Source organism: Ahaetulla prasina, chromosome 7, assembly GCF_028640845.1.
Source record: "Ahaetulla prasina isolate Xishuangbanna chromosome 7, ASM2864084v1, whole genome shotgun sequence".
In the NCBI taxonomy this organism is placed as follows: Eukaryota; Metazoa; Chordata; class Lepidosauria; order Squamata; family Colubridae; genus Ahaetulla; species Ahaetulla prasina.
In genome coordinates this window covers 80,333,680-80,477,858 of record NC_080545.1, presented here as the reverse complement: position 1 = coordinate 80,477,858, position 144,179 = coordinate 80,333,680, and the positions used below count along the sequence as shown (strand labels likewise).

General features: G+C 40.3%; 3 protein-coding genes across 5 annotated transcripts in view; 1 reads left to right on the top strand and 2 right to left on the bottom strand.

The window, feature by feature from the left end:
• Window positions 1-51,232: 51,232 nt before the first annotated feature.
• STMP1 (short transmembrane mitochondrial protein 1) lies at window positions 51,233-64,886 on the top strand. 3 transcript variants are annotated; one of them, XR_009156121.1, is made up of 4 exons: window positions 51,233-51,334; window positions 61,679-61,732; window positions 62,721-62,852; window positions 64,566-64,886. XR_009156121.1 is itself a non-coding variant. In XM_058191128.1 (3 exons), exons 1-3 carry the CDS (start codon window positions 51,320-51,322, stop codon window positions 62,796-62,798), a joined length of 147 nt encoding a protein of 48 aa, XP_058047111.1. In that variant the 5' UTR covers window positions 51,233-51,319; the 3' UTR covers window positions 62,799-64,886. The 3 variants fall into 3 exon arrangements, 1 of the variants encoding a protein (XP_058047111.1); XR_009156120.1 differs by having other exon boundaries at window positions 63,702-64,886; XM_058191128.1 differs by having other exon boundaries at window positions 62,721-64,886.
• Window positions 64,887-70,811: 5,925 nt separating this feature from the next.
• Window positions 70,812-110,439, bottom strand: SLC13A4 (solute carrier family 13 member 4). The gene is made up of 17 exons (XM_058191683.1): window positions 110,415-110,439; window positions 110,207-110,262; window positions 105,004-105,132; window positions 99,896-100,032; window positions 98,249-98,430; window positions 96,966-97,020; window positions 95,961-96,000; window positions 92,976-93,053; window positions 90,433-90,623; window positions 88,004-88,123; window positions 85,887-85,988; window positions 85,444-85,545; window positions 81,198-81,295; window positions 80,130-80,260; window positions 75,749-75,910; window positions 71,468-71,605; window positions 70,812-70,952 (listed from the first exon to the last, which is right to left on the bottom strand). Exons 1-17 carry the CDS (start codon window positions 110,437-110,439, stop codon window positions 70,812-70,814), a joined length of 1,887 nt encoding a protein of 628 aa, XP_058047666.1.
• Window positions 110,440-134,230: 23,791 nt separating this feature from the next.
• FAM180A (family with sequence similarity 180 member A) overlaps window positions 134,231-144,179 on the bottom strand; it is a 23,242-nt gene continuing 13,293 nt past the window's right edge. The window contains exons 2-3 of the mRNA XM_058191285.1: window positions 136,360-136,460; window positions 134,231-134,779 (exon numbers count right to left, since the gene is read on the bottom strand). Of these exons, the coding sequence (XP_058047268.1) occupies window positions 134,426-134,779; window positions 136,360-136,460 (455 nt within the window). The 3' untranslated portion in view covers window positions 134,231-134,425. The remainder of the gene's footprint in view (window positions 134,780-136,359; window positions 136,461-144,179) is intronic.

The following is a 144,179-nucleotide window of genomic DNA, read 5'->3' as shown; positions in this document are numbered from 1 at the left end:
AACAAACAATTTGGTTTCAGGAAAAAGTTATCATGTAACTTACAACTTCTCCACTGCAAAAACATATGGACTTCAAATCTAGATCAAGGCAAATCAATAGATGCAATCTACATAGACTTCTGCAAAGCTTTTGACTCAGTAGTACACGATAAACTTCTCCTTAAACTAACATCCTATGGCATCTCAGGACCCCTCCACAAATGGATATCTGCTTTTCTGTCTAACAGACAACAAGTGGTCAAAATTGGCAATGCTTTATCAAATCCTGTTCCTGTCAAGAGTGGCGTTCCTCAAGGCAGCGTCCTTGGACCAACACTCTTTATTCTATACATTAATGATCTTTGTGACCATATCTCAAGTAATTGTGTTCTCTTTGCTGACGATGTCAAACTATTTAACACCACAGACAACACTTCTATCATTCAAAACGACCTTGACCATCTAACCGCTTGGTCTAAAAATTGGCAGCTCCAAATTTCAACCAGCAAATGCTCAGTCTTACATATAGGAAAAAAGAACCCAAACACTAAGTACATACTAGATGGACATTACCTCACAGACGACCCCCATCCCGTTAAAGAACTTGGAGTTTTCATGTCAAATGATCTAAGTGCCAAAGCCCACTGCAATTACATAGCAAAAAAAGCTCTAAGAGTTGTAAACCTAATTTTGCGTAGCTTCTTTTCCAAAAACACCACACTACTAACCAGAGCATATAAAACATTTGCTAGACCAATTCTAGAATACAGCTCACCTGTTTGGAACCCTCACCACATCTCTGACATCAATACAATTGAACGTGTCCAGAAATATTTTACAAGAAGAGTTCTCCATTCCTCTGAAAACAACAAAATACCTTATCCCACCAGACTTGAAATCCTAGGCTTAGAAAACTTGGAACTCCGTCGCCTTCGACAAGACCTAAGTTTAACTCACAGAATCATCTATTGTAATGTCCTTCCTGTCAAAGACTACTTCAGCTTTAATTGCAATAATACAAGGGCAACCAATAGATTTAAACTTAATGTAAACCGCTTTAATCTAGATTGCAGAAAATATGACTTCTGCAACAGAATCATCAGTGCTTGGAATACTTTACCTGACTCTGTGGTCTCTTCCCATAATCCTAAAAGCTTTAACCAAAAACTTTCTACTATTGACCTCACCCCATTCCTAAGAGGACCATAAAGGGCGTGCATAAGCACACAAACGTGCCTACCGTTCCTGTCCTATTGTTTTTCTTTTCTTCTTCCTATATATGTTTATATGTGTTTATACTATATAATCTTTTTGTATGATGTTGTGACAAAATAAATAAATAAATAAAATAAATAAATAAATAAGATGATCTTCCGGTTTCTGCCACGCATGTGCGCATGAAGACCAGGTGGCTGGTGTGTATGTGCATGTCGGAAACCAGAAGATCATCTTCCCGGCACACACATGTGCACCGGGTGGCTGCTCTTCCATTTTCTGGTGCTCCCATGCATGCAAAGACCAGCTGGCCGGCACACCGGATCCTGGAAGAACAACAGGTGAAAGCTCACTGCTCTTCCGATTTCTGGCAAGCGGGCGCGCACTTGCGTTCCCATTTCAGCACTCAGTGCCGAAAAGGTTCTCCAACACTGATATAGCCTGTCTCTTTCACCATAAAGAACATTGGCACCATCAGATAGAGTCTAAAAGCATGCTTATTTATTACAACAGTTCAAAGCTGGAATGCACAACTTCAGTTGGCTCCAGGAGGATTTCAGGCATGCTGACTGGGGAATTCTGGGGATTGAAGTCCAGGCATCTTAAAGTTGCCAAAGTTTGATTTGATTTATTTATTTGTCAATCATATATAAGATAACAGGTAAAATTATAAACATAATTTGGATACATGAAAAGAGTAAGTAAAAAAGGGACAGGGACTTAGGCACGCCCCTTACAGACCTCTGAGGAATGGGGTGAGGTCAACAGTAGACAGTCTAAGGTTAAAGTTTTGGGGATTTGGAGAAGAAACTACAGAGTCAGGTAGTGCATTCCAGGCATTGACCACTCTGTTGCTGAAGTCATATTTTCTGCAATCAAGCTTGGAGAAGGATGCCTACCAGGAGTGGGTAATTTACAAGGACTGTAATGAATGCTTTAAGCACCTGTGAAGCTTACAATACTTATTTTTCCTTTGCCCCCCACAGGGCTTTTGCAGCACATATTGAAAAACGGGTGGGGTCTTCAGATGTACAAGCATAGTCACCATCTTGACTTTTTTGACCTGTCATGGATACTTTAAATTTCCACACCTCCCAAACACCATTGGTTACATTGTGCAGTTAACGGGGTGGGCAGGGGAGTTTTATAACCACATATCACCCTTTCTGCTCCCTTGATGACAGGGGATCAGGCTGTAATGTCTCTTTCTGGTTGTAAGCCTAGCTGAACGGAGTTGACATAATTTCTCATGAACTGAATTTAGGCAAGATTTCTTGGTACATTCATTTATTAACTAGTGATTCAGTGCTGAAATGTCCACATCAGATAGGTTGACTATTTCAGTGTGTCATTTACAAAATAATTTCCTTTTCATTTCTTCTTTTACCATTTCCTCTATTTCTTTGCCTCCAAATGATAACACTGACATGAAAATAAACAACTATGTCTAGAAACTCTCCGGAGACTATAAACCTCATGTAGTAAGTTTCTAGTCTGGGTTGATTTGCTGTCAAAAATTCATAGCAATTCTTTATTTAGTGTTAGTCTCCTAGGAATTTGGTGTCTGTCTCCTAACTCCTAACGCAATTGTTCTTATTCTCACTTGTTTTCCAACTCCTCTTGGCTTTCTATTCCCCACAAGCAGCCCTCAACTTACAACCATTTGTTCAAAAACTCCAATGGCATTGAAAGAAGTGGCTTATGACCGGTCCTTACAGTTACAACAAACATAGCATTCCCATGTTCATGTGATCAAAATTGGTTCTGCAACCCAACAAGACAGACACAGATTTCAGAAGATAATTAGAACTGCAGAAAAAACAATTGCTACCAACCTGCCTTCCATTGAGGACCTTTATACTGCACGAATCAAAAAGAGGGCTGTGAAAATACTTACAGACCCCTCACATCCGGGACATAAACTGTTTACCCTCAAAACGACGCTTTAGAGCACTGCACACCAGAACAACTAGACATAAGAACAGTTTTTTCCTGAACGCCATCACTCTGCTAAACAAATAATATCCTTTATTACCTTCAAGCAGGAACTGAAGACTCTATTATTCAATCAGGTGGGACTAGCCTAAGTTTTTTAACTTGATTTTAACTCAATTTTAATGTATTAATTTATTTATAATATTAAATTTTAAGGGTTTTATATCGGTCTATGACCGTTTTAATTAATTAGGCCTGCTAAATATTTTGTTTTAAATGTATTTTAAATCTGGGATATACTGTGTATTTATGTGTTTTAAATAAGGCTGTACACCGCCCTGAGTCCTTTGGGAGAAGGGCGGTATAGAAATTTAATAAATAATAATAATAATAATCATCATCATCATCATCATCATCATCTTCATCATCATCATCATCATCCTCAACACTGTCAAACTATTGACTAAATCTGCACTACTATTAATCTTCTCATCATTACCATCACCCATCTCCTTCCACTTATGACTGTATGACTGTAACTTTGTTGCTTGCATCCTTACGATTTATATTGATATTGTTTCCTGATTGCTTATTTGTAGCCTATGACTATCATTAAATGTTGTATCATTAAGTGTTAAATTTGTACCCTATCACTATCATTAAGTGTTGTAAGTGTTGTACCTTGATGAAGGTATCTTTTTTTTTATGACACTGAGAGCATATGCACCAAGACAAATTCCTTGTGTGTCCAATCACACTTGGCCAATAAAAAAATTCTATTCTAAAAAAAAACAAAAACATTTGGCAACCAGCATGTATTTCTGACAGTTGCAACATCTTGGGGGTGTGTGTGTCATATGATTGCTGATTGCGACCTTCTCATTTGGCTTCTGACAAATAAAGTCAATGGGAGAAGCTGGTTCTCTTAACAACTCTGTGATTTACTTAATAACTGTACTATTTGCTTAACAGCAACCATGACAAAAAAAGTCATCAAATCAGGAACAACTCTTTTTATTTTATTTATTTATTTTAAAAAGATTTTATTGATTTTCTATTGTTTACATTTTGTTAGTGCTTAATAAACATCATGTTGTCTGGGTTATGATGACACCAAGGTGGCGAGAATAGCCAACCTCCAGAAGATAGGCTTAAGATACAGAAGGATTTTGACAGACTTGAACATTGGGCGCTATCTAGCAAAATGAAATTCAATGGTGAAAAAAGTAAGGTTCTACATTTAGGCAAGAAAAACAAAAAGCACAGGCACAGTATATGTGGTACCTTGCTCAATAATAGTAACTGTGAGAGGGATCTTGGAATCCTAGTGAACAACCATTTAAATATGAGCCAGCAGTGTGCAGCAGCTGCCAAAAAACCGAACACAGTTTTAGGCTGTATAAGCAGAGGGATGGAATCAAGATCACGTGAAGTGTTAATACCGCTTTATAATGCCTCGGTAAGGCCACACTTGGAATACTGCATTCAGTTTTGGTTGCCACAATGTAAAAAAGATGTTGAGACTCTAGAAAGAGTGCAGAGAAGAGTAACAAAGATGATTAGGGGACTGGAGACTAGAACATATAAAGAACGGTTGCAGGAACTGGGTATGTCTAGTTTAATGAAAAAAAGGACTAAGGGAGACATGATAGCAATGTTCTGATATCTCAATGTTTGTCACAAAGAAGAGGGAGTCAAACTATTCTTCAAAGCACCTGAGGGTAAAACAAGAAGCAATGGGTGGAAACTAATCAAGGAGAGAAGCAATTTAGAACTAAGGAGAAATTTCCTGACAGTTAGAATACTTAATCAGTGGAACAACTTGCCTCCAGTAGTTGTGAATGCTCCAACACTGGAAGTTTTTAAGAAGATGTTGAGTAACCATTTGTCTGAAGTGGTGGAGGGTATCCTGCCTAAGCAGGGGGTTGGACTAGAAGACCTCCAAGGTCCATTCCAACTCTGTTATTCTATTCTATTTTATTATTCAATTTGTTTAACAATACAGATTACATTCTTAATCTCCACCCCTTTTTTCCAATGACTGGAACAACTCTCTTTATAACTGCCTTGCTTATCAACAGAACTTCTGGTTTCAGCTGTGGTCATTAATCAAGAATAACCTGTATATTGCTCTGTTTGTGTGATAAAATAATTGGGATCCAATGACAATGAAATTGTTTGTTTTAAGATTCTAGAACTCTTCATCTGTTCAGCTAGATTTTTTTTTTGCTGCAAGAAATTAATACTGCTCTGTCTGCAAATGAGGATTCTTTACAAGTCCCTAAAACAGTAGCAATTTTGCATGATGCCAAAATATCACATTTCATTGAGTCAGGTAGCACTTTTTTAAAAAACCAGCTTAATAGCTGGAACCTTTTAGAGTTTCCAAAACTCCTGCATTTTATATGTAGGAGTTTTGGATGGAAGGAGGGGAGGTAAAAAGTAAGATGTTATTTTATTTTTGTACTGTTTGATGTTTCTTCTTTTGCTGTACATGGTCCACAATCAATAAAAGTGTGGCAGTTTACAAATATTTTAAAAAAATAAATTGTGTTAACCTTTAAAAAAACGTAGACTAAACAATTGGATATGATTTAGAGAAATAATGGCAGCAGGCAGAAAAGATAAATCTAAATCTGCTACTTTCATTAAAAAGAAGGAGGTGGGTAGACTGTCAAATAGGACTTGGTTACTCAGAATAGTTTTCGAAACTAATTCAGCTAAAGGCGCATTACACCTAAAGAACTTTATAGTGTTGGCTTCAAAGCATCATAAGGTGTTCAATGCCTTTGTTATTGACAAATAGACAGAATGAAGGAAACTATTGGCAGTAATTCTGTAATAGCTGAGAATACTATAAATTTGTCTTTCTAGCAGTGGTGAAATCTAATTTTTTTTACTATCAGTCCTGTGGGCGTGGCTTAGTGGGTGTGGTGTGGCTTGGTGGGCGTGGCATGGCAGGGGAAGGATATTGCAAAATCTCCGTTCCCACCCCAGTCTGGGGGCAGCCAGAGATGACATTGGCCAGTTCTCCAGACTACTCAAAATTTCTGCTACCGGTTCTCCGAACTGCTCAAAATTTCTGCTACCGGTTCTCCAGAACCTGCTGGATTTCACCCCTGGTTCCTAGGTATGATGGCTACTCAGATAGGCATTTCAAGAGCACACAATTAACTTACCAGTTTTAACTGGAGAACCAAGTGATACCTGCAGGTCAGTCTAATCTCATAAGAGAGGGATACCAAAGATGAGGGTTTTCTTTTCTGTCTAATTATCCTTTTGGTTAAAGTGGAATGACTTACAATTCTGGTTCACTTTCCTTTACATAAAGTATGTATATTAACTGAAAAAAGATTTTATTATGTAAATAGTGCTCCTGTTTTCTCTCATATGAAGCCCAATGTGCTTCTTTTTATCCTAAAATATCATAGGAGAAATACATGGGGGTTGTTTTTTTTTTAAAGTATACTACAAACTGCTAGCTGGATTGGCATAATATATTCATACAAATTACTGTAGAAGAACAGATTTAACATAGGACAATGGAATCACATGTAAGAAACGGAAGAATAGTAGCAACTGGTCAGTCGGTTGAAGAACTTCCAATACTTGTCCCAAATTTTATTTCTAAACAAGAATTCCCTTTCTACATTAGGCATGTTTACAGATTTATATATCTCATTTTCCCTCCTATATTAGCCATAATTCCATCGAAGAAGACTGAAAATTAGATCCTGAAAACTAGGAGATTGTATGTCCAGTAGTCCTCAACTTACAATCATTCATTTAGTGACCATTTAGAGTTTCCACAGCAATGAAACAGTGACTTACAACCAGCCCTCCCATTTACGACTCTCATAGCATCCCGATGGCCACGTGATCAAAATTCGGGTGCTTGGCAACTTTTTTTTTTTTTGTTGTTTACCTTTATACCCCGCCCTTCTCCGAAGACTCAGGGCGGCTTACAGTGTATAAGGCAATAGTCTCATTCTATTTGTATATTTTTACAAAGTCAACTTATTGCCCCCCCAACAATCTGGGTCCTCATTTTACCTACCTTATAAAGGATGGAAGGCTGAGTCAACCTTGGGCCGGGCTCGAACCTGCAGTAATTGCAGGCTACTGTGTTCTTAATAACAGGCTTTTACCAGCGTGAGCTAAACCGGCTAAATACTGGCATGTATTTATGATGGTGGCAGCATCCTGGGATCATGTGATCATCATTTGCAACCTTCCCTGCAGGTTGCTAACAGCAGAAACTTTATATTAAAGAGAAACTGGAAAGTATTAGCAACTAGCCACTTTTCATTTGGGAAAAAAAAAAGAGGAACTTTTGCATTTGAAAAAAGATATATTGGAGAAATTTAAAAGCATGCATAGCAGAGAAAGTTCCAATTAAGAAGCAAAAGTAGACTTTTAAATACCATTAACTTCCTCCTCAAAGCTAAATTTTATTTCTACTTTTAAAAAAAATCAGAATAATGCATTATATATGTAGCGTTTTGAAAATTCTGAGAAATACATTCTCAGACAAAAATACCAACTGACTGCTTGTTAATGTGTTCAGAAGCACTAAACTATTACTCTTTAAAATGCTTCAGAACACTTTTTGACATTTTAAAATAATCAGCCAAATAATATTTATTTAATGTGTTAACTTGCCTCAATTTCAGAGATTCTAGACTGCATATGAAAGCTATGCAAACACAGCCAATGCAATGTTCAAATAAATTCAATAAAGTCAAAAAGATAACCTTATATAATAATGATAATAACATTTCCACTGTTTGGAAGATAATCACAATGTCCATGGTTATGAAGTTAATTTTATCAGCCTAAACATTTTTATTTCTTCATTTCATTATTATTTTAGCCTTTTGGGGCAAATGTGGATTTGTTTTCTAACTTCTTCAAAAGATTGTTCTATGAATAAATTATAGGAATGAATTCAGATCTTTCTGAGAAAACGTATTTATAGCTAGCCTCAGTTCCTTCCAGGAAATAAACCAAATGTACAGAAGTGCAGTAATAGGTACATTTGTTCTTGTTTACGCAGCTCGAAGGCAATATAGACAAAGGATCCATAGTTCAGGGTTCATAAATTGATTTTGTGAAGCTCTTCTTGATTCAGTTTTTTCAGGCTGAGTTGAACTGCATATCGTATTTTTTTAAGATACTGTTGTGTAGAATATGCAGAACATTTTCTTCTAAAAATTTCAGGCTAGATTCAGGCAAGCCATTTTACTTATTTGTTGTTCTAAATTTATTGACAGTTAGAACATACAGGAAATCAGTGGAATTTGGTTTGTCTTCAGAAGTTGTGGGTGCTCTATCATTAGAGTTTTGGTCACCACACTATAAAAAAGATGTTGAGACTCTAGAAAAAGTGCAGAGGAGAACAACCAGGATGATTAGGGGACTGCAGACTAAAACATATGAAGAATAGTTACAGGAACTGAGCATGGCTGGTCTAGTGAAGAGAAGGACCAGGGAAGATATGATAGCAGTATTCCAATATTTGAGGGGCTGCCACAAAGAGGAGGGGGTCAAGCTATTTTGCAAAGCACCTGAGGGCAAGACAAGGAATAATGGATGGAAACTGAACAAGGAGAGATTCAACCTGGAAATAAGGAGAAATTTTCTGACAGTGAGAACAATCAACCAATGGAACAGCTTGCCTTCGGAAGTTGTGGGAGCTTCATCAATGGAAGGCTTTCAAAAAGAAATCGGATGGCTCCCGTGTAAAATACCTTCCACATCAGAAAATATTCAGTATCTTCTCTGTTCTTGATGTATCTGGAGGTTTTTAAGAAGAGATTGGACAGTCACTTGTCTGAAATGAAATAGGGTTTCCTGATTGAGCAGTGGGTTGGACTAGAAGACCTCAAAGAACATTTCCAACTCTGTTGGAATTATATAATTACATAGAATTTATATAATTATTTAATAAAGTATATAATATATAATAATTATACTATTATTCTCTTAGATGGTCTTAAAGGTTCTTTGAAAATATTCTTAGTGATACCATTTTGCACTGTTATTCAAAGCTTACCATATCCCTGTTTCACAGCTTTATTTAATAACCTCCTGAACAATTGTCTACTTTTCTAAGTGTGCATGTTACCTTAATTTGAAAATCAAGACCATGATGACCATGAGAAAATTTCAAGTTCACACCATTATTGAGCTACAGTGTAAAAAAAAAAAAAACCAGAACTAGGCAAGATCTCCAGATCAGATATTATAAAACACAAGCAATGGTGCAAGGGGGAAAAAAACAGACTAATTTGAAAGTTATGAGAGGCTGAACTTGATAGGTGTTGCAAAAGAGATGATGTAAAACATAAAGCTGTAAAAATCTGGAGAAATGGGTCATAAAAGAACAGTAATTCTTTTCCATCCACTTATTTCACAGAAATAGTTGAGAATGCTTCCTGCCTTCATTCTAAGTGGACCACCATGATGCCAGACAATTTTATATTGTAAAATCAAAGGAAATGTAGGCCCATCTTTGTTCAGTGGTCTTGCTTCTAGAAGTTGGGGAAAGTAAGCAAGAATTTTCAAAAGACCAGCATTGTTGAAAAGCACCATCTCCTTTGGCACAGCATTAATCATCTATAAATATTAGGCTTATAGAACTTTATTGCTTTGGAGACACACAACTATTGAATCTCTATGCTTTGTTCTCTACCCTGGGTAAAACCATCCCTTTAAATTACTTTCTTTTGACGTGATAAACAATAAACATCCCGGTACAGTCAGCTAAGTCCGCGGCTGACCGTCGGTGGCGAGTCACTGGCCCCGATGGAGAGGGTGCGCAACTTAGGCGTCCTCCTGGATGAACGGCTGTCTCTAGAAGATCATCTGACGGCCGTCTCCAGGAGAGCGTTCTACCAGGTTCACCTGGTGCGCCAGTTGCGCCCCTTTCTGGACCGGGATGCCCTATGCACGGTCACTCACGCACTCGTGACGTCTCGCCTGGATTACTGCAATGCTCTCTACATGGGGCTCCCCTTGAAGGGCATCCGGAGGCTGCAGTTAGTCCAGAATGCGGCTCTTGGCGGGTGATAGAGGAGCCCTCGTGGCTCCGCGCGGCACCTATCCTGCGCAGACTGCACTGGCTCCCTGTGGCCTCCCGGGTGCGCTTCAAGGTTTTGGTGACCACCTTTAAAGCGCTCCATGGCATAGGGCCGGGTTACTTACGGGACCGCCTACTGCGACCGAATACCTCTCACCGACCCGTGCGCTCTCATAGAGAGGGACTCCTCAGGGTGCCGTCAGCGAGGCAATGTCGTCTGGCGACGCCCAGGGCAAGGGCCTTCTCTGTGGGGGCTCCCACCCTCTGGAACGAACTGCCCCCAGGACTTCGTCAGCTTCCGGACCTTCGGACCTTCCGCCGCGAGCTTAAAACACACTTATTTATTTGCGCGGGACTGAGTTAATTTTAAATTTATGGGTTTTAAATTGGGTTTTAGTTTTATATTTTTAATCATAATTTTAACTATCGGGCTTTTAGAATAAGTTTTTAAATTGTTTTTATGTTGTATTTATGTATTTATATGTTTTTTAAGTGCCTGTTAACCGCCCCGAGTCCTTCGGGAGATAGGGCGGTATATAAATATGATTAAATAAATAAATAAATAAATAAATAACCAGAGAAGGTTGCAACAGGATGTAGCAAAGTGAACATCGTATGCCAACATAAAGCGTTTGAACCATTCTGGTTCTCTGGAGAGATTAAGCGGTAGCGAAAGATGTTTATAAAGCACAACCATTCCATGGTTGGCACAAGTCAGACAAATCAGAAGACAGATAATCCTGGATGCTATTTTAAAGAAAGGCTTCACAGCTTTGAGAAGATTCAAGTATTGCTACATAGCAGTGGTGTTGCTTGGTAAGCATGGCTTGGTGAGCGTGGCAGGGGAAGGATACTGCAAAATCTCCATTCCCAGCCCACTCCAGGAGAAGGATACTACAAAATCCCCATTCCCTCCCCACTCCTGAGGGAAGGATATTGCAAAGTCTCCATTCCCACCCCACTCTGGGTCCAGCCAGAAGTAGTATTTGCCAGTTCTCTGAACCAGGGGTCTCCAACCTTGGTCTCTTTAAGACTTGTGGACTTCAACTCCCAGAGTCCCTCAGCCAGCAAAGCTTAAAGGCTTAAAGGGACCAAGGTTGGAGACCCCTGCTCTGAACTACTCAAAATTTCCACTACTGGTTCTCCAGAACAGGGATCTCCAACCTTGGCAACTTTAAGCCTGGAGGACTTCAGCTCCCAGAATTCCCCAGCCAGCTTTGTCCGCCAGGCTTAAAGTTGAAGGTTGGAGAGCCCTGCTCCAGAATCTGTCAGAACCTGCTGGATTTCACCCCTGCTACATAGGACATTCGCCACCACTTTTCAACAATTGAAGCCATTTGTGATAGGAAATTCTGGGAATTACAGTCCCAAAACATTTGAAGGACATCCAGTTTGGCAAACAGAACTACAGCAATATATGTTTCATCTCAGAAGAACCACTAGGAAAGTCAAAGAAGACAAAAAGCTCACTTTTGGCTAGTACTGAAATGTGCCTGAAGTCAGTTACGTTAATTTGGAATCTTTCACTTGCATTAAATATTAGGAATTTAATCGTGGTGATCTCAGAAGATAAAGAGAAACCAGCTCCAAAGAATGAAGTCAGTGAACCAACCAGATTGAATTTTTCACCGTGCTTTAATTTAAAAACAGATCTGCAATGAGGAAAAATTGGGACTAAATATTGCAGCAGTTTTTGTCCGACACTGTATGTTATTACTTTCGCTCATTCTTAAAAAAACATTTATCAGCAAATAGATTTTTTTTTTTTTGCTATAAAGGTTTCTGACAAATTGAAGGATTACACAATATTTTGAATGGGATTCAATACCAATTTAGTGAGTGCAGCCTCAAGCTCCTATATGTCTTGAGATGAGACAGCAACGGCATGTAAGAGATGAGTGTTTACATATGAAACCTGAAATTGTTTTCAGAGTAGGCAAAGGTACTCAAATATCAGATGTTCATATCTTCTGAGCTACTTTTCTTCATCCAAAAGCTCCAAAGAAACATCAGCAATCCAGCATTATTCGATAAAATTCATATTGGCTAATGCCATCATTTAATACAATCTTTTTACTTTGTTTTTTACGTTTTTAAGTAGTGATTTCCCATTGCAAGAAATGAATTGGCCTTGTTGTTCAGCATACCCTCTGACCTCTGCTTTATCTGAAAGTAAACAGAGTATTTTAAGAGAAAGCTTTGCTGCCCTCTCAGCATCTACTTCATAAAGATAAGTAGGCTTAATAGACTGAACAGGAACATGGGAGATTGAACAGAAAAGAACAGAATTTTCTGTCTCTACTTTAGAAGAGCAGTACTTTGAGTAATAATGATAATGACTGTTTTCTGAAGAAAAAAATTCTCTGGAAAGATAAAAAAAATAGTTTAATATGGATTTAATCCAAATATTTAAGCTTTTAAACGACCTACCTAGTATCTTCTAGGTGCTTACTATTCATGCCAAAAAACATTTTGCTCCATATAATTGATTCTTTGCTCCTTGTAGCAATGTGAATCACCTTGCTGAGTTACTTCAAGTTACCTCAATCCAGGAATTTGCAGTAGCCATAGCAAGTTTTTTTTTCCCACTTAGGTTTCACAAAAGCTGAATCTTCTTCCATCAATTACGTTAGCTGAAAGTGCTGAATAAAGTGCTCAGAACGCGATGAGGTAAAGCAGTACGGCCACCTCATTTTTAGAAGTTTAAGGGACAGAGTATGTTGCTTTAGGAAGAAGCTTCAGAAGGTTGATTGGCCCAAACTGTTAGCAAAACTGAATACACGTTTCAAGTTTTAAACAGATCTCATTGTAATTCTGGCGTGGAAATTTTAGTTATTGAAATCCCAGCAAATTTGAAGAATGTTGTAAATGAAAAAAAAGAGAGTAACATCACAATTCTGTAAATGCCATATCAAAATGACTGTCAGCTCTTCTCGCCCAGCAGCTCTTTTATGAATAATTTTATGGATCTATATTATATTAGAATAGAATAGAATAACAGAGTTGGAATGGACCTTGGAGGTCTTCTAGTCCAACCCCCTGCTTAGGCAGGAAACCCTACACCATTTCAGACAAACGGTTATCCAACATCTTCTTAAAAAATTCCAGTGTTGGAGCATTCACAACTACTGGAGGCAAGTTGTTCACTGATTAAGTATTCTGTCAGGAAATTTCTCCTTAGTTCTAAGTTGCTTCTCTCCTTGATTAGTTTCCACCCATTGCTTCTTGTCCTGCCCTCAGGTGCTTTGGAGAATAGCTTGACTCCCTCTTCTTTGTGGCAACCCCTAAGATATTTTTTTTAAATTTACATTTATATCCCGCCCTTCTCCGAAGACTCAGGGCGGCTTACAGTGTATAAGGCAATAGTCTCATTCTATTTGTATATTTTTCAAAGTCAACTTATTGCCCCCCCCAACAATCTGGGTCCTCATTTTACCTACCTTATAAAGGATGGAAGGCTGAGTCAACCTTGGGCCGGGCTTGAACCTGCAGTAATTGCAGGCTGCTGTGTTTTAATAACAGGCTTCTTACAGCCTGAGCTACCACGGCCCTAATATTGGAAGACTGCTATCATGTCTCCCCTAGTCCTTCTTTTCATTAAACTAGACACACCCAGTTCCTGCAACCGTTCTTCATATGTTTTAGCCTCCAGTCCCCTAATCATCTTTGTTGCTCTTCTCTGCACTCTTTTTAGTCTCAACATCTTTTTTACATCGTGGCAACCAAAACTGAATGCAGTATTCCAAGTGTGGCTTTACCAAGGCATTATAAAGTGGCACTAACACTTCATGTGATCTTGATTCTATCCCTCTGTTTATGCAGCCCAGAACTGTGTTGGCTTTTTTGGCAGCTGCAGCACACTGCTGGCTCATATTTAAATGGTTGTCCACTAGGACACCAAGATCCCTCCCACAGTTGCCACTATTGAGCAAGGTACCACCTATGCTGTACCTGTGCATTTTGTTTTTCTTAATGAATGAAATGTTGAATTACGTGCTTTGGAAACATAAGTGCAGATCAGTGAAATTCATAAGACTGTGTCAAGTTGTCAAATTACTGGTGATGATGGTAAACTGGTATAGAACTGGGAAGAATGAGAGTTAGATTTAGCTTTGTCAAGCTTGCTAGGTGACTTGCAGCTAATTACTTTCTCCTAAACTCTATCTTTCTAAGGGCTATTGAGAAAATTTGGAGAAAGAAGGGCTCTATAAATTGTTTAGAGTTGCAGGAAGAAAGGCACACTAGAATTGTGACAAAGAAACAAACTCCTGTGTGATTGTTCATGTTTCAGGTTATCGTGACTACCATTGGTGATAAACTGAAATGACACATCCTGTTGCAGGCAAGATTCAGTTGGCAATCCCAATCTGCTTTTCTATGTAGGGGGATATTGCATCATTTTGTGCTTTGTCCCAAGTAAAGAAAATGTCTTGAAGTAGCCTTAGCTTTAACTGTTGTAATTGGTGAATCATATTATCAACAGAACTGTTGGTCATCAAGGAGGAAACTTTCACTAAAATTCAGATCCCATCATTGAAATGCTTATCTTTCATCTATTGGTTGTGGGGTACCTCCTTCTTATCATTGAAACCTATGTACCATTGTCTCCTTTGACCAAGAGCAAAGTAGGATAAACTCAGTTGTAGGAAGAGCAAGAAATGGCACAAATCATCATTTGCTTATTGTTCTACCACTTCTCCCTCTATGTGATAGTGAATTCACAGAGCAAACTGGCATCTTCAAAAAGGAGGCTTTTTGGTTTGAGTCACCATTATGATAAGAATGAGAATCAGAATATTGCTGGAAGGGACCTTGGAGGTCTTCTAGTCCAGCCTCCTGCTGGAACTGATAAGAAGTAACTGTAACTTTGTTGCTTGTATCCTTGCAATTTATATTGATATTGATTGTTTTCTAGTATGATTTGATTGCTTAATGAACCATATGACTGTCAGTGGGTGTTGTGCCTTGTGATTCTTGGCGAGTGTATCTTGTCTTTTTATGTACACTGAGAGCATATGCACCAAAGACAAATTCCTTGTGTGTCCAATCACACTTGGCCAATAATAAAGAATTCTATCTCTATTCTAAAAAAAGAACTGAGTTCTTCTAGAACTGATAATGAATGCCTTTTATTACAAACTCCAAGAGTGGCAAATATTTAATAAACATTAAAAGTAAGAATAGGTTCGTACAATCACTAGAGAATATAATGTAGTTTTTATTTTACTGAGAAATTCATTTTTGGAGTTAACAGTTTCCTATACTTGCCATGCTGCGTTGAATGTCTGAACAATTTCTGCTCAATTCAAACCAAGTAGACTACTTAAGCCACGTAAATTTGTAGCCATATATGATCTAGTTAACTGGATACATACAGCTGCAGACTACACTATCTCATGTAGAAGACATAAAGAGATAGCCATAGCAATAGCACTTAGACTTATATACCACTTCACAGTGCTTTACAGCCAGTGGTGGGATTCAGCTGGTTCAGGTGAAACGGTAGTTAAATTGCTGGCTGGCCTCTCCCCTCTCCGTCCCTTCCAGGAGTCCCACGCATGCCTTTTTACTCCCAGGTAAGTGCAGGGAGGCCTACTAAGCCCAAAATTGGCCGTGGGGGCGTGGGGTGTGCAGTGCCCTCCTCCCCATGGCTTGTTTTCACACCTAGGAGGCTGCAGGGAGGCCTACTAGGCCCAAAAGGGGGCAACGTGTCCCCACCCCGTAGCCCGTTTTTGTTCCCAGGGGTGTACAGGAGGCCGAGTGCTGCCTGTCACATACCCCTGGCCATGCCCCCCATGGCCATGGCCACCCAGCCGGTCATTAGGGCAGAGAACCTGTTGTTAAATTAAATTATTTGAATCCCACCACTGTTTACAGCCCTCTCTAAGAGTCAGCATATTGCCTCCAACAATCTGGATCCTCATTTTACTGACCTCAGAAGGATGGAAGGCTGAGTCAACCTTGAGCCTTGAACTTAACAACAGTGGTGGTCATATCTTTAACCATAATTGCTTACTTTAAATTATAAATGCTGACAGGGAAGAAATCAGGTTCTTTAAATGTGGTCTCCAGAGTCCTTATCGGATATGATTTTTTAAAAAATCCAGTATTGATTTTCCTGATTCTGTTGGTTCATCTTCTTATATTTCAGAATCCAGACTATTTCTCCTGGTTGGAATCCTAGAAAATCTAAGAAACTACCATGAGATGGCCAGCTCTGCAAATCTTCCTTCTCATCCCTCACATTGATATTTATCTAGGAATCCTGATTTGGGACCATTACTCACCTCACTGATGAGCCAGCCTGTACATTGCACCATCAGATTGATTGTACCAGCATATCCAACTTCACTTGCCATGTCACCGCTTTATCAAGGGTCATGTTGTCCGGAAAGACACAATAATTGGCCTCTCTCTTGTCACAAGAAAAGCTGCCGTGCTGATTGCTTCCTTTGTTTACAGAAAATTGAGGATGGCAGAAACAATGCTTCACAGCCAAAAAATCCACTTGGGCAGCAAATGATAGATATCCAGCTCAATCAAACCTACTGCAGGAGTATCGGTCCCTGGGGAAGATGTTTGGGGGAAAAAAAATCCATACAGAGACTTCATCTCATATCAGACCATTTTGATTTTACTTTCTGGAAATAATTTCTTTTGATGTAACCTAGAGCAGCAGCTGTGGCAGTTAAACCTTTCGATTTTTCTAACTGGGATTCTGAAACGTTAAATGAAAACAGTTATTTCCCCATCTCCCCCAGCCATTATAAAATCCAACTGAAGACCTTTTATAGTGGGAAATCATTGTCTCCTATTGGTTTCTGGATGACTGCAGGGGAAGGCAAAATAAAAGAAGAAGAAGAAGCTTTTAATTTTTCATTACTGAGCTAAATACAGGTAGTCCTCAAATTACGACCACAATTGATCCCCAAATTTCTGTTGCTAACTGAGTCAATTGAGTTTTGCCCCATTTTACAGCCTTTCTTGCCACAGGTGAATCACTGCTGTTGTTAAACTAGTAACACAGTTATTGAGTAAATCTGGCTTCCCCATTGACTTTACTCATCAAAAGGTCACAAAAGGTGATCACATGACCTCAGGATGCTGCAACTACCATAAATATGAAGCAGTTGCCAAGGGACCAAATTTTGATCACGTGACCACGGGGATGCTGCAACAGTCATAAGCGTGAAAAACACTTTTTCCTGTGCCATTTTAACTTTGAAAGATAACTAAAGAAATGGTTATAGGTCAAGGACTGTCTATCATCAACATTTTTACTCTTTGCATGAATGCTCCCCTTCAACCCCACAACTTCCAAATAGGATTTTGGACCATGTACTGTATGGATTTATTTGATGCATTCTATATTATTAACAAAATCAAGGAAAATAACTTGCTCATATTTATGATAGGGATTTCTCTAAATAAAAATTTCAGCAAATGCAATTTGATAGGTGTAAACACAATGCATGGAATCCAAATTCGACTCCAAATTTTCTAACTTCATACAGTTAACTCTTAATTCAGTTCTTACCTGGGATTGGCAAAAAGGTCCCAGATATAACTTGATAGATTAGAATCTTTACTGCAGACAAAACTATAGTCCCAAACACCGGTTGGTATTATCACCGCAGTTTAGCAAAACCAGATATTTTATAGATATGCAGTGTGTTCCAGAGCTTCAGTTGGAAGTTTCTTTTTCCTGATACTCTATTTAAAATTAATGGATATTTGCTGGAATGATTGGTAACTCTGAGATGGCTATTCTCTCATTCCCCAAAGCTTTAAACCCACCAGAAACTACTCTCTTGTGGTCTCCACAAAAGAGTAACTCCATGCCTGGAATTGGCTTTTAGCAAGCGCCAACTTCAATTCATCATTTCTTCCCTGAAAGTTCAGGGGGCATACAATTTTTAAAATAATAATAATAATAAAGCTATGTACAATGGCTTGGCTGCTGTTCTTAGACTGATATTATGGTCTAAATCAAGATAATAAAAATAACTTTGCAATGACAAAGTTGAAACAGTTTTACATTTAATATGTGAATGCAGCAAAATTGCAATAACTGATTATAAAGCTAGACCCAACTGCGTCGCTAAATTAATCCACTGGTCATTATGTAAAAAATACGACTTACCTGTATCCAAAAAGTCATGGTAACATAAAGTGGAAAAAGCTATCGAAAATGAGGAGGTGAATATCTTGTGGGACTTTTGAATACATGCGGGTTGTCATTTGGAACACAGCACGCCAGATATCACAGTTGTCGAAAACCGAAACGTACAGTTTATTGATATTGCGGTACCAGGAGATGCCGGAGTCGAAGAAAAAGAACTGGAAAAAATCACTAAATATCGCGACCTGGCCATCGAAACTACTTGATTATGGATGAAACATGTAACAGTGATACCCATTGTGATCAGGGCACTTGGTACCATGTCCAAGAATTTTATAAAATGCATCAAGAAATTGCAGCTTCCTGCAATAACACTAGCAGAACTGCAACAAACTGTGCTACTCGGAATAGAATAGAATAGAATTTTTTATTGGCTAAGTGTGATTGGACACACAAGGAATTTGTCTTGGTGCATATGCTCTCAGTGTACATAAAAGAAAAGATACGTTCATCAAGAATTCTAAGGTACAACACTTAATGATAGTCATAGGGTACAAATAAGCAATCAGGAAACAATCAATATAAATTGTAAGGATACAAGCAACAAAGTTACAGTCATACAGTCATAAGTGGAAGGAGATGGGTGATGGGAACAATGAGAAGATTAATAGTAGTGTAGATTTAGTCAATAGTTTGACAGTGTTGAGAGAATTATTTGTTTAGCAGAGTGATGGCGTTCGGGAAGAAACTGTTCTTGTGTCTAGTTGTTCTGGTGTGTAATGCTCTATAGCGTCTTTTTGAGGGTAGGAGTTGAAACAGTTTATGTCCCGGATGTGAGGGGTCTGTAAATATTTTCACAGCCTTCTTTTTGACTCGTGCAGTATACAGTCCCTCAATGGAAGGCAGGTAGGTTGCAATTGTTTTTTCTGCAGTTCTAATTATCCTCTGAAGTCTGTGTCTGTCTTGTTGGGTTGCAGAACCAAACCAGACTGTTATAGAGGGGCAGATGACAGACTCAATAATTCCTAAGATGAACATCGTACATCTTAAGAAGGTACTTGGTTGATACCTAGGACGCTGGCAGCAACCCGTATCAACTATTAGTCAATGGAATTTGTGATGCATTTTTGAATGTTCAGTTGACTGAGTTTCATGTTTAATGAATAAAGTAAATAACAACAACAACAACAACAACAACAACAACAGCACTGGAGGGAGAAACTGCAGATAGGAATAAACATTGATATCTGTAGGTGTGTTCTTTTTTTAAAAAAAAATGTAAACCATAGCTGGGTTTAGATAGAAATTTCAAACACAAGCCTACCCTGGGATTCTGTGACTCTCTAAAATAGGATTGCATTTGACGTTTTTGCTTTAATAACTTTCAGAATGCAGGGGATATACTGAAATTTCACCAAATGAGCCCAGACAGATTAAGATTCCAAACTGCTGAGAAAACTCGTCCAGCAGTGTCTAATATATTGTTATCTGCATGACTTTTTTTTTTTTAAAGAAAGCTAGTGAAATTTCTGTCAAAAGAGCAGGCTGCACACATGGTAATAAACATTTTGCTCAAGGTTTTTTTTTTTTTTGAAAAGGTAAGCTTTATTCTTGGCAAGCTCTCCTATTTTCTTCCTTATAGACAAAAGCATTTTCTAGGTAACTATGTGCTAGTTGACTGATTATACTTATCCTTTTAAGTGCTGAAAAGGTTTATGTGCTTTACCTAGCCTTCCCTTGATATTTCTACTAAAGCTCCATTATGTAAATATTAATAAATAAAACTGGTGAGTGCTCTTACAGGGGATCATTTGCCATGGATTCAGTGTTTTCAAAGATTTGTCTCAGTGTAGGAGTTAATATTTAGCAGGTTCTCAGATAAAATACAGATTTGGATCTTTCTTATGATTCTACAATGGCTTGGCTGCTGCTCTTAGCCTAGTATTATGGTCTAAATCAGGGGTCTCCAACCTTGGCAACTTTAAGACTTATGGACTTCAACTCCCAGAGTTCGGCACTCTGGGAATTGAAGTCAGTATTGGGATTCAAATAATTTAACAACTGGTTCTCTGCCCTAATGATTTCTTTCAACAACCAGTTCACCAAACTGCTCAGAAAGTTAACAACTGGTTCTCCCGAAGTGGTGCGAACTGGCTGAATCCCACCACTGGTTGAAGTCCACAAGTCTTAATGTTGCCAAGATTGGAGACCCTTGGTCTAAATCAAAATAAATTCTTCTAAAGTGGAAGTAGAGATCCAGATTTTTTTTTTCTAATGGTTAAATGCACTCCCTGATTTTTCTTCAGGTGCTCAAAACATTGTACAACCTCTTCTTAATCCCCTTCCCCAATAATAACCCTGAATGGTGATTTGGATTGGCCTGAAGACTCCCAGCTACATTCTATGGCTGAGGCTGAACTTCAACCCAAGTCTTTCTTGAGCCAAGCCAACCTCTTCAGCTCTACACAGTGTTGGCTGTCTCACAAATACCCATTAATCTCAGTGAGTTTTTGTAGGGCAGATAAATGATTGGATATTTCTGGTGAGAAGGTAGTATTCCATTGGCACCAATGTCATTTGGGTGTAGTTGGCCAATTTTGGAAGCCAAATTCAGGCAGTTATATTACTAGGATGTTAGGAAATAAGACCACACCTAGAATACTCCATCCAGTTTTGGTCACCACACTATAAAAAGATGTTGAGACTCTAGAAAGAGTGTGGAGAAGAGCAACCAGGATGATTAGGGGACTGGAGGCTAAAACATACGATGAACGGTTGCAGGAACTGGGCATGGCTAGTCTAGTGAAGAGAAGAACGAGGGGAGATATGATATCAGTATTACAATATTTGAGGGGCTGCCACAGAGAGGAAGGGGTCAAACTATTTTTCAAAGCACCTGAAGGCCAGACAAGGAATAATGGATGGAAACTGAATAAGGAGAGATTCAACCTACAAATAAGGAGAAATTTAATCCATAAAGTCTAAGTGGCCAAACATAGCATTCTCAGAAGTATTTTATATCTCTGTACAGAATCATCTAGAGACGCAGCACTAAGCCATAGATGAGATATTGGAACCCATATCAAGATAAGGAAATATTTAGATTGATAGACATGAGGGAATTTTCTGGGATAAACTGAACCTACAGTATAGAAAGAGACAACAGTAACAGAACCAAAATGCCGGTGCAGTAACAAAAAAGTAGCAGGACAGTTTTTGAAAATGATCCTTGGGGCAATGTCAGCAGGTGCTGAGTTTGATTGACTGTAGACATTTCCGAAAATGCTATAAGAGATAAGGATAATTTTGGAAGCAGGTTATTGGAGGAATGTGACAGAAAGGCTATTCATGCTAAAGGGACATGATGGATAAACTTGACATTTCCATGACAATATCTATGGAGATTCTTGGTCATCCAGGTCATACTTGTCTCAAAGGTGCTGACAATGCTAACCACTGAGCAAAAGTCGAGGGAATTGCAGTGACTGATTACAGCAATGTAGATAGAATCAAGAGAACAAAACTTTTGTTGTGACCGAGGCTCACTTAGGTATAAAAGACACACTTAGCCTTTAACAAACCTATTTTATTAGAACAGCTGAGAATTACTTCATTCCCAGCTTAGTCCAAATTATTTCCAAAACAAGTCTTTCAGAAAAAGTCCTTCAGGCTTATCACAAATCTTAATCTTCTTTCGCACTCTGCCAAAGGTTTTCTTGACAAAGCCCCACAAAGTTCAGAAACAAGAGACATTTAATAGAAACAGATGTAGCAATGTTGCTTTCCTACAAAGAGCCCAAGAGCCTTTGTTTCTCTTTTAAGCTCTTAGGAGGGGCCAATCATCTCCTGGCCTCACTCCCAAGTCATCATTTTTGCTTTAGCTGCTCTTGCCTTCTGGCAGCTCTTCGCATGCATGCACTAGGAACAGGCTCCTCCTGTTCCTCTGCCTCTCTGCTGTCTGCCTCTGGAGGCTCTGGCATCCACGCATCGCTCCCAGATGGCCCTGGCCCCATCTCTGCCTCCAACGCAGAGCCCTCATACGGGCCTTCCCCAGACTCCAAAACTGGCCCATAGTCCTTCCCAGCTTCCTCACTGTCCAACTCCGCTGCTAGCTCCGCGGGCTGCTGGCAGACCACATCAACTTTGAAAGATGGAAAGCATCAGTGGCACCCATCATTTCTGAATATAGGCTCTATAGAATAAACAGAAGAAAGCAGATTGTGGGAAGTATTGCTCTGGATGTCAGAGGTATAATATCTAATCAGTGCTGTTTGCAGGAGAAACAAGCAGGGACCAGACTGATGAAAATGAGCATTGGGATTCATGATGGAAGCCTCAGTCCTTTTTTATGTGTTTCATAATATTGCATGCATGACCATAAAGGGGTGGGGTTTGCAAGGTGATGCCAGGATTCTGTTTGTTTGCTTTTTCATTCTGCAACAGGATCTTACAGACAACCCTGGGTGCTGGAATATACCGGAAGATTGGATTCCTGCACAAAATCACAAGGGACAGAACATTAGGATTAGGACTAAGTCCTAGTCCTAATGTTCTTGAAATGGTATAAGAAATCAGGCAGACATTCAAAGGAGGACTTCAATTATCCAGACGTGATGTGTTAAGGCCCATACAATTAGGGATTGGAAATCTAGGCAATATATATAGCAATGTAGGAACTAGTGGAAGCTGGATGAACATTAACATCTTAATTTTGCTTCATGAAAAATCATCTGAGTTGTGCTGCTTTTGTTTAACTTTGTTTTATTTTGTTCCCGCTCTCTCTTTCTCATTTTCTTGTTCTGTGTTTATAGGCATAGCTGGTAGTCCTTCCTTAATGATCATTCAGAATTAATAGTGGACCTACAAATGACCTGATTCTGAAGTTTCAATGGATGCATACATGCATTGACGGGGACACACACACACGTGATAGTTTTTGAATGTTTGGCAACTGGCTCCAATTTAAGGCTGTTTGCAGCATCCCATGGTGAGGTGACTGCCATTTTTGGTCATTTTTACTGATTTCTGGCATTTACTTCTAGTTTCTAGCAAACAATGCTATTTTAAGGACCATGGTCTTCATCTAATGACTGTAGCATTTGATTAACTGCAAAAAAAAAGTTATAAAATCAGGTGCTTTGGAGAATAGACAAGTCAAGTCAAGACTAGACTAGACTAGACCAGACTGAGCTGGAAGAGACCTTGGAGGTCTTCTAGTCCAGCCTTCTGCTTAAGCAGGAGTACCTATACTATTTCCGATAAGTGACTGTCTAGACTCTTCTTAAAAATCTCCAATGATGGAGCGCCAATAGATTGACTTCCTCTTCTTTGTGACAGCCCCTTAGATATTGGAATACTGCTATCATGTCACCCTTAATCTTTCTTTTCATTAAACTAGATATACCCAATTCCAGCAACTGTTCTTTCTATGTTTTAGCTTCCAGTCCTTCTAATCATCTTTGTTGTTCTTTTCTGCACTCTTCTTGATGGACAAGTCTGATTTAAAAACAAAATCAGTGTGGTATGATTAAGGATCCAAATATGATGGAGAGAAATAAGATTCCCAGGGTTCTGTATATGGCTTTAATGCCACCCGGCCAAGTTCCTGGAACAGTCACAATATTTGAACAGTATTCTGCTGAGCAACAAGAAAACCTGGGGGAATGAGGATCAAGATGATTAAAATCACACTCTTTCCCTTCCCAATCCTTGTGGGAAATTAATAACTTTGGAAGTAAACATTGCATTGCATATTTCTGAATGGATTAATCAAATATATGTCCTTTTCTGAAGGGAAAAAAGAATGATCCAGATATATCTCAGGGGCTGCCACAAAGAAGAGGGAGTCAAGCTATTCTCCAAAGCCCCTGAAGGCAGGAAAAGAAGCAATGGGTGGAAGCAACCTAGAACTAAGGAGAAATTTCCTGAGAACAATAAACCAGTGAAAGCTTACCTTCAGAAGTTGTGGGTGCTCAGTCACTGGAGATTTTTAAAAAGAGACTGAACAGCCATTTGTCTGAAAGGGTATAAGGTCTCCTTCTTGAGCAGGGGGTTGACTAGAAGACTTCCAAGGTCCCTTCCAACTCTGTTATTCTGCTAAAACATTTTGCTCCATCCTGTCCTTTTTGCAATTTACCAAGATATTTCAAAAATAATAGGGATATTCTGGTTTCTCTTCCAATTGTACAAATCTTTCCATTTTGCTTTTTTAGTCATTTGTTGAAGGCCCTGGGCCCTGTGGATCTCTCATTCTTGAGTTAGAACAGATGGAACAAAAAACGGAACTATTCCTGCCTGGCATTGTGTTATTCTTGCCTCTTGTACTAAGAAACTTTACTGTTTTACTAGAGCTGCCCTGAATTCTCCTCTTCTTTTCTTGCGACTTGTACTATGATTTCTAAACTATCCCCTAACCTAAATGCTCTTTATTTCTTCTGACTTGAGGTTTTCGTGTAACTTTTTCCATTTCATTTTTCACATTTTCCTTCATAAAATACAATAGAGAGAGGGGGGGGGGAAGAAGACTCCTGTTGCTTTGTTTGTAAATGTGGGATGAGTGAATTGGCCTAATTTTGCAGCAATCCTGCTGGCTTCATAATGACTGTTTTTAAGCATGATTATATTTTTACCCCTTCTTCACTTAAAATAATAGCAGTATTACAGGCTGTTATGTAAACGCTTTGTCTGATGGGTCTGTTCAAAGTTCATTCTCTCCTTCAGAGACAAAGATTCATACTTCAGTTAGTTTATGGACCGGCTTGGCCTGACTGAAATGTCATCTTTGGGGTAAGGTAGCAAATTATGATGAAAATGAAAAGCTGCAGCCTGTTGCTACGTTACCAACCACTCAGGACTGAGATGGGAGGACAAACAAGAATAACGGGGATTCTGATTTGAGAGTTTTCTATCCCTGATCGAGCATCTCCCACTACAGAAGCTAATAAAACAAATAAAATCCTTCTGTATGCTGATGACCTTTGATTGTTATAGAATAATCATATTGAACAGTTCCTAAACTAATGGCTTTAAAAGAAACTTTGTGACAGATTTCAGGTTAGGGTGAACATCTATAGCTATACTTTAGGAATTCTTCTCATTTACTTTATGGTCTGGGCACGATTTTCTATGTAATCCCTGGCAGAGGTGGGTTTCAGCAGGTTCTGACCAGTTCTGGGGAACCAGTAGTGGAAATTTTGAGTAGTTCAGAGAATTGGTAGTAAAAATTATGATTAGCCCCACCCCCATCTATTCTCTGCCTCCTAAGTCCCAGCTGATTGGGAGGAAATGGGGATTTTGCAGTAACCTTCCCCTGGAGTGGGGAGGGAATGGAGATTTTACAGTATCCTTCCCCTACCACACCCACCAAGCCATGCCCACCAAGCCAAGCCACGCCACACCACACCCACAGAACCGGTAGTAAACATTTATTTGATTTGTATTTTAATACTGTGTTTAAGATATCAGAGGATGTAAGCCAAGTGGAAATAATTGTGGTCTGTGCAGTTGGGAAGCTAGGCATGAGTGACTGTCTATAAGAGCTTCCTGATCAAGGGAGGTGCACAACTGGAAACTATATCATAGAATATCAAATAATAAGAGTTGGAAGGGACCTTGAAGATTATCTAATCCAATCAGATGAGCTGCCAAGCAGGACCCCTAAATAGATCACTCTTGAATGGGGAAGGGCAACCCTACCCAAGATAAAAGATTGAAAATTCCTGGATCTAGGCCCCTCCTATCATCAACTGATGTCTAAAGAAAGCTGATAGGACCAAGTGACCTTTTCTCCTTCCAGGTTACTGACTCCAAAGATCAAAACACATTTTGGTGACTGAGAAACTACAGACGTTTTGAAAAGATCAGATAATGGGAGAACTAAATCTTCAGCTAGAGACTGGATAGAAGATAGCATAGAAGGAAATATTAAAGAGCCCCTTAGGATTCAAGTACCATCTTCAGGCGCCTGCTGGGATCCTGATTCTTGGCTTACCACTCTGGTTAGGCTAGAGTCATGATGGCGAACTTATGGCATGCAGCGCCCTTTCTGTAGGCATGCAGGCCGATACCCCAGTTCAGCTCAGTGGTGAAATCTGAACCGGTTTACTACCGATTCGCCGGCTGCACATGCGCGGTGCACACACACATGTGCAGTGTGCACCATGCACAGTGTGCATGTGCATGCACAGTGCATGCCAAAAGGAGGCATGGAGTAAGTAGAACAGTGTGGGGGGGGTTGATCAACTGTGCCGCATGATCTGTTTTTTTTTTACTTTTAAAAGCATTTTTTTACAACCTATTCGGCCAAATAGGTTGTAAAAAATGCTTTTAAAAGTTAAAAAAAAGGCTCTGATGATCGCACGGCTCAGCTGTGATTGTCAGAGCCTCTTTTTTACCTTTTAAAAGCATTTTTAAAAAGAAGCGGCAAGTGGGGAAAGTGGGCAACTGGGCATTGGGTGGGCATGGGCTCATCGCCCAATATGGTCTGAACCGGAAGCATTTCACCTCTGGTTCAGCTCCACCATGCATGGGCGCGTGCCTCCTGCCAGCCAGCTGGTTGTCGGGTCTCTGCGGCAGATGTGTGGGGAGCAGGGCACACGTGGGGGGACATGCAGGCATGCGTGGGGGCGGGGGGCATGCTGGGGGTGTACACGCATGTGGGGGTGCATGTGGGGCATGCATGCATGTGCAGGGTAGCACATGTGTGAGGGCTGCACGTGTACTGCATTTTGGAGATTTGGGCACACATGCACGCATTCATGCATGTGTGAGCACGCTTTAGGCAATCAGTCTGGAAAAGGTTAACCATCACTGGTATCCATATAGATGTGGAGACACCTAGCCCATGTCCATCAAGAGTTGGACATGACTGATTGGATCAGGGGTCACCAACCTTTTAGACCTCAAGGACCACTAAATTCATAATTTTAAATCCTGCGGACCACTAATATGAGGTTTTTTAGAATAGAATAGAATAGAATTTTATTGGCCAAGTGTGATTGGACACACAAGGAATTTGTCTTGGTGCATATGCTCTCAGCATACATAAAAGAAAAGATATGTTCATCAAGGTACAACATTTACAACACAATTGATGGTCAATATATCAATATAAATCATAAGGATTGCCAGCAACAAGTTATAGCCATACAGTCATAAGTGGAAAGAGATTGGTGATGGGAACTATGAAACGATTAATAGTAGTGCAGATTCAGTAAATAGTCTGACAGTGTTGATGGAATTATTTGTTTAGCAGAGTGATGGCCTTTGGGAAAAAATTGTTCTTGTGTCTAGTTGTTCTGGTGTGCAGTGCTCTATAGCGTCGTTTTGAGGGTAGGAGTTGAAACAGTTTATGTCCAGGATGCGAGGGATCTGCAAATATTTTCACGGCCCTCTTCTTGATTCGTGCAGTATACAGGTCCTCAATGGAAGGCAGGTTGGTAGCAATTATTTTTTCTGCAGTTCTAATTATCCTCTGAAGTCTGTGTTTTTCTTGTTGGGTTGCAGAACCAAACCAGACAGTTATAGAGGTGCAAATGACAGACTCAATAATTCCTCTGTAGAATTGGATCAGCAGCTCCTTGGGCAGTTTGAGCTTACTGAGTTGGCGCAGAAAGAACATTCTTTGTTGTCCTTTTTTAATTATGTTTTTGATGTTAGCTGTCCATTTGAGATCTTGCGATATGATAGAACCCAGAAATTTGAAGGTTTCTACTGTTGATACTGTGTTGTCAAGTATTGTGAGAGGTGGAAGTATGGAAGGGTTTCTCCTAAAGTCTACCACCATTTCTACGGTTTTGAGTGTGTTTTAAAGAGATAAACAGTGTTTAGTGCAATAAACACTGGGAGAGTGGGGTGGGAGAGGCAGGTCTTGAGATTACTATCTGGGATGAATTTGATTCGGTGGCTACTGAGGACATGGACAGGATACTGGGGGGACTGAATGTGACCACATGTTTATTGGACCCGTGTCCCTCCTGGTTGGTACTGACCACCCAGGAGGTTACACGAGGCTGGCTCCAGGGGATTGTTAAGCTTCTTTGATGGAGGGTGTTTTCCCTACCACCTTGAAAGAGGCAGTGGTGAGGCCCCTCCTCAAGAAGCCCTCCCTGGATCCAGCTGTTTTAGCAAATTACCGTCCTGTCTCCAACCTTTGTTTTGTGGCGAAGGTTGTTGAGAGTGTGGTTGCACGATAGTTACCCCAGTACCTGGATGAAACTGTCTATCTAAATCCATTCCAGTCCGGTTTCCAGCCTGGTTACAGCACAGAAATGGCCTTGGTCGCGTTGGTTGATGATCTCTGGAGGGCTCGGGACAGAGTTTGATACCATCGACCATGGTATCCTGCTGCGCCAGCTCGGGGGACTTGGAGTGGGGGGCACCGTTCATCGGTGGTTCTCCTCCTATCTCTCCGACCGGTTGCAGACGGAGTTGACAGGAGGGCAGAGATCGGCCCCAATACGCCTCTTATGTGGGGTGCCGCAAGGGTTGGTTCTCTCGCCTCTTCTGTTCAACATCTATATGAAGCCGCTGGGTGAGATCATCCATGGTTTTGGGGTGAGTTGTCATCTATACGCTGATGATACACAGCTGTATATCTCCACCCCTAACCACCCCAACGAGGCTGTTGAAGTGATGTCCCAGTGTCTGGAGGCCGTACGGGTCTGGATGGGGAAAAACAGACTCAGGCTCAATCCCACCAAGACCGAGTGGCTGTGGATTCCGGCAGCCTGGTACAGTCAGCTAACTCCATCGCTGACTGTTGGGGGCGAGTTGTTGGCCCCCATGGAGAGGGCTCGCAATCTGGGCATCCTCCTGGATGTATGGCTGTCTTTAGAAGAACATATGACGGCCGTCGCCAGGGGGGCTTTTTATCAGGTTCACCTGATACGCCAGTTGCGCCCCTTTCTGGACCGGGCTTCCTTGTGCATGGTCACTCATGCCCTTGTTACATCCCGCCTGGACTACTGCAATGCTCTCTACATGGGGCTCCCCTTGAAGAGTACCCGGAGGCTCCAACTGGTCCAGAATGCGGCTGCGCGGGTGATACAGGGAGCACCTTGTGGCTCCCATGTGACACTTCTCCTGCGCAGTCTGCACTGGCTCCCGGTGGTCTTCCGGGTCCAATTCAAGGTGCTTGTTATCACCTTTAAAGCATTCCATGGCTTAGGACCGGGGTATCTACGGGACCGCCTACTGCCACCAGTAGCCTCCCACCGACCAGTGCGCTCTCACAGAGAGGGCCGCCTTCGGATACCGTCAGCCAAACAATGTCGGCTGGCGACCTCCAGAGGGAGGTCCCACTCTGTGGGGGCTCCTGCCCTCTGGAATGAGCTGCCTCCAGGGCTTCATCAACTCCCCGACCTCCGGACTTTCCGCCACGAGCTGAAGACGTTGTTGTTTCGACGTGCAGGACTAGCTTAAATGTAGTTTTAAATTGGGGTTTTACATTGAGGTTTTTAAATGGGCTTTTTATTCATTCTATAGTATGATCATTGCATTGCAGATTTCCTAAAAAATAAAGCATGTTGTAGCACTTCACCCATCAGGCTACCTTAAAAACAACTAATATTTCCCAGTCAGAAAATAGATATGTATTAGAATTATGCTTGATACTGTTTTTATTACTGGCCTAGAATCGTTATCACAGACTTCGATCTCATCAGTCTTCCTTAATGACATTTTAACTTCAATTTAAAGATTTCAGGGGAATAATCTCTGAAACAGGAGATTGATATAGATTTGCATGAGAAACCTATAAGATACCATTAAGAAGTGTTGTGATTCTTGTTAATGTACTTGAAGGTTGCCTCAAACCCCTTGGATAATTTGTTATCAAGGCTATTCTTTTTTAAAAACGAGCCCAATGATTTGACTTTCTTATTGAACGTCAAGTTTTGATGTAACCCATGAAGGATAGGCCTCTTTTTTGTTGCTGTTGTTGTTCAAACACCAGATTTAGTCTTATCTGGTGCAGATGATGATGATAATGATGTTATCCAGTCAGTCACGTCCAACTCTTGATGATTCTAGGGGCTAGATCTCTCCACATCTATATACTGTATACTGCAATACTTTATACTGCACTAGTCAAAAAGAGGGCTGTGAAAATATCTACAGACCCCTCACATCCTGGACATAAATTGTTTCAACTTCTATCCTCAAAATGATGCTATAGGGCACTGCACACCAGAACAACTAGACACAAAGACAGTTTTTTCCTGAATGCCATCACTCTGCTAAATAACTAATCTCCATAACACTGTCAAATGGCTTAGGGCCTGGGTACTTACAGGACCACCTACTGTTACTGCATGCCTCCCACCGACCCGTACGCTCACACAGAGAGGGACTTCTCAGGGTGCCGTCCGCCAAACAATGTCGGCTGGCGGCCCCCAGGGGAAGATCCTTCTCTGTGGGGGCTCCTACCCTCTGGAACGAACTTCCCCCTGGTTTACGCCAAATACCTGACCTTCGGACCTTTCGCCGCGAATTGAAAACACATCTATTTATTCGCGCGGGGCTGGCTTAAATTTTATTGGGTTTTTATTGGGTTTTAAATTTTTATCATGAATTTTAAAGGGTTCTTAGTTTTATATGTTTTAAAGTCTTAGGCCAATGGTGTAATAAGTTTTTTAAATTGGGTTTTAATTGTATATTGTATTGCTTGTTTTATTTTGGCTGTACACCGCCCTGAGTCCTTCGGGAGAAGGGCGGTATAAAAATCGAATAAATAATAAATAAATAATAATAATAATAATAAATTATTTACTAAGACTGTATTACTATTATTCTTCTCATCCTTCCTATTACCTATCTCCTCCCACTTATGACTATAACCTTGTTGTTTGTATCTCTACAATTTATATTGTTTTTATTCGTTTCCTAGTATGATTTCATTGCTTATTAGTAACCTATGACTATTACTAAGTGTTGTATCTTATGATTCTTGATGAATGTATTTTTTTTCCTTTTATGTACACTGACAGTATATGCACCAAAGACAAATTCCTTGTGTGTTCAATCACACTTGGCCAATAAAGAATTCTATTCTATTCTATTCTATCTTCCAACTTTGCGTTGCTTCTCTGAGTTTTTCTATGCTCTGGCTTATGTCAGCTTTGAAGGTGTCCGGCCACCAAGTTCTTTGGCAGCCTGGTTTGCTTTCCTGCTTACTCTTCCAAACATAATCAGTGAATTTTCCCACATCCAATAAGACTGTTTGAAACACGGGAAGGACAATTTGAAAAATCTCAATCTACTGCTTAACTGATGAAATGTGACATCCCCTTGCAAGTTCAAATGCTACCATTTCAAGACCTTTCCTGTGTTTCATAGGCATGCATGGACATGCACAAAAGACACTGGCAAAACAGTTTATACTAAAGTGAAGTCCTAAAGTAAACTGAAGTACAGTTCGAAACTACTAAGACTTTCCTTAAGTCCTAGTAGCAACATCTGAACCTAGGGGAAGGAAAAACAGTTGGAAGTCAAGTTGTTCTCAGGATGTCAGAATAGTCTCTTTTTGAGATTGGATCTCTTCTGGCATACTTGGAATGACATATTGGCAAATGAGTCAATGTTTTGACTTAGAAATGTTTCTTACACTTGTATCCAAAATGAGTAATAGAACTCTTAATGCACATACGTATATGCTCAGGCAGTGCCTGCTTCAAAAATTATTTAGAAAAATTACTTCAGAAGGCATGTGTGTTCTTTACCACTAAGTAATACAGCCATCTATTTTTTTTCAGGTGTTCTCATGAACCCCCCAAAAAGATGGGGCTACTTTAAAGAGTCAATTAATCTAACTCTCAAAAAAACTATATTTGTTTTCAGGCGTTATGAATTAATACTAAAGAAATGCTGTGCTCATGCATACTGTATATGAGCTCTGAAGCACTTCTGACAAATCATTTTTGAAGCATGCATACCTCTAATATGCATTTACATTGAGTTGTGGTTGTGTGTTGCATATTCCTTGTGCTTTGCATAGAGACCTGGTAGCTCAGTGCTTAAAGTGCAGCACTGCATACAAACTCTACCCACAGCCTTGAGTTTGATCCCGATGGGGGCTCAGGTTTAGTTTACCTTAGTTTCCATCCTTCCAAGATCAGTAAAATGAGGACCTAGTTTGTTGGGGGTAATATGCAAGTAATACTTCTACATTGTAAACTACTCAGGGAGTGCTGTAAAGAGAGGGCAGTATATAAGCCTAAAACCCCAATCTTTTGTTTTTCACATTACCATCGTGGAAAAAAATGATATTTTTCCTTTAGCAGCCAATGCACAAAATAAATCTGACTATATCAATTTTGCCATTTTTATGGCAAAATAAAATGCTGGAAGTTTGAAAGTTAGAAATGTCAGTTGCAAGCTGAAATTTATAGTAGGTAAAGGTAAAGGTTCCCCTCGCACATATGTGCGGGTCATTCCCAATTCTAGGGGGCAGTGCTCATCTCCGTTTCAAAGCTGAAGAGCCAGCGCTGTCTGAAGACATGTCCGTGGTCATGTGGCCAACATGACTAAACACCAAAGGCGCAAGGAATGCTGTTACCTTCCCACCAAAGGTGGTCCCTATTTGTCTACTGCATTTTTTGCGTGCTTTCGAACTGCTAGGTTGGCAGAAGCTGGGACAGGTAACGGGAGTTCACCCCATTACACGGCACTAGGGATTCGAACCGCTGAACTGCCGACTTTTCGATCAACAAGTTATAATAAATTGTTATAAATTTTATAAATAAATTTATAATTTATAATACAGACTTTCTAATATCTGTGATTGGTGTTCAATGTTTTACACAGAAAAAGCGGTAGGGGCAATTATGTAAACACACACACACACACACACGTAGATACGATTTTTATGTATAATCTAGTTTATTTTGAGATGCAAAACACTTTTTGTTTATTTCAGTGCCCCCTTAACTATTCCTTTTCGTATAATGGCTTCTATTTTAATTTAGAATTCTTAGATAAAAAAACCAGCAAAAGGATTGCATCCAAAGGTGATTTGGGATGTTTAACATTCTTTTTTTTACTTATTTACTTATTTACTCATTTGTGCATAGTGCTCTCTCTCTCTCTCTCTCTCTCTCTCTCTCTCTCTCTCTCTCTCTCTGATACATTAACATTTAAAGTTGCTATCACATATCCCAGGCAGATGTCACTCTTTCATGTATGACACTAGCATTGTAAAATGATGATAGGCTCAAAATATAACATTTCTATAGAGATTTCACACTGAGTGGGTGGATCTGTGGTAGGCAGCTGTTCTGGCTTCTGGACTGCAGCTTTTAACAGAAAACCCATATTAGTTACAGTGCCTATAAAGTCTCTTCAAGAAAGTCCCATTGAGTTCAGTGGGGATTATTTCCCAGACACTCAAGGCAGGATTTCAGGTTATAATCACATTTGCATATTAGGGATTATTTCTATGTAATATGCAAAAGAGCATGCTACTAAATTCTTAAATACTGAGACAACAGATTTTACAGTTATGGGTTAGAAGCTTTTATTGCTGTGTATCAGATCATAATTTGCTTTCTTTCTTTATAACTTGTGCTATATAATTTTAGCAGGAGTAAAATATCCAATAATCATCTGGCTTTCTCCAGAATACATTATATCCTAAATGAGATATTAGTTATTAAATATTACAAAACTTGGGCTATATAATTTTAACAGAAAAAAGCACTCAATAATCATCTTGCTTTCTGCAGAATATATCCTGAATGAGATATTAGTCAGCATGCTAATCCATAAATCGTTAGCAAACTAATGAATCATCATCATAACACAGAGAAGCAAAATAGAACAAAAACCATTAGTACATACACTTCAGTTCGGCAGCTCAATTCTCACCAGGCTCAAAATTGACTCAGCTTTCCATCCTTCCAAGGTGGGTAAAATGAGGACCAAGATTATTGGGGGCAATATGCTGACTCTGTAACTGCTTAGAGAGGGCTGTAAAGCACTGTGAAATGGTATATAAGTCTAAGCGCTATTGCTATTATATGTTTTTATGTCTAATACTAAATAATTTAGTATTTAAGGAATTCTAATCATTCTACTAGATGAAAAGTGATTCTTCTATTGGGAATTGGTCACCTTATTATTGAGCTACTACTCTACTACCAGATATGAAATCGTATGGAGTCCTATTAGTTGTTCCCTGATCTCTTCAAGTAGCCACTTTATTGTACCTGGGACAATTCGCCACAGGAAACTCACCGCAGCCAATTCGTCACAGACAATTCGCTACAGACTTCCCACCTGGCTGAGTCCCCACAGGTCTTGAGGCCTGCTTCCCACCCCATCAGGTCCCACACCTCATGCCTCCTACCCCGCACCCCCCCAATCATGCCTCCCTTCACTTACCTTTTCCAAAGTCCATCTTCCGAAAGTAGAACTGGCTACACAGAGGCCACCTGGTGCTGACCAGGAATTGGGAGTCATTTTAGGAACAGTTGCAATTCTCAGATTTCTCCCCTCTATTCAATCACTGCCAACCTCTGGCAGGTTTCTTAAGGTCCATGACCAGTGGTGGGATTCAAATAATTTAACAACCGGTTCTCTGCCCTAATGACCGGCTGGGTGGGCACGGCTAGGGATGTGTGACAGGCAGCACTCGGCCTCTTGCATCTCCCTGGAAACAAAAACGGGTTGAAGGGGGAACGCCCCCCTGCACCCTGTTTTGGGCCTAGTAGGCCTCCCTGCAGCCTCTTGGGAGCAAAAACAGGCTGTGATGGGGGGGGACGCCCCCCACGCCCCGTTTTGGGCCTAGGAGGCCTCCCTGAACCTCCCTGGGAGCCAAAATGGGGTGCGTGGGGACTCCTGGAAGGGGTGGGGAGGGGAGTGGCAAGGCTACCCAGCAATTTAACTACCGGTTCTCCCGAACTGTCCTGAACCAGCTGAATCCCACCACTGTCCATGACAAAGCAGAAAGTTTTGATATGAGCCAGCTGTTAAGTCCTCGCGGCTACGTCCTGTCTGCCTCAGCCAGGCCGGTTAGCCGCGTGCTGATTGGTTGAGGCGCAAGCAACAAGGAAGAGCGGGAACCAGGAAGAGCCGTCATTGGTTCCCCATTTTGACAGCTACTTCTTTGTAGCTGTCAACGCCTGCGCTTCGCCTCAGAAGCGTTTTAACTAGTTGTTGAAAGGTTAACGTTGTCCATGTTCTATTGAATGCCAATAAAGTTGGAATTTAAGGCAGCCTCGCCTCTGTCCTTATTGGGCCAGTCTCGGATCCAACACTGGCGACGAAGGTGGGATCTTCCCGACATTAAATCCGAGCTACGACAGAGAGGAACGTGCCGTGCTGAGCTAAGTACCTCACGACTTGAAACAGTTATGGCCGGTGCATTGCCAACCTTTCCACCATTCGTCCCTTCATCCGAGAAGTGGGACGAGTATATCGAGAGGTTCGAATGTTTCCTCCACGCCAATGACCTCACGGATTTGTCCGGCGCGAGGAAGCGGGGCTATTTCCTAAGCTCATGCGGCAGCGAAGTGTTCAGTACCGCGCGAGCCCTCGCCGCCCCACAGCTAGTTTTTGAGTTGACTTGGGAAGCATTAGTGGAAAAATTGAAGAATCACTATGCTCCCGCCCCGTCCCGAATCGCCCGCCGGCACGCGTTCCGGCATTGTGTACAAAAGGAAGGACAAACGATTAACGCATACATGGCTTCCTTAAGATTGGCCGCCCTCCACTGCGAGTTTCGAGATTTCCTAGATGACATGTTGCTAGACCAGTTGGTCTGTGGCGTCCGGGACGTGAGACTCCAACGGCGCCTCCTGGCACGAAAAGATGTCGACCTTTCCACAGCCTTATCTGAGGCCAGAGCTGCGGAATTGGCCGATGACTCGGCCGCAGAGCTCCAGCGACACCAAAGGGGGTCCCTAATGAGCGATCACCCCCTGGGCGTCCACCACGAAGATGTTGCCCAAGGGAGCTCGTCGGAAGAAGAAGTAGACGTGCGCTGCCTAAATCTACGACCAAGGCGACGAGGGGACTTCCCCGAAAAGCACCTGCCAAACCCATGCATGGGTTGTGGAGGAGATCACGCGAGAGGCGACTGTAAATTTAAAGCAGCTGTATGTCGCCGCTGCGGGAAACGAGGGCACCTGGCGCGAGTGTGCAGGGCAGCCCTGCCATCCAGCAACGATGCCCTGGAGCGACCCAAGTCACAGAAGCCAGTCCGGAAGCCGATGGCACGTCAACGGGCCTGTTTCACCGCCTCCGAGTCTACCGACGAAGTCGTCAGCTTTGCTGCCTCCATGGTTCCAACCAACAAAATACACTTGTCGGTGCGGCTCGAAGGGGCACAGTGCGATATGGAGGTGGACACCGGCTCGTCGCACTCCCTCATCACCTGGTCCACCCTGAAACATCTCGTTCCACGTTTGGAAAAGGGAACTCTCAAGCCCTGTGAAGTGACATTGCGAGACTATCAAGGGAAAACGATCCCAACCCTGGGCATGGGCAGATTCAGGGTGGCATACCAAAAATTCAAGGGCACTTTACCACTGATCGTTGTCAGGAGCGACCTGCCAACCCTCCTAGGGCTGGACTGGTTCGCTGCCCTCGGCCTAAATGTGGCAGGGGTCCATACCACACTCCTTGATGTGACGTCAGCATTGGCCAGCGAATTCGCTGACGTCTTCGAAGACGCCCTGGGTAAATATAATGGAACCCCAGTGTCACTTCAGCTTGACCCCCAGGTGCAGCCCATTCGATTGAAGCCAAGAAGGGTCCCCTTAGCACTCCGACCGAGAGTAGATGCACAACTGGATAAACTGATAGCCCAGGGCGTTTTGGTTCCCATTGATCATGCTAAGTGGGAAACCCCCATTGTAACCCCCCTGAAGCCGGACGGATCCATACGGATCTGTGCAGACTACAAGGGGACGATCAATAAAGCCCTCCAAGCCAACCCGTACCCTGTCCCAGTGGTGCAACACTTGCTCCACTCCCTGGGACAGGGCCGAGTTTTTGCAAAGTTAGACTTGGCACAGGCCTATCAACAGCTCCCGGTGGATGAGGAGACGGCCATCGCGCAGACAATCGTCACCCACCGGGGAGCTTTCAAGTGTACACGACTCCAATTCGGAGTCAGTGTAGCACCAGGAATATTCCAGGGACTCATGGAGCGGTTGCTCTATGGCCTCCCCGGAGTTATTCCTTACTTTGATGACGTTCTGGTGTCAGGGAAGGATCTCCCAGAACTAGTCACCAAGGTAAAGGCTGTGTTAGGCCGATTCCGCCAGGCGGGGTTGAAGCTACGGAGGGACAAATGCCGGATCGGAGTGCCCCAAGTTGAATTCTTAGGGTTCCTTGTGGATGCTCACGGCATTCGGCCGGCCCCCTCAAAGGTCGAAGCGATCCAAAATGCCCCCACGCCCACTTCCAAGGCCTAGCTCCAAGCCTTCTTAGGCCTCCTAAATTTCTATGCTATATTCCTTCCCCATAAAGCGATGGTGGCCATCGCCTCCTAGACGCCGGCGCACCTTGGAATTGGTCTAAAGCCACGGCAGCTTCCTTTGAAGCTGTCAAACGGCTCCTAACATCTTCCGCTGTCCTGGTGCAGTACAATGAGAAGCTCCCCCTAACGCTCACTTGCGACGCCTCGCCTTTTGGGGTTGGGGCTGTTCTCAGCCACTTACTCCCAAACGGATTGGAGGCACCTGTAGTGTTCTACTCGCGCACTCTCTCTCCAGCTGAACGAAACTATAGTCAGCTGGACAGAGAGGCCCTTGCAATTGTCGTGGGAATCAAAAGATTCCACGACTATCTATATGGCCGATTTTTTTCTCTGGTCACTGACCATAAGCCCCTGTTAGGGTTACTAGCCAGTGACCGCGCAACCCCGCAAATATTGTCACCGCGCATGTCGCGGTGGGTAGAATTCCTTGCGGCGTATTCATACCAACTAAGGCACAAGCCGGGCAGCGCCATAGGACACGCAGACGCCCTCAGCCACTGCCCCCTCCCAGCAACGGTCATCGACCCTGCCCCAGCCCTACTGGTGCTTCTGATAGAGGAGTCTAACTCCCCCATCTCCGCACAGGATGTCTCCCGTGAGTCCGCCAAGGACCCGGTACTGATGCAGGTCCTCGACTGGGCCCGCAGGGGCTGGCCGCAAGGACCAGTGGGGCCGGAGTTTCTATCGTATACCCGCAGACAAGGGGAATTGTCAGTGCATAAGGGGTGCCTACTCTGGGGGAGTAGAGTGGTGGTCCCTCCGGCTCTACGATCTCAGGTGTTAGAATGCCTACACATGGCCCACCCAGGCATAGGGAGAATGAAAGCCCTAGGTTGCAGCTATGTCTGGTGGCCGAAGCTAGACCACGACATAGAAACTTGGGTTGGACGTTGCCAGCAATGCCAGGGCTCCAGGGCTGTAGCCCCTGCAGCGCCGGTCCGGGATTGGGAAATGCCCCGGGGACCGTGGGCGAGGGTCCATTTAGATCTCGCCGGTCCTTTTCTTGGGAAAACATTTTTAGTGGTGATGGACGCGTATTCTAAGTGGGTTGAATTATTCCTAATGCAGTCCACCACCACAGACACTATAGTTCGGATCCTAGACAGGTTGTTTGCAACGTTCGGTCTCCCAGATGTGTTAGTCACAGATAATGGGCCTCAATTCTCCTCAGCGTCGTTCCTCCAATTTTTAGCAATCCACGGGGTTCGGCATGCACCCACGGCCCCGTACCACCCGGCGGCGAATGGAATGGCAGAACGGGCCGTAAGGTCAGCCAAGGAGGCTTTAGGCAGCCTAGGCACCTCCAACTGGCAACAAAATATAAATAGGTATTTGATGGCCCAACATACCACCCCGTGCCAGGTCACCAAGATGAGCCCGGCGGAGTTGCTAATGGGGCGCCGGTTGAGAACCGTGCTTGACCGGTTGCACCCCACATACATGCCGGAGAAGCTCCAAGAGCCCAATATAAGGGCCCGAGCGTTCGATATGGGGGATCCTATATTTGCGCAAAATTATAGGGAGGAGGAAAAGTGGTTGCCAGGGCACATCATTACATTGACTGGACCATACTCTTATAGGGTCCAGCTCACAGACGGACGAGTGTGGCGGCGACACATCAACCAATTAAGACGCAGAACAACCGAGGGGGAGGACCAACAACGACAACAACACCAGTCGCCCACTCTGGCCGGGGTCGCCACACAAATCGAGCCACCAATCGAGCAGGCCTCGCCGATAATAAGGCCGCTCAATCCCCAGAACTTCCCGGCCAATCGGCCATCTTCACACCATCCCGGGGCGTTCTCGGCGGCTGACGTACCTGCTCATCCATTGGGTCCAATCTCTGAAGGTCCGGCTCCTCCTAAGCCGACATCATCGCCAACAGTCCTTCAGAACTGGCCCCCAGCTCCTCCCTCGACTGCTCCGCTTCCAAGACTGAGGCGCTCGGGGCGGAGCTGACGCCGGCCAGCGTATCTGGCCGACTACGCATGCGCGGTCCGGGGGTTGAGGGGTTTAAGTCCTCGCGGCTACGTCCTGTCTGCCTCAGCCAGGCTGGTTAGCCGCGTGCTGATTGGTTGAGGCGCAAGCAACAAGGAAGAGCGGGAACCAGGAAGAGCCGTCATTGGTTCCCCATTTTGACAGCTACTTCTTTGTAGCTGTCAACGCCTGTGCTTCGCCTCAGAAGTGTCTTAACTAGTTGTTGGAAGGTTAACGTTGTCCATGTTCTGTTGAATGCCAATAAAGTTGGAATTTAAGGCAGCCTCGCCTCTGTCCTTATTGGGCCAGTCTCGGATCCAACACCAGCAGTGTGCAGCAGCTTCCAAAAAAGCCAACACAGTTCTGGGTTGCATAAACAGAGGGATAGAATCAAGATCACATTAAGTGTTAATACCACTTTATAATGCCTTGGTAAGACCACACTTGGAATATTGCATTCAGTTTGGGTCGCCACGATGTAAAAAAGATGTTGAGATTCTAGAAAGAGTGCAGAGAAGAGCAACAACTTCACTTTGGGGTGAAGTACCATCAGTACGCTGATGACACTCAGCTGTACTTCTCCACCCCAGGTCACCCCAATTAAGTTGTTGAAGTGCTGTCCCGGTGCTTGGAAGCCGTACGGGTCTGGATGGGGAGAAACAGGCTCAAGCTCAATCCCTCCAAGACGGAGTGGCTGTGGATGCCGGCATCTCGATTCAGTCAGCTGCAGCTGCAGCTGACTGTTGGAGGCGAGTTATTGGCCCCAAAGGATAGGGTGCGCAACTTAGGTGTCCTCCTGGATGAGCGGCTGTCGTTTGAAGACCATTTGACGGCCGTCTCCAGGGGGGCCTTCCACCAGGTCCGCCTGGTTCGGCAGTTGCGCCCCTTCCTTGATCGGGATGCCTTGTGCACAGTCACTCATGCACTCGTTACCTCTCGCTTGGATTATTGTAATGCTCTCTACATGGGGCTCCCCTTAAGGTGCACCCGAAGGCTTCAGCTAGTCCAGAATGCAGCTGCGCGGGTGATAGAGGGAGGATCTTGTACCTCCCACGTAACACCCCTCCTGCGCAGACTGCACTGGCTATCTGTCGCTTTTCGGGTGCACTTTAAGGTTTTGGTTATGACCTTTAAAGCGCTCCATGGCTTAGGGCCTGGGTACTTACGGGACCGCCTACTGTTACCATATGCCTCCCACCGACCCGTACGCTCTCACAGAGAGGGACTTCTCAGGGTGCCGTCCGCCAAGCAATGTCGGCTGGCGGCCCCAGGAAGGTCCTTCTCTGTGGGGGCTCCCACACTCTGGAACGAACTTCCCCCGGGTTTACGCCAAATACCTGACCTTCGGACCTTTCGCCGCGAACTGAAGACGCATCTTTTTATTCGCGCAGGGCTGGCTTAAATTTTATGGATTGTATAGTTTTATTATTAATTTTAAACGGGGTTTTAATTTCTATATATTTTAAAATTTTAGGCAAATTATAATAAGTTTTTTAATTTTGCATTTTATAGATTATTGTCTTGTCTGTTTTTATTTGCCTGTACACCGCCCTGAGTCCTTCGGGAGAAGGGCGGTATAAAAATCAAATAAATGAATGAAATGAAATGAAACAAAAATGATTAGGGGACTGGAGGCTAAAACATAGGAAAAACGGTTGCAGGAACTGGGTATGTCTAGTTTAATGAAAAGAAGGACTAGGGGAGACATGATAGCAGTGTTCCAGTATCTCAGGGGTTGCCACAAAGAAGAGGGAGTCAAACTATTCTCCAAAGCACCTGAGGTAGGACAAGAAGCAATGGGTGGAAACTCATCAAGGAGAGAAGCAACTTAGAACTACGGAGAAATTTCCTGACAGTTAGAACAATTAATCAATGGAACAATTTGCCTGCAGAAGTTGTGAATGCTCCAACACTGGAAATATTTAAGAAAATGTTGGATAACCATTTGTCTGAAATGATGTAGGGTTTCCTGCCTGGGCAGGGGGTTGGACTAGAAGACCTCCAAGGTCCCTTCCAACTCTGTTATTATTATCTAAGTTCTCTGAAAATTAGGCACCGAGCCATTTAAAGTTATTTAAGCCAACATTTTAAAATGAGCCCTGAAATAAACCATTAGTGAGCACAAAATTTTCATGGGACAAGGTGATGTGACCTCCTCAGTCCAATATGCAGCCGCACTACTGTTGTGGCTTTTGAGAAAAAGAAAAGAGGAAAGAGGCAAAAAAGAATAATTAGAAGGCATGAATAACAAAGGAATTTACAAGCGTCACAGAATTAAATACTGTAAGACTAAATTTATTATATAAAGATTTTCATGTTTCATTAATTAGGTTTATGTAGTTGAATATCTTATATTCTTAAAAACTACAGAGTTTGGTTAAAGTCCAATTTATCAATAGCAATAATCAATACACTATAAATAAAAAAAGAAATATGGTAATTTCTCATCAATCATGTGAGACAGGTTTATATTTAACAGATTGCTTAGAATGATTTTAAAATATTAAGATTTTATGTTAAAAGAAACACAAATTTTGAATGTGGCACAAACTTTTGTAAGGAATTATAATCCTAAAATCAATGAGACTTACTCTGTGGACTATGTTCTTAGAATCAAGTCTTAATGTCAGTTCTATTAGATTTAGTAATTCATATTAAGAACAAGAGGGGGATGAAAGTAACCAATTTTGCTAAAATTTAGACCTATTATTAATTAAGATACAAACATATTTACAGTCACAATTGCTTGGTATTATCACAACAATTTATATCAGTTTGGACAAAATTGGATTCATTAAATCACTGATTCAGTGCAGAAATCTAAAATATTATATATTACTATCAAAAACTTATTTAAGGAATTATGATTCTTATCTCATTGGAGGCCTCCAAGGCATACAGTATGCTGAAATTATTCCTTTATGAAATAATTAGCACATAAGCAAGATAAGGGGGAATACTTTTTTTGTGTATTGCATTAATTATGCAAATATGTGGTAAAAATCTAAGTTACTATGTGATTATGGGAGACATTGCTAACTGATTGCTTTCAAATGAATTCATAGTGTTAGAATTAAAGATAGAGGGCTGCAATGATGCACTGGAATATCTGTAAGAAATAACACGTGCCTACACCAAGAAATAGTGAGACTACAAAACAGGCAAAATAATAAAAAAATGAAGATACCCCATTCTCTTCCTCTAGTTGGAGACCAAAAAAAATGGTTGGATTTTTCAAAACTACAGAGAACTTAGATGGAAAGCTGGAGAATTAAGTTTGAAAAAGGAGTTGGGTTTATAGCAGCCTATAATTGACGTGCAATCTTCCCTCAAATGCTGGAGGAAATCTATTAAATGGAGTAGATGAAATATTTGTTTCTGGAATCTTCCAATTTCTGTTGCTGTCTAGCCAGAGATACTGCTGTAGGTTTGATTTGTTTTCTATGTGATTCTGACGGCTCATTGTCTCATGTTATTATTTCTCTGTCCAAGTTAGGACAATTTAAAATGCTTTTATTTCACACTGTACTTCAGGCTGCTCGTGAAGACCTCACAGCTTTGTAAAATCTTCCTGTAATCGGTCACATCAACTTGGAACTCTCTGTCTCATCTTATTATGGAGCAAAATGGTGTTAAGGTGCAGGAAGTTAGCACCCACCTATCTCCTAGGAAAATGAAATATTTTAGGAAATATTAAGGGGGCAGAATATTTCCCCTAAAAGGGAGACAGAAACTCAGCCCCCCCACCCCTTTGGCAATGGGCCAGAAGGCCTGGGCCAGTCTATTCTGCATAAAAAAGATCTACCTTCTTCTGGCAGAGCCATAGCAGGAATCCCAAAGCCTGTTCTTTGCATCATCACCCAGCAAGAGTCAACCAAGCCTGGAACTCCGGAGAGCCTACAGAGTTGCCCCTGCATGACCCCATGGGAGTCTGACAACCAATCAGAAATACAAGCTCAAATTCAAAAGCCTAGAGAGGCCATAAAACCGGGGCATTCTCAGCATCTCTTCCCCTTTTTCCTCCCACGACCTCAAACTATGTGGTCCTGTCCACCATTAAAAACCATCTTTCCAAACAACTTCCATGAATCCAGTGTCTTTTCCCCCACTTGGAACTGAACCTAGATGGACATTTCTTCCATCTGCTGGAACATATTTTCTTTATGTTTTCAATGTTTTATGTTTTAAATCATTGATAAGCAGCTCATCACAACTGGGCAGCTAGGTATTTTTTTCCCCCAAGCACTGGATGGGTTTTAATAGGTAAAGTATGGTTTCTGTTAATCCCTTCTGAGAGTAGTCTATTTCCCAAGGAGAGATAGAAGGAGTGATGATACCTTGCCAAGATGTGATATTATTGAAATGATTTCAGTTTTTGTTCTTTGGCTTCCAATGGCAAAGAAAGGCATCATGACAATATCGCTTACACACTAAGGTTAAGAATGAGGTGCCCTGTGAGACACTCCCAGGCAGCCTCTGCTCGCAACAAAATATCTTATGCCACCAGACTTGAAATTCTGGGTTTAGAAAATTACGCCGCCTTCAGTATGTCCTAAGCATAGCTCATAAAATCATCTGCTACAATGTCCTATCTGTCAATGATGTCCTACTTCAGCTTCAACCACAACAATACACGAGCACACAATAGATACAAACTTAAAGTGAACTGCTCCAAACTTGATTGCAGAAAATATAATTTCAGTAACAGAGTTGTTAATGCTTGGAATGCACTTCCAGACTCTGTGGTCTCATCCCAACCCCCTTCCCCCAATTTTAACCTAAGACTGTCTACTGTTGACCTCACCCATTCCATAATGATTGTATGACTGTACGACTGTAAGGGGCATGCATAAGAGCACCAGCGTGCCTACCGTCCCTGTCCTAATGTTCCCTTTAATTGTATTCACTTTATGTATTCAATTCATGCTTATACTTATATATATATTATCTAATATGTACTCGACAAAATAAATAAATAAAATCTCAAAGCAGGAAGTAAGGCCAGAGTGTGAAATTCTAATGAGTTTCTGGTGAGAAACATATCTGCCCTTTGAACATATTGGCTCAACCATTTGCTATACCAATGTATTCCTTATATAGATTGTTCCAAGTTTTTATTTAAAAAAATAGCAGTTTGAATTAATTATTTTATAATGGCCTTGGGACAAATAAACAAATTATTTAAGCCTCAAGCTATAAGAAAAAAATCGGCTACTAGAACTCTTATTTTCCTCTGCAGCTCATCTCTTCAGACCAGTGTTTCTTAACCTTAACAACTTTAAAATGTGTGAACTTCAACTCCCGGTATTCTGACTGGGGAATTCTGGGAATTGAAGTCCACACATCTTCAAATTGCCAAGTTTGAAAAATACTGTATTAGCTGAGTCATGTGGTCCTTTCCAATCTATAATTTCTCCTAAAATGCATCTTTCTGTGTATTAATATGTTAGCACTGAAAATGGAATGGAATTACAATCCAAAAAAATATGTTTTTGTTATCAAGTATTTTGGTGTAGTCTGCTCAGGTGATTGACAAATATGTGCTGGCACTTGTGTAATGTAAAGGTTCCCCCGCACATTTGGGCTAGTCGTTTCCAACTCTAGAGGCAGTGCTCATCTCCATTTCTCTATTTCAAGTATAAAAAGTGGAAAGAGGGGCAAATAACTATCACCAAATAGCCCGAGCCTGTAAAGATGAAGTGAGGAAAGCTAAGGCTCACAATGAACAAAGGCTAGCGACAAAAGTAAAAAATAACAAAAAAAACTTCTTCCAATGTTAAAAACAAAACAAAAAAGTCAAGGAAACAATTGGCCCATTGCTGGGAGAAAGTGGCAAGAAGGTGACAAGCAACAGGGAGAAAGCAGATCTACTTAACTCATTTTTTGCATCTGTCTTTACATAAAAGGAAAAAACAATCCAACCTATCAAAAACAGCACCACAAACAACAGATTAGGAACACAAGTTAAAATAGGGAAAAAATGGTAAGTGAACATCTGTCTACCCTAGACGAGTTCAAATCACCAGGACCGGATGGATTACACCCCAAGGTTCTGAAGGAACTGGCAGACGAAATCTCAGAACCACTGAACTATATCTTTCAAAGATCCTGGAGCACAGGGGAGCTGCCAGAGGACTGGAAAAGAGCTGATGTAGTTCCCATTTTCAAAAAAGGGGGGAAAAAAAACAGATCCAGGAAACTACAGACCTATCAGCCTAACCTCAATACCAGGGAAGATTCTGGAAAAGATAATCAAGCAACGAATCACCGAACACCTAGAAGCAAACAAAGTAATAACCAAAAGCCAACATGGGTTTGTCAAAAACAGATCATGCCAGACTAATCTTATTGCATTCTTTGACAAAGTGACAAAATTAGTGGACCAGAGGAATGCTGTCGATATAATTTACCTGGACTTCAGTAAAGCATTTGATAAAGTAGACCATAATCTACTACTAGATAAAGTAGAAAAATGTGGGTTAGACAGCACCACCACCAGATGGATTTGTAACTGGCTGACCAACCGCACTCAACGTGTAGTCCTCAACGGAACTACTTCCACATGGAGGGAAGTATGCAGTGGAGTACCCCAAGGCTCTGTTTTAGGCCCACTACTCTACAACATCTTCATCAATGACTTGGACGAGGGGATAGATGGGGAACTCATCAAATTTGCAAATGACACCAAGCTGGCAGGAATAGCCAACACTCCAGAACATAGGCTCAAGATACAGAAAGATCTTGACAGACTAGAACATTGGGCGCTATATAATAAAATGAAATTCAACAATGAAAAAAGTAAGGTTCTACATTTAGGCCAAAAAAACAAAATGCACAGGTACCGTATATGTGGTACCTTGCTCAATAGTAGTAACTGTGAGAGGGATCTTGGAGTCCTAGTGGACAACCATTTACATATGAGCCAACACAGTTCTGAGCTGCATAAACAGAGGCATAGACTCAAGATCATGTGAAGTGTTAATACCACTTTATAATGCCTTGGTAAGGCCACACTTGGAATATTGCATTCAGTTTTGGTCGCCATGATGTAAAAAAGATGTTGAGACTCTAGAAAGAGTGCAGAGAAGAGCAACAAAGATGATTAGGGGACTGGAGGCTAAAACATATGAAGAACAGTTGCAAGAACTCGGTATGCCTAGTTTAATAAAAAGAAGGACTAGGGGAGACATGATAGCAGTGTTCCAATATCTCAGGGGTTGCCACAAAGAAGAGGGAGTCAAACTATTCTCCAAAGCACCTGAGGGTAGAACAAGAAGCAGTGGGTGGAAACTAATCAAGGAGAGATGCAACTTAGAACTAAGGAGAAATTTCCTGACAGTTAGAACAATTAATCAGTGGAACAACTTGCCTGCATAAGTTGTAAATGCTCCAACACTGGAAATTTTTAAGAACATGTCGGATAACCATTTGTCTGAAATGGTGTAGGGTTTCCTGCCTGGGCAGGGGGTTGGACTAGAAGACCTCCAAGATCCCTTCCAACTCTATTATTATTATATATTATATTAAGTTGAAGAGCCAACACTGTTTGAAGATGCCTCTGTGGTCATGTGGCTGGCATGACTAAACACTGAAGGTGCATGGAGCATTGTTACCTTCCCGCCAAAGGTGGTCCCTATTTTTTTACTTGCATTTTTTACGTGCTTTCAAACTGCAAGTTTGGCAGTAGCTGGGATAAGTAACAGGAGCTCACCCCGTTACGCAGCACTAGGGATTGGACCCGCTGAACTGCCGACCTTCTGATCGACAAGCTCAGTGTCTTAGCCACTGAACCATCACATCCCTTGGCGCTTTGTATAGGTCGATTAACAAAATCGGTTGAATCTCAGCTTTGGAATTAGCTCTTAATCAGCAGAGAGGACATTAATCAACATGATTTTATGTGATTAAAGTTTAACTTTTATATCCTGTGAGTGCCCAGAGTCGCCTTATATGGGAGATGAGCAGTATAAAAATTTAATCAATAAATACATTTAATAAATAAAATTTGTTAAGAATTATGTTATTACAATTTTTATAGAGCTGTAATAATTACAGTGGTATTGTAATAATGTGAAATTAACATTTTTCCTCTTTATAACCACACTAGTTAATTTATTAGGATTGTTACATTTTATTGTATTTTAGCCATGTTTTCAAAGGTATTAATATCTATTCCTCTATTTATTTTTGTAGTTGTATCATTGCACACTTATTTTCTGCAAATGTTTATTTAAGTGGTAATTTTTCCATAGAGAGTTAGATAATTTAACAATAACTTAAAGCACATAAAATAAATAGTGTTTTAGAGCTTCCTATGGAATGTTTTCAGGAGGACTTTGCGTAAGTATTTGTTATAAGTAAATAAGTAAAGTATTTGTTCAAAATACTTTAGTGATCAAACTAACTGTTGAGTTATTGTCCTTCTAAGTTAAAACAAAGGGGATATTCTTTCTTTCTGAAGTAAACTGTCATAAAAAAAGAAAAGGCTTTTCTTAAATTGTGACTAAGTTCCTAATTGGATTATAAAGAAACACAAAATTACGAAGTTAAAAGAACTACAAATGTTCTTACTGTACCTTAGAAAAGCTATTCAACTAGTTTAAGAAGAAAAATAGCGCCATCTAACGTCTTTTATCCAAAATATCAGCATAAAACTTGTTTTAAGAGGTTTGGTACTTCTTGAAGAAAACGTTCAGATGTACTTTATATGCAGTATACATTATACATTTCTAATATACATTAGAAATTGGCATCTTCATGCAGTGCACTGCATGAATTATGCAGTGCTTATACTGGAACACAATGGCTTGAATTCATGCACTGCACTTTCCTAGTAGTTAATTGAGAAGCTCAGTGGATTGGACTCCAAGAATACTTTCAGAACTGTTTACAGAATTATTATAATAAAAATAAGAATGAAAACATTGAATAAAACTTGGAAACATCAATGCCTGATATTTGTGGAATGTTTTTTTTAAAAAATTAACTATGATGAATTACCCAGAAAAGGAACTGGGACCAGAAATGGACTGTTTGAAAGCACTTCTTTAGTTTTCTTTTCTTTTTTAAAGTTCAATTTTTTCCAGATTTGCAGTTTTCAGTTTCTCTTTATCTCAATCACCAGTAGTGGGTTGCTACCAGTTCGCCCCGGATTGGGTGAACCAGTAGCGGTGGCAGTGGGAGGCTCCGCCCACCTGCCTGGACGTCTCTGCACATGCGCAGAAGCGTCACACATACGCGCGCACACCCATGAGTGAACCGATAGCGGCCGAAATTGAAACCCACTACTGCCTATCACCCTACTAAATAAAAGAAACTCCGAGTGAAAAAAATATCAACTAATGTAGGTATGAGGTGCCATCTTGTGTTCATTTCATAGAATGCCATTTATACACAAAATTCATGTATTTTCTATTGCTATGCTAGAATTATTACTTATTTTTCTTTGTGGGCTAGGCCAATTAGACATGTATAAATAGCCTGTGTAATTAAAGTGTAATTAATTATTAAACTCTTATTTTTTCTTAATCTTTACTTAAAGTAAAATGCAATCAAATATGCATTTTATATCAAGTAAAATTAATTTTAAGATTAAGAAAAAAATGTAATGATATAGCAGAACAAATGATTGAACTTTTTTTCTTTTCTTAACAGAATTGGCATTGTTTTCCTGAACATTCGAGACTGATCTAACACATTTCAGAATGCCTTTAAATTTCTTTCATTTTATAGTTGATCTCTTAAGTATGTCTCTTCAAAACATGAACATTTTTAAGGCTCAGTTATCTGTTCTGGATCAACTCAAACCACATGAAATTCCATACTTTCTTTCCATGATTTTTGCAGCCTAGTTCTAATAGCCCCAACTGTGTTCTTAAAAAAATAATAATCTTTTAAATATTTGTTAAGGTGAACCAAATACCATCTTCTCATTCTCCTCAGTTTACTGTTTATGGTATACAACTTATTATTATGGTATACAATTAGCCAGATATTCGGATTGGATTTGGCATTTTTATCTACCTACCGAGTCCTTAAGCAACTGAGATAGGCAGATGTGGATGTTTGATGGTGTTTAAAGATATCCTTGCAGGATGTAAATTTCCAGCTAAAGGTGCCTTTTGCAATTGACAAGTGATGATTTTGTTCTTATTGTTCTTATTGTTTACTTTATTCATTAAACATGAAACTCAGTCAACTGAACATTTAAAAATGTATCACAAATATTAACTGCGCTGATGGTTGATAAGGGTTGCTGCCAGCGTCCTAGGTATCAACCAAGTACCTTCTTAAGATATACGATGTTCCAAGTAGTGCAGTTTTTTGCAGTTCCGCTGGTGTTATTGCAGGAAGCTGCAATTTGTTGATGTCTCTTATAAAATTCTTGGACATGGTACCAAGTGCCCCGATGACAATGGGTATCCCTGTTACATGTTTCATCCATAGCCGTGTAGTTTCGATGGCCAGGTTGTGATATTTCATGATTTTTTCCAGTTCTTTTTCTTCGACTCTGGCATCTCCTGGTAAGATTACTATTACTATTACTATTATTACTCCTATATTATTATTTTATTTACACAAAAAGACAGTATACACAGCATACGAGATAACTATGTTGGATTCATCTTCAGGCTTCAGCTTCATGCTTCTGGGAGCAATGTGTGATCGCAGCTGTTTTTTCCTTTTTAACTGCTAGTGGGGGTTTGAACTGATTGGGTGGGAGCTTGGCTGTGCTCTGATTGGATGGGTTTTTTTTTGTGTGCTCTGATTGGCTGGGGGTGTGTCCTGTTTGGGTGGGGGCTTGGCTGTTTGGGTGGGGGCTTGGGTGGGGGCAACAAGCCCCCACCCAAACAGGACACACCCCCAGCCAATCAGAGCACACAAAAAAACCCCATCCAATCAGAGCACAGCCAAGCTCCCACAGATATTATAATATTATTATACCATAGTTGTTATTATTCCTATATATTTCACTAATCTTCAGGATTTCAATCAAACCTATAGCCATTTCTCAGATATTAAGTTCTGCTATATTCTGAGTAGGAACACAGTTCCTTGCACAGTAAACCTCCCTTTTAGCTGTTTTATTTCCCCACTGAAATCAGGGTGGGGGGCATCAAACACGATCGCTTTGAACTACATCAGGCCCGATCCTTCTCTATTTCCCAAAAAGGCTTTCTGCTCAGTTTTGCACCGCGAGCAAATTCTCCATCAATCGCTCCACGGCAGGAGCGGCGGCCGCTTCCGAATAAATTGCAATATATAACACCGCCCTTTCCCCCCAAAGCCAACAGCGTCTTTAGTTTGCCCTCGGAAGGGAAGGTTAACCTGAAGCGGGGCATAAAAAAAGAAAAGGAAGGAAGGGAAGGAAATGCGGATTGGAAAAGGGAGGAGCCCATCAAGCCATTCGGCCAATGCGAGAGGCGAACGCAGTAAGGCAGGCGGGAATCCGGAAGAGAGAAAAAAAGTAATCGGCTGTAAATCTTCCCTTCCGCTTGGAAGGGACGGAGAGCGACAGCTGGTAACCATGTTTCAGTTTTTGGTAAGACTTTGGCAAAGGGTGGGACGGGCCCGGCTGAGGGGAGCGCTGCAAAAAAGGAGAATTTTTAGGTGGCGACGCCCGGCCGAATTTGGGTGGTCTGGAAAAGCTACGCAGGGACAAGTCTCGGTAGCGCTCGAACGGGAATGCTGCAGGGACTCGAACTTTGAAAAAAAAAAGCACAAACACTTTCCGGAAGGAAGGCTTTTGTTTTGTTTTGGGGATCTGCCAACCAAAACAACAACAACAAAAAAACAACAACAACACACCCGAGAGAATCGGGGCAATTTATTTAAATATAGCCTCCTTTCCAATGTGAGAAGTACAGATAGTTTGCTCCGGTTACTAGTCTTTCTTGTCAGATATAATTAAGCCAATGTCCTGAAAATGGATGGGCTTTAGGGATGTTGGACTTTCTTGCGCTTAACTTCCATGCGAATCTTAACTGTGGAGCCTCTTTCCAAGGATGGGTTGTTGTAAGCTTGGGTTGTAAGCATCCCTGCCCATGAAAATAATTTGTCTCCTTCCCCCTAGCCACACCTTCACTTCCTCTATATTCTGTATATGTTCCTACTTTTTGAAGAAGAGAAGAGAAGAGAGCAGAACAGGATAGACTAGAATAGGATAGGATAGGATAGAATAGAATAGAATAGAATAGAATAACAGAGCTGGAAGGGACCTTGGAGGTCTTCTAGTCCAACCCCCTGCTTAGGCAGGAAACTCTACACCACTTCAGACAAATGGTTATCCAACATCTTCTTAAAAACTTCCAGTGTTGGAGCATTCACAACTTCTGCAGGCAAGTTGTTCCACTGATTAATTGTTCTAATTGTCAGGAAATTTCTCCTTAGTTCTAAGTTGCTTCTCTCCTTGATTAGTTTCCACCCATTGCTTCTTGTCCTCTCAGATGCTTTGGAGAATAGCTTGACTCCCTCTTCTTTGTGGCAACCCCTGAGATACTGGAACACTGCTATCACGTCTCCCGTAGTCCTTCTTTTCATTTCATAGGGCCTCTGTGGCTCAGACTGGTAAGACAGTCTGTTATTAACACAGCTGCCTGCAATTACTGCAGGTTCTAGTCCCACCAGGCCCAAGGTTGACTCAGCCTTCCATCCTTTATAAGGTAGGTAAAATGAGGACCCAGATTTTTGAGGGCAATAAGTTGACTTTGTATATAAATATACAAATAGGATGAAGACTATTGCTAACGTAGTGTAAGCCGCCCTGAGTCTTTGGAGAAGGGCGGGATATAAATGCAAATAAATAAATAAGTGTGTGTGTGGCCAGGGTGGGCGTGGCCAGCTCAACATCACTCGTATCAGGGGCGCCTATGGTGGTCGGAGAGCTCTGTTAGCAAAAACAGGCTCCCGATCTCTGTTTTTGGCTGTGACGGCCTCCTGCAACCCTCTGCCAGCGAAAATGGAGCTTGTGAGGGCTGCCCGTGGTCCTCCTGAGTTCCATTTTTGTTGGCAGAGGCACTGCGGGCAGGTCCTTTGCTGTTTCAGGGCAGCCCCATGGGCCAGATCTAAGTACCCTACAGGCTGGATCCGGTTCCCGGGCCTTGAGTTTGACATCCCTGGTATAGAGTCTCCTGCTTGAACAGAGGGTTAGACTAGAAGACCTCCAAGATCCCTCCCAACTCTGATATTCTGTTATCATCAGTGTCTGTAAATTTTTGCAGACTCTAGTCTGTAATCAAATTTCCCAGCTAGCTCTGGAATTTTAGCATTGAGAATAGTTTGTTCCCATGAAGCCAGCCAAACTGGGACATTCCCATGAAGCCAGCCAAACTGGGACAAATTTTGCGGAGCTGAAAGAAGCTGAACTATTTCATGATAAATTAATAGAAAGGGGGAGTGTGAAATTATATGGCAGAAATTCTTGTATCTTCGGAGTACAAGGGATATAAGAATGCATGTCTCATTATCAGAGCCAATTAAATAGGAGGCCCTGTTGTTCTCATATGGAATTTTGAGGTCTGTCTTGCATTTTTGTATAAAAACTGATCCTGTTGCAAAATTCCAGAAAGCATGTCAAAAAACCCCCCCAAAAAACCCGAGTGCAGTCAAGTTTTCCATCCACCACTTGATGGAACAATTCCAGTGTGTATTTTATACTTTCAACCTGAAACAAGCCAGCCAAGTTTGCTGTAACAGGAACAAACTGGACTTCTTGAAGAAGTAAAATACTTATCTCTAGAAAAGCAAATGTTTCAGTATCCATCCCGAAAACAATAGTATGGTATTATGTTGATGATGATGAATGGTCAGTATTGAGTTTCAGAGAAATATGAGAAATCTCAAAATCAAGCATGATTTTTCAGAATTAAAAGAAGAGGCTGCTACTGCAAATCCCTGTGGTTGCATGTTCTTTGCATGTCCCCCAAAAAAGGCAGAAAATGTTTCTCATTTAATTAGTCTGTAAATTATTCAAAGTTTATCTTTTCTCCCCTCTGGCTGGAAGAAGATGGTGATTCTATCTGATTTCCTGAGATTCTGTTCGGACGTTCCCATTACTATGAACATTTCCATGAGTCAGTCTTGTGCATATTGCCTTCTTCAATATGGTGGTATCAGCACATGAACGGAATTATAGCATCATGGGGATCCTTGCTCACTGATGGAATTTCTTGTTAGCTTCCATAGTCAGTCTTTGGAAACATGATTGGGGAATGGAATGGAATAGAATTCTTTATTGGCCAAGTGTGTTTGGACAAACAAGGAATTTGTCTTAGGTGCATATGCTCTCAGTGTACATAAGGAGAATAAAATACATTCATCAAGAATAAAAAGATACAACACTTATTGATAGTCAAGGTTACTAATAAGTTATCAAATCGTACTAGGAAACAAATAAAACCAATATAAATTGAAATTTACAAGCAACATGGTTATAGTAATAAGTGGGAAGAGATAGATACTAATAAGGAAGAGAATAATAATAATAGCAATACAGTCTTAGTAAATTTTTCTTCTTCGCCTAGACTTTCAGACCACCGCCCACCACCGCAGGGAGACGGAACCAATGCGTTGGTTCCGTTCCAGGCGCCTGATGGACCCGGAGAGGTTCCTGACGGAGCTTGGGCCGTTCCCTGAGGATCTTACCCACGGCACGACTGAAGAACTGGTTGCGGCCTGGGAACGGGCCGCGGCTGGGGCTTTGGACCGTGTCGTGCCTTTGCGGCCTCTGACCCGGCGTAGATCTCAATTGGCTCCCTGGTTCTCCGAGGAGCTGAGAGAGATGAAACGCCGTAGAAGACGCCTAGAGAGCACCTGGAGGTCCAGCCGTTCCGAGGCTGATCGGACACTAGTGAGGTCTTTTACTAAGACCTACCTAGTGGCAATGAAGGAGGCGAAACGTTCTTACGTTTCCACCCTCATTGCATCAGCAGATAACCGCCCGGCCGCCTTGTTTCGGGTGACCCGTTCCCTCCTTCACCAAGAGGGACGGGATGACCCCTTACAGGGACGAGCTGAGGAGTTTAACGGTTATCTATACGATAAAATCGTTCAGCTTCGGGATAGTTTGGACCAAGATTGCGGCGATCCAACCGGGATGACAGAGACACGTCTTGCTGATGTTATTTGGGATGAGTTTGATTCTGTGGCTCTCGAGGACGTGGACAGGTTGCTGGGGAGGTTGCATGCAACTACATGTTTACTGGACCCGTGTCCTTCCTGGTTAGTGCTGGCTGCTCAGGAAGTGACACGAGGCTGGCTCCAGGGGATTATAAATGCTTCTTTGGTGGAAGGGGTTTTCCCCGCCGCCTTGAAAGAGGCGGTGGTGAGACCCCTCCTCAAGAAGCCTTCCCTGGACCCAGCTATTTTGGGAAATTATCGTCCAGTCTCCAACCTTCGCTTTGTGGCGAAGGTTGTAGAGAGTGTGGTTGCATGGCAGCTCCCCCAGCACCTGGAGGAAACTGTCTATCTAGACCCATTCCAGTCCGGCTTCCGACCCGGTTATAGCACGGAGACGGCTTTGGTCGCGTTGGTGGATGACCTCTGGAGGGCCAGGGACAGGGGTTGCTCCTCTGCCTTGGTCCTATTAGACCTCTCAGCGGCTTTTGATACCATCGACCATGGTATCCTGCTGCGCCGGTTGGAGGGATTGGGAGTGGGGGGCACCGTTTATCGGTGGTTCTCCTCCTATCTCTCTGACCGGTCGCAGACGGTGTTGACGGGGGGGCAGAGGTCATCCTCGAGGCGCCTCACTTGTGGGGTGCCTCAGGGGTCGATTCTCTCGCCTACCCTGTTCAACATGTATATGAAGCCGCTGGGTGAGGTCATCAGTGGTTTCGGGGTGAGTTATCACCTGTACGCTGATGATACTCAGCTGTACCTTTCCACCCCGGACCACCCCAACGAAGCGGTCGAAGTGCTGTCCCGGTGCCTGGAAGCTGTACGGGTCTGGATGGGGAGAAACAGACTCAAGCTCAATCCCTCCAAGACGGAGTGGCTGTGGATGCCGGCACCCCGGTACAGTCAGCTGCATCCGCGGCTGACTGTTGGGGGCGAGTTAGTGGCCCCAAAGGAGGTGCTTCGCAACTTGGGCGTCCTCCTGGATGAACGGCTGTCCTTTGATGAACATCTGGTGGCCGTCTCCAGGAGGGCCTTTTACCAAGTTCGCTTGGTCCGCCAGTTGCGTCCCTTCCTTGACCGGGATGCCTTATGCACGGTCACTCACGCTCTGGTTACATCTAGGTTGGATTATTGCAATGCTCTCTACATGGGGCTGCCCTTGAGGTGCACCCGGAGGCTACAGTTAGTCCAGAATGCGGCTGCGCGAGTGGTAACAGGAGCCGCTCGTGGCTCCCACGTAACACCACTACTCCGTAGCCTGCACTGGCTTCCTGTGGTTTTTCGGGTGCGCTTCAAGATTTTGGTTACCACCTTTAAAGCGCTCCATGGCTTAGGACCCGGGTACTTACAAGACTGCCTGCTATTACCTTACGCCTCCCACCGACTTGTACGCTCTCACAGAGAGGGTCTCCTCAGGGTGCCGTTCGCCAAACAGTGTCGGCTGGCGGCCCCCAGGAGTAGGGCCTTCTCTGTGGGGGCACCGGCGCTCTGGAACGAACTTCCCCCTGGCTTACATCAAGTGCCTGATCTTCGGACCTTCTCTCGTGAGCTAAAAACACACCTATTTATTCAAGCGGGACTGGCATAATAGTGTTAAAATTTTAATTCGGGGTTTTATTAATATTTCTAAAATTTTAAAACTAATTTTAATTATCAGCCTTTTTGTAATTTGCTAGGTTTTAAATGTTTTAATTTGTATTTATTTCGTGTTTTATCTTGGCTGTACACCGCCCTGAGTCCTTCGGGAGAAGGGCGGTATAAAAATTTAATAAATAAAAATAAATAAAATAAATAAATAAATAATTTGACAGTGTTGTGGGAATTAGTTGTTAAGCAGAGTGATGGCGTTCGGGAAAAAACTCCTTGTGTCTAGTTGTTCTGGTGTGCAGTGCTCTATAGCGTCGTTTTGAGGGTGGAAGTTGAAACTGTTTATGTCTAGGATGTGAGGGGTCTGTAGATATTTTCACAGCTCTCTTTTTGACTTGTGCATTATACAAATCCTCAATGGAAGGTAGTGTTCTTAAATTTCTGGAAAACTTAAGTTTCATTAGCATACTAACTAATGCTTTATCAGAGAAGAGTATGTATGAATAGATATATTATTTTATTTTTATCCTTCCTTTAAAATCCTAATAAGTAACTCAAGGCAGCAAACATGCATAATACTACTTTCCCCTCCTTTTCCCCCACAACAACCTGTGAAGTAGGTTGGGCAGAGAGAGAGTCCTTGTCAACTAGCATAGTGGTCCCCAACCTTAATGGCCTGGTGGCCTGGAGGGTGGGCAGAGAGGGGAACCTGCCAGCACAAGCAAGTCAAGCTGTATGTATGCGCACCGATCCACCACTCATACAAGTCAAGCTGCATGCATGGGTGCTGGCCCACCAGTTGTCCAAGTTGAGCTGCACGCACAGGCACATGCACCAGCCAGCCACCTGTGTGTCCGAGTTCCGAACATGCCATGGCTGGTAGTGGGCCACAATCTGGGGGCTGGGGACCCCTGACCTAGCAGGCTTTCATGCCCTCTATATCTTTCGTATAGCTTCCTATATTTAGATATCTTGTTATATTTTTTTTTTATATTTTTTTTGTTTACATTTATACCCCGCCCTTCTCCGAGGACTCAGGGCGGCTTACAGTGTATAAGGCAATAGTCTCATTCTATTTGTATATTTATATACAAAGTCAACTTATTGCCCCCCCAACAATCTGGGTCCTCATTTTACCTACCTTATAAAGGATGGAAGGCTGAGTCAACCTTGGGCCGGGCTTGAACCTGCAGTAATTGCAGGCTCTGTGTTCTTAATAACAGGCTTTACCAGCCTGAGCTAAACCGGCCCTACTTATATGCCCTGTAAGTAGTTTTCTATATTATGTGGGTGACTTGGAGCCCAGTTATTTTGCTTCCTAGAATATGATGTTCAAAGATACTTTGAACAATTTGTGAAATAGTCCACGGGGAAGAGTCATACAGATGCAAAATACAAATCGTGTCAGATGTTTTAAAATTAAGATAAGATTACCGTAAATGTAACTATCCCGCCCAAATTAATACAGCGAACTTTGCTATTATTTCAAGGAGATGACTAGATGAAAAAATTGTCCATTGCAGAGGTCTGTCAAAATAGGATTTGTTAGATCAAGATTTTCCACACAGCTAGGCAAATTGGACTGGACTTTGGGTGCTTGGGGAGAAAACTGTGATTTCTAAATCTTCCCCATTTCCAAGAAAGTAAAGCAAACATAGGCTTCAAAGCAGCTTTCCTCAATCTGGAACCAGCTAGAGCCATGGGAGTTGTAGTTCAACATGTCTAGAGGGTATATTGTTGGGGAAGGCTAAATTAAATGAAAAATAAAAATTCAGGGTTACTGCTTCTCCAGAGGAGGTTATGAAAATTAACATCACATTGTACATTATTTTAAATGGGTTTTCTTCACTTTTTTTGAGCACCACATCTACCATGTTGTACAGGAAATGAGATGTGATTGGCATACAGTGGCAGACTTTTAAAAACAACCTTAATTTTAATGCTCATATTTTTAATAGCTGTTTCTATTCTTGGTTGTCAGTAAAACCTGCAGTTCATTCATGGCTGAAGGGGAGATTCTCAAGTGCTAAAAGCAATTAACCTCCAGACATCGGAATGTTATATTAATGTTTCACTACTCTTTCAGTGTGATGAGATTTGAAGACTTCATTACCCAGATGGAAACCATTTAAGAAGTGCACATCTAAATTAGTCCAAAACTCTTGTTTTTAGAAAAATAGATGAATAAAATTGGATAAATCTGTATGTGCAGGAATAAGCCACCACAAATTGACAGCAGTAAATCATACTGGACTGCACTACGAAGCTATGTTAAGCAAAGTTTTTTATGTGATTCAGAGTTTAGTATGGATGATCATACACCAACATATAATCTGTTAGTCTTGCTACTTTCCCATTTGGTATTCCATGGAGGCATTTTTGAAATGCCCATGAATGTACTTAATAAAACTCCTGCTGTGTTTCTTTGGACATAATTCTTGTGATTATTATTATTATTTTCACCTAGGGATTTAGTTACCTATGTATTATTTTGCTAGGTTTTATATGCTGCTCCAATTAGAGTGGCCCAATATGCAGCAATATAAAAGGGAATGTATATATTTTGGAGGGGATCATGGTGGCTCAGTGGCTAAAATGCTGAGCTTGTTGATCAAAAGGTAGGCAGTTCAGCAGTTTGAATCCCTAGTGCCACATAATGGGGTGAGGTCCCGTTACTTGTTCCATCTTCTGCCAACCTATCAGTTTGAAAGCATGTAAAAAATGCAAGTAGAAAAATGGGGGCCACTTTTGGTGAGAAGATAACAGCGTTCCATGCGCCTTTGGCATTTAGTCATGCCAGCCACATGACCATGGAGACGTCTTCAGACAGTGCTGGCTCATCAGCTTTGAAACGGAGATGAGCACTGCCTCCTAGAGTTGGGAACGACTAACACATATGTGCGAGGGGAACCTTTACCTTTTTATATACTTTGGAAGCAATTGATCTCTTTCTAATGCCCCCTTGATCATGCTATGGCATGGTTTTTTATATAGGGCTGGAAAGGACTGTGGAGGTCATCTAGTCCAGGGGTAGTCAACCTTTTTATACCTACCACCCACTTTTGTATCTCTTTTAGTAGTAAAATTTTCTAACCGTCCACCAGTTCCACAGTAATGCGCCATGTATCATCATCTGCACATGCCTCTCATGCATCGTGGATTGGGTTTGGGGGGTGGGGCACTGGCTACCAGCTCTGCTTGTCTGTTATAGCTGGGTGGTGTGGGGGGAGATGTGCAAGCTATTCTGGGACAAGGGTCTTTTGTTTGCGGTCGCACTATAGCGCCATTTAGTTTCACTTATGTAACTTGAACTAAGCTTATGCGCGGGCGATACAAATAGTATATTTTCAGAAATTTAAATTGCCACGGGGAATTTTATGAAAACCTAATGAAAATGTTTCTAAATAATGCTATGAATTTTTTTTAAAAAAGTCAATTAAATAAAAAAAAAAGGAAAATGCTTCAGTATCGGACAAAACCCCTACCGCCCACCATGAAAGCTGGAACGCCCACTAGTGGGCGGTAGGGACCAGGTTGACTACCACTGATCTAGTCCAATCCCCTGTGGTGAGCCACCAGGACACATAGCTCCCTCTGATAGATACTATTGTTGAGCCAGGTACCACCTATTCTGTACCTGTGCATTTGGTTTCTCCTGCCTCTGTGCAGATCTTACTTTTCTTACCACTGAACTGCATCTTTTGGATAGAGCCCAATGCTCAGGTCTGTCAAGATCCTTCTGACTATTGAGTCTCTCTTACAAAGTGTTAGCATTCCCCCCTACCCAGTTTTGTGTTATCTGCAAATTTGATGAGTTCTACTTCAGTCCCCTCATCTAGGTCATTGGCAACTTTAAGACTTGTGGACTTCAACTCCCAGAGTTCCTCAGCCAGCTGGGAGTTGAAGTCCACAAGTCTTAAAGTTGCCAAGGTTGGAGACCCCTGATCTAGGTCATTCATGAAGATGTTGAAGAGCATTGGGCCCAAGACAAATCCTTGAGGTACCCAGCTGCACGCTTCCTTCCACCTAGAAGTATATTGGTGGGTGGGGAGCAAAATAAAGGTGCAAAACAGGTGTATTGCCTCTGCAGTGTAGGTTTTTTTGCCCTTTTAAAATCTTACAGGTCATCCCCTCCACCCTGGCCATTGACATTCCTTCTGATTCTGAGATGTCTCAGTGTCTTTTAAAGCAGGGGTCCCTAACCCACTACCGGCCCATGGCCTATTTGGATCTGGGCTGTGTGAGAGGCGGGCTGACGTGCACATGCATGCGCAGCTCAGTTCACGTGAGGAGCGGGCTGGCGTGCATACATGTGCAGCAGTGGTGGAATTCAATTTTTTTTACTACCGGTTCTTTGGGCGTGGCTTGGTGGGCATGGCAGGGGAAGGATACTGCAAAATCTCCATTCCACCCCACTCTTGGGCCAGCCAGAGGTGGTATTTGCCGGTTCTCTGAACTACTCAAAAGTTCCGCTACCGGTTCTCCAGAACCTGTCAGAACCTGCTGGATTTCATTCCTGATGTACAGGTATATGCATGCTCATGTGCGCTGATCCATCATTTGCACGAGTTCAGCTGAGCACACGTGTGTTCACCGCCCCACCGCTCGTGTGGCCCAGTTCCCCTCTTTCTCCCCCAGCCGGGTCTCAAAGGTTGTGGCCGCTGTTTTAAAGGAAGTGTATGTTCTAGCCACAAAAAACTTATCCACTTATCACATCCCTCCATGGTTTGTCATTTTGATATTATCAAGTAGAGAAGTAGAAACAGCCATGAGAAAATGCTGAAAAGCTAAATAAGTGGCAATTATGCCAGTGAAAAAGGAAGTTCCTTTCCCTTGTCTTTTTCTCTCATACCTGCTACTAGGAATATGCTATCTGAAGTTTCCTAAATCCTGGCCTAGTTGTTTGCACAATTCCAGTGTTTAAATTGCAAATGGTGAATAGAGGAATTATTTGTATGTAGGTTTACATGGAATTCAGCCAAATGGTGGAAACTGTTTGGCAAAAACATTAGCTAAAAACATGATAAACATTTTAATGAAAATCAGGTTTTGGCCTGAAATTGGCAAAACATTTCTTTTAAAAGATAGAATGGAAAACTAATTGCATTTTTAAATTACATTTCATGTGTGGTGAGAAAGAGAAGTAAAATCCTCAGTGTTACCCTTTCTGTTCTTTCTCCAGCTCGGTTTTGCAGTTGGCAATGTAGTTGGAATGTATTTGGCCCAGAACTATGATGTAAGTATTCTTGCTGCTTTTGAAATTATGTTAAGACTTGGAATTTGTGACCATTGCAGAGCCTGTCAAACACCAGATGATTCTGAACTCCAGTTCCCATTTTTTCTAGAATGCAATAGCATTCAGACTTATATACTGTTTCACAGTGCTTTACAGCCCTCTCTAAGCAGATTACAGAGTCAGCCTCTTGCCCCCAACAATTTGGGTCCTCGTTTTACCCACCTCGGAAGGATGGAAGGCTGAGTCAACCTTGAGCCTGGTGAGATTTGAACTGCCAAATTGCAGGCAGCCGGCTGTCAACAGAAGTAGCCTGCAGGACTGCTTTTTAACCACTGTGCCACCACGGCTCATGCAGTGGTCACAAGTATCAAAGATGATGGGACTTGTTGACTTGAATTTCTGAAAGGCTATTGATTTCCTATTTTTCTATGTAACCACAATCCAGCAGCTTTAGATTTGTGTAATAAAGAGAGTCCAGATCAGTTTTACATTCCTTCATCCATACCTGCATTTAATCCTGTTTCCACGTTAATCTCCTCTTACTTACACGCATGAAATATTTGTGATATATTTTAACACTTTTCCATTGAAACCTGCATTGCAAGTTTTAGAATGCTATTTTTTTCTTAAGTGTTTGTCCCAGAAGGCACCAAAATTCGCCTACTGTTCCACGGTTACTAATTCTAACAGCAAAGCCTGAAATACATAAATTAAATTAATCAATTTGTGGTCAGTCTTGCAAAGACACTAGAGCAGGGGTCTCCAACTTTGGCAACTTTAAGACTTGTGGACTTCAACTCCCAGAGTTCCTTAGCCAGCAAAACTTAAAGTCTTAAAGTTGCCAAGGTTGGAGACCCCTGCATTAGAGTATGGTGCAGACTAGAGTACAGAAAAAGATTCTTTTCCTGTAAATATCATGGACCCAGAGATTATCTTGAATTGACTCTGTAAACTGCAATGGTTCTGATGTTCCTTTATATGTTTATAGGTTCCAAACATTGCAAAGAAGATTGAAGACATCAAGAGAGATGTAGAAGCTAAGAAGAAGCCTCCAAATGATAAATGATGCTGATTTAGGCATCCTGTTGTTCAACATAGATGGTTTATTTTAACCACCCAGGTGTCAAAACTTTATTGGCTTTAATGAATGCTTCCAGGCCTGACCTCAGAAGGCCTTAAAAAGCATTCAATCTTAGTGTTACTATATCCATGTGGCCTCCTTGCACTTGACTTTTTTCCAAAGAAAAAAAGATCCATATCGATCTAATTTTTATCTATCTATCTATCTATCTATCTATCTATCTATCTATCTATCTATCTATCTACCTACCTACTTACCTTCCTTCCTTCCTTCCTTCCTACCTACCTACCTACCTATCCACACACACACACACACACACACACACACACACACACACACATACAAACTGGACTTTTGTTCTCAAGTATTGCTTCAGTAATTCTTTATATTTAGTAATAACGAGTCAGGAACAGAATGAAGATATGCCATTAATTATTCCAATCTAAAAAAAATCTAAGTCTAATCTAATCTAAACGTCTGATAAAAATTCCCATCTTTGTTGCTGAAATATGACTTTTCTATTTTATTGTTGGGCATTCCTGGAACATGGAACATGTATAGTCTGCATATAGTCAGTAAATCTAATGCCAAAATGTTGAGTTCACAGAGGTATGATAGCCAATATGCTTCATCCATTGTTTGTAAAAAATTGTAAACAGTTTTTAAAAAATTTGAACAACTTAAATGAATTGTTGCAATATATCAACAAAAATGTACCCATCTTCCAATTCTTAGTCGGTATTTTTGTTTATGATGTTTTTAAGGGTTTACCATTCTGGTATAACTAGGAATTGATGGAGTCCTGCACTTGCATTCTGATGATGAAAACATGAATCAAACTATGCAAATTTACTGGCTTGAATTTTTACTGTCTTGTGTCTGTTGTAGCCCTTTCTTGAAACAAAGAAAGATGCATGTATTTAAAGATGATAACTGTCATTAGAAACACTTAAGAAGAGGCTGGACAATCATTGCAGATATTGCATTGCCTATGTAGGGGTAAGCATACCTATTGTAGGCTCCTTCTAAACATTTTTGTATCCTACTCTGACTGATCACTCTATTGAATGTTGTTAACGGAAATGCTGAAAATTGGCAGTATGAAACAGGGTTAGTGTGATTTTAAATCTATCCCAAATTCAAGTCTCCTACTCTATCGAAACCTTCCTTACCACAAATATCAAAGTTCAAGTTTTGGCATCCTAAGGTTGAATAATAGACTAGATAATATGCTTGTGGCCAGATTAATGTAGAACCTAAAATTCTAGTTTTGTTTCATAGGCTAAATAGATTACCTATATATTTACATGAAAATTACTTGAATTTATTGTTTTCTTCATTTGTTAAACAACGCTCCTATACTATGTTGAGTATGGTTTTATGGATTACCATGTGCATTCAGAAATGTGTGTATTATAACAATAAATAAATACTAAACCATTGTGAGAAATTTCAGCTTTTAAAAGGTGTCATTGACAGAGATGGCATTGAGAACCTTTTTCCCTTGACTTGACTTTTAGGTCTCTATGTGGAATTATATTCATCATATCAAACTTGATGGGACTTTTAAGTTCACAGTAACGAAGATTCTCTTTGTATTATCATTTGTGAGACCTTAACCATCACATATAGATGCAGTGTTAGGGCATCTTAAAAATTGCCTTTTCTACAGAATACAAAGTATTTGGGTAAAATTGATTGATTTCCCGACCAATCTAATTTTATCAGAATTTTTTTCTTTCTCTCTTTCAGAATCTTGTCTATATGGGAAAAGTGGACTGTTGTTCCAATTAATGCACATTTTCAGAAAGGAAGACTTTGAGAGATCAGTGCTAATTTTACATGAAACAGCATGAAATTGTTTCTCTAGATTTCACATTTGTTACCATTAAATCAATGGAAGTATTGCCTTATGTCATGGTCTGCAGAGTTCAGCTTTATAATTCTGACCATCCTCTGAAATTTACAAATGGGATTTTGAAGAATTACAAAATTCTTTCTCATGTCTGCAAAATGTGAAGGTTCAAACCGTACACATGATGGTACAAAATAAATCTGGTTATTCACTTCCTCTGAGAGTTGTCAGTTTTTCTTTGAATTACATTCTTTCAAACCTACTTAGCCAACACAATTTCTAGAACAGTTTTCCTGTGCAACTTAAGGAAGAGATACAACAGACTTGAATACTAGGAGTTCTAGAATAAAAGTATGGGTTGTACATGAAATATTTTAATACATTAGTGTGTTATCTATCAGTATACTTTGTGAATTGTACACAGATTATATTATAAGAAAAGATGAAGTAGATCAATGTTTTTCAACCTCAGCAACGTCTAAAATATGTGGATTCCCCTCCCAGCATGTGAGGTTGAGAAACACTGAAGTAAATTGTCTTATTTACAGAATTGTCTTACATACATAATATAACAGAAATCCTTGTCTTACGCAAGGAAGTAATCATGGTGCATATTTTATATTTATCTGACTATCTACCTGTCTGTCCAGGAATAAGCATATGCAAACTTCGTAAATATATGTGGAGTTTGTGGAATAAAGGAATTCAACTTGGAATAGCAGTTGGTTAATTTCACACCTGTTAAACCATAATGTTTGTGTCTTTGAATTATGAATTTGAAGGTAAGAGTTAAGGAACAAGGATTCAGCTGTTCTGGACTATATGTAGACTTACTGTTCATTTGATGTGATTGGAACTAGAACATTCACATATTTTGGGCATGTGATACAAGAAGATAAATAAGTTTAGGAATGTTGAGGGAAGGGGAAGAAAAAGAAGGCAACAAATAACATGGATTGATGATATTAAAATTACTGCTATGTCTTTAGAAAAACTGAATTCTGACTGGAGAAAGGTCGAAGTGGCAATTCATGCTATCAAAGGCACTGAACATCAGTTGATCACATCAAAATAATTTAATACTCGTAGGCCCTTAAAACAATCAACTACCATAGCATGTAATTGATAGTCCTTTTAACAGCAAAAAAAAATCCATATAAGAGTTAATATATTTGGACACAAATATTGGCATTTGTGTATGCATCTGTTGCTAGACTTGTGTACCAAATTTTAATTTGGGAAATTTAAACTGGTATCTATCCATATAATTTTTCAATAATCAAATCAAGTGTCCTAATTACGCAAGAAAGTTTTATTTTGTTCCTTTTTTATTTGCAAATTGTTTCCATTATGAAACTTATTTATTTCTAAACACTCATTTTAATAACCATAAGGTATTTATTTTTTTCTTCTCTTTTATTTCCAAGTAATATGCAATACAGCTCTTGCTGAGTGTGATGGCTGGGTTTATACAATATACTGAACAATGTTCTGCTCAATCATATTTTGTTAAATTGGCTGGGTCCATGCATCATTTATTATTTCAGTTTATGATGAAGGACATAATAAAGGAAATACTAACGAAGTCTATATTGAATACATGTGTTGAAAAGGACACACCACTGGCTTCTATATTACTCAGCTTAGTAGGGGAGTTGTTTTGTTGCTGTTGTTTAACTATTATTATTACTCTGATTAGTTCTCATTTTGGGATACAGGCCAGGCGATAATAATGTTACCAATAATATTATTTTCCTCAGCCCTGATCCATTTTTTATCTATAGTGAAGGGAATTTTAAATAGGATATATGTTTGCAGTTAAAAGACATTAGTGATATTCTTTGCCTACATTTAGGTCGTCAGGAAGGTTAACATTTTTAAAAAATTCTTATTATTAAGAGAATGAACAGCCTTTTCATGTTAGAGAATGTTGTGGAAACTACAGCCCAACAATATACATATACTTTAGATTCATTCACAAATTAGATTTGATGGGAATCATTCGCTCATGATTTTTTTCTAGTATTTCCTATATCAAGCAAATCAAATATGTAACCAGGGTATAAGGACGGGCAAAGTTTAACAAATTTACTTGTACCTGTTGTCACTGGAGAACGTTGAAGAAAGAATGGCTCTTATGTTACATCTAGCCATGTCCTATTTTGTCTGATGCAGATTTACTTTTTCCTGTTCCTCCTTTTCCTTCAAATTATCAAATCCTTACAAGAAATGATCTTGAAAACTAAGAGCTTACACAATTCACCTAAAGAAATGCATGGCTGATGGGGATCTGAATTTGTATCTTGCCAACATTTGGCCAATATTCCAAATATGGTCATGTTGTTGGAGTTGTGTGAGAAGCAATTACAGATACTAGCTCAGGTGTTACTGCAGTAAAGAGTCAAATATACTTTTGTGAGTTTCAATGTGCCCCTCAGCTCTATACCTGGAAGATACTGACATAAATTTAATTAATATAGTAAATAATAGCTATTCAGCAGAAGCCACTGAAGTCCACACTGAAGGTTCTATCAGAAAAGCACAGCTGGCAATCAACTTTTTTTGGTGGTGGTGGGGTGTCAGGACACTTTTTATACTTACAGATTTCACCCTTGAAGGTTGTAGGGAAATTGTTTGATGAAAAGGCAACATCACTAGAGAGAAAGGGATGAAAAATTGAATCCTTTTCTTTTTTTTCTGGTGAGAGGAAATTTATTTTTTAAGAGCAAAATGGATGTTTTGATCCGAACAAAGGTTTCTCACATGAGTTTTGTAACTTTATAGTGCAAAATAAAAACAGAGCATTCATTTATAGGTGGGTTTTGCCACCTATCTGGAGATCATCCTCATTCTGGTGGAAACACCTAGCAGTATAAGAGGACCTTTGCTTAAAGGTTCCCCTTGCACATATGTGCTAGTCATTCCTGACTCTAGGGGGCAGTGCTCATCTCCACCGTTTCAAAACCGAAGAGCCACCATTGTCTGAAGATGTCTCCATGATCATGTGGCCAGCATGACTAAACACCAAAGGTGCACGGAACACTGTTATCTTCCCACCAAAGCTACTTGCAAGTATTTTTCTACTTGCATTTTTTACGTGCTTTCGAACTGCTAGGTTGGCAGAAGCTGGGACAAGTAACGGGAGCTCACCCGTTTGAACCGCTGAACTGCTGACCTTTCGATCGACAACAGTGGTGAAATTCAGCTGGATCTATCCAGCTCGTGCAATCCGGTAGGGCCGGCGGTGGGAGGCTCTACCCACCCACCCAGCATCACCACTCCTGTTTTTGACCCTCTGCGCATGCAGAGGAGGTGCATGTGCTCACAGTTGCGATCCGGTAGTGAAGGTAAGTGCATTTCACCCCTGATTGACAAGCTCAGCATCTTAGCCACTGAGCTACCGCATCCCCGTATCTTTGCTTAGCCAGCCAAATTAAACCTATCAATCAGACTGGCGACAGATGTAACCAAATGACCCTCATATCCAGAGACAAAAAGACTTTTGCCATTTTGTTCCTCGTAGGAAGAGCGTGGCTACCTTAAAAAAACAAGCAGATGAAAAAGAGAAAGGGGAAAATGTGTTTGGACATCCCCACTACAATTTCTATACACCACAAGAATATTAACAGTTTTTAGACTTTGCTTTATTACCAAGCAATTTCTGCAACAGAAACATTTGCAATGGGAACAAAAATGGTTATTATTTTTCTTAATGGAAAAAAAAACATAACAAAGGCAATCAGGATATAATTATTACAGGTTATGTATCATCTGTAATAGGATAAGAATACAGAAGCATTATGAAAGTAGTAAGTCTATTGTGAAGACACTTAATTGCAGAATAAATCTGTAGGAATTCGGGCTGTCCCATCACAGGATCTTTCAAGGGGAACATGCCTGATCCTTCTGGAACTCAGCAAAGTCACACTGGCATATTTGTGTGAATCTGCAATTCCAACAAGTAAAAACATGAGGCAACCACAATCTTCCTGAAGCCTTGTTACCCTGAAAGGTCATGGGGCATTAGAACGAATCAGCTGGAAGGGACCTTGGAGGTCTCCTAGTCCAGCCCCCTGCTCAAACAGGAGACTCTATACTATTTCAGATAAGTGATTGTCTAGAATCTTCTTAAAAACTTCAAGTGATGGAGCACCCACGATTTGTGAAGGCAAGCTGTTCCACTGGTTAATTGTCCTCACTGTTAGGAAGTTTCTCCTTAATTCCAGGTTGCTTCTTTCTTTGATTAGTTTTCAACCATTGTTTCTTGTCCTTCCCTCTGGCGATTTGGACAATAATTTTCTGTACAACACTTTCCCCTGTTCTTGTGCTAAACCAGGGGTCTCCAAGCTTGGTCCCTTTAAGACTTGTGGACTTCAACTCCCAGAGTCCCTCAGCCAGCAAAGCTGGCTGAGGAACCCTGGGAGTTGAAGTCCACAAGTCTTAAAAGGACCAAGCTTGGAGACCCCTGTGCTAAACTGTATGCAGAATTCCATGGAAAGGTAAAACTGCAGGACATCTGCTTTTATTAGGAGTTCTCTGAAAGTTATTCTAGATTCTTAGCTGAGGCCAGTGCTAACAATGCCTCCTTCTCTTCAAGCTATTTCTCAGAGCTAAATGAGGATTAAGGAGCTTAAGTGCTTGTATTTACAGCTAACCATAAATGCAGATGCTTTTAAATCCTTCTTACACTTATCAGTGGCATATTTCAGCACAGGAAAGATTCCTATTCCACCCCTCCCCCCCAATTAAAATTTGGAAGCAGGTTTATCATTGCAAAAGTAATTCAGGAAGACCTCTGTATATGGATTAAATTAGAAACCAAGCAAATGTTTTCAGTGAGGAAAAAAAATCATTAAAGTGAGTTAGTCTATTTTATGAAATGTTTAATTGTGTTTGATAATGATAATAGTGCAATAGAAAAACACCTCAAACACAGGGGTGTCAAATTCAAGGCCCGCAGGCTGCACCCGGCCTGCAGGGTGCTTAGATCTGGCCCGCAGGGCTGCCCTGGAAACAGAGCATTGGCTAGTGAAAATAGAGTTTGGGCGGGCAGGTTCCGTTTTTTGGCCATGACAGCCTCCTGCAGCCCTCTGGCAGCAAAAAGGGAGGGGAGGCTGTGTGTGAATTCCCCGGGGCTCCATTTTTGCTGGCAGAGGGCTGCAAGAGGTTGTCACTGCCAAAAATGTGTGTGACGTCAAGCTAGCCATACCGATCCTGGCCATGCTGCCCTGGCCACACACATACACACACACACACACGGCCCCCTGAGGTCAAACACAGCCCTGATGTGGCCCTCAATGAAATCAAGTTTGACACCCCTGATCAAAGAGAAAGGACATCTATCCAACAGTTTTTGTGGGGTTTTCTTCAAGTAGGATGTTATGTTGAACATTTTTTGTGGTTTCAAGTCAGTCTTGATTACTGGCAATTGCCTGGACAAGTCGGTGCAATTTTTTGGCCAAATTTTGGAAATGGTTTGGAAACAACATTGCTTGTTTCCTAAGGCACAGTGGGAATAAATGGTCTAAGGCACCCAGTTGGCTTTTTCCTGGTTTCTATCCTGATGCCTTAACCACTACACCAAACTGGCTTTCTTAATCAAAATTAGCAAAAGAAAATAAATAAGGGCGAGAGATTGAGAGGGAACAGTAGAAAACCAACATGAGCAAGGCAGCATTTGCTGAACAGTAGAACATCCAATTTAAACATTTGAAAAGAAAAGTTTAGAGACTCAATAAACTATATGTATAGGATAGCTTTATGCTACGAATTTGAATACAGCCCACATTTCCACCAAAATAATGTTAAGGATCCTTTATAAGAATCCTTATAAAATAGCTTCTGTGTACAGCTTTCTGCACAAATATTTACAGAGTTAACGCTTAATCTTTAATTTTGCACTAGAGTACCGTAAGTTGCATATATCCCATCAAATAAAAATGGAATTTTTCCCCAGTTTTCATTTAACAGTTGAAAATAAAAATGCTAGATGGTAGATGTAATATTTGGGAGAACTTCAATTAAGTTACATCTTATTTTATTCCCGTTCCTGGCATAATATATAGTCGAGTCTCCTTGTTTAATATATATATACAATCATGTTTGTCTACTTTCCGGGATTTGGCAAATTTTGCCAATGCTGTCTATGATGGGACAGTAAAATTATTACTGGTTTGGGCCCAATCAGGAAATATGTCCAGTTGAAAGAGTCTAATTCCCCAAGTATTTATGGCCAATGTAACAATCACTAGTCCAATGATATTGACACCAAAGCCAGCTTTGATCTACAAATAAAGAGAAAAACCACAATAATGAGTATCAATTTGAATAAGAGCTTACAGTTCAAGCACACCAGGTCTGGACAGCTTCTGGCATCTGTTTTTTCATAGACCAAATCCAGGGAGCATTTAGATCAGCTACTTAATTGGATTAAATCATTTCCTTCTATTTCCAGATGTGTCCTCATGTTCACTTTACCAAATTACAGCCAACAAGGCACTAACTGGGTTGAAATAACCCTAGCTCTGTCTCTGATCTATCTATGTCAGGGTTTTCAACCTTGGCATTTTTAAGATGTTATGGACACATAACGTCTTAAAGTTACCAAGACTGAGAAACGTTAATCTATTAATAATAATAGATAATAGTGGTGGTGGGAACTATAATTTCAAACCTATCATAGCTGTAATTTGTACATTACGAATAATGTATATCTATTGTTACCGCATTGCAACATTCATTGTAGTGCTTCATTGTTTTTGAAATTTACTTGATTTAATTGTGGATGCTTGATACATACCATATCTTTGATTTGACAGTGCCCATAAGTGAAGACAATGGCATTTGGAGGGTTGCCCACTGGTAGCATTACCGCAAAAGAGATGCACATGGTGACAGGGATCAGGGTGTACAGTGGGTTGATTTGGAGGCTTTCGGACTATAAAGAGAAGGAGGAAGACTAATTCTTTTGGTAACATGCATAACAACTCTGGAGAAACAATATGATTAGATCTGGGATCATGGCTTAGTATTAGACCAGTGGTAGTCAACCTGGTCCCTACCACCCACTAGTGGGCGTTCCAGCTTTCATGGTGGGCGGTAGGGGTTTTGTCCGATACTGAAGCACTTTCCTTTTTTTTTAATTTAATTGACTTTTTAAAAAAATTTCATAGCATTATTTAAAAACATTTTCATTAGGTTTTCATAAAATTCCCCGTGACAATTTAAATTTCTGAAAATATACTATTTGTATCGCCCGCGCATAAGTTTAGTCCACGTTACGTAAGTGAAACTAAATGGTGCTATAGTGTGACCACAAACAAAAGAGACTCGTCCCAGAATATCTCGCGCATCTCCCCCTGCACCACCTAGCTGTAACAGGCAAGCAGAGCTGGTAGCCGGCGCCCCCCCCAAACCCAATCCTCGATGCGCGAGAGGCATGCGCAGGTGTCGATACACGGCATATTACTGTGGAACCGGTGGGTGGTTAGAAAATTTTACTACTAAAAGAGATACAAAAGTGGGCAGTAGGTATAAAAAGGTTGACTACCCCTGTATTAGACTAACATACAGGTTATCAGGAGTCACACTTTCTTTCAACCATAGAGGTAAAGTGCAAGACATTGGATAAATATACTGCGTTGGTGCTGATAAAACTGAAATCTACATATATTCACATGAGAATTCATGTAGAAAATATAAGAAAGTGGTCTACCAACTATAAGCAGTTGTCATGTACCATATTTTAGCATCCAAGATTGGCTGTAAGCTTGGCCTCCTACCTCGATTTTCTACCTTGATAAGTAATAGGCAGCATGGTTCTTGCATTATCTCTGCAAACTGCAATGCTGCTAAAATGACAATGACTAAACAGAGATGCCATCACACAAAATGTCCCCATTATGTGCTTGTGTTCCTGGGTTGGATGCAAGTATATAAATTAGAGCATTGATGAGATGATAGCAACAGGATTGTGACACCATTTTTCTCCTCCTTTGGTGGCATCTTGGACTTCGTATCTCAGATGACTTTAATTTTCTTTTTTAATGCTTTTTTAAGCATTAAATGAGAAACCGGCATATTTGCTTTTTAGCATCAAGTACTGTACATCAACAATACTTTTGTTCTTGCAGAAATTACAACACATTCTTCCAAACATGAAAACGGTGACAGTCTCCAGTCCACCGCTTTGTGTGGATATGTCCTTACTGCCTCAGAAAAAACTGGGCAGAGTAATAAGAAGTTCTTGATGCTCTCTAAGCTTAACCAGTGGTGGGATTCAAATTTTTTAACAACCGGTTCTGTGGGCATGGCTTATTTTGGGGTGTGGCTTGGTGGTCATGTGACTGGGTGGGTGTGGTTAGCTGCTCATGTGACTGGGTGGGCGAGCTTGGCTATGGGCATAGAAACTACTCAGAGGGCTAAAAAAAGTAATTTCTGACCGGTCCTCGCACTTATGACCATCCTCACATTTATGCCCATTGCAGCATTTTTAACAACCATGTCACTCATTTCACAACTGCTTCTCTTCACCACGGTTACAAGATAGGGTGCAAAATGTAAAATGTGAGGACAGTTGTAGGTGTGAGGACCAGTCAAAAGTGTGAGGACAGGTCAAAAATAACTTTTTCAGCCCTCTTAGTAGTCCCTATGCACAAAATGCTGCAACAGGCATAAATGATGACCGGTCATAAGTGTGAGGACTAGTCAAAAGTGTGAGAACCTGTCAGAAATCACTTTTTTCAGCCATATGGATAGTCCCATATGGGGGTAGGCCATGGCCGGCAGTTGAACCACCTTTCCCAGTCCCGCTTCCCCAGGGGCAGCACTCGCTGTACTTGCCTTCTACTGCTGGAGCGGTCAGGGCAGTCCGAGGTGGGCAGTCCGAGATGGGGAACAGAGTGGTAGGCGGCTGAGCCAGACATTTAACAAGCGGTTCGGGTGTGCTCCCAGGGGGGAGGAGAGTGCGAGCCAACAATTTTACAAATGGTGCCGCGACACCGATAAGTAATGGTGGGGAGGGGCGGGGCAAGGGGCGGGGCGAACTGGCAATTTAACAAACGGTTCGGCTGAACTGCCTAGAACTGGCTGAATCCCACCACTGAGCTTAACTCTTTTTTTTTGCAAACATTTCATTGCCCAAACTAGGTAACATCATCAGTGCTAATAGGGAATGGGGTTTGCTCTCATTTTTATATTCTAGTGCAGGGGTGTCAAACTCACGTCGTCATGGTGTTGTCACATGACTTTTCCCCACTTTGTTAAACCGGGCGTGGGCATGGCCAGTGTGTGATGCATCTGGCCTGCGGGCCGTGAGTTTGACAGCCCTGTTCTAGTGGATTATCCTGTCAGTGTTGGTGGGAATGGTTTTGGTGGTTCTTGGGTTGGGCTGTTTAAGGCTAGCTTGTTTCAAAGTTCCTTAATTGCAGTATTGCTTACTTCTTGATCATTGGTCTGATGTTAATCTTGGAATTATTTCTATGCTGATCCGAATCTTGATAGCTGGTGAGGAGACGTTTTGGTCTTTTGGTTTCCTTTTGAGCTTGATTGTCTCGTTTGAATTGTATGTACATATCAAACTCTTCTTCTAAGAGTGGGGAGTGTTGCGGATTCCATCCTGTAAGGAGATACATCTGGAAGGACCCAGAAGAAGGATCTCTGTTGTGGTTCCCTCCCTCTGCAACATCATCCGTGCAAAAATGGCCCCCACTCTGACACTCTTTTGTAAGGCCCTCAAAACATGGTTTTGCCTGGGGAGCCCAGAGTGGGATGGAGCCCATTAAATGGTTGATTTGAGTGTGTGTTGTCGCTGGTGTGTGTGTGTAGGGGGGTTATTATTTTTTACTTTTTATTTTTTCTATTTTTTCTATGGTGTGTTTTTATTAGAGTGCAGAGTGCAGAGAAGAGCAACAAAGTTGATTAGGGGACTGGAGGCTAAAACATATGAAGAACGGTTGCAGGACCTGGGTATGTCTAGTTTAATGAAAAGAAGGACTAGGGGAGACATGATAGCAGTGTTCCAATATCTCAGGGGCTGCCACAAAGAAGAGGGAATCAAACTATTCTCCAAAGCACCTGAGGGTAGAACAAGAGGCAATGGGTGGAAACTAATCAAGGAGAGAAGCAACTTAGAACGAAGGAGAAATTTCCTGACAGTGGAACAACTTGCCTGCAGAAGTTGTGAATGCTCCAACACTGGAAATTTTTAAGAAAATGCTGGATAGCCATTTGTCTGAAATGGTGTAGGGTTTCCTGCCTGGGCAGGAGGTTGGACTAGAAGACCTCCAAGGTCCCTTCCAACTCTGTTGTTGTTGCTGTTGTTGTTGTTATTGTTGTTGTTGTTGTTGTTGTTATTATTATTATTATTATTATTATTATTATTATTATTATCTGTAAGCTGCCTAGGGTCGCTATGAGCGAGTTGGCGGCTATATAAATTATTTTAAATAAATAAATAACAACCAAGCTCAGAGAGCACCAAGGACCCCTCATTTCAATTCTGAAATGTGCTCCTCTATTGGTAACCTTGGTAAGCTTGGTAATATAAGTTATTCTGGGAAGGTAGGAGGGATGCAGTAGCTCAGTGGCTAAGACACTGAGCTTGTCAGTCAGAAGGTCAGTAGTTCAGCGGTTTGAGTCCCTAGTGCTGCATAACAGGGGTGAGCTCCCGTTACTTGTCCCAGCTTCTGCCAACCTAGCAGTTCGAAAGCACATAAAAAATGCAAGTAGAAAAATAGGGACCACCTTTGCTGAGAAGGTAACAGCGTTCCGTGCACCTTCGGTGTTTAGTCATGCCGGCCACATGACCACAGAGATGTCTTCATACAGTGCTGACTCTTCGGCTTTGAAATGGAGATAAGCACCGCCCCCTAGAATCGGGAACGACTAGCACATATGTGCGAATGGGACCTTTACCTTAGGAGGGGTAGTGGGAATAACCTTGTCTGTTTACTTTCTGATGTCTATGTATCTTGTGACTAGTCCATATAAAAAAAGGAAACTGCCCTCTCCAGTTCGAAATGTGCCCCTTATCTTAAAGGATTACCTAACCTTGTTTTAACAAATCCTAATCTGTACTCACCATGCCACATAGAATTGGGAGGAAGATTGTTATGGTTGCAGGATTGCTAACGAACTCCGTTACGATGGACACCAGGAGGCAGGCCAGCAGACTGACTGCCCAGGATGGAAGGCTACTCAGGGATAACATTTGCCTCCCAATCCATGTCGAAAGTCCAGAAGTCTGAGAGTGAAAGAAAAGATAGGCAGGAAAAACAAACATATTCTAGTTCTTGCAGTAGCTGTTCTGAAGGAATAAAAAAGTGGTTTTAACGCTTCCACATATTGGCAGTTAGGTTGTTCGCGCTGATGTGTGAATTCTCCTTGACTTATCTCAGCATCTACCCTCATTTATTGTCTTCCCTTGAGATTCTGTTAAAAAGAAGTCTGGGAAAGACTTTATGAGGCAATGAATCAAGCATGTTTCTGTCTGCTTTATCCCTCTTCTAAAGAGTATGGCGCAGTGGTTAGTATGCAGTATTGCAGGCTAACTCTGCCCACTGGCAGGAGTTCGATCCTGACTGGCTCAAGGTTGACTCAGCCTTCCATCCTTCTGATAAAATGAGGACGGTAAAATGAGGGCCCAGTTTGTTGGGGATAATATGCCGACTTTGTAAATCACTTAGAGAGTATTGTAAAGCACTATGAAGCGGTATCTAAGTCTAAGTGCTATTGCTATTGTTAAAGAGGAGCAAATGAGAAAGGAGATGGGCTAAGCAATCACAGGAAAGAAGGGTTTACCAGTGACTGGGAAGAATTCTGCTTAATAGGAAATGATAGCACCATTTCTTACTAGAAAATGTAAAATAAGCAGCTTTCCCCAAAGTCCAAACTCATCCGAAGACAAAGAACAAACTATAGTCCAATGCTCCCTGGCATTTCAGGATCACAAGCATCTTTTCAAATAAAAGAGATGAATTCTGTCTCTATTGCATATTTCTCAAAGTATGCTTATCAGTGGAGATCTGGCAGGCAGATTAATTAGTGGTAAGGAAAAATGTTAATAATGCAGCTATTTTAATTCCTCCAGCTCCCAGCACTTTCCATTACAGCAGAGGTGGGTTTCAGCAGGTTCTGACCAGTCTGGAGAACCGGTAGCGGACATTTTGAGTAGTTCAGAGAACCGGTAGTAAAAATTCTGACTGACCCCACCCCCATCTATTCTCTGCCTCCCAAGTCCCAGCTGATCAGGAAGAAATGGGGATTTTGCAGTAACCTTCCCCTGGAGTGGGCGGGAATGGAAATTTTACAGTATTCTTTCCCTGCCATGCCCAATGCCCACAAAGCCACACCCACAGAACTAGTAGTAAAAATTTTTGAAACCCACCACTGCATTACAGGTAAGCCCACAATTTATGACCATAATTGACTTCCAAAATGTCTGTTGCTAAGCGAGACAGTTATTAGGTGAGTTTTGCCCCATGTTAAAACCTTACTTGCCACAGTCATTAAGTGAATCGCTGCACTTGTTAAGTTAGTTACATGGTTGTTAAGTGAATCTGGCTTTCCCATTGACTTTGTTGACCAGAGCTTCAGAAAAGGCGTTCACATGATGCTGGGACATTGCAACCATCATAAATATAAACCAGTTGCCAAGCATCTGAATTTTGATCAGGTGACTGCATGGAGATGCTGCAACTATCGTGTAAAAACTGGTCATAAGTCACTTTTTTTAGTGCTGTTAGCTTGGAATGGTCCCTAAAGGAATGGTTGTAAGTGAAAGGCTACCAGTACTAGCTGGCTCAAGCTGTCATTAAACTGCAAACTTTAAAAAAGAATCAGCTTCAGAGCAAATTGTGAATCTATTTTTGGAATATTTGGAATATTTAGAAAACAAAGATGTAAAAAAAAGAAGGAAAGTCAACAGAGAAAAGGAAAAATAGCAGAGTAATAAGAATTCAGATCTATGAGTGATCTGTTGCAGTCTCCTGTCTCATTTCAAAAGCTGATTATTTTAGATCCCTGGATGGATTCCATTCTCTGCTAGTCACCGGGCAAAGAATATGGAAAGGGAAAAATTGAATTGATAAGGAAAAGTGGATGGATCCCTAATATAGGTCTCTTGCGTGAGCAGTGGGTTGGACTAGATGACTTCCAATGTCCCTTCCAACTCTGTTACTGTTACAAGTTACACCCTCTTTTGGATTGGGATTTCACCTTGTTAACTTGCTTTCGCCATGCATCAAGCAATGAAGCTGCCGAAGGAAAAAAAATCCCTCACACTGGCAGCATTTTAGTTTTGTAAGCAATGTAACAGTTCATCACATAGAGAAGTGTTTTTTAACCTTGGCAGCTTGAAGATGTGCAGCCTTTAACCCCCAGAATAAAAACTGAATGCACAAATTACCACACCAAACAAGAAGAGGACCTTCTGCGCACAAATTCCAATCGTGCCTTTTATAATTTTGTTAACAATAAACTTAAAGACTCAAGATCCATCCCACCACTAAAAGATTCTAACAACAAAGAATGCAATGACGAAACAGTTAAAGCCAACCTCTTCAACATTTTCTTTGGCTCAGTTTTTGTTAACTCCGATAACACATACCCGACATTCCACAAACGTGCCAGCAATGATTATGATGACTTAACTCATATAGATTTCACAGAAGATAACGTTGGAAAAGCTCTTCATAACTTAAAACCATCGCTATCTATTGGACCCGATGGACTATGTGCATACTTCTTAAAAAAACTTTCCATTAATATAGCAGAACTCCTAAGTATTATCTTTGATAAAGCTTTCACTACCAGTTCCCTTCCCAAACTTTGGTCACTTGCCACAGTTTATCTTCAAAAAAGGAGACCCCAGCTTAGTCGAAAATTACAGACCAATCTCTCTATGCTGCGTCACCTGCAAAGTCATGGAATCAATCATCAACCAATCCATTACCTCACACTTAGAAGCAAACAACCTACTCTCCAATAAACAATTTGGTTTCAGGAAAAAATTATCATGCAACTTACAACTTCTCCACTGTAAAAACTTATGGACTACAAATCTTGATCAAGGCAAAACAATAGATGCAATCTACATAGACTTCTGCAAAGCTTTTGACTCAGTAGTACATGATAAACTTCTCCTAAAACTAAAATCCTATGGCATTTCAGGACCCCTTCACAAATGGATATCTGCTTTTCTGTCTAACAGACAACAAGTGGTCAAAATTGGCAATGCTCTATCAAATCCTGTTCCTGTCAAGAGTGGCGTTCCTCAAGGCAGCGTCCTTGGACCAACACTCTTCATACTATACATTAATGATCTTTGTGACCATATCTCAAGTAATTGTGTTCTCTTTGCTGACGATGTCAAACTATTTAACACCACTGATAATACATCTATCATTCAAAAAGACCTTGATCATCTAACTGCTTGGTCTAAAACTTGGCAACTCCAAATCTCAACCAGCAAATGCTCAGTCTTACATATAGGAAAAAAGAACCCAAACACTAAGTACTCGCTTGATGGACATTACCTTACAGATGACCCCCATCCCGTTAAAGACCTTGGAGTTTTCATGTCAAATGATCTAAGTGCCAAAGCCCACTGCAAATACATAGCAAAAAAGGCTCTAAGAGTTGTAAACCTAATCTTGCGTAGCTTCTTTTCCAAAAACACTACACTACTAACCAGAGCATATAAAACATTTGCTAGACCAATTCTAGAATACAGCTCACCTGTTTGGAACCCTCACCATATCTCTGACATCAATACAATTGAACGTGTCCAGAAATATTTTACAAGAAGAGTTCTCCATTCCTCTGTAAACAACAAAATACCTTATCCCACTAGACTTGAAATCCTGGGCTTGGAAAAAGTGGAACTCCGTCGCCTTCGACAAGACCTAAGTTTAACTCATAGAATCATCTATTGTAATGTCCTTCCTGTCAAAGACTACTTCAGCTTTAATTGCAATAATACTAGAGCAACCAATAGATTTAAACTTAATGTCAACCACTTTAATCTAGATTGCAGAAAATATGACTTCTGTAACAGAATCATCAGTGCTTGGAATACTTTACCTGACTCTGTGGTCTCTTCTCATAATCCTAAAGGCTTTAACCAAAAACTTTCTACTATTAACCTCACCCCATTCCTAAGAGGACCATAAGGGGCGTGCATAAGCGCACAAATGTGCCTACCATTCCTGTCCTATTGTTTTTCTTTTCTTCTTCCTATATATATATGCTTATACCTTTATATACTATATAACCTTTCTGTATGATACTTACATATATTGTTGTGACAAAAATAAATAAATAAATAAAAAAAATAAAAATAAAATTGTGGTTGGCTGGGGAATTCTGGGACTTGAAGTCCACACATCTTCAAGTTGTCAGGGTTGAGAAACACTGATGTAGAGTATTACAATGGGTGAATATCCTGAAGTTAATTATCTTACCTTGCATCCAGCGGCTAAAGCATAACCTCCTCCAACCAGAACTACTATCTCCCATGGCATTGTTTTCTCAAAGTCCTTCCAGGTGATCATGGACTCTCCTGAGTTAACATCAGTGGACTTATTAACATGACCTATGACAAAATAAAATACACTTGCTTTGTTTATAGATTCTTTGACAGATAGTAATCGCACTGTCTAAAAAGAAACATCTCAAAAGTGTTTTTTTCAGGAGGCAACTGGACTTTCTTGTTGTTGTTTTTTCTTTTGAAGGTGTTTCGCTTCTCATCCTGTCATTCGTCACTATCCTGTCAGAGCTGAAGAAGCTTCTAGTATGAGAAGCAAAATATCTTCAAAAGAAAAAAAACACACAAGAAAGTCCAGTTGCCTCCCGAAAAAAGCACCTTTGGGACAACCATGACCTGGATGACTGAGAATCGCTACAGACTCTGCAAAGAAATACTTTCTCAGCAGAATGTGGAAAGTGGCAATGTCTAAGGTAAAATCTGGCGCCTAGCGGAGATATTAGACAAATAAAACCAATGTAAATGGAAGGTATCAGATTAAGCAAAGCTGGCTGAGGAACTCTGGGAGTTGAAGTCCACATGTCTTAAAGGGTCCAAGGTTGGAGACCCATGGTCTAAAGTAATAGATAGAAAAAAAAATAAGAAGTTTCTGTTACAGAAGGTCATGAAGTTTGGGGTGCTGACTGCTAATATTTAGATCTGGCAATTCAATTCAATTTATTGCAGTCATAGACCAGTAGGTCAGAATGAAAATAGCTGTGTGGAAGCTGCATTAAACTCATTTTAAATTTGGTTAAATTTCCTCATCCTGCTTTTTGCCCTTAGCATTCACAAGCTAAGATCAATCAGAATATCTATAATTCCTGGTCTGTGGCAAATTGTAATTTGGTCTGCTATCTAGCTAAACATCCATCCTAAAAAGACTACCTGGGAAGTAACGGTATAATTGTGACCAACAATTGTGATGTGAATATGTGAACTGAATTTTGGATACTGACACCGACTGAAATAAGACAATGTCAAACGTTGCTATAAGCGTTCATACCTTTCACCTTTTTCCCAAAGCATGGCTTCTTTGCTGGAATCAAAAAGAGAAGAAAACCAAGGAAAACAGAGACGGTGGCATCTGTCCGATAGCCTTTCCTAGGAAAACCATGGAACAATTTTACAACAGAAGCTGGCTGTAATCAGCAGATAGATTCATTTTCTGATGCATGACCTCTTTTTCCCTTACTGGCTCCATGCACATGTAATTTATTTTACGAATCATGGTTTGTTAAACAAGCCATGGCATACTGGTTTTCACATAATTCCATGCTATAATGCCTGGATCCTCATTGTACCGCAATTGAGTCAAGCTATGCCTTAGCACTGTGTGCAAAGATTTGCAAGAACATTCTGTGATACCGAGTCAGGAAATTTTATCTTGCATGGTACAGAAGTTATTTAAGGAACAAGAAAACAGTTGAGGTAAGTGGAGGAATACTGATATTGTTCTGTATTATTGCCTCCACAACCAATGAGAAAGTGTGAATTCCAGAAACAGACTACAGATCTTTCAAAGGATATGTAGTAGTAGAGATGGTAACTTAATTACCCCCAAAAATCTGGTGGAAGACACATTCAGCTTAGTATGATTCTTTCAGGAAATTCCTAACTTGTGCTGCTGTTGATTTTCTCATTCAAAAGGTAGAGAAATGAACAAGAAGATCCAAGGTTTATAACAGTACAGCTGGTCCTTGATGTACGACCACAATTGATCCCAACATTTTTGTTGATAAGTGACACAGTTGTAAAGTGAATTTTACCCCATTTTACGACCTTTCTTGCCACAGCTGTTAAGTGAATCACTGCGGTTTGTTAAGTTAGTAACATGGTTGTTAATTGAATCTGGCTTCCCCATTGACTTTGTGAGAAAGTCACAAAAGGTGATCACGTTTTCTCAGGACACAGCAACTGTCATAAATATGAATCAATAGTAGTAACTGTGAGAGGGATCTTGGAGTCCTAGTGGACAACCATTTAGCCAACACAGTTCTGGGCTGCATAAACAGAGGGATAGAATCAAGATCACGTGAACTGTTAGTGCTACTTTATAATGCCTTGGTAAGGCCACACTTGGAATATTGCATCCAGTTTTGGTCACCACAATGTAAAAAAGATGCCGAGACTCTAGAAAGAGGGCAGAGAAGAACAACAAAGATGATTAGGGGACTGGAGGCTAAAACATATGAAGAACGATTTCAGGAACTGGTATGTCTAGTTTAATGAAAAGAAGGACTAGGGGAGACATGATAGCTGTGTTCCAATATCTCAGGGGTTGCCACAAAGAAGAGGGAGTCAAACTATTCTCCAAAGCACCTGAGGGTAGAACAAGAAGCAATGGGTGGAAACTGATCAAGGAGAGAAGCAACTTAGAACTAAGGAGAAATTTCCTGACAGTTAGAACAGTGGAACAACTTGCCTGCAGAAGTTGTGAATGCTCCAACACTGGAAATTTTTAAGAAAATGTTGGATAACCATTTATCTGAAGTGGTGTAGGATTGGACGAAGTCCTCCAAGGTCCCTTCCAACCTTATTATTATTATTATTATTATTATTATTATTATTATTATTATTATTATTATTATTATTATTATTATTATTATTATTCACAAATTTTGATTAGGTAATCATGGGGATACTGCAATGGTCATAAATGCGAAAAATGATCATGAGTTACTTTTTTCAGTTATGTTGCAACTGTGAATGGTCACTAAATGAATTGTTGTGAGCTGTAGTTACCTATATTAACCTTATAGGAGAAATTCAGCTGAGAAATCGGAGCATCAGAAATATTTGGGATTATAGTTATTGTTTATTATATTGTTATGTTATCTTGTAATGGAGGAGTTCTGAAACTGAATCTAAACACAACTTCATACACACCTCAGAGCAACGATGAATAGGATTGCTCTAAGTTTATTATTCTACTGTGTCTACATGTTACACAACTATTATGACAGGAAAAGTTAACAAGAAAAAAGATCTCAAAATTAGAATTCCTAAAAAAATGTAGACTTAAAAATATTTCAATAAGGAAAGAAATGAAAAACAGTAGAAGGCATTATTTCAGTTACAGGGAAAAAATTTTTTAAAGATCTGAACACACAGAAGGACACGTACAGAAGGTGAAGAGAGAGAGAGAGAGAGAGAGAGAGAGAGAGAGAGAGAGAGAGAGAGAGAGAGAGAGAGGTTATCAGACATCTGGAATCATCCTTTCCATGCTCTACTCTGTGATGGAAGATTCTAAACATTATTTTGCTAGCATGTGAAATGATAACTTTAGCTCAATAGGACTGGAAAGATCAGGTTTTTGCTTGTGAGTAATACACTGAAAAAGGGACGAGTTGGCTCAGTGGCTAAGACGCTGAGCTTGTCGATCAAAAGGTCGGCAGTTCAGCAGTTCAAATCCCTAGTGCCGTGTAATGGGATGAGCTCCCGTTACTTGTTCCAGGTTCTGCCAACCTAGCAGTTTGAAAGCATGTAAGAAATACAAGTAGAAAAATAGGGACCATCTTTGGTGGGAAGGTAACAGCATTCCGTGCGCCTTTGGCATTTAGTCATGCCAGCCACATGACCACGGAAATCTCTTTGGACAGCGCTGGCTCTTTGGCTTAGAAACAGAGATGAACACCGCCCCCTAGAGTCGGGTGTGACTATCACATATGTGTAAGGGGAACCTTTACCTTTACCTTTAATACACTGAAAAATATATAAATACGAGAAAGTAAGTGAATATGTGCTGTTTTGGAGAAAATATACGATAAATAGGCTTTGGTAATGTCATTTTGTATAAATACAGAATTGGAGATTTGTTGATGGATACAATAAAAGTTGTAATATACGGTGGAAATAGAACATGTACGAGAATAAATAGGATGGTTCAGCACTGAGCAAGGAGTAAGACAAAAATGTACGGTGTCCCATTGTCATTTAATCTATCTATGTATGGATGCATAAAGATTGCTTGTAGCAACATTACATTTATGTTGGTTAGCAACATGAAGTTACCTCTATTTTTATATTTAGGTGAATTCAAATCAGCAAACATACCTAACAGTCATTTTTTCCTTCTCTTTTCCCCACAGCAGCAACCTGGTAAGGTGGGATGGGGTGAGAGAGAGTGACTGGCCTGCTTTCATGCCTAAAATGGGACTAGAATTCACAGACTTCTGGTTTCCATCCTGGTGCCTTAGCATATTTAATTTTTGGCTTACTATTTCATATTTAAAAAAGGTAAAGGTTCCCCTCGCACATATGTGCTACTCATTCCTGACTCTAGGGAGCGATGCTCATCTTCGTTTCAAAGCCGAAGAGCCAGTGCTGTCTGAAGACATCTTCGTGGTCATGTGGCTGGCATGACTAAACACCAAAGGCATACGGAATGCTGTTACCTTCCCACCAAAGGTGGTCCCTATTTTTCTACTTGCATTTTTTTACGTGCTTTCGAACTGCTAGGTTAGCAGAAGCTGGGACAAGTAACGGGAGCTCACCCCATTACACAGCGCTAGGGATTTGAACCACTGATCTTCCAACCTTTCGATCGACAAGCTCAGCATCTTAGCCACTGAGCCATCACATCTCTTGATTAAAGCTACTGATAAGCTATTAATAACTTTGTCTTCCATGATAATTAAGGAGGATCATGAAAGATCTTTGTAATTGTGAAGCATTGATTTGTTTGCTTCCAATCTGTTACTAATTTGTGAAACAACTGAAATCAGCTGCTCATCAGATATGCTTCATTTATCTGATTTGCTTCCTCTTATTTGGGTCCTAGGTCATGGTTAAGGCCAATTCCTTTCAGCCCTAAGAAGGAGTCAATGGCAAAGCCATTTCTGGATCAACTTGGCAAGAAAATTGCAGGCAGACACCAGGAATCAAGGCTGATTAAAATGCACTTCCCTCCCCTCCAAAAAACCCCACCCACCCCCATTCATATTCATTTTTTGTGCTTTGCATAACATTGCATACCCCGCTGTTTGGCAGTGAAGGACAAAAAATAATGGGCTGCAGTTATAGGATAATTAAATTGGTTATATTTAAATTGATTTAAACTGATTAAATTTTGAAAACGAAAACTCCATAATGGTAGGGACAGTCAGATACTGGTCTAATCTAGCTAAGAATCTTCTGTTAAGTCTAGCTAACGGTCAAACTAAGCCATGATAGAACGAGTTCTCTGATTTACAGTTGAGTTCTGGTCAGGAAGCCTGATATTGTGCTTCCAAGTACCAGTAGATATTTACCGTTCAAAGAAAGATGACCAGCCTGGAACAAACCCAGGTTCTCTTGTAAACCAGAGTAAAGCCATCAAGATGAAGAAGAATGCAGTCATCATCTCAGGATAGCTAGAAAGGAAATATTTATGTATATTTTAAAAGAAGCATTTAAAATAGAATCCCACAACCCATCAGCTTTGTTGATTAGTTCTATTCAGAATGTAGAAGGCAGCTCCTCCATGTTGACTTCATCCTTCATCCATGCTGTTTCTTGGATCTTGGTCCACTGATATATAGTTGAGTTTTCTTTCTCAATCTGGCACTTCCAAATGTACTGAAACAGCAATAGCAATAGCTGGAACTTTTGTCTAGCTATCGTGTTTGGAAATCATAGAAGTTCTAATATGCCTTGAAAATGACAGATTGGTTCAGTGTAATAGAATAAGAAAACTGAGTAACCTTTTTCTTACCTAATATTTCCCAGCTTCTCGTATTCTTCTTGGATTCTCTTCTCAGACATTTCTTCCCTCTTGGTCTTCTTCTTCTTGCTTATTGAGCAAGTTTCTTTGAAACTGAAAATAAATAGGAGATGGGAAAACAGAAAGAAGTTAGAGTATGGAACTGCAGCAAGATCTGCAGCAAATCCATATTGGGTTTGACAACCATACTCTGGAGGGAGCTGAATTAATGCCAGAAAAAAAGTTTCCCAAATGAATTTGTTACTTAGTGCTCATAAAAAGGAACAGAAGGAGGTCCTTCTGTGTAGATTTAGTCATAAAGTATTTAAAGTCCTTTGTGGATTTTTCCCTGAAATGAAATAGATTCATACCATAATTCATTTTGGAATTGGTGTTTCTAAGCACAACAACTGAAGAAGAGTTTTTCTGAATCAGATCACAGGAGTATATAAGCCAGCATCTGGCCCACATCAGTGCAAGTAAACAATGTCTTAAGTCTATCTCAATTTAACCAAAATGTGAAGGTCAAAACCAAAAAACTATGTTTGAACATCTCAGTTTGAACTTGCATCCGATCAGCCTTTTTGATGCAAAATTAAACATTCTGTTTTAACGGAAGTGGTTTCAAAATTTTACTTTGCTCTCCAATTCTTTTTGCTTTGAGTTTGCATTTTACATCATACCAAAAGATATGGGCAATGGCACTTACAGGTATAATGATCCAATTCTGAAAACTTCTGAAGCACAGGAAAGGAAATCCTGATGACTTGGGAAACTCTCCTTTAATAAGAATTGGGTTTTTGCTTAACTTCTGTTCTTTGAGCTACCTTATCCCATCTCTTTCAGCGTCTGGCTTCCTACTGCCATATTTTTCCCATTACTTGGAACAGACAACATAGCTTTAGGCTTCTTTAAAACTCCAACTTTTGGATTATTGCTATGTCATGTTTTCAATATAATACATTCTTGAATACATAGCAGTAAATGGAATTACAGATTAATAAGCCACAAAATGTATATTTTGTAATAAAAAACATTTGACGTTGCCAGTGCCAACAGAATGTAACTGTTCATTGTGCAAAAATCATGTTCAGACCTGTTGCAAGAGTATACATTATTTCTGATTTATTATATCTTATTTTTATTAGGAAACAAAATGTCCCAAGAGATTGATTGGAGCCCTTCCAGGTAAGGCCAATGGCAGCTTGAGGTCATTGCCAGCTTCCAGCTATTTGTATACTGGCATGAAAACAATTTCTTTCTTTATAATAATCCTCAGGGTTGCAAAACAGGCTCTTTTTTAAAAAAGATTAACCAAAACAAATGATACAAAATCTAAAACAGTTGAAAACAAAACCTGCTATTAGAAACAGAAGAATACAAAAATCCTAAAAACTAAATTGTTTCTATATTCTGTGCCCTGATCTACTGGTTATCTGGATGTTTGCAGCCCAATTCTTGTAACTGTAACTGTGAATATATTATCTGTTATTTGCTGATGCTAGACCTTGGCCTCCATTTCATAGCTTTGATGTTCCACAATGGACACTGGGACATTTTTGGTATAATGTCAGCATGATGTAGCGCTCTTACTATAGATTGGGAATGTCAACAGCAGGGATTCACTTACTTTCCCTACCGGTTCGCAAATGTGAGCGTGCGCATCCACGCATGCACCTGGCCATCCGTGCATGTGCTTTGCTGGTGTGCGCGCCTTCCACGAATGCGCCTGGCCTAAAAAATGTGCCTAAATAAGATGGCATAGAGCCCAGGTGTGCGATTTCCGCTACCAGTTCGAGCAAACTGGTATGAATCAGCTGAATACCACCTCTGGTTGATAGGGCAGGTTTCTGTTGGACCCAAAAACCAAGAATAACATGTGATGATTCTTCCAAACCAAATTCTTTATTGTTTCCATACCTATAGACAGAATCTTGCCAGACTAAGCACTAAGCACTTTATCATCTGTATCTCCCATATACTCTGGGAACTATTAGAGAAGGTCTGCCTTCAGTCTCTTTCTGCTACACATAATACCTGGACTGAGTTGTCTCTTATTCCTGTGGAATGCCCCCTCCCTGTCCTGCCTGGGAATCCAGTCTGGTATATCCCATCACCATTTCACTTACTTGCAACCAAGGAAAAGCCAATGCATCCAAAACCAGGTTAACACCAGCATAATGAGCGAGATAGGTAAACTGAATAAGAACCAGGTTCCAAAATTCACCACATCCGAATTTGGGTAATGGCTGTAAAGAAGTTAAAAGAAATAAACAGAATAGAATAGAATAACAGAGTTTGAAGGGACCCTGGAGGTCTTCTAGACCAACCTCCTGCTTAGGCAGGAAACACTACACCATTTCAAACAAATGTATTCACAATTTATTTTCCCTGAGCATCGTCAATTCACTACCACTCTTACTCTCTCTTAGTGTGGAAGAATATATAGTTTTTAGAGTATTTCAATTACTCTATTTTAAACTTGTTTCATCAATCCAAGGGAAGAAGAACAAACAGGAGAAAAAAAGGCAAGAAAGAAAAAGGCTGAATTCATTGAAAAGGAGCAAATCTTAGCAGTCAGATTAGCAACTAAGTATGCAAACACAGGAAATGCCTTCCCTGTGATGTAATCATCCTCTTAGCTACCATGGGAGACGTTTTGATGAACTCCTGCAGGGTTGCAAGACTGCACCTATCCAGAGTGTCTGTTACATCTTTCCAACCAAATGAATTTGAAAGTTACCCATTCCAGCTAAATCTTATTTGAGTAGCATGAATTTATTGTGATATGGATGGAATGCTTCTGAAATATAACATCTAGTAGCTTTAGAAGAAGCATATCTTTCTTAACACAAACAGTTCAATGATGGATAGCTTGAATTTTCTCCACTTGAACTTTATAGCTAAATAGGCTGATTGGAGAATGGGTTTTCCAGCTGTGTTTGGCTGGTTGATCCTGTTTAGAGACTCTCCCATTATCAGACAAAGTTCTTGAAGTTGAGAAGAACTCAAAACTTGGTCAGCAATTATGCTTAGAAATCCCTCGTAGGCAGTGATGGCATTCACATTTTTTTACTACTGGCATGGCTTGGTGGGCGTGGCATGGCTTGGTGGGCATGGCTTGGTGGGCATGGCAGGGAAAGGATACTGCAAAATCTCCATTTCCTCCCGATCAGTTGGGACCTGGGAGGCAGAGAATAGATGGGGGCGGGGCCAGTCAGAGGTGGTATTTACCGGTTCTTCGAACTACTCAAAATTTCCACTACTGGTTCTCCAGAACTGGTCAGAACCTGCTGAATACCACCTCTGCTCGTAGGTCTCACTTCCTTCTGGAATGTTAGAAATGGAGCTATATTTGTGGGATGGGGCAAATATTATGCATCAGGTCATATCCCATATTTTCATGTGTCCTGCTGTATTTATGTTAGATAAAATTTGCAATACTGGTAGAAAGTGACCAGGGTTAAAAAAAACCCATGCTATTCCTTTTGCAATACCACTTTCTCATTTACTATAGCAGGAAAGTTCCTGTTGGCAATTAGGAATTTTAGATAAATGGCAATTTTAGTTGTCAGTTGTGTATGTGTGTGGGCTTAAGAGAAAAATAAGGAGAGAAATCGAATTAGTGTTAAATATTTTCCTCTATGCCCCATTCTTGATTGTATCTCTTTCATGGTCATCCTTTTACCATAACCAAATAGAAGCAAGAAACAGCTAATTCCCACATTCATTAGCTTCATCGTTAGCATTTATAAGTATATGAATTAAAGACTGGCAGACTGTTATCTTTAGGATGTTTTCCCTATCATTCAGATGGAATATACCATTTTGTAACTTATAGCTATTGTTCTGTCTCCTGTACTTTAAGATAATACACACTAAGGGGGAAAAAAAACTCAGCTCTTTTCTATGCAGCATTCTTTCATGTGTGAATGGAGAGGTGCGGTGGCCTAGAGGTGGAACTCTCACCTCACAATCAGGAGGCTGTGAGTTCGATCCTAGGTAGAGGCAGATATTTCTTCTGTCTGGGCACACTGAGAATATATCTGCTGAACAAAACTCCATATTGGTGACAGGAGGGCCATCCGGCCGTTAAAACACTCTGCTAGCTCCATTCAGTTGCTCAGACTCCATCCCACAAGGCAATGGTGGGATTCAAGTAATTTAACAACCGGTTCTCTGCCCTAATGATTTCTTCCAACATCCAGTTTGCCAAACTGCTCAGAAAGTTAACAACCGGTTCTCCCGAAGTGGTGCGAACTGACTGAATCCCACCACTACCACAAGGGATTGTTATGGGGGATATTAAATGATGATGATGGTTCTTTCAAATGTGAATATATCCCCCTTCAATTTTCTCTTCTTGAGACTAAACATACCAGTTTCCTCAAATTCTCCTTTTAGATATAATTTCCAGATCATTATGCGAATGAAAACTAATTCCTTAGTTTATGGTAAATATCTTGTGAAACTAATGGATAAGAAAAAATGATGCCTGGGATCTGGATAAACACATATGCTTTCATATCAGTTTCAGTCAGAGTTTATTAATACTTACTTGTTGAAATATTCTAGGAAGATGAGGTTGGTGGAAGTGCCAATGATGGTTGTGAGTCCACCAATAGTTGCTGCATAGGAAATGCTCAATGACAGGCATTTGCAGACCATATGATCATGCTTGGATGGATATTGCTGTTTGCTATCTTGGTCCAAATTTTGAGGTTGGGATGGCAGAACAAGTATTTGAGCCTGGAAAAAAAAACCACATCATTTGTGTTTGTCCATTTGTTTGCTTTAAAAATGAAGAAACAAATCTTCATTCTTCTAGCAAAGCTGGCTGAGGAACTCTGGGAGTTGAAGTCCACAAGTCTTAAAAGAGCCAAGTTTGCAGACTCCTGGTCTAGACCAACGTTCTCCAACCCAGGATCATGAAGAAATGTCGAGACTGCAATTCTCAGAATTCCTGGTCAGTCTGGAAATGTTGCTCTTGCTGTCTCAGAATTCTGATAGCTGAAGCCCCAACAAATTTGCTGAAGGCCAAGTTGGGACAAATTATCATAAAAAAACTTCAAACTGAAATCACACAACTGCAATAATATTCATCAATTAAAAACAGATTGTAAAACAGATTTACAAGATTTATTGACTAATTGTCAGGGGGGGGAAAAAACCCAGCGGTATAAGACTGATGTATAATCTTTCTATACTTAGAAAAGGAGATGCCCCGGTTCAAATTGTTCCTCAATTGTGCAATCCAGAATGACATTATGAAGAAACGCCATGCTTAAGCTACCTCAGAGATTGGTTAATGTGAGGCTAAATTGAAAAAAACCCTTAGATGCTCATACTGTGCTCTGAGAGGAAAGCTGAATCATAAATGGAATACTGGACAAATAATATACATCAGATTGACTGCCATGTAATTTAGAATACAGGATTAGATAATCTTGACTTCAGAATGGGACATCTCACTGCCACAACCTCTCCCCCACCATCTCACTGCTGCAACCTTGCCATGGAACACCTAGCCCCACTCAACTCTCTGCGGGGACAACTCACCACCACAAGCCTAGTCCTTCTAGCCTGTTTTTTTTTTTAATTTGCATTTATATCCCACCCTTCTCCAAAGACTCAGGGCGGCTTACACTATGTTAGCAATAGTCTTCATCCTATTTGTATATTTATATACAAAATCAACTTATTGCCCCCAACAATCTGGGTCCTCATTTTACCTACCTTATAAAGGATGGAAGGCTGAGTCAACCTTGGGCCTGGTGGGACTAGAACCTGCAGTAATTGCAATCAGCTGTGTTAATAACAGACTGTCTTAGCAGTCTGAGCCACCAGAGGCCACCAGACTGCCCCCCACTCAAGTAACCTTAGCAACTAACATTGATTCTCTTATTGGAGTCCACTTGAACATTTCTTCAAAGAGGAATGTGGAATTTGTAGTATTGGTAAACTATAAATTCCCAAAGTCCATCAAAGGATGATCAATTAAGAGAGATGCTGGGAGTTGTAGTTCATCAACATCTGGAAGGCCACAAGCATACAGACTTTAAAAACATGTTTATCTTCAGACTTTCCTGCTCATTCTACCTATGAGCAGGAAATTGAATATCCTATATAAACTGATTATGTAAACTATATAATCCTCCAGGGAAAGATTGAAGGCAAATGAGGTCCAGGCAGAAGAAGAACATCATGGCTTCAAAACCTAAGGGACTGGTTTGGACAAAACTCAGCAGCACTTTTTCATGCAGCTGTTGACAAAAATAGGATTGCCAACATGATTGCCAATGTCCGATGACGGATATGGCACAAGAAGAAGAAGAATATAAACTGACAGTTGTCTTCACTTGTATTTACTACTACAATGAGTCCTGCTTGAACTTTTGATGCTTACACTGTTTTGTTGTTCAAGTTAATTTTTAAAAATTCAGTGAATGCTGTTTCTTTCTTTGTATATTTTTGTGTTATATCTTTAACAGAGAGACAAAGCAAATTGTCTAACAGACAGAAGAGATGAATGGATAAATGTGATTGTTGTTCTGTGAAAGGAAAGGATTGTTTTTCCCCTTGATTATGAAGAAAATCTTTAAATACAAAGTTGAAAAGTTGAAAGCTGAAACTATATTTTGTTCTGGCCTTGCACACTGGCTAACAGCTCATTGAATATGCTCCAATTAGAAACTTTAAAAACATGTTTATCTTCAGTAAGTCTATTTGTTGTTCAAGCCACTGAGTTCCTTGCTCCATTTTCTGCTTATAAAACAGTTAATCTAGAGCTACAGTGCCTAGTCTATAGACAGCACAGTAGTCAACTGCACTGAAACAAGAAATCTAGTTTGCTATAAGAATTAACATCTGGAGATGATTGTCTTACCATACATAGGAAATTATTGTGGTTAACCATGAAATTGCACCATGGATGAATCTGATTCTTTTCCTGGAGCAGTCCAAATTTTTAGCTAGCTGAGCCATAGTATGCCAAAAATAAGCTACGATGTGACTAGCTAATTTCTGAAACTAAATATTATTGGATGAAGAGTAAATGAACCTGGACTTAATGTTTGTCTCCATGCTAAATAATGTTCTCACCTGGGGTAGATGTTGCCCATTTGCTCTGGAATTCATTGATCCTATCGTGTTGGCTATCATGTGTACCCCATTCATGTTCTGAGGGAACAGAAATATTTTATTAGAAAACATCACTTTCTATCTTCTTCAATCACCCCCTACCCAGCAAAAAAATAAGTTTTTCTAGGAATATTTCCACAAGTTAAATTATTTGGCAACTTGATTAAAATAATTGCCTAATCTACTAAGTTTTAATCTAAAGAAGGTATTTTTCTGGAAGATCGGCATATGCATCATGACCATTTCCTTTTGTTATTTTCTTCTGAGTAATGAAATTTAGAAGAACAGAGATTGTTAGTTAATCGTAGTTAACAGTATCCATGGGGGTGGGAATTCATTTTCCTATCAATTCTCATTTTAGTAAGAAGTATTTTGATCCTGTATCCAGAAACAAATATGTGGACATCTTGAACACTATTGCTTTGTACTGAAGACATGGTCCTGGAACTTTTGCCTATAAATCTGAAGAATTAGCTCTTAATGTTAGCTACCTATTTCATGGCCTTGTAATCTCTTGTTTCAGCTATTAGCAACTATGTAGGCCTCTGCCAGGCAACATGGAGCTGATGTAGTCTTTCAGCTTCTTTTTGACCAGCCTCATGTACTAACCGCCCACTCAAACATAACTAGATTGTCCCATGGCATCTCCTCCAACTCTATCCTCTTTATTAAAGGTAAAGGTAAAGGTTCCTCTCGCACATATGTGCTAGTCATTCCCAACTCTAGGGGGTGGAGTTCATCTCCACTTCAAAGCCGAAGAGCAAGTGCTGTCCGAAGACTTCTGCTTGGTCATGTGCCCGGCATGACCATGGAACACTATTACCTTCCCACCAAAGGTGGTCCCTATTTTTCTACTTGCATTTTTTACGTGCTTTTGAACTGCTAGGTTGGCAGAAGCTGGGACAAGTAATGGGAGCTCACCCCGTTATGTGGCACTAGGGATTTGAACCGCTGAACTGCTGACCTTTCAATCGACAAGCTCAGCAGTCTTAGCCACTGTGCCACCATGTCCCTCTTTATTACATTTGCTAATAAGAATCTTTAACAAAGATTCACTTTCATCGGCTTCCCCAGAGAATCACAGGATTTTAGATGACTTTAAATACATTTGAAACTAGAGATTTCTATCCCATCAATCCAATAGCTAAAGAACAGTCAGTGTCCATGGAAAGAACAGTCCATCTAGCAACATGAAATTATTACATTGTCGATACACTATTGAAAGACTCAGTCAGATTAATGATAACCACTCAAGTACAGTATAACTAAAAAAACAAGAAAGTCCAGTTTCCTCCTGGAAAAGCACCTTTGGGACAACCATGACCTGGATGATTGAGAATCTCTACACACCCATGTGTAAAACCTCAAGGATGGGGTGGAGGATTCAGCTTCATCCCAAACAATAATACTCATGGTTGAGATAAGGAAAAAGGATTACAAATCCAATATTATCAAGCCATTTTTATACAAGCAGAAGATTAGTGGAGATAAAGCTTGAATAGCTTAGAGAATATGAAGGCCAATGTCCTAAATAGATAGTCCTAGAACTGGATAGAACCCAAAAATAAAACCAGATCAGCATTGTAGATATGGATACTAAGTTTATTAATGCAGGTTAAGATTATATTATTATAGAATATAGAAAGAGCCCTTTAGATTTCTGAATCTAATCCTTGTTGAGTATAGGACTGCAAATCAAAAACTCTTCAACACCAGATTATACTGGTGTAGGTTTTCATGGCCAGTAACTGTTGGACAGTATTGGGCTTCAGGGTTTAATGACTACTGTGTCCAAAATACATTTCCTGATGTGACGACTATGCTGGCATCAGAGGCAAAGTGGCCTGCTATGAAGACCACAGACCACCGAGCAGGGACTGACTGGGTTTGCATCTGGGCTTCTGCCAGAACATCTGGATATAAAGACTTGTGCTCTAGACCATGGTCACTAAACTCTGAAGGCCAACATTGTCCTCCTCAACAGAGTACCATGAAGTCTCTGCCTGAACACAATTTGGTATTTCTTTGGATAACGAGTTCAAGGATCAAATTGCTGTTATTGTTAGAATGTTTTTTCTAGCATACATCTGAACTCTTAAATCCATGCCCTGTGTTCATAGATCATAAAGAACAGATCTGTGTTTATCCAGGTAAAGATCTGGTTTTTAAGACTCTACTGTACTCCTTTTAGTTGTGTCTTTTCAAGGTGAAACATTCCTGTGCCTCCCAGTCAGTTGCCATGGAGCTTAGTTTCTTGTCCTCCAATCATCCTCCCTGTTCTTCACTGAACCTCTTCCAGCTTGTCTGAATCCTTTTTAAAATGTAGCATCCAGAACTGAACATAATTCTCAAAGTGGGGTCAGACCAATATTATTATCTAGATTACTTTAATGAAATGGGGCATTTGCAGTGGTGGGATTCAAATAATTTAACAACTGGTTCTCTGCCCTAATGATTTCTTCCAAGCACCAGTTCATCAAACTGCTCAGAAAGTTAACAACCGGTTCTCCCGAAGTGGTGCGAACTGGCTGAATCCCACCACTGGGCATTCTATTAATCAAGAAAGCAACCTCTAGCATCATTTTGAATTACAAGAATGCTCTGTGAGCATCCTCCATTTTGTAGGATGAATAGGAATAAAAAATGGAGAATGGCTGTCACTCAGTGGTTTTTCAAAGGGGTGAAAATATGCTCACTTCTCCAGAATAAAGACAAATTAGAGATGTTAGAAGACATACTGTGGGCTTCCTGGATTATTTTATAACTTCCATATCTGACTTGGTTCCGTTCTATGAGATTTCATCTGTGCTCCAAAATCCAAATGTGGTTTTGCACAGCAAAGTGGGGCGGGGAAGGAGTGTCCCATCATTATTTTACTACCCTGGGATAGTCCTTGGGAAAGATGGTAGAGAGTTATTGAAGCACAAATTCATGCTCTAAAAATACCTTGGACTGCATCAGAGAGCTGAAATCAGCAGTGGTAGCACTACAGATAACAAGGGGGAATAAAAAAAAAGGATAAACATTAATAATGAATCATAGGTGTGCCATAGCATATACTCCAAGGAAATCATGGTGCTCTGTATCCAATTATGTTATCCCAGCACTCCTGCAACAAACGGTAAGCTAATGCTCAAATTCATGCAAGTGATGTAAGAAGGTCAAACAGGTGTTTTGTATGCCTGGCTGAAGAGAACAAAAGGTGAGACCAGAGCAGTTTTGTTTACAGCATCTTGTCCTTGTTTTCTCCAGTTCACAAAAAGTGGAAGGCTGGTTTGGTGAATAGCTGTGCTTGTTTGCACCTGTCCAATAAGCAGCTGTTACTTCCCACGTCATTGCAGTCCTGGAAGAGAACACTGAAGCTTTACAGAAATCTCTTTGTAAATTCGCTTTTTAAAAACGCATCTCAACTTCTACTCATTTTACATAGAGGTCATTGGAGATTTGCATCCCAATGGAATTCTGTACTTGATCTAGTTCTAGGTTTAGTTCTGAGCTATGCTATGCGGAAGGAATTCAATATGGTGGAAGCATGCCAGGGACAAAGAAAGAAGGGATAATTTCCCTTGGGGTGGGAAATTATCAAGTTGATTCTTTTTCATTGGTGATAATTCTAATGAAAACTGGAGGGCGGGGAGGAGTATCTGAATATTAAATTGAATATTGAAAACCAAATATATGCAATGTAACAAAGTATGCCTGATTTTATCCTTATCCCTTGGGGAAAAATTCCTTCCTTCCTTCCTTCCTTCCTTCCTTCCTTCCTTCCTTCCTTCCTTCCTTCCTTCGATAAACATTAAAACAACACATCTAATTCTTTCCTCTCTTAAACCAGTTCAATCTCTAAATCTCTCTTGATATAATATCTCATTTTCTGCTCCTGGTATGTTATCTCATTGTGACCTGAAAGGGTTCAAATGTCCATTAGAGCTGGACAGGCTTCATTCTTACTCCTCGTTGATGAAAATGAGCTCCAGGGAGCCTTGACCATGTTTGTCACTGAGACCTAAAATAAAAGAGACAAGAAAAGGAGGCAGGATGAGGGTTGGTCTCAAGCATTGCTCAATTAGCCCACAAAGCCTCTGGGCCCCACATGGACCACAGAAATATTCTCAAAAAATAAAAGGATGGTTGAAAATCACTTTCAGAGAGGGCCTCTAATACGCTTCCAAAATTCCAAATGTGTCCACTGATCTCCACAAGTTGATTAAAGCTAAAAGGTAAAGGTTCCCCTCACACATATGTGCTAGTTGTTCCTGACTCTAGGAGGCGGTGCTCATCTCCGTTTCAAAGCCAAAGAGCCAGCCCTGTCCAAAGATGTCTCCATGGTCATGTGGCCGGCATGACTAAATGCCAAAGGCGCACGGAACGCTGTTACCTTCCCACCAAAGGTGGTCCCTATTTTTCTACTTGCATTTTTTACGTGCTTTCGGACTGCTAGGTTGGCAGAAGCTGGGACAAGTAACGGGAGCTCACCCCGTTACATGGCATTAAGGATTCAAATCACTGAACTGCCGACCTTTTGATCGACAAGCTCAGCATCTTAGCCACTGAGCCATCACATCTCTTGATTAAAGCTACTGATAAGCTATTAATAACTTTGTCTTCCATGATAATTAAGGAGGATCATGAAAGATCTTTGTAATTGTGAAGCATTGATTTGTTTGCTTCCAATCTGTTACTAATTTGTAAAACAACTGAAATCAGCTGCTCATCAGATATGCTTCATTTATCTGATTTGCTTCCTCTTATTTGGGTCCTGGGGAGCCAGAACTGAACCAAACAACCTCTTCCAGCCAGTTTAATCCTGTTTATGTATTCAGCTGTGAATTAAAATTGGGCATGTAGGTTGACTATATTATTTCCTCTGGCCAATTTACCATGTTTTCTGCTGGAAAGCCGAAGAGACGCTGAGCTTGCCTTTCTTGGAATGCAAGTCTAGGTCTTTGCACATTCTGGAGTTTGGTTTGCTAGGCCTCTAGATCAAATTTAAGCCCCCTTCATAACTGGAGATTTTCGAGAATAGACTGCACAACCTTTTGACTAGGCTCCTGCCTTGAGCAGTGGATTGGACCAAAAAATCTTTTCTAGCCATATGATTCTAAGACAACTCCCTTTCAGGTTTTTTAGGTGAAGGCAGAGGGCATGAGTAGGAATGATTTTCCGTAGCAATGTGGACTATGCTCATCTCTCTCTAAAAGAATTTAAAAAAGCAATGAAGGATGATCACATACTTATTGTCTCTTTCTCTTCCCGGATGGTGCTTCCTGCAGTGCCATTCATCTCATGATCTTCCTCAGACTTCACAAGCTCCTGAAGAACTGCCTCTACAATGGGCATCACCATAGCTGTGGTGGATGTGTTGGAAAGCCACATGGATAAGATAGTGGTGCAACACATAAAGCAAAGAAGCAGCCTAGAGTTCAAGAAAGAAGAATCAACTGGGAGTCAGTTAAAAACTCAATAGTCCACATCTTTATATTTCACCTTTTTTTTTTTTTTTGTTAAATCATGTTTTCTACTTCCTTGCTATTCAAAAAGATGCCACAATGGAGATTCAACTTTGTATTGTCTAAATAATGTGCTGAAGATGAAGGGAATTTTCATATGGACATTAATGACAATAAAATCAACAAACTTTGCTGGCCTCTGCAAAGTTAAAACAGAAGCATCAGAGTAAACAGGCAACAGACATTAAGAGAATAAGCAGGAAGAGAAATAAAATGAGAATGATTTCTAAACTTATTTTACTGTAATGTGCTTATTCATACAGATAGTCCTTGACTTACAACAGTTTATTTAGTGACCGCTCAAAGTTACAACAGCACTGAAAAAAGTGACTTATGATCTTTTTCAAAATCTGAGTTCCCGATCAAAACTCAGATGCTTGGCAACTGACTCATAGCTATGACGATTGCAGTGTCCCAGGGTCATGTGATCACCTTTTGAGATCTTCTAACAAGCAATGGGGAAATCAGATTCACCTAACAACCATGTTACTAACTTAACAACTAGCAGTGATTCATTGAACAACTGTGCCAAGACAGTTCATAAAATGGAGCAATATTCACTTAACAAACATCTTAACAAAGAGAAATTTTGAGCTCAATTGTGATCCTAAATTGAGAACTACCTGTATCTTTAAAATGTCTTTATTATGCACTTATCAAATGTTTATTGCGCACTTTATCAGTTGGTTATTCTCTTGTTGCAGACCACTGACTGGCTAAAGACCGTCTGTTTTCACCCGCCAGCAGCCAGACAGTGGAGCTGGTGGCAGACTCAGACAGTGAGGAGGTTGGGGAGGAACACGGGCCAGTCCTGGATTATGCGGAAGGCTCTGATGAATACTCTGCGTCAGAGGCAGAGATGCGGCCAGGGCCATCTGACAGTTATCAGCTGCCTTCGGAGTCAGATATCAGTGGGGCAGAAGAATAGCTGGAGCCTGTTCCCGATGTGTACATGTGCAGAGCTGCCAGGAGAAGGGAACAGCTAAAGAACAAGGGCCGACTCAGGAGTAAAGGCACAGGTGGACAGTAATGGCCCCTCCCATAGGGAATAAAGAGGAGCGAAGGGGAGGGAAGGGGAGGGGAGTTTGCGGGAGAAAATTAGTTCAATTCATTAGGGTAAAGATCTGTTCTTGACTTCTTGTCAAGTAGTTGCTGCTACAGGCATTTGGAAGATATCGGCCTGCCCACTCTCCAAGCTTGATAAAGGTCTGTAGTTCTGAAATCTCATGAAAGACTGTTTGCCGGGACTTTGCTGGAAAGGAATTCCCTTTAATCTAAACAAAAGAGGTTTTATTGGGACGAAGAGTCTGCTTCATTACCTTGGGAGGTCTAGGTCAGAACACCCTCATCAGAGAAAGCTGATTTACTCACATGCCTGGTTTTGCTCCAGCCATCATAACCATGCGCAAGGCAATCCGTTTGTGCAAATTCCACTTTTCAACAGAAGCTGCCACACAGATAACCCCAATGAGAAGCAAGGTGGTGTTCTTGACATACTCAGCAGCTACCTATGGACGATTGAAGTCAGTGGGTAGACAAAGCAGATGAGGTACATATTATTTACAGTCACCTAGAAATTGAATCTATTTAATTTCCATATTTTGATGCATTAAATCAGATATCTAATTTTAGCATTTTTTAATGTTTTATTGGGACTGGAGGCTAAAACATATGAAGAACGGTTGCAGGAACTGGGTATGCCTAGTTTAATGAAAAGAAGGACTAGGGGAGGAGACATGATAGCAGTGTTCCAGTATCTCAGGGGTTGCCACAAAGAAGAGGGAGTCAAACTATTCTCCAAAGCACCTGAGGGTAGAACAAGAAGCAATGGGTGGAAACTAATCAAGGAGAGAAGCAACTTAGATCTAAGGAGATATTTCCTGACAGAATAACTAATCAGTGGAACAACTTGCCTCCAGAAGTTGTGAATGCTCAAACACTGGAAGTTTTTAAGAAGATGTTGGATAACCATTTGTCTGAAGTGGTGTAGAGTTTCCTGCCTAAGCAGGGGGTTGGACTAGAAGACCTCCAAGGTCCCTTCCAACTCTGTTATTCTATTCTATTTTATCTTGCATTCGCCTTGGAGGTTCTACCAGGATTCCATAGATATTTAGATAGATAAATAAATAGGCAAGTTTCCTTATTTGCTAAATAATCCCCAATGGATGTTTGCAAAGTGCCATGCAACTATCTTGGTTAAACTTTTTTTTTTGGGGGGGTGGGTTATTTCCATTAATCTTTTTTCCTTTCCCTAAATCCTAGCTCTTGCCCTGCACTTCACAGTAATCCATGCAGATTTTTTTTTTAAAGTGGAAGAATTCAATTTAAGAATCGAAAAGAATCCCTCAACCACACAAAACCTTGCTTATTTCATTTTATCCCTTTCACCCTCTTGCAGGGCGGCTGAAACAAAGGCGCATATTCTTAAAAGCCAAAGACCCCATGTGGAAGTGTCTGTCAGCCGGTTTTGCCCTACGGGGAGAAAAAGTACGGTATGGTTTCTAAGAAGATTTAGAAAGCACTTTGAAAAGATCTGAAGATTTGTTTTGCAGGCTGCAGGGTTAGCTCGATGAGGTTAAGGAGACTGTTGTTTTTACCTGGCCTTGATTATAAACTGCCTGGAGTCCTTTGTTAAAGTGGGCAGCCTATAAATAATTGCATAAATAAATGTGCCAGAGTAACTTAACTCTGCTCCTCTAAACCAGGGATATCCTAGTGTTACTAATTTGTTTGGGGAAGAGTGAGCACAAAGATAAATATATACTCAAGCTAAAGGCTAATTTATATTTCACCAGCAGTGACATGAGGAGCTGCAGTACTATAATGTGACAGTTCCTATATCACTTTAGATGATTTCCCTACTCCCTAAAGCAACGCCTGCATTTCATTCCAAGAAATATGAGAAGCCACATTGGAGGTGTCATAAGGCAGTATTTCGTACACCATTGCTGGTAATGGTGGTCCCGGTGCCTGGAAGCTGTACGGGTCTGGATGGGGAGAAACAGACTCAAGCTCAATCCCTCCAAGACGGAGTGGCTGTGGATGCCGGCACCCCGGTACAGTCAGCTGCATCCGCAGCTGACTGTTGGGGGCGAGTTAGTGGCCCCAAAGGAGGTGGTTCGCAACTTGGGCGTCCTCCTGGATGGATGGCTGTCCTTTGATGAACATCTGGCGGCCGTCTCCAGGAGGGCCTTTTACCAAATTCGCTTGGTCCGCCAGTTGCGTCCCTTCCTTGACCGGGATGCCTTATGCACAGTCACTCACGCTCTGGTTACGTCTTGGTTGATTACTGCAATGCTCTCTACATGGGGCTGCCTTTGAGGTGCACCCGGAGGCTGCAGTTAGTCCAGAATGCGGCTGCGCAAGTAGTAATGGGAGCCGCTCGTGGCTCCCACGTAACACCACTGCTCCGTAGTCTGCACTGGCTTCCTGTGGTCTTTCGGGTGCGCTTCAAGATTTTGGTTACTACCTTTAAAGCGCTCCATGGCTTAGGACCCGGGTACTTGCGAGACCGCCTGCTGCTACCCTATGCCTCCCACCGACCCGTACGCTCTCATAGAGAGGGTCTCCTCAGGGTGCCGTCCGCCAAACAGTGTCGGCTGGCGGCCCCCAGGGGTAGGGCCTTCTCTGTGGGAGCATCGACGCTCTGGAATGAACTCCCCCCTGGCCTACGTCAAGTGCCTGATCTTCGGACCTTCCGTCGTGAGCTAAAAACATACTTATTTATTCAAGCGGGACTGGCATAATAGTTTGATTTTAAATTGGGGTTTTATTAATATTCTTAAATATTTTAAATTTAATTTTAATTATTAGCCGTTTTTGTAATTTTGATATGTTTTAATTTGTTTTAATTGTACATATTTTGTATTTTATCTCCGGCTGTACACCGCCCTGAGTCCTTCGGGAGAAGGGCGGTATAAAAATTCAATAAATAAATAAATAAATAAATAAAATAAATGGGTGAACTCTCTCTACTGCAGCCATTCAAATTCATCTATATTGAGGGAATTTGAAAGACATGTTATTCTGTCACACTGCTATCAATTGTCAAGCTGGTTTCTCAACAGTATTTTCTCTTTCTCCTTGTTCAATAGTATCCAGCTGGTCAGGGTATAAGAACCACATTTTAAAGGTGCTTTCTTTCTTCAAAAGACAACTGGAATGTTGCTGTTTTTTTTTCCTTTGAGGAAGAAGAAAACATTTTGTTTCTCATCCAAGAATAAGACACCACTTATCTCTAATTTACAACACAGCTTTTGCAGCACGCCCTAGAAGATAGCATAACCAATTGCAACCTAATTCATGTGCCCCTGAGGCACTGATGGTATTTAGCCGGTTCTACCCAGTTCAGGTGAACCGGTAGCAGTGGCTGTGGGAGGCTCTGCCCACCTGCCTGGACATCATCACGTTCCGTTTTTGATGCTCTGCGCATGTACACACATTTGCAAACCTGTAGTGAAGGTAAGTGAACACCACCCCTGCCCTGAGGGCACAAATAAACCCTCAAGTGGCCTCAACAGCTCTCAGAGAGAGTGCTAACGACCAAATGGCTGCAAAGAAATACAATCCTTCGATCCCGCCCATCTTATCAGAACCTATCCTTCCATATGTTCCCCCACCCCCAAATGAAGTTTCTTGCATGAAAAGCAAAACATTTTCTTCTTCTTCCTCAACAAACAAACAAACAAACAAAAATAAGGCCAGTTGCCTTTTGAAATAAAAAAAGCACATTTGGATGATTGAAAAACTCCACAGATATTTAACCACGATTTTACTTTAAAAATAAGATGCCTAAATTTGTTTTTCCCTTTGGGTTGCATATTTTAGATTGTAAGCTTTCCTCATAAAATGCCCTAGGTCTGAAATAGTATAGGGCTTGCTGTTTGAGTAGGGGGTTGGGCTAGAAGACCTCCAAGGTCTCTTCCAACTCTGTTATTCTGTTAAATATGAACTAGGCAGCCCCTATGTAATTCAGTGAAATGTATGACTTAGAAATGCTGCATTCCTAAAACAGCATGTGGCATTCCAATTCAATATCTAATATTGCGATATCTTTGGAGAGATAGAAGGCAAAGCTCTCCAATTACTCATTATTCCGTCTCTCTTTGTATCAACAAGATGCTACCTTGAACTATATAAGTGCCAATAATTACACTTGAGAATGAGACTCGATGATGCAAGTTCATCAGGTAATGATGATCAAGGGGGAATGAACAAGGTATGACTGACATGGATTTCACATTCATCTCGCATTGCAGGAAGTCCAGTGTTTATCAGTTGAATCTTTTTCCACTCTGCAAGTATTCATGGACAAAGAAGGACATATTTGCCACACAGATTCACATGGGCATGTCACTGCTTTGAGATTCTTCAATGTTCATGTTTAGGAGTGTTAAAAATGAGTTAGTTCTTAATTGTGCAATGAACTTGCCATATAGGCAGAGACGATTTGTTTTTTAAAAATGAAATCTGCATGATGTTATCCAATGTTATGATGGCTGAAATAATTCCCACTTTAAAGGTAGCTCAGTTTTCACAAATGGTGCTAGGTCTCAGTGAGTCCTCTATTAAGTTAGATAGCTGCAGGTTCTAAAACCTAACAGAATAAAAAGGAAAAAGGAAAAAGAGCTTGCCTCTATACCAGGGTTGTCAAACTTGATTTCATTGCAGGCCACATGTTTGACCTTAGGGGCCCGGGGTGGGAGTGCCCAGAGTAGACATGGCCAACTCAACATCACCTGTGTCAGTGGTGCCTGTGGTGGCCCAAGTGCTCTGCCAGTGAAAACGGGATCCGGAACTCCGTTTTTGGCTGGGACGGTCTTTTGCAACCCTCTGACAGTGAAAACGGAGCTCGGGGGGGGGGGGGGTGCATGTGGCCCTCACGAGCTCCATTTTCACTGGCAAAAGCACCACAGGCCGGTCCTTCACTGTTTCCAGGGTGACCCCACGGGCCAGATCTAAGCATCCCGCAGGCCGTATTCTGCCCCCAGGCCTTGAGTTTGACACCACTACTCTATACATTTATACATTGTTTGTTTAACCAACAATGTTGGTTAAAGCATTCTTTATTTCATTTAATAGCAAACAAACATTAAGAAACATTGCTTGTGTTTTTTAAAAAAAGATATTGAAATGAGGGTATCTCAGCAGGTAGTAAGTTGGTTATTTTTAAAAGTTCAAAACTGGCCACCAATCATGAACTATAAATTTCATGAAAAGATGTATCTACTGGGGTGAATTAACTTAGCCAACTGTTGCTGATTCCAAAAAGCTAAGCAGGGTCAGACCTGGTTCCTAGTTAAATGGGAGAAATTACTGGGATCGACACCAAACTAGGAAGTTGAAAAAAACATGCCAAAGGAAAGCATGGGAAGCTTCAACTGCTAAGAAAATGACATGGTGGTCCAAGAGTCAAGTGTGATTATTGGATACTTGATGTTATCACTGGAATGAAGGAAGGAAAAGTACATAGTTCTGACCTCACTGGACTTCATGACACCAAAGAGTGGATAGAGGAAAGCAGGAACAAGGGCTGCTGCTCCAAGGGGCACTGCTTCGGATACCCAATATATTGCTGTGACGATCAGCACATAGGCACATGAGGCTTCCTGGGGATGAAATGTAAGAATAATTAGGGTCACTTGAATCTTCTGAGCTGCAACTACTGGCTGATGAAATGATACAAGCGAGATGTCTAAATATTATGGATTGCTTCTTCATTTGTGCAGATTGGTGGTGCTCGGGAGACTCAATGTACGCTGATGAGATTTGACCCCAAGCTGATAGATGACATCACCCAGTGGTTTCCTATAGATGTTAGACAAGAGTTTTAAGCCTGTGGCGCTCCACACTGTTGGACTCTGGATGTAACATTTCTCCCTGTCAACCACAATTAAAACTGGCCTCAGGGAAAGGAGGATAATAATTTCCACAGAAATGGGACCTTCCATTCCCAACCCCTGAAGCTGGTCCAAAAGGCTGCTGTGATCAAAAATATTAAAACTGGCAGAGAGATCAAAGAACATCAGGACCACTTAATCTCAGCTCTGCCACAGGTCACTAATTAATGCAACCATTTTAATGTTTTAACTCTTAACATCTGGTGATTTTCTTAAAATAACATCTGTTTATAAACAAAAAAAGTCAGATAACATTTGATTTTCCTAACAGGGAGAACAATTAACCAGTGGAACAGCTTGCCTCCAGAAGTTGTGGGTGCTCCATCACCCACAACTGGAGGCTTTTGAGAAGAGTCTGGACAGCCTGAAATGGTATAGGATCTCCTGCTTGAACAAGGAGGGTTGGACTAGAAGATCTTGAAGATCCCTCCCAACCCTGTTATTCTTTTATTCTGTTAATTTTTAATGCTTTACTCGTGCAATTATTTTAATGTTATTTATGGTATTTTAAGATGCCCAGAGTAACTTGGTAGGGAGGTGGGTACATACAAATTTAATAAATAAACCAATGCTGTCTCCAAAATGAACCCTGAAATGATATTGATATTTGGTTTCTTCCAAGGAAGATCAACCATACCCTCCAGTACCTTCTCTAGAAAGACGAGGTTGGGTACTGGACAGAAATTATCCAGGATGGTTAGGTTGAGTAGATTAGTACTAACTAGGGGTAAGTTAAGACTGAGAGCACCATCCTTCACACCAAGAAGTAAATATACTGTATGGATCAGAGGTGGGTTTCAGCAGGTTCTGACCAGTTCTGGAGAACCGGTAGCGGAAATTTTGAGTAGTTTGGAGAACCGGTAAATGGTTCTGACTGGCCCCACCCCCATCTATTCTCTTTCTCCCGAGTCCCAGCTGATTGGGAGGAAATGGGGATTTTGCAGTAATCTTCCCCTGGAGTGGGGAGGGAATGGAGCAATGGTGGGTTTCAATTTTTTTTACTACCAGTTCTGTGGGTGTGGCTTGGTGGGCGTGGCAGGGGAAGGATACTGTAAAATCTCCATTCCCTGCCCACTCCAGGGGAAGGTTACTGCAAAATCCCTATTTCCTCCTGATCAGCTGGGACTCAGGAGGCAGAGAATAGATGGGGTGGGGCCAGACAGAATTTTTAATATTGGTTCTTCAAACTACTCAGAATTTCCACTACCGGTTCTCCAGAACTGTTCAGAACCTGCTGAAACCCACCTCTGGAATGGAGATTTTACAGTATCCTTCCCCTGGAGTGGGCTGCGAATGGAGATTTTACAGTATCTTTCCCCTGCCATGCCTACCAAACCACGGCCACCAAACCATGCCATGCCCACTAAGCCATGCCCATAGAACCACTAGTAAAAAAAAATTTGAATCCCACCACTGGTATGGATTCAATGTAGGACACTTTCTGGATGGCTTTAATCATGCAAGAAAGACCTGCACTTAATAGAGAAATGGCTCAGATCACCGACTGGAAGACCTTATCCATTTTCTCAAGAGTCACAAAATCAAACTTGCTCCAGATAACACTACCCGTTAGAGCCTAGGAATAAATTCCAGTTTTTAATGAATTGACCTGTTTCTCAGTTCCACTCTTTAAATCTTACTTTATCAGCCAGTTTGAACTATGTTGCATATATTGTGTCTTTCCACACACTGTTCTGCAGTCTTTTCCTATTCAGGGCTGTATGCTGCTGTAAAGTAGCTTATCTCTACACCCTGGATAAATCTTAATGTACTAAAATACATAGTACAAAATAAAGTGCCTCCCAGAGATTCCTTATCTTTATTTACACTGAGGCAAGAGAATGGTAAAAAGAAATCCTGATGATTCAACTAGCTTTTATGTGTTATAGTATAGGATTTATAGAATAACCATACTTTTTTCACCTTAAGTTCCAGCCATAGTTACCTACTTTTGATCAAATCCCTTTTGTTGGGAGCCTTCCCTATCTCATCAGTTTTACACAGCAATACATACTTAACCACTGAGAATGAGAGTGGGAAAGATGAAGTCTTAGACAGAGAAAGTACTGTAAATCCTGGCTCTTAGAAGGTTTCTTTTGAAATGAAACAGTCCGAGGACAACAGGACTTCTGGAATCTGGGTTTGGCTCAACCAATAGACTCTACTATACATTTTTCTCAGCACTGACAACTTTAAGAACCGTAGATGTCAACTCCCAGAATTGAAGAAGAAATTCTGGGAGTTGAAGTCCACAGACCTTAAAATTATCAAGGTTGAAAAACACTGCTCTAGTACCTCAATAAACACACACAAAACACACAGACAGACAGACAGAGACACACACAGATACAAGCACATACACACACACAATGCCAATACCGTTAGTCATTCAAGAATACTGTCTCAACAGCTAGACTGAGAGAAGTGGCAGCTGCATGCTAAATCTGGATTTGACGGAATGAATGATGCAGATCTTTCTGTGAATATAGCTCTTAGAAAGCAGTGAATAAGAAGATTGCAAAAAGACTATTTTATTTTCATATTTCAGAAATGGACGAGGAGGTCAAAGGCCTTGAAATGCCCACTCTCTCCCCACTTTTTATTTCTTGATGGAATCCAACAATCCACTCATCCACCACAAAGTGACTTCTTCTAAGTGAGCATCTATGTCAGAAAGAGAGGCTCTACTTTTCATTATTAATCTACTCCAACCCTTGCTTCTCCCTGGACTGAAAATTTTGGCATATGGTGCTTGGTGCAAAAAGCAGTCTAAGTCACTCTGGGTTGCTTTAAATCAGTGTTTCTCAACCTTGGCATCTTTAAGACTTCAATTGGACTTCAATTTCCTGAATTCCATTTGGTAATTCTTCCAGACATCCAATCCACAGAAAACCTTTTAGGAGTGTGCTTTGGTATCACTATGTATCCCATCTTCTCTAAGCTTGAGAAAAACAGCATTGAGAAACAGAGCCTCTCAAGCATGGGATGTAAAAAGACAAGCTGTTGTGGTCCCAAACAACAACTTTTAGATGCATACACAGCTATACAACACACGTTCATTCAATTCTGCATGAAAAGGATAGACCGTTCCATTGTTATAAGTGGAAATTTATTGGATTTAAAAGGGCTTTGATTGTCACTGAAATGTATGAAGTTGCATTAAATGAAATCAAGCCATTTGTTCTCCTTACCCAGTTGTGTCTATCTTGGCTCTGACATTAAACAGCGTGAGAAGATAGCAGAGGACAGACTGGGAAAAGGAGAAAGTCGATGTTCTTGAAAGAGCTGCATACTGAGTACAAAGAACTGTTCACACTTCTTCCACCTGTCGATTGTATGGACCTCAAACACAACAGAAATAGATATCAAAATGAGATTAATTGCCAATATGGACCGTTTGTGAATATGAATGGAAGCTCACTGTAGGGACAATCTTTTCATTTGATTTAGGCAACAAAAAAATTAAAAAGGGTTAATATATAGAGTTAAAACATAACTCTTAAAAAAGCAAATACATGTTAAGTATGGCTGACGGGAATTAAATATGAGACTTTATATATAAACTGTTGATAGGTCCAGAGGGAAAACTAATAACCAAAATATATAATTATTTACTAAATTTTGATAGGGTGGAGGAAGTGGTAAAAGAACCCATGATTGCCTGGGCTAAAAATGTAGGACACAATATAGAATTAGAAGACTGGGAAAAAATCTGGAATAAAAATTATACAATAACTAAATCTGTGGCCTATAAAGAAAACCAATATAAGATGTTTTATCATTGGCATTTAGTGCCAGCAAGGCTGGCCAAGATGTATCCAAATTTAAATCCAAAATATTGGAAATCTAAACAGGGACAAGGTACCTTCTTTCACTCATGGTGGTCATGCCCCGAAGCGAAAAAATATTGGACAAAGATACAGAAATGGCTGCAGGATTTAACTAAGTGTCAAACAGAACTTAAACTGGAATTGTTTCTTCTGGGAATATTTAGGGTGAAATATAATAAAAAGATAAAATATTTGATGTTACATATATTAACAGTGGCAAGGATTGCTTTTGTGCAGTATTGGAAGAAAGATAGTATACAGCCAGAGGCATTAGTTATTCAAAAAATATTTGATTGCGCGGAAATGGATAAACTCACATTAGAATTAAAGGGAAAGAATAATTCGGAATATTATGCAGTATGGGAGAAATGGTATGAATGGATAGATAATAGAAATAAGGAATGGAAATGTACATAAAGGTATAGAATGTTTAGAAATAGAATGTATATAATGTACTGAATATTGGTTCTAGTTGTATGATTGTCATAGATTGTTAAATATGTAATAGAGATATATAAAGAGAAAAAATGCAATAAAAATAAATATGAGACTTTCTGCCAAGAAAGCTTATGTTCAACTTTTCTGTCTCCTGGGAGAAATCAGTTTGTAAACTATTTAGCTGAATGTTATCTTCTACCACAGCAACATAAAAATACAGGAAGAGAATCCCGAGAAATGCAGGAGATCATAATCAACTCTTCTGTGGCTACAGAAATCTCATAGTAACCTTTTAATCAACATCTGCTTAATACCTAAGACTTTAGCTTCAAGCTATGTTTTCAAGTGGTGGTAATGTCATCACTCTGACCTTACTGAAATTGTTTGCTTTTTTGAGAAGTACTTATATTTAGCACTTTAGCAGGGGCCTCCACATTTGCTTCCACCTTTTATTGTGGAATCCTTCCTTGATGATCTTAACAAATGTTCCTTGCCTTAACTAAAAGTTTTCTTACTTCTTTCAGGATCCCTTTTAAGCTTTTATCAAAATTGGAAGGTAGAACCATCAGATCTTTAAAACGGGATGACAATGACCAGAATTGACAAAGATTATCATGTTGGCCAGCAAAGTTAACAGCAAAATTAACAGACTGAATTTCAAGAGAAGAAACACGAGAAAAAAAGGACTTTCCCTAACACCAGTTGCACTACAATGCACCATACCTTCCACAGGCATATTGCCAACCATGCTAGCTGGGGATGATGGAAACTGCAGTTCAATACATCTCAATTGGAGAAGGCAAAGATTTTATGAAAGGAAAGAGGTTCAAAATCCAGCAGTGGCTAATGGCTCAACAGACCTTTGAAACCAAAATGAATGGAACTGAACTGGAGATGAAAATCTTCAGATCTTGGCAAGGTGGACAGTTAAATAAAAGGCAGACAGTTTGTGCTATCCAGAAGGGCTGAATACCAGCAGGGTCAACATATTCAATTAGGAAATCTCAAAAGAGGTGCATTTTGCCTTTAGCAAGCCTGGTTGGCCTACTTTATATAGCTAGCTAAATAAATCACCTGGTTATCAGAAGGTAGCTGGAAATAACTGATTTGTACCCTGCTTTTGATCAGACTGTGACCCAGATTCTAACTGGAAGGGGAAAAGAAATGAAAGAAAACTTCACCCTTTTAAATGCTAACTCATTCTTTTCTCAAATAGTTTAATGAATAGCTTTCCCAGGTTAAAGTAATTCTAGGTTCAATATGTGCATCCTATTACTGCCAAGAAAATACGTCTGCAATTCTATGCATAATTAAATAAGGGGAAAAAAAATCTCCTACACTTAATTGGATTTATTCCTAGTATATTGCGGCGCATAGAACTATTGATTAGAACCCTGTGGCTCCCAGATTTTTCTTCCTGAGTTACTACATGGAATATAATAATGAAAGGAGTGACTCACTTTATTGTGATAAGATTCGTAGTGATTATAACAATTATATAATAGTAATTATAACAATTATATTCAAAATCCACAAGCACCAAATTATTTTCATACAATTTGTGGCTATTTCCCCTTCAAACTGCATCTGTGTTCAAATTACACATAAGAAAAGAACAGCTTTTGTTAACATGTTCAAAGTTTGTGTGAATGAAAGCCCATGGAGCTAGTAAACCATATGTTACAAATTGATTGGGAAACTAGTTTAAACCTAAGAGGCAGGCCTCATTGGTTCCCAGTAAAAAAAAGGAAAAAAATGGTGATAAGGTACCAACCACCTTGGCACCTTCAATATATCCAGCTGGGGAATTCTTATCAATCTATAAGAATTCTTCCCATGATTCAGGTTTTAAAAAAGTAGAATGAAAAATGCTTTGAATCCTTCCTACCCAAAGATGAGAAATACATAATTTTACAAAATGTTGTGAATGTCTTTTTGCAGTTCTGCTAATGAGACATGTTTTACTGAGAAATTCCCTTATTGTCTGTCATATGAATATTTGTCACACATTAAGTTTCAGAATAGAATAGAACAGAACAGAACAGAACAGAACAGAACAGAACAGAACCAAACAGAATAGAATAGAATAGAATAACAGAATTGGAAGGGACTTTGGAGGTCTTCTAATCTAACCCCCTGCTCAGGCAGGAAACCCTATACCACTTCAGACAAATGGTTGTCCAATCTCTTCTTAAAAACTTCCAGTGTTGGAGAATTCACAACTCCTGGAGGCAAGTTGTTCCCCTGTATTCTAATTGTCAGGAAATTTCTTTTAGTTCTTCTCTCCTTGATTGATATGAACCAGGCCATGTGATTTAATTATGGTTAAGCAAGCTAAAATTTAACCTCAGTGTGTGAACCTAATCTTAGAGTATATCTACTTTATTACATTTATTTTGTAATTATTACAATGTTTTTTATACCATCCATTTCAGAAATCCACTTGCTCTGTATCTCTCTTTTGCATTTTTTAAAAAAAATTGAATTTATATCCCGCCCTTCTCAGGGCGGCTTACACTGTGTTAAGCAATAGTCTTCATCCATTTGTATATTATATACAAAGTCAACTTTTTATTGCCCCCAACAACCTGGGTCCTCATTTTACCTACCTTATAAAGGATGGAAGGCTGAGTCAATCTTGGGCCTGGTGGGACTTGAACTTGCAGTAATTGCAAGCAGATGTGTTAATAACAGACAGACTTAGTCTGCTGAGCCACCAGAGGCCCCTATTCTGGTATAGGTTTACCACCCATTCTAGAGTTTGTATTTCTAAAGAGGGCTATTTTCTTGCAGACTCTTCATTACTCAAACAAGGTAATCAGCTACTTCTGATTATGTTACCTAGTTTGGTAATGAAATACCTGCAAGAAAACAACCAAGTTCAGGTAGCACCAAGGACCCTTTATCTCAATCCTGAGTTCCAAATATTCACCTTTACTCCTTGCCAATGACCAGGATACTTGTGATCAATTGGATTTGAAGACTAAAAAAATCTCAGGGGCATTAAGCTGCCTAGGGATTTTCTAGCGGCACTTAGTAAGAATTTAGCAAGTTAAAGCATATTTAGTATTTGAGTGCTTTTGTTCGTAGCAGATAGAATGTTGGACTAGAATCGAGAATCAAACTCCTATTCAGACAGGAAATTCACTAGTCATAATAACTTGGCCTGTTCTTATTCAGAAGGTCATTTTTTTGGTGAAGATAAATAAGAGTGGAAATCAAATATATGACCCTGAGCTCTTACAGAGAAGTCAAAACATAAATATAATATAAACAGGGAATAACAGGAAACATAATAACTGTTAAATTGCCACCATAAGGGATATTTTTTGAAAGCAAATTCTGAAGTTCAACAGTTCCTGGTTTTTTTTAACATGCATGAGTTGGAGAGGAAAAATATGGGCCTCTGGTGGCTCAACAGACTAAGATAGTCTGTTATTAACACAGCTACTTGCAATTACTGCAAGTTCAAGTCCCACCAGGCCCAAGGTTGACTCAGCCTTCCATCCTTTATAAGGTAGGTAAAATGAGGACCCAGATTGTTGGGGGCAATAAGTTGACTTTGCATATAATATACAAATGGATGAAGACTATTGCTTAACACAGTGTAAGCCGCCCTGAGTCTTCGGAGAAGGGCGGGATATAAATGCAAATTAAAAAAAAAGAAAAAGAAAAGAAGAAAGCAACAGTAAGGACAAAATAATTCAGAGTGTACTTACACTGTCACACCGTGTCATATAATTTAGCTAAATGGCTAAACTATTGGTCACTAAAAATTCCTTCAAGCTGAGCTCAGCTCCTGGTGACTACATACAAATGTTCTTTTTAAATCCCAATTTAGGCTAAAGCCTTGGGATTTCCTTAAGAAATGTGCCGCAGAGTAGTACTTTGTAAGTTAGCAATGCAGGTCTTGGAAAAGATATTCAGCTACTATAAAGATCAGAATCACGCAGACAATGTTTTTCCCTGTGACACTCTGTGGAAGTGAAAGTTAGTCCCTGAAAAAGCTGTGTTGATCTTTCTGAACTTTTATGATGGAAAAGGATCTTGAGAATACCAAGGATAGCCAAGAAAACAGGAGGGGGGTGGGGAAGAATTTTTGAACAAATCAACCCAGAATTCTCATTCAAGACTCAAATTATTCTATTTCAGACACAATATGTGAAGCTCTAGCTTTCTGGAGAAGAATTTGATGCTGGGAAAGAAAGAGAAAAAGAGGACAACCAACAGCAAGGTGGATGGACTCAGTTAGAATGGTGATGGATGCACTTTTAGAAGACCTGAAGAACTAAACTGGAGCCTTCTGAAGATTTCTTTATGTGGTTACTAAGAGTTGACACTGATTCTTATATATAATCCATCCATCCATCCATCCATCCATCCATCCATCCATCTCAGGATTTTCTGGTAGCTTAGACTTGTTCAATATCAGCAAAAGCCAACTATAAAAGGCATTGTGTTAACCACGTTTGCTTAGTGTACATAGATACAGAAATCAGAAAGTTTTGAAATATCATTTTCCTCTGTTTAAATTTGATATGTTAAGGTACTTCAAAGGACAAGATAAAATATATATGAGATGTTCAGATTATGCTGAAGAACAGGCATTTGCATTTTCCAACATGCTAGCTTTAGCATTTTAGCTGGATTCTTGTTTTTAAGATTTCCCATCCATTCCTTCATTTTTCTGCGAAAGAACTATAATTAAGCTTATATAAAATAATACTTGTTGTTAGGTGATGAAGTTATAATTCTAGCCTTTTGGATAAAGAGAACTAGCTGCTTTTGGAATACTTGCAATCAGAAGTCGAGATGTGATGCTACCACTCTTGTATCATAGCTTTGGTTATTATTGTTGTTGTACTCTGTGTGTGTGTGTGTGTGCGTGTGTGTGTGTACATAGTATGTTGTTGTTGTTTTTAGTTGTGAAGTCATGTCTGACCCATCGCAACCCCATGGACAACTTTCCTCCTGTCCTCTACTTCATCTGGAGTCTATTTAAGCTCAACATATGTATAGACACACTATATACATATTATATATAATTTGAGAAGGCTTTATTGTTATTGGCACTTTGCAAATTTATGTATTCAGAATGCTGGTTAAAACGTTATTTGCTAATAAATATTATCCCCAAAACCGAGAGGAATAAAATAATTTATTGCCAACATTTACAGTACTTGATGTTGTTAAGAGTTAATAAATATAGAAGGCATGCTTCTGAAAAGCACATGGCTAAATCTGAGCTTGCTGCTGTGGGTTGTGTTTATTTTCCAAACAGCCCATTCTCATTGTGTTACATCACAAGAAAATCTTGAGATTGGAAGGATTTCTAAAGCACTGGGGCCTGTGGAGCTGAAGAGGCTAAGATGCAGAAGTGGCTATTTGGAAAGCCGGGAAAAAAAACAAAGGAAAAAGGGGAGCCAAGGAAAAGGATCCTGATTGATTAAAGGAAAGGGGGGTTGGAGATTCTATTAAAAGATGTGCTAAGAATGCAACCAACTTATTTATGCCTATTCATAAGCTACCTTGTCCCATTAAACCTTAATGTCAGTGGTGAAATTTTCAGGCAGCTCAAATGGGATCGTCAGAGCCTTTTTTTACCTTTTAAAAGCATTGTTTTTACAACCTATGTGGCCCAATAGGTTGTTAAAAAAATGCTTTTAAAAGTAAAAAAAAGAGGCTCTGACGATCACGCAGTTCAGCTGTGATCATCAGAGCCTTTTGTTTTACCTTTTACAAGCATTTTGTAAAAGAAGTGGCAAGCGGGGAAGCAGGTGACCGGGCATTGGGGGGGTATAGGTGGGGGGGGGGGGCAGGGATTTTTGCTACCGGTTCTCCAAACCACCCGCCACCATTGCTACCGGATTGGCTGATCCGGTCCGAACTGGGAGCATTTTACCCCTGCTTTATGTATTACTCTACATAATCCAATACAGAAATAAACACTATCAATAAGTATTTTTATTATATCAGAAGTAATAATAGGGCGTTGGCTTGCAAGGTGGAAGCAAATTATAAAAAGGAACACAAAGACTACAAAAATCAAATGAATTCTGCTATTCTTTACTACAGAAGGTAGGTAGTAGAAGTTGGGAAACAGAGTTCTATTTCTCTGCCAACGTAAGTCTAAGACTGAAGGGTTATGATGAAGGACCAGATTGGGGACAGATATTGAAATGGTTGCTAAGAGTTGATACTGACTTTATGTCACAAAATCAAACAATCCATCAAATGATTTTGATGGAGGGTTTTTCAGCTTAGAGGTGTTCAATATCAGTCAAAGTCAACTATAAAATGCATTGGGGTTTGAACCAAGTTTTCTGCTGTACATTCATCATAGACAGCAACCAGTTCGGCTTCCACTGTCAGTTCAGCTTCCATTGTCAGTCACCTTAATGTGGTTTTCTTGGCTGGTTTAATGTATTGTATAGCACATACATGGGATGCGGTGGCTCAATAGCTAAGACGCTGAGCTGGTCGATCGAAAGGTCGGCAGTTCAGCGGTTCAAATCCCTAGTGTCGCATAATGGGGTGAGCTCCTGTTATTTGTCCCAGCTTCTGCCAGCCTAGCCTTTCGAAAGCACGTAAAAAATGCAAGTAGAAAAATAGGGACCACTTTTGGTGGGAAGGTAACAGCGTTCTGTGTGTCTTTGGCATTTAGTCATGCTGGCCACATGACCACGGAGACGTCTTCGGACAGTGCTGGCTCTTTGGCTTTGAAATGGAGATGAGCATCGTCCCCTAGAGTCAGGAACGCCTAGCACATATGTGCGAGGGGAACCTTTACCTATAGCAGGGGCCTCCAACCTTGGCAACTTTAAGATTTGTGCATTTCATCTCCCAGAATTCCTCAGCCAGCTTTGCTGGCTGAGGAACTCTGGGAGTTGAAGTCCACAAGTCTTAAAGTTGCCAAGGTTGGAGACCCCTGACCTAAAGCAAATACAGGATATTACGGGTGGTAGTGAGTTATTATGACTTACTGGCACATGTAAAGCCAGACATAGTGGCTTCATTAAGAAACCATAATTGAGCAAAACCATGGCTTAGCATGTGTGAATAAAGGTCCATTTTGATAGAAAAGTAGCTTGTAAACAATTTTTTTAAAAATAGAATAAAATAAAAAAAAGTAAATCCAAATTTAAAGTACACGATCAGGGTACGACCCATTTGTATAGGACTTTCTCAATGCTCGGCCCTCAAAGTGAGTTAGACTACGTTTTCCAAAATTCTCCATCATCCCCCAAATCTGGGACTGTTCCAGTTGTGAATTGCAATGCATCAAATTCCTATGCAAGCATGGCCCCTGCTACGCAACACATCTGGAAGGCACCACTGTTGCTTGATCAGATGCTCCTAAGAGGCTACAGCCCATTTCCTTCCTCATCCATTCATACCCATTCTGTCTATGACCTTGGGAATTCTAGGTGGCATGCTGACTAATTTCATGTGGCAAAATGGTAAACACAGCAAACCCTCAATCACCTTTGCCAGTTTATTAATCTCAGTTAAAACATAATTGGTTTCTGTTGGGTTATTTAATGGTCAATAACTATTTAACCAGAGCAGTTGAATAATGAAGGCATTTAATTATGAAGTATTTAAAAACCAACCTGTCTTGATCAGGCACAGCTAGAATCTCTTTCGATTTCTCTTGATCTGAAGTAAAATTGCCCAAAATAAAGAAAGAGTGGAGTTCAGTAGTTTTGCTTTGCTATATAATGTTTAATTACTAGCTGCCCTTTCATTTTTGACACAAATTCAAGGTTAATGAGATTAGTCAAGCTGATCTGGCAATTTAAATTCCTCCAAAAAGTAAATGGAGTCCTAAACTGATTTTCTGTTCAGCCAATTAAACATTTTAAGGAACTATGTAGCATCTATGGGACCTATGTGAATTTAGATGCAATTTTATCTGTGGAATCATGAATCCACAGATATGGGAAGTTAAATTGATTCAACTGAGAAATGAAATCAATTTGGACATGTTATCTTCTGTACCATTTGGATTTCCAAACTGAATAACTGATTCAACCTCAGATAATTTACCTGACTTGGATTGTTGATTCAATCCAGAAAAGTGAGTTTTGGCCATATTCAAAATCCGATGCAATCATCAAATCAATTCAGCGACATCTGTTTTTACACCACTGAATTGATAGCTGGTTTCCCCCCCCCCAAAAAAAAATGTCAGATTTTCTCAGGCCACAACAACCAAGAAAAACAAGTGGAAATACTTCTAACCAGTTTCTTTTAATTTTCCTCACCTATAGACAGAATCTTGCTGAACTAAAGCAACTATCTGCATCACCATAGAAATACTCTGAGAATTGCTTGGAAGGATTCTGCTTAATTCTCTTTCTCCTGACTAAATTATTCACGCTTCACTCCCTCTTTGCCACAGTGGTGCAGTGGTTAGATTGCAGTATTGCAGGCTATTTCTGCTGACTGTCGATTGCCTGCAATTCAGCAGTTCAAATCTCACCAGACTCAAGATTGACTCAACCTTCCATCCTTCCAAGGTTGGTAAAATGAGGATCCAGATTTTGGGGGGCAATATGCTGACTCTGTAAACTGCTTAGAGAGGTCTGTAAAGCACTGTGAAGCGGTATATAAGTGCTATTACTATATAGCATCTATGGGACCTATGTTATGCCACCCCTCCCTTCTGGGAATCTAGACTACATCTGGTATGCAGCCCCTCTCTTCTGGGAATTCAGACTAAATTCCACCTCAGATTTGGAAAAGCAATTAATCAAATATTTAAACTGAATATTTCTACATCACTAAGCATTTATTTGAAATGAAGATTATATTTATTTTTCCCAAAATAATTTACTTTTAAAAGTAAACTTAGTTTTGAATTTTCTTGAAAAGAAAGACCAGATGAAAATATCTGCACAAAAGTCTCAGAAATAGATTCAGTGGCATGGGATTTCTGATTTAAGATACATGCCTAATTCTTAATTCTAAAGCAGCGGTCCCAAACCTTTCTGGGTTGACGGCCTGGCTGGAAGGGGCAAGAGGGGAACCGGGCCACGTGAGTGGCAGGCCAGTGCGCATGTGTGCATGCAGTTCGACTTGCATGAGCGGCTGGCAAACCAGCATGCACACGCAGCTCAAATTGTACAAGCGTATGTGCTTGTGTGCACATACGCTGGGCTGCTGCTCATGCAAGTCGAGTTGTGTGTGCGTGCATGTCAACCTGCCTCCAAATAGGCCATGGTCTGGTTGGGGACCTCTGTTCTAAAGTTCTCTTCTACTACTACTTTGTCTGCATAAACAAGGAAGCAAAGGACATTTATAATCAGGAATTCCATGGCACAGAATGGAATGGGTCTCCTTCTTGTCGTTTTGTATGACATAAGCACCTGGAGCCAATTTGTTTACAGTTCTTATTAATCTGTTCAATATTTTCTCAACGTGGCTATGTTTTGTTTTACTTTTTGTAAAGCACATCACATTTTGACCATAACAATTTTACAAGTAACGTTTTATGGGTTTTATTATGGGTTTTGTCTCTAGTTTCAGATATTTCCTTTCTGTTTTTGATCTGATTTACAATTGTAATAAAAATCTAGTTTTGTGTATAATTTAGATAAGAACCACTAACGTGGCATAAATGATCATCTTTCAACTGATGCAGAATGATGGTGAAAACTACGTAGAGAATAAAGTTTATCTCTGCTGTGAAGCTCATAAGACTTTGGGATTCTTCTGTTTGTTACTTCTGTGATGCTTTTTTAGGGCTCCATGAAATCAAGAAAGACAGCCAACAACGAAGAAACAATAAGGGCAGTATTTAAACATAGAAGCAAGTATACAACAAATTAAATGGCACCAGAAACAGTGAAAAAGCACATTAAAGGCAATATTTTAGAAACAATGTTTGCAGTCATCAGTGACAGTTTGCAATGACTGAGCCAGAGACCTTTCAGTCAAAATCCTTTTCCATATCTCTGTATTAAAGACATTTTGACATTTGTTGCTAAACTTGACCCACAGAGAAGTCTCATGGACAAATTCTCATTTTTTTTCCTCAGCAGAAAGCAAGTAAATAAATCAATCAATCCATCCCTGTACTAATTTCTTAAAAGCAGAACTTCCCTTTAGCAATTAAAATGCTTCTGGAAAAGCTTAATCCTAATAGAACATGTCTTGGGTATCTAATAACAAAATACCTTCTAGATCTCCACTCAAGGGTGAAATGCTACCGGTTTGGGGCGGTTCGCCCGAACTGCTAGTGAAAATGCTACGGGTTAATCGGAACCAGTAGTAAAAAAAATGCTTTAAAAAGTTTTTTTAAAAAAGGTTCCGACGATCAGTTGTGACAATCAGCTATGCCACCTCATCGTCGGAACTTTTTTTTTTACTTTTTTAAAGCATTTTTTACTACCTATTGCCCGAACCAGTATTTTTGTGTAAAGTGTGATAGTTGGTTTTGGAGCTCTCTGTGACTCTGTGAGGTTCCTTCTTGTTGCAGGGGCCATTTTGTGTGAAGTCCAGCTGCTTTTGCACTGTGTGTGAGTCAGTTGTGTAGCTTTTGTTTTATTTTTGTGTAAAGTATGATAGTTTTCTGGTCACATGCCACCCAGTCACCTGCCACCAAGCCACGCCCACCAAGCCACTCCTACAGAACTGGCAAGGAAAATCTTTTAATTTCACCACTGATCTCCACCCATGAACATCTGCAGTCTTTTTCTCCTCTGAAAGGTTTCTAAAGCTTCAAGTGAATGAAAGCAAGTAGAAATAAATTGAAGAATTTCTCTCTGCCCTATAGTGAAGCTGAGATAATACTCTTACAACCAAATATTCCTGATTGCCTGAGCAGCCATGATAGTCAACATCCCCCAAGATTCCTCACTATTGGCCATAAGACCTGAGGGTTTTGGAACCCAAAGTTTCACGAATTCCTCAAATCTATTCTACTGTCGCAGCCTCAGATATTACAGGGCATTCTCTTGCAGTTCAGACATAGCTTAGCAAAATACTTTAATTTTTCAGGCTGATAAAGGGCTGGAAACTGAAACACCAAGCCTTTGAATTAAAGTTGGAGACAAGCTGGGAACATATTGTTTGAGGAAAAAAAATCTGTGGCAATATAAACCATTCCATGTTTATCAGCAAAAGTACAACAGCTTTCAAAACAAATGCGCATTGAAATAATTTACAGCGGGAAAGGATTCCATTTTACTTTGGTAAAAGATAGCTTAAGCAAATAGAATTACTGGTAAACATGCAATGTTACAGGCATTTAATAGCATTTTATATTAATTTACTATTTGCTGATTGTGAATGTTTGTGTGAGTTTCCATTCATTGTGTCTTAATTCTGTCTTCATTATCTTATTTTATCTGCAGCAAAGAAAGAATCTCATTACCTTTCTTTGCTTCCCTTGTTTAAATTAGTTTTAGCTGACTTCTGCTTTGTTTAATTTGCCTACTTGTTCACCATAACCTTGATAGACAAGAGGATACTGTTAATTAGCATCTCAGGTTTGTCTTCCTTTTAACATAAGTTCTTAAAACACTAGGCATTGTCTGATTAGTCATATAATTAAGACAGACTGTCTTAGATGAGTTAGAAATTCTTGTTAAGTTTCACTGATAGACTATTGTTCTTTTGACTGAATTTCTGGCTTCAGTTGTACAATACTCTTTAAACTGGCAAATTGATATATTATCTTTATATATTGCACCAATTTAATGTTGCTAGCAGAATAATGGAAATGTTTTTCTAGTTTCTAATATATTTTGTAAACATTTGTCCAATTTTTATAGCTTATCGGTCCTTTCTCCACGTTTTTCTTCCTTTTTCTTTTTTGCTCTTCTCTTTTCTTTAGTTTGTTAATTATTATTATTTTTAAATAAAAGAAAATAACAAGTAAAACAGAATTAAAGAGATTTTAAACATATTTATGAAAAAGGTATATTCTGAGTGCATTAAAGCTAGCAAGTTGAAGTAAACAATGCTATTTCCTTGGATGACTTTGGACAAGTGCATATTACTCTCAAAAAGGAAGTTATTTCTGGATTGATGAAGGAAGATTGGAAAAAATTCAGTGTGTGTGTGTGTGTGTGTGTATATAATTGCAGAGTTTAACATAGAATTCAAGGCTGTAAAGTGGGCTTAGCAATTTGGTCTTGTTGGAATGCAATATCTTCATCACTGAATAACCTCTATCAGTTCCCATATAAAAAAAGTATTGGTCTTAAAATTGAAAGACATGGCTTGCAGCTTGCCTGGTGCCCATGTGCCTCTCTTTTAATTTTTTTTTCTCAGCATGCAGTTACAGCTTCTGCCTCTAAAATGGTGGTAACAACCCAATTGGAAGGTTAATGAAGACTAAGCCCAGGATCACTTCTATATCTGTAGGGTTTCATTGAGACAATTAAATGACAGAGACTCTAACATGATGTGGCTATTGCATTATATAACCCCAAACCATGTTTTCTTAGTCCTAGCAGTGCAGTCTTCTTACTTGAGGCAATTTTTCTTCTCTCCAATTCATTTTTTAAATCACTGCCAGTAGCATCCCTGAAGATGCCGGATCTGTCACTTTTTACCCTTTATCTTTTTGTCTCTGTGTCCAGTATTTACTGCCTCTGGACACTGATCTTCAATTTAGCTGCTACATCTAATAGCCAGATCAGGTTGAAAAGCTAGGAAGCAATAAGGCAAATGTTGGAGAAAGCTCAGTCATGGTGTCTAAAGACACCCTTCTCTTCCCAAAGTTGCTAGTTTCATTTCACGCTGTGAGAAGAAACCATTCAAGAAGACCTCCACTTCTCCTTGTTTCCTTCTACTCCCATACCAGGTTCCCCAAATCTAGTGCTTTGAAGATAGCAGAATAGCAGAGTTGGAAGGCACCTTGGAGGTCTTTTAGTCCAACCCTCTGTTCAAGTAGGAGACCCTGTACCATTCCAAACAAAATTCTGGAGGCAAGCCATTCCACTGATTAATTGTTCTCAATTGTTGGGAGATTTGTCCTTATGTTTAAGTTGGATCTTTCTTTGATAAGCTTCAAACAGATGAGATGTTACATTCACCTCCTGCCATCCCAAGCTAGCACATCTGTGGAATTCAAGATAAGATTCTCCATGGTTTTTCATCCACTGAAGTAATTAGTACAGTGAAAGGGAATGTGTGCCCAAATCCTGATTCCTGGAATAACTTTTGGAATTATATTTAAATTACTTTTACTTCCGGAACGTTTTCATCTATCAGATCATTTCGCATGGTTCATTTCTCACTTTGGGAGGTGAAGGGCACATTTTGAATGTTCCTCATTCCCTGAAAAAAAAGACTTTGAATTGATATTATTTTTCCCTCTCCAAACCTGGAAAGTCATCCCTTTCCCTACATCTATTTTGAAATATAGGTATGCTGAGATTTAGTTAATCATTTCACCTAATCGATCAATAGCTCATTTGCTCTGATTTCCGTGGTCCATCTCAGTCCCCAATTAAAACTGCAAAGAAGAACGTATTAAAATACTTACACTTGTTGGGTATAAGAGCGGCAATGGAAGCAGCAAAAGTGGAATTAATACAACCAGTAGTAGATTTCTGGCCTGGAGAAATTTCTGGGCTGCTGTCATTTCACACTGCATGTTGATTGTTGATTTCCTGATGAATATTCCCAAATGGACTCTTTCCAGTCAACGGTTTCTTCTTTTCCACTTGGTGAATTTCCTTCCTTCAGAGATGCCTCATTCAATGCATTAAGAGGTCTGTGATTTTTAGGTAGGGCCAACTAATGGTTCTTCACAACCATCACACTGGAAGTATTTAAAGAACATAGTGCTCTTTGGCTTTTGGGTGATCAGGAAAATCTCCAGGCTACTTCCATGACGCAGAACGTCTTTCCACCTTCCATCGCTATTTGAAAGGAATGCAAATTGCACCTACAAAGATACAACCCCAATCACACACTTGCCAGGTGTGCCCCAATTGGGGGTTTTCACCGTGCTAATTAAAACTTTGAAGAAAACTCACAGTTTTTCAGATTTACTTCCTCCTCTGTCTCCTTTGTGCTCTCTTGTGGTTTTTCTTTTCTTAACTGCTTAGGGATTAGCTTCCTCTCACTTTCTTTTTCACCCCCACTGCTAGGAATTTCGCAGCAATTCTTGCAAAGATTACCTTGACTTTCAGATAAAAAACAGACTCTCAGCCTACCACAGCTCACCAACATGCAAAGTGGAAGAGGTTTCCCCCCCCCCCCTTTAGGCAAAACCTAAGGAGCCTTCTGGGAAAGAAAGCAATGTCCTTCCACAGAACAGGCTATTCCCAACCCTACCACCCCCCTGCAACTTCTCAAGCTCCAACCCCAGATGCTGGATAGTGTGGCAATGTCAAGGTCAGAGAATTGCTGTGAAAATATGAATCCCTGTGGTCAGTACAAAATAATTCATTGATTTCCTTCACTTTCCATCACCCAGCAGCTTTCTTTCTGAAGAATGCAAGTATTTGTGGCATGAATGGTAGAAGATATTCACATAAGGTGGATGCATCCAATGCTGGGTTCCAGCATGGTAGGGTAGGATAGGATAGGATAGGATAGGATAGGATAGGATAGGATAGGATAGGATAGGAGACAAGAGGAGAGGAGTGGAGAGGGAGGGGAGGGGAGGGGAGAGGAGAGGATAGCTGACCTTTATTTGGCCAAGTGTGATTGGACACACAAGGAATTTGTCTCCAATGCAGAAGCTCTCAGTGTACATACAAACAACAAAGCAATAGGAGAAGGTAGTAGGAAAGACAAAGAGGATAATAATAATGCAGCCATACTGCACTGGTAGCAGCATACTACATCCTTAGACATAAGACAGTGTTGTGGGAATTAGGTGCATTAAATGCAAAGCAACAGAATAATAATCATAATCATAATGCTACCAGTAAGAGGGGAGTAGTAGAGAAGCTGAGAAGGATAATAATAATACCACAGCCATATAATATAGGTGAATATACTTAGATATAAGACAGTATTGTAAGGATTAGATGTTCAGCAGAGTGATGGCATGAGGGGAAAAAATTGTCCCTATGTCTAGTTGTTTTGGCATATAATGCCTTACAGTGGCATCCCGAGGGGAGGAGTTGAAACAGTTTATGTCCAGGATGCATCTGTAGTTGTTTTCTCAGCCCTCCTTCTGATCTGTGCAATATACAAGTCTTCCTATGGAAGGCAAACTGGTTGCAAATGTTTTTTTCTGCAGTCCTTTCCATTGGAGTCTGTGCTTGTCCTGTTCAGTTGCAAACCAGTACCAAACCAGACAGTTATACTGTAGATGTAAAAATGACAGATTCGATAATTCCTCTGTAGAACTATATCAGCAACTCCTGGGGCATCCAATGCTGGACTCCAGCAGTATATGGCTGGATGCGCTTGTAACGTCTCACAATCTTACACAATTCCAGGAATTTCTCACCACCCTGATCCGGGTTGGAGGAAAAGTATGACCAGACACAGCTTGACTTTGCATTAAGTTCTGCTGATGTGCTCACATTTCCAAATCATGTGGATGCTGTACTATGTTTTTCTTGGTGGGTCTCCAACTCTGAGTTTAGCTGTATGATATGCAGAAAGACATTCATCGGACTGGAGAAATTAGCTACTCTGCCATGCTGCATTTCTGCTTTCATTATGGAGTCAAATAGAAGTCCTATTTGCTTTAGTAATATTGAGAATGATGATTTCATGAGGATTTTGGAGGATACATATAGACTTTTTAAAAAATTTGTATTTCGTCAACCATGTATGACAGATACAAGTGTAAACATAATTATAAATACATGAAATGGATACGAATAAAAGAAAACATTAGGACAGGGACAGTAGGACAGTAGGCACGCAGGTGCGCTTATGCACGCCCCCTTACAGACCTCTCAGGAATGGGGTGAGGTCAACAGTAGACAGTCTAAAGTTTAAAGTTATGGAGGTTTGGGGAAGAGACGACAGAGTCAGGTAGTGCATTCCAGGCACTGACAACTCTGTTACTGAAGTCATATTTTCTACAGTCTAGTTTGGATCGGTTTACCATGAGTTTGTATCTATTGTGTGCTCTTGTATTGTTTTGGTTGAAATCAGTGGTGGGATTCAAGTAATTTAACAACTGGTTCTCTGCCATAATGATTTCTTCAACAACCAGTTTGCCAAATTGCTCAGAAAGTTAACAACCGGTTCTCCCGAAGAGGTGCGAACTGGCTGAATCCCACCACTGGTTGAAACGGAAGTATCCATTGGCTGGTAGGATATTGTAGCAAATGATTTTATGCACTATGCTTAGGTCAGACCGAAGACGGCAAAGTTCTAAATTTTCTAAGCCCAAAATTTCAAGTCCGGTGGCATAAGGTATTTTGTTGCGAGCAGAGGAATGGAGGACTCTTCTTGTGAAATACCTCTGGACTCATTCAATTGTATCAATGTCTGATATGCAGTGCAGGTTCCAGACAGATGAGCTGTATTCAAGAATTGGTCTGGCAAAAGTTTTGTATGCCCTAGTTTGCAGTTCAATATTACTGGAGAAAAAGCTACTCAAGATTAGGTTAACAACTCTTAATGCTTTTTAGCATTACATGTTACAATCTGCTCTGGCACTTAGATCATTTGAGATGAGTACTCCAAGGTCTTTGACAGAATGAGGGTTGTCTGTTAAGTCGTATCCACTCAGCTTCTATTTTGTGTTTTTTTATATTTATTTGTATTTATTTTGTATTTTGATTTCTGGTTATTGGTTTTGCCACTTAGCCATTGTAGGAAACTGACTAGATAGGGTTTTTTGGCTTGACTCTAAATGTATCCCCTAAAATCCTTATCATTTGCTAGTCTTTATTTTTTTCAGGGTTGTCCATGGAGTGCGTAACTAAAATGCAAAATGATAGCCATGACACACTTATAGACACAGAGTAGAGTTTTGATCACACCATCTTTACTTTTTTTTTTTTTTTTTGCCATGACTGCAAGCATACATGAAATTTTTATTATTTCAAATTAACTTTAATGGAATCCTTCACAAAAAACATCACCTTTCACTCCCTAAGGGATTTTGAATCCCTATGTTCTATCTCTCGGTTCCTGGTTTAATTATATGGAAGGATTTATTTTTCAGGTAAAAACAACCACCATTTTGATCTAACATAAAGTTTACAATTAAGCTAATTATCTTTTATTTTTCTCCCCCTGCCCACACAATTGCCAGGCTTTCTACACATTTCCTCTAATAAATGAACCCCAAATCCAAATATATCTTGGAATATGGCTGCTTTATTCCTTTATCTTGAAATAGTTTACTAAATAAAATAGAATGATTGGGATGCCATTGTTATATTTTGTAACTGCTGACATTCTCCACAATAAAAGAGGTGGATGAAAACCCACAAAACTGGGAAGACTTTAGTTTATCAGCTGGAAGTTCTGGACCATAAAGAGTTATTTCTAAGTTCATTGCTCTACAGGGAGTTGCATAGTATTTTATACTTTGTTTGTATATGTATTATTCAGAGAGCAAGCCAAGGCTCACTGTTAAATCAACAATACTTCATTTTGGCTATGAAAGAAATCACATAGTGCTGTGAAATGTGGCTTAAAGTTTAGCTAAGGACTTGCTAAAAGGCTGCCTTGTGAAAAATTCACAGGCTGTGTTGAGAAGATATGATTAAGTCTAAAATCTTGAGGTAGTAATGGACATATGCTACCATCATCTCAGGGCACACATATTTTCTAAATTCCAAAGTAACCACCATTTTAGATTTTCAGAAAACAGACTCTTTTTTTAATCCACTAAAGCAAATTCAAGGTGATTGCCACTTTAGGTTCAAATTGCGCAACGTAAGTCTAAAACTCAATTAAAAGGTTGTACATAATCAAAGCAAGGATTGTAGTGTGCAATTCACTACCTGACTCTGTGGTCTCTTCCCCAAATCCCCAAAACTTTAACCAGAAACTATCTACTGTTGACCTCACCCCATTCCTAAGTGTGCAATTCACTACCTGACTCTGTGGTCTCTTCCCCAAATCCCCAAAACTTTAACCAGAAATTATCTACTGTTGACCTCACCCCATTCCTAAGAGGTCTGTAAGGGGCGTGCATAAGAGCACAAACGTGCCTACCGTTCCTGTCCTAATGTTCCCTTTGATTGTATCCAATTCGTATAGTTTTTCTTTTTTTATACTCATGCTTATATATATGCTTATATATCGCATAGTTATTTCATGCTTACGCTTACATATGCCATTGTGACAAATAAATAAATAAATAAAAATAAATGTGCTTTTAAGCTTCTAGTGTCGTGCAAAGCAACAGAGCTGGAGGAGAGATCGGTGTTAACTCTGGTCAACGTAGAATTTTTTCAAATTTTGAAAAGTCCATTTTTCGGGTGTGTGTGTGTGTGTGTACACTCATTGTTGTATTTTCACCATTTTGCCCATTCAAGAACTAATGGGAGTGATGAATGAATGTTGGCAAACATGTGTCCCAGATGACTATTAGTGAAAGGGGGGGATCATAAAATTACTGAAGAAGAGTGAATATCACCAATTGTAATGATTGGAGAGCCACCATTCTCCTTTCAGACTCTGGCAAGGTCTTACACATCATCCTAACTAGGCAAGGGCCAGATGCAATGAACAAGCAATTACGACAGATGCTCATGTAATGAACAAATCTTTATAGTACAAAACAGCATTGAACACAACAATGATTTCCAATGGCTACTTCCAATAAACTACTATAATTTAGAAAAAAAGCTTTTAACAGACAGAGTACAGAGTTGGAAATGATCTTGGAGGTCTTCTAGATGAGCCTTCTGCTCAAGCAGGAGAGACCCTGAAACACTTCAGAGAAATGGCTGCCCAATTTCTTCTTAAAAATCTCCAGTGATGGAGTACCCATGATTTTTGGAGGCAAACTGTTTCACTGATTAATTGTTCTCACTGTCCGGAAATTTCTCCTTAGTAAGTTGGATCTTGGATAGGGTGCATAATGAGAAATGGCAAAATCACGTCTCTCAATGCTTTGTTAATATTTTTCCAAAACCCATTTCTGAACTTCAGTTGCTCCATGAAAACTGATCATGGTATCATAGATGTCTTCACTATCAGCTCTGGAGCATGGCCAGACTGCATTCTTTCTGCAATCCTGTTCTTTCTGCGAATATAAGGAGGATAAGAAGGAATTTAGGCTCATGGATATGGAATTCACAAATGATACAGCCTTGCTAGCAGCATATCTACAGGATATGAGTAGTAATCTGGAAAGGGAAGCAAAATTGGGCTAAGTAGTGAAAAAATGAAAGCCACGCAAACAAATAATGCTTAAGGGTATTCATTAATGGTTGTTGGATTAAGACATCCATTTATTATTCACATTTTTCCTTTGCTTGGATTGTATGTTTTATTTTAGATAGTTTCCCCTAATAGATGTAGTATTGCATCCAAATTTCTGTCACATATTATTTTAGACCGTCAACCTTAACACATATAATTTTTTTGGCCAAACATTAGCTTCCTTGCAGGAATATGAGAAAAGAATGAAAAACAGAAGAAAATTTCATTCATTGCTCCTCAACTGAAAAAGGTACAAACTTTTTGTGGGTTGATTTCTTTTCGTGGAAGTTTAGGCTGGGGACCCCAGTTCCTCAACACCTCTTTGAGTAAAGGAAGATTTCTAAAAAGAAAGAGAGAGAATAGGAGGAAGGAAGGACGGAAGGAAGGAAGGAAGGAAGGAAGGAAGGAAGAACAGAATAACAGAGTTGGAAGGGATCTTAGTCTAAGTCCCTGCTCAAGCAGGAGACCCTATACCATTCCAGACAAATAGCTGTCCAGTCTTAAAAACCTCCAGTGATGGAACACCCACAACTTCTGAAGGCAAGCCGTTCTACTGGTTAATTGTTTTCATTGTTAGGAAATTTCTCCTTAGTTCTAGGTTGGTTCTCTCCTTAACTAGTTTCCACCCATTGTTTCTCATCTTGCCTTCTGGGCCTTTGGAAAATATCTTTGTGGCAGCCCTACAAACATTGGAACACCGCTATCATGTACCAGGAAGGAAGGAAGGGAGGAAAGAAGGGAGAAAGGGAGGGAGGGAGGGAGGGAGGGAGGGGGAGGTATTAAGGAAGGAAGGAAGGAAGGAAGGAAGGCAGGAAGGAAGAAAGAAAAAAAGAAAGAAAGAAAGAAAGAAAGAAAGAAAGAAAGAAAGAAAGAAAGAAAGAAAGAAAAAGAAACGCTGAAGCTATTGGTGGGTAGTTAGTTTGTCCCAACAATAATGGCTGAATCTACTCAGAAGATTCCATTGCCTTCCTCCCTAGGTAAAGCATAACCTGCTTAACTGTGGAGGTCACAGTACATTTAAGGTAATTGAACAGCTGCTTCAGCAATAAATAGGATCCAACCTAGTTTTATAAATAAAGTTTTTGTTCTATCTTTCCTGGTTCCTCATCAATAAGACTCAGTTACGTAATGCATTACTAGCCTCAGCACTGGTTCTCTAATTATACATCTTGATATGGTATCACTTTTCTTGACTAACACATTTTATTTAAAAGTATAAGCTTTTGTGAGCAGGAGCTCACTTGATCAGATGCATAAAATGGGTAGACAGTCCCAGGACTTAAACTGGAGTAAGATGGAAGGGGAAGAATGGAGGAGAAGAGGGGCTAGTTATGCAGATATAGTTTTCATGTGAGAGAAGTTACAATCACCTTATTAATTAACAATTGCACTTTGCATATCTGGCATATACTGCCATGTCTATGGAGATTCTTAGTCATCCAGGTCATGGTTGTCCCAAAAGTGCTTTTTCAAGAGGCAACTGTACTTTCTGTTTTTTCTTTGAAGATGTTTCACTTCTCACCCAAGAAGCTTCTTCAGCTCTGACTGGATGGTGGGGAATGGAAGGATTTATACTCCTTGCAGACAGCTGGTCATTTGCATTCTTTTAAGTCGTTAAGGTCACCTGGAGGTTTATCTGCATCATCAGAGTCACCTGAGTGATGAAAATGGGTGTTGAGCTTTCTTTTGGAAGGACTGTGTTGTCACTTTTTTCAAGTGCCATCATAACTTCAACTGATCACTAAACGAATGGTTGCAAATTGTACAACTCTTCTAAGTATCTCTTCAATCATAACCCCCAGTTTGCAAGTAAGGACTTTTTAAATCTTTCTTACCTCCTTAAAGAAAATTAGATAACTCCTTCTCCCTCACTACCTTCCCTTATTCTGACTATTGACAACCACTGACAATTTCTGTTCAGTGAGGCTGCCTCATAAACTTTGAAGAATCTTCACCTCATCTTTGCCTCTAAGATAAATTGGAGGATCCTGAGGCTCTTCTCTATAAAGCTGCCATTACTTAATGACTCTACCACTAAGACTTTCTCTTACTTCATATTATTAGACAGATCCCTGAAACAATTTGCATGCATGAACAGATAATTTTATTTCTACATTAAAAAAACATCATGTAGCTTGCCAAGATCCAAACAGAATATATAGTTTTGTGACAGGGGCCTTTGTAAATGCCAGTAACTAGTGGTTGAGGTACTCTTATAACTGCGCACAGCATTGGAACAATATTCTTACAAAGAACATTAATGAAAATAGGGCTGTTATACTAAATTTATGTCATGTAGTCTCCTTCTTCTTTTTGTTCCTTATGATCACTTTTCTCTTCCTATAAAGGTAAAGATGTGCTAGTTGTTCCAGCTCTAGGAGTAGTGCTCATCTCCGTTTCTAAGCCGAGGAGCCAGCGCTGTCCAAAGACCTCTTTATGGTCATGTGGCTGGGAATGACTAAACACCAAAGGCACACGGAGCGCTGTTATCTTCCCACCAAAGTGGTCTCTATTTTCCTACTTGCATTTTTTATGTGCTTTCGAACTGCTAGGTTGGCAGAACAAGTAACAGAACAAGTACTGGGACAAGTAACGAGACCACACTCCATTACGTGGCACCGGGGATTCGAACTGCTGAACTGCTGACCTTTTGATCGACAAGCTTGGTGTCTTAGTCACTGAGCTGCCGCATCCTTCTCCCTTCTTCTGTTAATGGCTATCCCGAGAAAAACCAATTTAAAGCCACTTGATCCAAGGAAGATATTTTGGTTTAGTGGCTAAGGCACTTGCTTAAAAGCTAGAAGACTATGACTCTTTGCCTGCCTTTAACAAGGATGCCAACTGGATGAGTTTTTGCTAGTTACTTGCTCTCCTGTCTAGGAAGAAATGACTGGCAAGTTGCTTCTGAAAATGTTACCAAGAAACTTCAGGGATTTATTTTTGTAGTTACCAGGAGTAAGGCTGGTCTTGATGGACCATAACAATCCAAGTGAAAGTTTCTACCTTAACTATCTCACAGTGATTTTGGTCCAGTAGCAATACATCTTAAGTTTCTTTTTTCTTTTTCCTTCTCAGCCAAACAGATCAACTGCCATTAGTTGGTTCTTTGATGGAACCTGAAAAAACTCCAGACTAATGTATGAGCCGCACAGGAAACTCCTCAGGAATCTGACCCAAGTCATGCCTTATTCAATCACAAGATTCACAGAGGGGGAAGAGTGCCATTTCACAGCCAGTGGAGACTTTGATCTACCATTGTTTTGCAGATGTCTGAGAGCCCACATAGCGTCAATGCTAGGCTTGACACCATACCAAGATCCTGGCTCAGCTTGATGCATTGTTTTGGAAATATTTATAAATATTAGCTCTAGGACTTCCAAATGATTTTTTTAAAAAGAAAATAAAAGCTGACTCTCCACAATTTATGGAAAACCAGGGCTGTCCCAAGTTATTTTATTGTTTGGCTTCCACATGACTAAGAATTCAATCTTAAATCAACATCAATAACTGGATGATGTACATATGGCACATCAGAGATAAAGGCTACTAAAAAGTACAAGATACAAACTGTTTTGTCTTTATTGGCGTTCCCACCCTCAGCACATGCCTAATGGTAGGATGAGCCTTAAAAATTGTTTAGAAAAGTCCCAGTTATGAAGATGGATTTTTTTTCTTTTAATAATATCTGATCTCTAATCACGGTGAAGTACAACTCAGGTTTTTTTTTCCATTGTAAAAGTAATTATGTTCTTATCTTCTGAACAGATTAGACTAAACGTAAATAGTTGAATTGATCAGATTATCAGTCTGGAATGATTCCCATTCTGATTTCTCATTTGAGATTGCAGAGAAAATTAAATCAAGCACTAACACAGTTTAATTGAGGTTGCGAACCTTTATGTAACTTAGTTGGAAGTAAGGCCTTACTGACTTGATTTTAAATGAGGAGAATCTTTCTGCAAGCTCTTATCAAGGCTTTTTATCACTGATGTATCTATATACTGCTAAGATTTTCATTGTCAAGATCTTTAACTGGACAAAAGAGGCACCAATTTTTGAACCGAGGTATTTCAAATGGACTAACTTACAGAATGCCTCCAAAATCCAGAACCCATGACTCCTAAGGGAATGAAATTTGGGAAGATTATAGTTACCTTAGTACTACTGGCTGCCGTTGCTGCATTTTCAATGTCCCATGACAGTTCTTTAGCTGGTCTCCAAAACCCTCACTCCCTTCCTTAGCCAGCAGCAGCCACTACCGGCCAGAAGGGAAGGGGAGATTTTTGATGCTTCCTGCCGGATTGCCACAAGGAAATTCAATGGGGAAGTCAATAGGAAGTTGGAAATTGTCTAGTTCGGACTATTTTCCCAGAAAAGGAGAATAGCAACATCAGAACTTCTAATGCAGCAAAGACCACCACCCCACCCCAAAACCCTTCCCCCAAAACAGTCTAGTCTGTATCTGGAAGTAGCAGTAATATACTTTGCAATTATATACTACATTTTTTTTCTTCAGTGTATTCAGCATATTGAACTTCCCCAGAGAAAAAAACATCCAGCATTTTATTGTTTTTGAAGAAATGTGAAAAAAGACGTTCTTTTAAAAACAAACCTGAGATAATAATATCTTAATCAGAATATGATTATACAGTAAATTTTTCCCAATGATGTGGCAGCAAACTTTGGAAGAATCACCTTTTTAATGTTTACTTAAGCTTTGTTTCCACTGTGCTGCTGCTACTAATATATCAGCTCCAAGAGAAGAAGAAGAATAAAGCAAAGAGAGAGGGAGGGAGGAAGAAAGAGAAAGAGATGGGGAGGGAGAGAGAGAGAGAGAGAGAGATTAGCCATATCCTTTCTCTTAAATTAATCCATTGCGTCAACTCTTAACTAATGCTTCTTGATAGAAGAGGGGAGAAAGAATGTATTTTTGGGGGGAGGGGTAATAGCAAGATGGAATTTCCAAAAGGATTGAGATCAGCATTTTTTCCCTCAGCTTTTAAAAGAGGCCAGAAAATAAAATGCAAGTTTTCTGAGTCCCCCTTATCCATCAAGAAGGAGCATAGATTAACTATTGCATTGAAAGGGTGGGGTAAGGTTTGCGTCAGCTTTAATCTATACAGGCATGGGAAAGACACTGATGGAAATAAAATAAAAAAATATAAACAAGAGAGGGTTTGCCGTCCATTGGTTACACTTAAAAAGAAAAGGCTAGATAATTTGGAAAACGTTTTTTAATGTATATATTAATTCAATCTGTAATGTAATACAGAAGATTTTACAACAGATTCTCTCTAGGAGGAGCTAGAGATTAAGAAATATTTCCAAGCCTGCAGTTTGTTTCTTTTACTACTTATCAGAATGAAGAAGCAGATATATCCTTCTTAAAATCAGAGTTTATTTCTGGTGCATCATGTTCTCTGAGAAGTTGGAGCTTGGCTGGATAGCAACTTCAAATCATGCATCACAAGCTTGTAAAGATTTATGAAGGATTCTGCCCAGATATCTTTCTGATGTCCTTGGGACCGAGCTGTCCTGTATGCTGTGTAGACCATCGTCAATACCGTCCTTTCAAAATCTTCTTTCTTTAACATGCCGGGGTAACCTGACAGCCTGGAGCTTAATCTGCGTATTTCTGTAATACTTTTTGGGATAACATCATTACATAGGGTGTCAAACGTTATCGCCTTCCTGGTTGAAGCGAGTTCCTCATCTTTGACAGAGATTTTTAGGTCATCATCAATTTCCAGTTCACCTAGAAGAAACTGGGATGAAAGCACAGGGAAAAAATAGTTTTAAACTGGTTCTGGTTAAGTTCTTATAAATCAATACATGAGATGCCAAAATGATGTCTGGATTAACACAGAGCAAGGATCCCCAACTCTATACTCATTGACCTTTCCATGAAGTTTCAGATTGTTCATCAACACTCAAACATTTATTGTATGAAAATAATTGAACAAAAACTATTTTAATTGATAGTACTACAAATAGTAACAGCAACTCCTTGGTTTGTCCCATGGACTCTTGGCAGTCAGTGGAACCATTTGGGAAAACCCTTGGAGAATCATCAGATGCAGTGCTTTCTCCCATGAAGAAAATATATGTACATAGAAAATTATATTTCATAGACCATCCATTAGATGTCCATCGAGTTGGAGTCTACCTATTTAGAATGCTGCTTCTTGTTAAATCAGTTCTATTTACTGTATACAATTGATTGTCTTTGACTGATATTCCGGACTGAGAATTTCACTTTTTAAAAGGGAGGGTCTCAACTTCTTAGGTAACTATGTGGGACTCCTTAAAACTTACAGAAGCAGAATTAAATATTGGGAAAGCTGGCTCTTTCTCTTCCTGTTCCAAGTGACTTTCAGGTTCATCTATTCCAGCAGTTTTTCCTGAACCTCTGATCACCTTTTAGATATATCAAGGTATTTTGTTAAAATCATTTCTGTATTGTTCAAATTGCATTCTATTAAGAATAGTTTATTCTGTATATTACATGTGCATTATAGGTATGATCTAAACCATGCAATTAATAAATAAAATAGAATAAATTATACTTAACAAATAAAATTGGGTTACTTTCTTGCTTTGCTTACCATATCTGGAATGCAGAATGAAGATATTTTTTAATAATTATTATAGAATATGGCTCACTGATTTTTTTTAATAAGCCATTATATTTGATAATATAACTGAAGGCTAAAGCAGATATCTAATTTATTGATTTTTATTTTTTAAATACAACACTGAAATCAGGATAAAGAGGGATGTGAAGATTTTGCTTCAGATGTGTCACCTTCAACCGCAATAATACACGAGCACACAATAGATACAAACTTAGGGTAAACCGCTCCAAACTCAATTGCAGAAAATACGACTTCAGCAACAGAGTGATCAGTGCCTGGAATGCACTACCTGACTCTGTGGTTTCATCCCCAAACCCCCAAAACTTTAACCTTAGACTGTCTACTGCTCACTCAGCCTGTTCCTAAGAGGTCTGTAAGGGGCGTGCATAAGTGCACCAGTTTGCCTACAGTCTCTGTCCTAATGTTTTCTTTTATTTCTACTCTCTTCCTGTATTCATAATCATGTTTTTACTTATATCTGTTATCTTATACGTGTTTGACAAATAAAACAAATAAATAAAATAAAAATAAACATCATATCCCTGAAACCATTTTAGAATAACATCAGAAAGCTGCGCAATGACTTCACAAGGTTGCAGCATCTGTGATTTTCCTCATGTTATTTTTGCTGCCATAAAGTTGTTTCATTTTCTATCTTGACTCATTGCTAGAATCCCTTCCCCGAAACTGTACTTTGGCTCATACTAAACCTCAAATAGAAGATCCACATCTTTCTGAGACTTCTGAAGCACGGGGTTGAGAAGAACTGCTGAGGACCTCTTCACACGGAGAGCAGATGGGAAAAACATAGCTGAGGAAGAAAGGAGAGAGAATAGGCAAGAAGCTGTTAATGGATGCAGTTAATTAATTAACCTAGGTGAAATGTTAATATATATTGCTAGTCCATGTCCTACATAAATAAATAAATAACGGATGCAGTTTAGTGAACTAACTACCTTCCTTCCTTCCTTCCTTCCTTCCTTCCTTCCTTCCTTCCTTCCTTCCTTCCTTCCTTCCTTCCTTCCTTCCTTCCTTCCTTCCTTCCTTCCTTCCTTCCCCATTTTGCCTGATACAACTTCTGTGCTTTTCAAAACATAAAATAGGGGAGGGGGGAGAGGCTATTTTGCCCCTGTATTTATTTTGTTGTGTTTTAAAAGCTAGCACACAGGTTCTGCTTAGCCTTAGCTCAAGCTACAGCCTGCCTGTCTCTTAAAATTATTTTTCCAGTTTCCTGCAGTTTCATTCTTGCATCGGCTGACACCCTCTCCTCTCCCTTATCACTTAGACCTAAGAGCAATCCACTGAATCTGAACTGAAGACTTAAAACAGATTAGAGGAACTATATCTATATATAGCATATAAGCAAACTGTAGAATCTATCGCTCCAAGGAGGGGAGTTTTCTATCAGTTTAGTTGGCTTTCAAATGAGATTAGACAAATTTCTATCGTGGGCTAGTATGGTAGAAGCATGGATGCAGTCTAGTTCTATATACTGAGTACAAGGAAATAATTCCTTGGACAACTGCCTTGATTTCTTTGATGTCTTCAAGTGATATTAGATATGTCTAGGGTAATGTAGGGCAATATAGATCTTCATAGGGGAGTTTGCTTTTGATAAAGACTTAATTGGAGCAACACAACTCCCCCACTTCTAAAGTTTACATTATACTGGTTTTGCTAGCAATGGATTGGTATGGCTGTGGAAAGTTCTGATGATGTTCTTCAGAGAACAGGATATTCCATGAGTAATTGGACATAGTCATGGATCTGAAGCCATTCGTTAAATTGATACAGTTTTAAAACCCACAAATTACAGTACATTTTACAGTAGATTCACCAGATTATACTACAGACATAGTGATTTAGGGGTGTGCATGCATAAACATGATTGGAAGAAATGCATTGGATCTCATCAGTAGTGGGATTCAGCAGGTTCTGACCAGTTCTGGAGAACCGGTAGCAGAAATTTTGAGTAGTTCAGAGAACCAGTAAATACCAACTCTGGTTGGCCCCGCCCCCATCTATTCTCTGCCTCCCAGGTCCCAGCTGATCGGGAGGGAATGGGGATTTTGCAGTATCCTTCCCCTGGAGTGGGGTGGGAATGGAGATTTTACATTATCCTTCCCCTACCATGCCCACCAAGCCACACCCATCAAGCCATGCCACGCCCACCAAGCCACACCCACAGAACTGATAGTAAAATTTTTGAAACCCACCACTGGATCTCATGTGAGTATGCAAACTTTTTGCTATTCATTAAAGCACATGTATCTTTTATTCAGGCTTTCATGTAAGCCTCCAAAAAGAACTCTTGCTTCATTGTAAGTAAGTTATATTTAAAATGTGATGGTTTAAGGATTCTCACTAAAGACCGGGGGTGGGGGTAGGGTGGGGGGAGACATGGCTAACTTAATGAACAGCTGTGCTTGCATCTCTATTTAAAATACATTAGAATTCTCTTTGAACTGTGCAAAGTTATAACAACTTTTCACTGCTTTCAACAAGTAAAATATATAATAAAAATAAGGCTGATCCTTCCTCTGATGAGCCAATTACAATCTGACACATTGTTCATTATATAATGGCATGTTCACTGGTCTAAATCTTCACTGTGGCCTAGAGAAAGACCTACAGTGGAAATTCATCTATTGTAGCAGTATCTTCTTACTAGATAACTTGATGTTACCAAACTCCTTTCTCACTTCAGTCTTAGTTATTTTAGAAAGGATCAATGGCCCTTCAGGGAAGGAAAAGAATTTTCAGAGGGGACAGAGTGGACAATGGATACAAATTAAAAGGTCAGCAGAAATTTCAGCATCCAACCATTCAGTTTTTGTAACTATCTTTATCCTTCTCAAATTTTGATGGGCTGTCTGAAATAGAACATCCTTCAACTGAGCAAAAGTTGTCAAGAACAGTGTTCCCAAATAGATATGATAATAATCCGATAGCATTGTATTTTTCAATTTAACTAAAAAGGACTTTGTATTTCCAATAAGTTTAATTTCTTTAGTTTCTTCTTGGTATCCTGAATCTTATGGGACCTGAATTAGTTGCCAATTTGCTTCTGGGTTTATTTATTTATTTATTACATTTATATATGGTTTGAGGCAATTCTGAGTGAGTTCAAGATACTGGTTGTCACCTTTTCAAAGGCCTAGTGGTTTGGGGTCAAGTTCTTTGAAGAACTGTCTTTTCCCAGTTATATCTGCCTGACCCAATAGAGTGAGGAGGAAGGATATATTTCCGGTCCCCTCCATTAAGGAGATCTGTCTAATGAGATCAAGAAGAAGGACCTTCTCTGTGCTGGCTCCTTCCCTGTGGAACATCATCTTCACAGAAATAAATCATGGTTTAACCCAGTGGTTAAAGACATGGTTTAACCCAGTGGTAGTCAACCTGGTCCCTACCGCCCACTAGTGGGCATTCCAGCTTTCATGGTGGCTGGTAGGGGTTTTGTCCGATACTGAAGCACTTTCCTTTTTTTTAATTTAATTGACTTTTTTTAAAAAATTCATAGCATTATTTAAAAACATTTCATTAGGTTTTCATAAAATTCCCCGTGACAATTTAAATTTCTGAAAATATACTATTTATATCACCCGCACATAAGTTTAGTTCACGTTACGTAAGTGAAACTAAATGGCGCTATAGTAACGACCACAAAAAAAAGACCCTTGTCCCAGAATAGCTTGCGCATCTCCCCCCGAACTGGTGGGCGATTAGAAAATTTTACTACTAACAGAGATACAAAAGTGTGCGGAAGGTATAGAAAGGTTGACTACCCCTAGATTAACCAATGGGTCTGGGGACCCCTGATGGTACAGAACACCTGAAGTGGTTTGTCTGATTGTTTCTATTAGGAGGATGAATATTGGATTTGTATTTGGGATTTTATATCTGTAAGCCACCTGGAGTTTCTGTGAATTGGTTGGCCATGCACATTTTTGAAATAATGAATGAATGAATGATAGATAAGAAAGAAAGAAAGAGAGAAAGAAAGAGAGAGAGAGAGAGAGGGAGAGAGAGAGAGAGAGAGATAAAGCAAGCGTGGACAGGTCACATAGCTCCCTACAACATAATTCAATCTTTTTCCAGCCCAGGAATGTGCAACATTTCATAGCCTTGGGCATTAAAAAAAAGTCCAGCTATTTGAAAAGTTGAAATTTAGTGAATTTCCCATTGAAATGTATTGGCTGGCTATTCCTGTCCTCATCCTTTAAAGCAGCGGTTCTCAACCTGTGGGTCGCGACTCCTTTGGGGGTCGAATGACAATTTGCCAGGGGTCGCCTAAGACCACCAGAAATATGGGAAGGATACTTGCGAGTCGAAGAATCACGCTCCAATGATTGACTCCACAAGCCAGCTGCAGGCTCTTCAAATCGCTAGCCGAATTCGGCTTCAGGCGCAATGAATTAACAAAGAGAGAAATCTTTGCTCTGATGTCTCCCTCTCAAGCCAGCTGCAATCACTCCCAATCGCTAGCCTAATCTGGCTTCAGGCGCAATAAACTTAATAGGGGAGGAGTCTCCGCTTTAATGCCTCCGTCCTCAAGGCAATCGCAAGCAGTTCAGATCGCTAGCCAATATGGCTTCAGGCGCGATAAATTCAAAAAAACAGTTTGCCGCTTTTCCCCCCCTTCTGCAGCTGCTGAGGCGCATTTTATGGTTGGCGTTGCCACATCATGGGGAATTGTATTTAAGGGGTCGCAGCACCATAAAGGTTGAGAACCACTGCTTTAAAGCAATGGCCCCCAACCTTTGTGGCTCCACAGACTGGTAGCAGTGGCACCAGCAGCAGGGGGAAGGGGGCGATGGTTTCATGTGTGCAACTTAATACCGAACTGGCACATATGGAGCTTTGTGCACTCACCCTCCATTTGTACAGCCTGGTCCCAATGGGCTACGAACTGGTTCTGGTTCACGTGCCAGGAGTTGGAGACCCCTGCTTTAAACCAAAGTGCCCAAGGTAACATGTGTATGTGTAAGTGCAACAGGGTAACATAATTTGTGACCCAGTCTTCAGAGCTCCCCTCCTTCCTATATATCTTCCAACACCCCTTTCATCTTTGCCTATGTTCCTGCCGGCATGTGACAACTTTCTAACACTGCAAATCAACACAGGAGACACACTGAAATCACCAAGTGCTAATTGCTTGGCAATTAAAACTTCAATCACCCAGCAGTTACAGTGTTTACTTATTAAACAATTGTTGGCAGTGATCCAGATGACAGTGATCAGATTGATAAGTTTTCAAAGCACCATTTCATGCAACTCTATGGCTGAGCCTAGCCACCATTTTGGCATTCACTTTCCTAGACATCTGACAAAGATCTCCATTTGGAATTTATGTGTTGCCTTTACATAATCCTTCACTGCCTTGAAAGGGAATACTGTGGTGAGATCTTTCCCTTTTGCTGGCCACAGAACATACACTCCCTTACCACTTTAACTAGAACGGTATGCAAAGTTGGGAGTTTCCAGGAATTCTTCCTTAAGTACGATAAAGAGTGCTTGGAAATCCAAAAGTCTGCATGCTCTTTTGTAACTTTCAACTGGTTTAGTAAACACAACGTCTTAATAGAAATGTGGGAAATTTTCAACTCTTGGTCAGTAAAATTTCCAGGGGTGAAATCCAGCAGGTTCTGACAGGTTCTGGCGAAGTGGTAGCGGAAATTTTAAGCAGTTCGGAGAACCAGTAGTGGAAATTTTGAGTAGTTCGGAGAACCGGCAAATGCCACCTCTGGCTGGCCCCAGAGTGGGGTGGGAATGGAGATTTTGCAATATCCTTCCCCCAGGAGTGGGGAGGGAATGGAGATTTTGCAGTATCCTTCCCCGGCACACCCACCAAGCCACGCCCACAGAACCGGTAGTAAAAAAATTTGAATTCCACCACAGAAGATTTCCTGCCTGCCTGCTTCTGCTCATTTGGTTTAAAGTAGATGGCTCTATTGACACTCACAGAGAATAGTTTTTCTCTTCTAACTTGCCTTCAAGCTAAATCACCTTTCTTGTGTTAAAGTCAGTGTTGTTCCTGCATAGGTCACAAGTTAACACCTACAAGGCTAAAGGGGATGGTTTAGATTAAGAAAATGATGTCAGAAAAAGAGTTGATGTCCCCTTTCTCCTCAACAGCTTTGCACGTCTGCTGTTACTTTGAACTAAAGCCAAGCCAAGCCAAGCCAAAATCACTGTTTTGTCTTTCTAAAGTTGGCTTTTAAATAATAACCTTTGGCTTTAGGTCTCAGTCCTAAAGCTCCAACAACTCCATGAAGTATATAGACGGAAAGGGAAGAATCTGGGATGGGGTGGTATACAACAGGCTAAGCCAAAACAGACAACTCACATTACAGTGTTACATTTTGCGTGAATCTAGCTTTGACTCTTCGTTTTCAGTAGGGATGGATTTAATTTACCTTTACCATCGGTTCGCCACATGAGTGCACGCTCGCTTTGTGTGCACATGTGCTGTCCGTGCATGAGCCTAGTCTTCCGTACACGCGCTTTGCTTGCTCGCGTGCCTTCCACTCATGCACCCGGCCTCGAAAAGGTGTCTAAATAGCACGACTTGGAGCCAGGGTGGATGGATCGCCCACAAGTGATCCACGCTACCGGTTCGCCTGAACCGGTGCAAACCAGCTGAATACCACCTCTGCTTTTCAGCCTAACTTGCTAAATCATGCATATTAAATCATACTTCCATTTTTTTCTTTAGTTTTGGCTTAGCATGCTATGTAAACCCACCAATGTGCTTTACAAACCAGGATTTATGACATTGTGTTCATATATTGAGCTCACGTGGCTTATTCAAGAACTCTCATCCCAAATCTTGGCTAAATGCATTGTACAAATATAGCCATTGTCTTCTTGGGCTACTTCCAGCACTTTTGGCCCCACTGAGTCTTCAATAATTTGCTCACGCTTCTTTATATTTCAGAATTATTCAAAACCAGTCTTTGAAAGGTTTTGCTCTTCTGTTCTAAGTCATGTGGGACTCTGATATAGCTATATCCATCCTGAATTTTGTTCCCTGTGCAAAAGCTTTTTGGGTTATCTTTCACTCTACATTTTACTTTTCAATTAAGGCAAAAACGAAACAAAACATGAGCCAAAAATAAATCCAAACCCTGAAATGGAAAGAAATGTGTAACCAATACTTGACCAAGTATTTATAAATCCATGCACAAACTTTTCTTCTGATGTGGCTCTCTTCGACACTGTGACATGAAGTGTTATTCTATATCAAAGAAGAACTGCGACTGTATTAATGGCATTGGCTATCTTTTTTTTTCCCTCTGGAAAAGTTTATATGAAATAATTATTTAATCTCAATGTCTGCTAATTCACTTTAATGATGCATTTGATTTCTATGATGTATGGTAATTATGACTGCTTGGAAAGAGAAGATCCCCGATCTGTTATAAGGCTGAATTTCATATAGAGTGTGTTCCAAAATTTAGACTTGCATTCTTTGCTCATTGGATGAATGGAGACTCCTGAGGGGCCATGATAGAGAGGATCTACTTCTGCTTAGGCCAGAGATGTCATACTCAAGGCCTATGGGTCAGATCCAGCCTGCAGGGGCCACCCTGGAAATGGTGAAGGACCGGCCTTTGATGCCTCTGCAGTAAAAATGGAGCTCATGAGGGCCACCCACAGCCCCCCGGAGCTCCGTTTTTGCTGGCAGAGGGTTGCAGGAGGCCATCGCAGCTGAAAACAGAGCTTGGGAGCCTGTTTTCTCTGCCAGAGCACTCAGGCCATCAAGGCGTCCCTGACATGAGTGACTTTGAGCTGGCCATGCCCACACTGGCCACCCAAGGTCAAACACAACCCTGATGCAGCCCTCAAATGAAATTGAGTTTGACACTCCTGGCTTAGACCATTTTCAATTGTGGCTTTTCCAGAATCTCAGGCAGAATTTACTCAGGCTCCTGTTGCTTTGCTTTCTGACTCCTTCATATAGATGTTTTTTTAAATTTTGTTTTGAAAAATTAGAGACAGAATCTGTCCTCCTGAAGATAAAAATGTGTGCTGTGGCAAATGAATACTACTCCTTGATGTTTTATGCTGTACCCCAGGGGTGAAATCTAAAATTTTTCCCTACCGGTTCTGTGGGCGTGGCTTAATTGGTGGGCGTGGCTTGGTGGTCAGATGGCTTGGTGGGCGTGGCCAATAAAAATAATAAACAAAGTATAAAAAAACAATAAGAGGTACCAAAAACCAACTTTCACACTTTACACACACACAACACAACTGACTCACACACAATGTAAAAGCAGCTGCACTTCACACTTCACACAGCCACAAAAAGCTCAAAAACCAACTTTCACACTTTACACACACACCACACACACACACCACACACACACACACACTACAGCTTTCTGAGATTTTGTGTGTTTGTGTAGTTACACTACACTACAGAAACACACGAAATCTCAGAAAGCTGCACAAATATTTTATTTTATTTTATTTTATTTTATTTTTTTATTATTTTATTTTATTTTATTTTATTTTATTTTATTTTATT

Excerpts from the sequence above, each read along its gene's own strand:
- SLC13A4 (XM_058191683.1), bottom strand. The coding sequence starts at position 110,439 with ATGGTTGGCAATATGCCTGTGGAAG. Across the intron at positions 96,001-96,965 it reads CTCATTTTCATCAACGAGGA|TGCTACCACTGCTGATTTCA; the intron begins GTAAGAATGAAG and ends TGTTATCTGTAG. Across the intron at positions 80,261-81,197 it reads CTTTGGGAAAAAGGTGAAAG|GTCATGTTAATAAGTCCACT; the intron begins GTATGAACGCTT and ends ATTTTGTCATAG.
- STMP1 (XM_058191128.1), top strand. Across the intron at positions 61,733-62,720 it reads ATTTGGCCCAGAACTATGAT|GTTCCAAACATTGCAAAGAA; the intron begins GTAAGTATTCTT and ends ATATGTTTATAG.